Genomic DNA, 121,896 nt, shown 5'->3' on the forward strand with positions numbered 1-121,896 from the left:
AGGAGACTCGTGGTGGGAAGTAAACTTAGCCAACGCTCCTGGAACAGGGTGCCACACACCCATCAACGCCTCCTTAGCGGGTGAACGAGAAAAGCGGGAGGAAACGTCAGTCTGTCTCTGAAAAGACTCTTGTGTGAGGTGGTTTTCGGAGTCATGTTTATATTCATGTTTTGTAAGACTAATATGGATCTCTCAAGAATATATGCATGCACCTGACACTGATAGGAGCGAAAACATACTGACAAACGTGCTGCCCTGACACTTTTGATTGTCTGTCGACAACACGTGTAGACAACACAAACTACTATGCATCTGTGTCACGCCAAACAGTGATGACCCAGCAGATAAAACTTCGGGAAAACAAATCCCAGCTCCTAATACAATTGTAAAATAATCATAATAATAATTTAGAAGGATTGACAAAATTTAGCCAAATTCAATCATGGCGAGTTGAATTTATAAACGAAAGCCTTGTATTTCTGTGCCCATGGGTTTAGTCAGAAAATGGCCGTGGGTGGCCACAGTCATCGCTAACTAAAGGGCCCATTATGACCCCTGTTCTCACCTTTGCAAGCACCAAAAGCAGTGTCACATCTGCTGGTGCAAGCCATGCTTTGTGTTATTTTAGCTGGTGATGCACCTCTCAAATTTATTAACCGTGTGAGGTTGTCATGGCCACCGCTGCCAAGTTACCCAGACAGCACCTTCCATCACTGTGATGTTGGCATCACAGAGGAATGTAGCTGGTAAAACAAGCTCCTTTAATACAGCGCAGTGATGTATCCTATCTCTGAGTGACTCTACCCAGGAAGCATTGGGTTGTTTGGAGAGAAAGCTACATTAACGCTGCTCTGTGTTTGTTGTGCATAGAGAGTTGGAACCTTGGCAAAGCAGCTCTAAACAATGGAGAAACAACCTCTTCCCACTGCATAGCACCTACCACCACCCACATAACAGATATTCGTCGACGGTAAGTCACTGTCATTATGGCTTTTACCACCATTTCGGTGTTAATATGGTGCAGAACTTCAGCTATTCCCAGATTATACATGGGGAAGTACTTAAACAGCTTGAAAAGATGAGACCTTCTTGAGGAAGGCTTTCTGCCACGTTCCAGGTACTTCAGATGTTGGAACTCAGGAGTCATGTAGCTCCTGAATTAGTGCAATCCAGTAATAATGTTGGAAAAGTAAGAAAAAACAGGATTGGTTTGATTTTTAATAACTGCTGTTTTGTTTGTTTGTTTGTTTGTTTGTTTGTTTGTTTGTTTGTTTGTTTGTTTGTTTGTTTTAACTTAAAAACGCTGTGCAGTTTTAATACTACTTATGCTTCCTGCTGCCATCTTGGATTGTTAAGTAAGGGTTGGTGGGGCCGGAAGGTATGCATATACTCATTTATACACCTACATCAAATAATTATTATCATTGTAGCAAACTTTTTTTGTTCAAACAATGCAAAGTAAATTTTTTAAAATGTTGAAACATCAGTGACTGTGCCATCCAGTGTCCCGATGTAAATAATGACCTCGGCCTGGTGACCTTACCCAAACTAAGTTTATTCCTGGGTACAGATACTTTGCACTGGGGTTAAATCTGCCATAATCTCCCAGACTGCTGTCAGATAAATCAGTTCTGCCAATGAGAAATATACACAAACACCCAGAATCTTAACAAGACCAAGACTGGACTGGACATTGACATGTCAAGTGCTAACTGACTGCCTGTCAATACACTCACTGACCAGAAAAGTCTTACTGTCAGGGGACTGTGGTGTACAAGGGAGAGAAAAGAAAAGGAGGTGAAAGTCAATGAAATTAGCTCCTTCCAGCTCACTAAACTCAAGAAGTAGAGGTAAGCAAGTTCACCCTCGTCTCAGAGAACAGACAATGTCTGAGTGGTACCCTGCTGAGAAAGCCCAGCACTGGAGAAAACTTGTCATACTTCCAAATTTCCAATAAAAGAAGAATATGCAAGAAATATAATCAATACCATATATCATTCCTGTGACCAAATGGTGAATTTAATGGAAAAACAAAAGTTGAGGATTGCTGATTTGCATGTGACAAAGCCTACACACGTGTGTTATTTGTTTGTCTCCTCTGGTGAGTGGAACCCTCTGGAGAGAAGCAGACTGTGAAAATGCTGTTAAGATCAGAGTGATAATGACTTTGTGAATAAGAGTCTGCGTCGCGACGACCGCAACTGGTTTGATCTCTGTCCACTTTCATTTCTTTCTTATTAGTTAAACCAGTGGAAGTCAGACAGCCTTTTACCACTGATGTGCTTTAAGATATTAAGCATTCAACACAGTCACGTCGCAACACATCAGAAATGAAATCATCTCAAAGTGAGGCGAAGATTTACTCCAAACTCTCCTCGCTGCTTTCCTTTAGATTAAGCTCATGTCAGGGGTTGTCTTGTAAGATTTGAGAAGAAAATCAATAAACAAAATCTGAAAAGATGAGAAGACACACAAGTTGACAGAAGGTTTGTAGGCTTGCGTTTGTGTCTGTGTGTGTGTGTGTTGGGGGAATTAGTAGGGGGCATATTCAACTCATTCCTGTGTCATGTCATATAAAAATATTTGAATATGAGCAGTGACTTTTGTTTTCTGATCGTTCTTGATCTGAATGTGAGTGACAGCGGAGGGGGGCATGAGCACTGCGCTCGCACCTAGCTTCGCTGGCATGAATCGCTTTCCTGAAAGAAAAAAAAAAAGTAAAATAAAATAATAAAAAAAGGTCCCTCAGAAACTTTTCTAATCTGTCACAGTGAATGTTCAAATGGGAAGATCAACTGAGTGAACGTGATTTGCATTGCATTTTCATATTGCGATAACGTTTTAGCTGTGACCTTTTGAGTTTGCTGTCACTGTCGAGAGGAAACAAATCAAATGCTGCTCGCTACAGCTTAAGCAAAAATCCTCAATTTGCCCATTTCAAGTGCTATCAGTGCAGTCTTTTTAAATAAAAATACAGACTAACACCTCATAAATGATCAGCTTAGACTGTTCACCATGATCGTATTTGCACAAGAGGTGAAATGACTCCCTTTGAAACCCTTCTACTCACTTTCTGACTCGCTTAAAATGCTTTGTTCTTTTTTGCACAGGTACTATTATTTTAAAGTGTTGCATTTAAAACATTTTGACCTAAAGTGGCAGTTTTTACTTCAGCATTCAGGCTGCAGTCCTTGTTCTTGGACTTGACTGTGAGGTGATCGGGCTTCAGCTTCATCTGAGATGCTCCTCATTAGGAACCCACTACAGCATGGGCTTAAAATATGAAATGCAAAATGGCCGTGAGGTATGCTCCATTACCAGCCAGCATTCCTATAAACCAGAAAACACACACCACCTAGTCACCCTTTCTGCACGGGGTCCCCCAGGGCACAGCTCTGGTCTGTTTGAAGATCAAAAGAGCTGAGGTAAAACAGCATGTTTACAGGTGTGAGGAAATTGAAAATTTCCTTGGCCTTGTCTCTCTCTCTGTGTGTGTGTGTGTGTGTGTGTGTGTGTGTGTGTGTGTGTGTGTGTGTGTGTGTGTGTGTGTGTGTGTGTGTGTGTGTGTGTGTGTGTCAGAGACAGAGAGAAAGAGAGAGACAGGGAGTAGTGTACTTCTTGCAAATTTCTCAAAACATTCTGCAATGAACTTGTCACATGTTCCACATTCTGTGTGTATAAAAATGTGCAAACTGTGGATACATGAGAGAGAAAAAAATCAATAACATAATCTGATTTCTGGTTAGCTTTGTTTTCAGCATGCAGATAATTGGTCTTTGATGCTACACCTGCTCCTGTCTTGAAGAGTCTTGGCTTTGGCCAGAGAGAAAGAAAAAAAGAGGAGTTACCTGAAAACGTCTTGTATTAGCAGCACATTATCTATTGTTTAATAAACAGAATTGGCAAAGTGATGTGTAGGAGCCACTTCGAGAACTTCACTGCAAAATCAGCAGCAGGGGAGGATGCAGAGTTTTTTGAGGGATTAGTGGGTTTCAAACTCTTTTCTGGGGGGACGAAGACAACAATAAGTCAGTCCAGCTCGAGTATGTCATTTACTCTGCACCTCTCCACTTTGTGTTTCTCTGTGTGCATAAGAGGACCAGTCATGCCAAGCTTTCTGCATGAAAGGGAGAGTGTTTAGCTTTTAAGGCTATTTGTGCTTCTGACTCTGTAGTGTTTGTGTCCGATGGGAGGTGCCTGCGCCAAGCTTCCTTAAAGGAGTAGGGGGTTTTGTTTGTTTCTCCATCGTGCCAGGAGAAGTGACAGCCATTCCGGCTCTTTCACAGAAACACATTCATCTGTGTGAGAAAGGCGGCCGCTGAACTCAGATGAAAGGCCATGAGAGCTGCGTTGTACAGGAAGGCAGACTGTGCATCGACTTCAGTACAAAAACAACAGAAGCCGTGTCACAGACAGACAGACGGGCAGACAGACAGACAGACAGACAGAAAGAACGAAAGAAAGACATTTTCTCCCCAGCGCTTCAGAGAATAGCAAATAAAAGATGAATTAATAATTAAATAACTTCATTTTTACTTTTCTTTATTTTTATCACTGTTGTATATATAAATTTTTCACTTTCTCATAATACAAGGCCCTCTATCTATCTATCTATCTATCTGACATAGTGAAAATGTTTATATTCTACTTAAGCTATTTATTGCTCTGGATATTAAGTGGACTGCACTTGTCTGCACACTGAAGTGACACCCCTATTAACTTTTACGAGGGGAGACCAGGAAGGCCTTGTCACACCTCCTCCTCCAAGTCTACATGCAAATTATAATATCAGCATTAAACTAATCTTGTCAGTCCAACTTTAATTCATATATAAAAAGATAATAAAACATTTTTTCTTTACATCATGTGAGTAAAACTAACGTGAGCTGTGACTGTAAGTTTTTTTTTTTCGTTTTCTATACTGTTTCTCTTTCATTGTTGATCTTTCTTTAAGGAAATCCTACGTGACATTTACTACACGTATTAAAATTCTCTTTAAGGTGGGAACGCCCACTGTTTGAAGTGACAGAGCGGCTATAAATAACACGCGCAGGCGAACAGACGCGTTCATTAGAACGGTTCAAATTCAATTAAAGGATGTGACGTTTTTGCTTTAAAACTTTTCTGACCAAACATGCTCACCGACCGAAGAGCGCTCATGTTATTTCTACTGAGAACGGCCCGTTTGGGAAGTAGCCTGCCTGCATCGTGATATGACATTTCTTTCAACGCCAACTAAAACAGCAGAATTCACAGATTTGGTAACGAAGCAGGGCAGAAGAAAAGAAAAGCAGGCTCATATATATATATATATATATATATATATATATATATATGAGCCTGCTTTTTTATTTATATATATATATATATATATATATATATATATATATATATATATATATATATATATATATATATATATATCGGTCAGTGTGGAAAAAAAAACCTCACTAATCCACCCACTGCCCCTCAGTGCTCCGCATCAGTACCGCGTTCATAATGTGCATCGTGACGTTTGATATCTCAAAGTAAACCGGATCCGTTTTATTTACCCTCACGCTGGCTGCCTGTCTGATCAGGGGAAGGTAAAACAGGTGTAGCTCTGTCCGTAGCCTTCGCTACAAATAGGCTACATGGACAAAATGCTCGACATTAAACTAAAACAAACAAAAAAACAAGCAAGCAAAGGGTGCCATGAATATGAATTATGAATGACAAAGAGCAATAATTTATGCTGTGGTAATAACCGATGGGCCTGCTGTTACTTTAATTTTTTATTTATTTCTTTTTTCCCCCCCCACAAGACCTCTAACCAGAAATAAACATACACACACAGCCACACGTGTTACAATAAAGCACCTTCACGTACATATTTATACTGGCTGAAAGCAAACCGTGGACACTTAGAGTGTATGAGAGAGAGAGAGAGAGAGAGAGAGAGAGAGAGAGAGAGAGAGAGAGAGCTCCTGAAATCACCAATGAACGACGCGTCTCAGGTGTTGCTGTGGTTGCAAACCCAACAAACTACAGCAGCTCAGGACACGCGCGTTACGACTTGGTTTAATTCCCAGGAGGCCCACGGTCCCATCCAGAGCTGCCTCCCTCTGTTACTCAAACTTCAAACCAGCTCCAGTCAGCAGATTCCCTTTTAGCTCACATCTTGAACTGCAACTCCGGTGCAGCTGAATTTAGATATTCTCGAGTCAAACGCTGTACCTAATAGTTGTTTGCCGTAAACACGTCCCTAATTATGACCGAGGACATCATTCACAATTCCCTAACTGAGTGTAATACTATCCCCATTCTCCCTGAGAAATGACAAATAAAGTTGGGTGCAATAATATCCTAAGTAGCATAATAAAGGCGAAAAATACACTTGTCATTTTTTTTCCTATTTCGTTATCTACTGTATTCTATAAATGCGCAATACGCTGTCTGTTAAAGAAGCCATTATTTAAAGTAGCCTATAATGTGAGTGAAACCTGTTGTTTCCAAGCTGATTTTATTTTACTGACATGTTGGTCGCAAAGGCGACGATGGTCTAGCAATCAGGGTGCTGATTGCGTCTCAGTAGCAGTTTAAAATCCAATTTGTATTCTCCATCTCGGAAATTAAACATCACCCCCAAATAGTCGTCCAATTTTTATTTATTTATTTTAATTTTTGCATTTTTTTAATGCATATTAACAGGTTTCACCTCTGCTGTCCGCATATAGTCTGACCGCAAAAGTGACACTTTGTCAAAGTCAAAGTAAACCTTTTTGTCATCTCTGTTATATACAGTACAGTAAGTATAAAGAGAGACGAGACGACGCATAACACGTTGTGGAGTGAAACATCACAAGACTTTAACAGACCTATATGTAAGGGCCCTAGTGAGGCAAGTCGAGTGTGCCTTTACAGTATACACTACAGTATTATCCTAACAGAACACAATGTAGCCTACAAAGAGATGTGAGAAGGAAAAAAAACCCGCTTCCTTCTCTGCGGATCAATATCAGCACAGCAGGAGCCGAACAGGAACCGACATCGACACACTGTGTGGAGCTGACCTTTCCCACTCCCCACAGGTCATACCTTCCTCATGCGAGGAGGTCACCGGGCCAGCCACTAAAAAGGCCATTAGGAGGTGATTTCAAGTGCTAAATACTGTGAAAAAAAATCCACAACTAATAATTCTTTCGTCCATCTCTACCACAATGATAAAACAGCACCAAACTCAAGTTTGCGCTCTTGATTGGCACATAATCCAAGTATGTGAGGCGGAAAGGAGTCTAACAAAACTCAGATGTATTAAAGAATTGTAAAAGTGAGAGAGACAAAGAGAGACGGGGGGGGGGGGGGGGGGGGGATATTTTTATAAGGTTCTAACAGCTTTTAGTTAATATTGTCTGGTCGTAATCAGCCTGACTTCCCGGAGGATCCACAATCTTTTCATTAACCACATCACTCCGAGAGCCAAGAAATGTGAGCACTAACTCAGTGTTTGCTAACAGCTCAAGAAGACAGAGTGCCACTTGCTGCTACAGCGGTCTGGAAAAGATAACGAGTCCCACTTCGCGTTTTTCTTTGCTCAACATCCATGAAGCACGACTCATGTAAAAATAATGACAGCAGCTCGTTCTGGTAAGCATGCGCAATACAGCAGAGGCCGGCGTCTCTCAAAGCGTCACGCCACTAGACAAGCACTTGTCGTGGCCTCAGACGGTGACATTTAGCCCTTGGGGTGTAAACAGGCTGCAAGGTGACACTGATATTAATCTGAGTCGTTAAGTTTAACAGCAGCAACACAAACCTTCACATCCGAGCACTAAAAACCATCTATATTAATAGCAGGACTACGGGAAACACATGGTCATCCCCAAGAACAGGCTGAAACCAGAGCACCAAGATGAGCTCCCAGAAAACAACTAAAGCTGTGTCAAGTTCAAGTTCACGGCTGCTTCACGGCTGCACTAAACTCCTGTCCAGTGAAATGTCCAGCGTGGGGGGAGGGAGGGTGGGTTATATTTACAGTTTCTATTTTCAAATAAAAATCCCCGCACCTGGTTTGGGAATTTTTTTAAAAGGGATAAGACAATGATGTACGGAGAAGAAAAGCTTTTGCTCCCCCCACACGCCTGCGCGAACCGAACAGCTTTCGCACGCATTTTGTTGCGTTCACGTGCGCAGAAGTTAAATTGCGTAGTTTGCTTTGTTTTCCTCTTTAATTAAAATAAAACTAATGTACGAATTGAATCATTCTTTTTAAAAAAGTTAGAAATTAAATTCATTATTTCAAATAGTTTGGCTTTCAGAAAATTCAGACTGTGTGCGCACACAGGCCACTTTTAATTCCGGGACTTCTTATTTATCTCCACAGCCCCATTGTCTTAAGGGCCTGACAGCATGATTTCCACGATGCCTTTTCCTCACCGAAAAGAAAAGAGTTGACAGCATGGACATTTAGAGGGGAGATAATGACTAGTTTAGAAAAAGAAAAAAAAATTGGTGAAGTCATAAAACTTCTCTGACCCATTCCAAACCAGACTAAATCCCAAACTGCGTGTAACTCACTACAAACTGCACCAAGCACCCAGCAGCGTAAAAAGGAGGAAAGGCAAAAGGGTATTTAGCACTTGCAACACCTTTTATTATATTTGTATGCAGTAAAATTCTTATCACAATAAGGAAGAAAACACCTCTTAAAACTTTGAACAAAAGCACATAACGAAACAACTGCCCATGTTTAGCTCGTAATTGTACATATTTATAGTAAAGAAACATTCTTTATAAATACTGTTTCATCTGTAGCAAGTAAATACCATAATTTAATTACAAATGGATAAATATGGCAGCTGATATTTACAAAAGGAAGGGTGTAGTTACAGGAAAGAAAAAAAATCGAACGGCACAACGTTTATTGTCCTCACAATCTTCCAGATAGTGTTTCACAATTCCAATTTGCAAAGCACAAAACATCACAAGTTAAGCCCAGCAAACTAAAATATACATTCACAAGCATAATATTGTGGTCTGTTTGAGTTAAATGTTAACTTTGGCACTCTTTCCAGTTTATAGATGTTTAGTATAGTACAATCAATTTGCCTTAGGATCACAATATTCAACATTATAGTACAATTTTATTGTAATGTGTGCACTAAAAGGTCCAGTTAAGAGAAATAGCTACCATTGAAGGAACATCAACACACCAAAGACAGACGAACTATCACAACCAAATGGAATTTGGGCTTTTAGTGATTATTTACATTATATGAAATACACCTCAAATATTATACATATTTTTCCTCTGTTGGTAATCATCATCTTCCCTGGTAAATCCAAAATAATAAGATTAAAAAATAAAGAAGTGTTCGTGTGCCTCCTGTGTGCACATGTCCCAAAACTCAGTGAAACGAGTGTGTGTTGCTTCATTTCAGCGTAGTCCTAAACATACCATTCACTGAAATTGGAGGACAGGCCACTGTGGTTGGTGGTGTTGTGCACAGCTGAGGCTGGGGAAAGGGTGGTGTTGCTTTGAGTCTCCGTGGTGGGTGACACCAGCCCTGGAGGTGTGGATGATTCGTAACCAGAGCTGGCTGCTGGTGATGAGTCTGACGCTGGTGGAGAGGATTCGTGGACCTAAAAAAAAAAGAAATAAGAAAAGAAGAAAAGAAGAAAATACATATTTATTTTCTGATTTACACGTTAAACAAAAAAAAAAAACACACAAAAAAAACCACCATAAATTCTAAAAACCACCTGGTATTAGACTGTACAAAAATATTTAAAAAAAAAAAAAATAGAAGAACACACACACACTTCCCTCAACGCCTTACTTACCTTCATGTGTTTTCGTAGAGAGCTGGGATGTGTGTAAGACTTGTCGCACATTTTGCAGAGATATGGCTTGTCCGACGTGTGAACGTGCATGTGTTTCTTTCGGTCGCTGCTGTTTGCAAATCTTCTGTCGCATCCCTCAAACTCACACTGGAACGGTTTCTCTCCTGCAAGAAAGAAATAAAGAAAAGAAAAGATGTTTTTGAGACTGCCTCAGGCTGAAGTGTGTAACAACAAGAGCTTGTGCAGAACCAGTCTGTTGTAAAAGTTGAGTGCAGAGTATTGCTGATGCCATTCATTAAAAAAAAATGTAAATAAAACGCAGGGTTAAAAGCAACACGTTTAGCCGTAACAATTGTGACAAAGTTTCAAGCGTCTTTTAAAACGAAGTGGGGGTGCTGCAACGTCTTATTTAGCCTAAATAATGCGCATAGTGATTGGAAGGGGGTGGGAGAAAGACGACGAGGCCGTCCTCAGTAGGCCTGCAGAAGGCATATCATTTGCCGGGAGACAATAAAAATCTAATTAGCACGTGGCCAATTTCATGGCACGGCACCGTAATGTATTTCCTAGAAAATAAGTCAAAATGTGAGAGGCTGGTAATGGCCCTGTCTAGCACCTCAACACATATGAGAGAGGCGCATGGGAAAACAAAAGGCATTCCTGGCAGCATTGCTGCTACTGTGCTCGGCTAAATCTACACACAACCCCCGAGCAAACACCAAGTGCAAATCGTTTCAGAGCTAAATACAAATATTTAATAAGGACACAAGGAGAAAAACCTATATGGAAAAGGGTGGGTGGGGTTGAGGAGACGCGAAATACACACATACATACACGCAGAGTATCATGAATGAGCTGATGTGATTTTACTACGAGGCTGGCTGCTCTAGGACGCACGCAACGCGCTCTCTCTATTCCCTTTGACCCATTTCTAAAGTTTAGCCTGAACAATAAAGCTCCCAGAGAGCCAACTAAACTGCTTTCTGTGCGTTTTTAAAGCACCAGAAGAAGAGTTCGAACGGGCCCAGAGTAGCCGTGTAACGAAGAAATGAAGTATCCCCACCATTTTAAACGCATTTGTTCTCTCTTCTCTTCTCCCCCCCCCCCCCCTCCTCCCCCTCTCCCTCTCTGCCCTGGATGTGATCCTGGAATACTACTTTAGCAGCCTAAAATACCCGCTGGTAATTAGATCTTAATGTGAGTTTGTCTTGGCAAGACACGCATTTACAACAGCGAAATAAATCCTCGGGTACGCTCGGTGACAGCACCCACACCGGGCTTACTATTTAAATAAAACAATTTTATATCAAATAAAGCTTGCGCGATCGTTATTATTTGCATTATTATTTTAATTACCTGTATGCGTCCTCTTGTGTATCTTCAAGTTTTCCGACCGTGCGAAGACCTTCCCGCAGCCAGGGAAGGGGCAGGGGAAAGGCTTTTCTCCAGTGTGCACCCGAATGTGGTTGACCAGTTTGTATTTTGCCTTGAACGGTTTGCTCTCCCGGGAGCAATCCTCCCAGAAGCAGATGTGGTTGGTCTGCTCCGGACCACCGACGTGCTCCACTGAGACGTGAGTGACCAACTCGTGCATGGTGCTAAAAGTTTTATTGCAACACTTTTTGGGGTTGCTGAGCTGCTCGGGGTCGATCCACTTGCAGATGAGCTCCTGCTTGATGCACTGTTGCCTCATGTAACGGAAAAAGGCACCGGGGTGGTGGTGGGCTGCCATGTTCATCCCCATGTTCATATTCATGGAGCCGTACTGGTTGTGGAGCTGCGCGGCCGAATACGGGTCGGTCCTCGGACTGGAAACCTGGTGGTATTGGTCGGAGCGTCCGAAAACTTCGCCGGGTAGTCCAAGCCTCATTTGCCCATTCAGGACGTTCGGGGATCCGTGGGACCCATGCTGGTCGTGGATCCCGGGGAACAGAATGTGGCCTTGAGTGTCTGTGTGGGAGTGATGAAGGGATCCCGCCGTGGGGCCAAAAATAGTGTGTTGGCTACTCGCCGGAGAGGATTCTCCGAAGCCGCGACTACGAAAGAGAAAGTCCCTGGTGGAGTTGAAAGGGGAGCTTGCATACGAGGTGACATGGGCGGCGTGAGCCCCCAGAGCCGCTGCGGGGTAGCCCGGCGCCTGGGTGGTGAAGGCAGAGCTCTGTCCTGGGGAGAGATCATGGTTCAGCTTAAACGCACCCATGTGTGCAGAGTCAACAAAGCTATTTTGTGCCAAACTCAAGTCTCTCTCCTGCATCTCGCTGGCTGAGTGATGCCTGGCAAACGAGCCCACTCCGAGTCCTGGGAACTGGTGACCAGCATCCAGTAGCATTATGTCTTCAAAGCGATTTCTTTTTTTATATATATATATATATAAAACACCAGCACAGAGCTCGAAGCTACAGCAAATTAGTAAAAGAAGAAGACGGAAAAATCAAATCTCGGTGCTGGCACGCGACGATTGAACTTCCAGCCTTGGAAACAACATATCAGGCGTGTTTCAAAGCGCTGCTCCGCTCAAGAGTTGAAAAAAAGAAAAGAAAAGAAAAATGTAAAAAATAAAAAATAAATAAAAGAGGGAATCTCGGCTTATCGAACACTGAATTTACTTCTAGTTTACTTGTGACTTAAAAATCCAAGAGTTTCCTCGTGTCCTCTTCTCTTGACTACGGCAGTTTTTTTTTGTTTTTTTTGTTTTTTGCGTTAAAATTGACTCGAAGAATTAAATAATTATCGTACTAGGTGCCTTCTGCATACAGCAGAGAGACAGTAGCTGGGGCATCTCAAAAAACGCCGTTCCCAAACGCGCACGTATTTATTTCTCTGGCTTTGCCCGTGTTTATCGCGGAGGGTCCCTGTTTCTCCGTGGACTGGCTCTACCTCCTCTTCCGCCCCCTTTAACTGGAGAGCGTTCATTCATTCCTCGCAGTCTCATTGGCCGCCGCGCCTCATCAATCCCAGGTGCCCCTCCAATAGCAGGTAGCGCTTTGGCGACTTAATAGCGCAACGCCATTTTCCACTAATAATTACCGCCTACTTTTAGGAGAAGATTTGGGAGGTGTGCGGGCGAAAGGATCACGACAAGAGAGAGGAGAGCTGTTTTTGTTGTTTATATTCTGAGGGAAGTTGTAGTATGAAGGATACAAACACAGCATTTGATGAGAAATAGTGAAGATTGTAAAAAGTAAGAGTTGACATAATGGATTAAGGTATTGATTAGGTAGTTTTGTAGATGTGACGTAAGTGGTCTGTGTTTTACTGTATCCCTGTTTTTAAAAAGCGCTGATGTTGTATTTAATTTACAGAAACTGACATCAAAAATAAATTGTCAATTAACCACAACGCTATACAGTCATATCATCTCAGTAAAGGCAAAAAAACCCATCTATCCATCCTTACCAGAAAAAAATAAATAAAGTTTGAGTCACTTAATTCATGACAGCTGAAAAAGCATGTGTGGCTCCATATGGAGTCCAGTGGTTTTCCACTGGTTGTACAACCACAACTGGGCCTTTAGTGGTTCTCCAGGTCTCACCCGGGCAGCCGTCAGTGGTGGCTGACGGTTTCTTTAGTGGTTGTATATGTCGCTAGTTCTGCTTCGTTGGTGGTTCTCACTTTACCACACCAATTAAGTTACATGTTACAGCGGTGAACTGGGCTAAGGTGAAAGTTAACCCTTAGTGACCTATAAGGTAGAGGTTGTGTTGAACTGTCAGTGACGCATTTTCGGCCATAAAGTAGGATGTGTTGATAGTGACATATGGTGTGTTTTTGTAAGAAAAAAAGTCGATTTTTTTTTTTTGCCCCACGTTAGCACAGTAATGTCTACATTGGATTTCTTGTTCTTCTTTCATTTTCCCCCTTTTTGGTGTCCCACGCAGCCAGACAGATAGAAGTCAAATACTCCAAAATACTTCTGTGAATTATTTACTGACACCTTCCCACAACAAACACACACTGAATCTGTAGCCACATAAATACACAGGCCGTGCACCAAAGCTGCTTATTCACATGCAAGTCAAAGGAAGTTTACTTACATTTTCACCCCCCAAAAAAATCCCACAAGCTCTGCGGTTCCGTCACACAACACAGCTTTCTGCCTGTCTCAGCTTCTCCGGTGCACTCTAGACGACAAATAATGGTGAAGACCAGGGAAACGTTTTAAAAACTTTTTTTTTTTATTGTGTCTCCTTGCTCTGAGTGGGACAGGCTGAGCGTTGTATGCCATTCTTCCAAGTCTATTTCAACTCGCACCACAGGAAACGCAGGAGCTGATCCAAGTTCAAAGTCACGTCTGCCGACCCCTATAAGAAGTTCTTTAATTCTCTGAAGAAGAAAAAAACACACAAAAACCTTCCCCAGATAGGGGAAAGGAGAAAGAAAATTTCGAGAAAAAAAATCAATCATCAAGAGGCTGTGGGTTTTCCCTTCTGCCTGGAAAAGAAAAAGCCTCCAACCTATTCAAAATCCCCCACAGACTAGTATTTCAACAGGTTTTAGAAGTACCAATACTCACTATGCTCACACACGTAACAAATAAATCACGTGAAATATTACACACACAATCTACAGTTACAGCTGACAAAAATACAAAAAAAAAAAAAAAGAAAAAGCCATCTGACAGGTTTATAACATTAAACCCAACAATCCCGATCGCGCAAGGGGCGCTCTGCCCGTGTGTTATAATGGATGCCAAAGGCATATTTCTCCTCTCCGTTGTCTGACAGTATCAATATGTTGACACATTGCAAGGTTACTTGTGTGGCTTGCTTGACCTTGTGTTTCATGCATGTTTGACCTCTGACCTGTTAAGACCACATATGTTGCCCTCTTGACTCCTTTTGGTAAAATAACCCTGTTTATGACAAAGCGTCTTTGTTTTAGAGGGAGCGAGAGAGAAAGAGCGAGCGAGAGAGAGAGAATAAGAGAGAGCGAGAGAGCAGTAAGACGCCCCCCTCTTCTGTCTGAGGCATCGACAGCTTTGGGTTATTTGGAAACTATAAGTAAATAAAAATTAACCCATTCCTACACCGATTCAACAAATCCCAAACTCCATTTATTTATTACTTTTTAAAATGTATTTCCTTTTTAATCATTTTATAATAGGATTCATGTTAGAAATGGGGAAACTACGTGCCAGTGACCAGGATATGTAATGTCCTTAAATTGCCACGATCAAAGCAAAATATTTATAGCCAACTAGCAACCAGTGCTTTACCACCAAAGTGAGACATTTGTTTTATGAATTTATAAGTGTGTAAATTATATTAAACCCAATGTGCTGCTTAATGTGGTGAGCGTAAATCAGGGGCCCTTGGAGAAATCATAAACAATGCACTCACTACTCTCCTGTGTTTTATGGATTTCCAGAAGCTCTCTTTGGAGAAGGGAATAATTTATTTATTTAATAAAGAGCACAGTCGGTACACACACGTGGTCGTGGGTGGATGTTTTTGTGTGTGTGAATTTACAATTCCCATAAAAATACATTTGACACAACAAGCGACAATAATATGGGTGCCTATAACTGCTAATCTTGAAAAGTCTCTTTCTCTCTCACACACACACACACACACACACACACACACACACACACACACACACACACACACACACACACACACACACACACACATATATATATACTTAATGTCACTGCAGCGCCCTATTTGTACGTATGAAAGGTCTTAAAGCAAAACCTTCAGTTGCTGATTATCAAGCTCATAAATCAGTTCAGCAGGGGGGCACGTGCAACAGGACCATAACGTGTAGAGGTTTTCCTCCAACATAATGAAAATCAATTACAAAACTTCAGTGTCCGTGGGGAAGAAAAATGCACTGCTTAATAAATATTTTAGATTCTCCCTATTTTCAAAGTCGGCTTCTTTTTTGTTTAAGGTGTACAATAAAACTCCTGACACAACTAGCTGACATGCTGATTTGCGGTTTGAGGCGAGACATCACAATTCGATTGGAAAGGTGAATTAAGACATATCAGTGATGGATACACGTACTGCTGTCAGCAGGGGTTACACCGTCACGCCATAATCTGTCATATGAAGTAAACTTAAATACAGCTGAAATGTCTGCCAACCTAAGTCATAACCAATATTTTTTTTTAAAAAGCTGGTAAAAAAAAATAAAGAGCTGGTGAAATGAACTGAGGAGAAGGGTGTAAAAATAAATACATTAAAAATAAGTGTTGCCTTTGCAGTTCGCTAAAATAAAACGAAAGGTTAGGCTCTGCTACTCTTGTCCTAGTGTGCTGCTGGACCTTAACACCTCAAGCAAAAAAAAAAACAAACCTGGCTTACATTTTCTATTTATAAAATTTTTATTTTTAATAATTGTAATAGTTTTTGTAGTTTTTTCCCATCTTTTGTGTGTGGTGGGTGGGGTAAGATGTGTGAACATAAATATATATTTTTTTAATCTTCAACATTAAAATTAAATGACTGCCTGTAAACACAAAGTTATTTCATATTAATCAATATATTGGGGAAATCGGTCATGTGTATATAACACTGAGTACTTAAACAGTTTTATGCATTAATGTTTAATTGTATTTGTGTTTTACTTTAAATTAAGATTTGCATAACTTCCACTTATCAGGAACGTGGGGCGTCCACTCTTGTATTTTGTGACAAATCTTTGTACGTATGAATAAAAAAAAAAAAAAAAAAAAAAACAGAACTCACTTCACATTTTAATATTTGTACATATCAATACTTGAAATATTTCACAGCATCCACAAGCGCCCCCCCCCCCAAAAAAAAAAAAACAAACCCAAAAAAACAACAAAAAATGTGGATAAACCAAAGCCGGAGTAGACTAAGGTTTGACATGTCACACAAACTGTTATTTTGGTCATCCACATGCACCAGCAGCAGTAAACACAAAGCCGCCCAAACGGATCTGCTGGTAACTTTGAGTACAACTTTTTGGAGTCAACAGCAATAAAGAGAGTGAGGGGGCGGAACCCTGCTGAGCCCCTGCGCTGAACGACAGCCAATCGCTTCGTTCTCCTAACTGCCAGTCACCGAAATCCGTCCAATACCCGCAGTGCCATTTCTAAACTGTATTCCCCACTGTGTCCTCCAACTGTTGTATGTTCTGCCAATCGCTTGAGGACAGAGTGGGAAAAGGAGCAAGCAGAGTTAGAAGCCGGACAAAAGAACTTATAGACCCCTTATATACATATTTTCCTAATGTTTTAGAGAGCGTAGTGTGGTGGGGAAAAAACAGTTGCGGTGAGTGCGGATGGACTTGTCAGTGTAGTTATGGAACCCCCTTTAAGCAAGAGGAATCCGGCGATAAGATTAGCGGATTTGGCAGCGACTCAACCCCTTCCTCATCAGAATATGACAGGCTTCCCGGGGCTAGGGGGGCATCACCCTCTCTCCCACCATGCCCACCTCCACCCTGGGGAGCTGGGCAACGACCCCGGAGTGGCACTCACTCCATTTGGACCAGAGCACATGGCACAGACAAATGCTCTCAAACTTAGCCCATCTCAGCACATTCAGAGCCATCCCGAAGCCCAGACCGCGGCATCTTTCACTTCTGCTCAGACCACAGTTGGTTTCCCCGTGGCTCACCCCCACTCAGGCTACTCAAGCAGCAGGGACTTCATCCTCAGGAGAGAACTCTCAGCCTCTGCTATGCATGCACTTGGCGACCAGCATAGTTCCGCCTCCTCCCCTCATCACCATGGCATGTTCATCTCCCCAACAGGTGCTTATGGGCACACGGAAAGTGGGGCCCATTCACTTTTCACTGGACTTCACGACCAGGCGTCCCCAGGTGCCCACCACCATGCCCTCAACGGGCAGATGCGCCTGGGTATACCGGGGGACATCTATGGCAGGCCAGAGCACTTCGGGCACAGGCCAGAGCACTATGGACCGTCTTCTCTCCACAGCTACAACTCCATGAACCTCAGTGTGAACATCGCTTCTGCTCCTCACGGAGCCGCGGGGGCGTTTTTAAGATACATGCGGCAGCCCATAAAGCAAGAGCTAATCTGCAAATGGATCGACCAGGAGCAAAGTCAAAAAAAGCCCTGCTCTAAAACTTACAGCACCATGCACGAACTGGTTAACCACGTCACGGTGGAGCATGTCGGGGGACCGGAGCAGAGCACCCACGTCTGTTTCTGGGAGGAATGTCCACGAGAAGGAAAAGCTTTCAAAGCGAAGTACAAACTGATAAACCACATCCGAGTTCACACGGGAGAAAAGCCTTTCCCGTGTCCTTTCCCGGGATGTGGGAAAGTGTTCGCGCGATCGGAGAATCTAAAAATTCACAAGAGAACTCACACAGGTCAGTACTTCAAATTGAATAAAGAATACGCACCACAGTCTGAAAAAAACATGGCTTGGTTTCAGAGAATGAGACTATGTCTGAGGCGATCTTGTTTTACTGTTCACACTCGAAACGGACGTATGAAACGATCGTGCGTAATTGCGCCCAGAAGCGAGAAAAAAAAAAGACTTTTATTGATTAAAGAATTCGCGTGGTGAGTTACCGTGTTCCATTTTCTTTCTTAAATATAAACTTTTTTTTCCCTTACTCACCAAGACACTCGCAGTAGGCGTGAAAGGATTAGAGCATATGATTTGTAAAACGTGCTTACGTACCTACAGCACAGCGACAGAACACGCGTAAATGTAATTGTCTTTGGGCGTAGGATCCTTACGCAAAAGCACGGTTAATATATTGATGATGAGTGTATGCACATGGCAGATGGCATTTAAACAAAAAACACATGCTTTAGGCTTCGACAGATTTATTGGTAACCTATCGGGGGTGCAAAATATTTACAACTACCTCTCTGAGAGTGCCTTTAGAGAAAGACAGTTTGCTCTCATATTCTGTCTACTAAAGTCTGGCAGAGCTGCTGAGAGATAAAGAAAGTCAATTTTAGCCGAACAACTTCCTTAAATTGTAATGTGTGCTCTTTATGAGAGCTGTTTATGTTTTTTAAATAGACTGAAAGTCAAATTTTGACCAGTAAATAGCCCAGTTTTGGCTTTTTGCCACCAGTATAAATAGGCCTCTTCGCCTAACTGAATTATGTAAAATCCACAGGGGAAATAAATAATTCACTGAAGAAAAAACGTGGAAAACCCTTTGGAAATACTCTAACCAATTATTGTTATGAATATACAGGATGCATTAGACTTCACATTCCATTCCGGGTTTTTGTTGTTGTTTGTTTGTTGTGCGTGACAGGGTTGTATGTATCTTTGTGTGTGCGTGTGTGGGAGAAAGAGACCAGTACGGCACATATAGGTCTCCTGGTGTTTTCCGAACTGCCCCCTTTTCAACTACATACACACATCCCCTGTAAACTAGAGGGGCCTAAAGGCATGTTACACGTGTTCACGCGGGAATATAAAGTGGGTGTGGAGCAGTGGGTGTAATGGACGTTTAGTCTGCGGAGGCATACAGGCTTCTACACTGAACACTTGTATTTATTTAAGGTGGAATGCTGACAAGTTGTGGTATAATAGGTACAGAGCATTCCATTCCAGTTGTTATTCTGACTTATTAAAAAACTACAACAAAAACAAAAGCCATAAAGCTTTAACTTCGTGATGTTATCACTCGTAACAGTATCTGTGTGTTTCATTTCTTCAAGGAGAGAAACCTTTCAAGTGCGAGTTTGACGGCTGTGACCGAAAATTCGCCAACAGCAGCGACCGGAAGAAGCACTCTCACGTCCACACCAGCGACAAGCCTTACTACTGCAAAGTGCGCGGCTGTGACAAATCCTACACACACCCGAGCTCGTTGCGGAAACACATGAAAGTGCACTGCAAGTCCCCTCCGCCCCCTGCCACCAATGTCACCTATATTTCCTCCACAAACCCTCTCGGAGACCCTCTTTCGCCCACTTCTGAACCGCACAGGAACCGCTCCTCGAACCTCTCCCCTCAGGTCACCAACCTCAACGAGTGGTACGTGTGCCAGGGGAGCGGAGGGCCCAACCACCTTCACACCCCCTCCAGCGACGTGCCAACTACAGATTCAGACGACGAGGACTCTTTCAGAAATTCAGACCCGAGGACAATGCTCTGATACCTGGTATACATCCATGGGGACTTTCAAACTTGTCATCTAGTTGACCCGTTAAAGTGTGCATCTGTGTTGTTCCCCCACCCGGTTCACTTGAGATATTGATCAGTAGTGATACTGACTGTCCTAAAAAACAGCAAAATTACATTCAGTGTGGATGCAATGTAGCTTCATCAAACAAGAAAGGATTTTTTTGTCCCCTTTAACCCAGATGACCCCTGACCTTAACCTAACATGTAAATCACAACTGTCCAACAATCAGTTTAAAACGGAGATTTGACATTGAAAGAAAGAACAAAATTTGCTTCCAATTTGAAAGAACCAAAAAAAAAATTTTTTTCTTTGAATCAGGTCGGACTAGAACTAGATTAATGTGTGTGTATTTTTTTCCACGAGATGAATGCAGGATTTAATTAACTGCATAACTCAAGACTCCACTGGTGTGCTGAAATGACATCTTTCACATCCTCTTGCAGTTAATAACTTCACTGCAATCAATCAGTGTCACATTAAAGAGAAGGTACTGCTTGTAGCTCCACAAGTAGAAATAATGAATTTTAAAAAAATCTAGAGGCTAGAGAGGAGGCCTTTTTTCTATTTCAGCTAATCTCTTTAAAATGTGGTACAAACTTTGAAAAAACTAATAAGAAAAAAAAACAGGAGAGGAGGCAAACATCTGAGTGTCTTAAGGGTTCGCATTTACCTTATCAGATTTATACATGTGTTTGGATTGAATTTTGTAATATTTAAGAACTATTTAAGACTATATTTTATGCAAAATACACAAGTTTAACACTTGTTAAAGAGTCCAGTAAGTCCCTTGAGACCCTAAATGTCTACACTGACAGGCTTTGATCCTGTAGGATTTGTACATATGTAATTGTGCTGATGCTTGTGAATGTTGTGTAGTTTTTAATTACAAGGAAAAAAATGTTGTTTTGTACATTGTAATTTATTTGCTGGTTTCAATGTTGTACTGGAATTACAGAAACACCAAAGAATAATAATATCAGTTTTGGTGATGCATAGTACCCTGCTGATGGTTTTTGTTTTTTTGTTTTTGTTGTTTGTTTGTTTTTTTCAGATTCACCTTTTAACTTTTTGAGTTTATATTTTTTATTTGTGCTCTGTAAAAGAAGAAACATTTACTTGAATAGGCTGTGTAATGTGAAAAGTCCCTCTCCCCCCGCATGCCTTTTGTAGTGATCTGTCTTTCATATTGAGGTGCATGGTGCCATTGGATAATAATGGATGGAGAAAAAGAGAGAGAGATGAATCAGCTATGATTGTGCAGACCTTTGATGTTCAAGAATTAATTTACAATATTAAAAAAAAATCATGCTAAAATTTAATAATAAAAACAGGACATATACAGTAAATAAGTGTCACATTATATCATTAACATGATTTAAGGGTGAGTTTGATTATAAGGGGTCATTTGTTTTGGCCTTAGAAGTTTTTATAGGAGGACTGTGCCTGTACTTCTTCTTGTTATTATTATTATTTTACGCTATGTGATTTAGCAGACGTCTTTCTAACGTGGACTACACACAGTGACTGCAAAACATCAACATCAGTCTCACCTCGAGTGAAAAAGCTGAAGCAGCTCTCTTCACCTGCCTTACTGACGTTTCTATAAAATATCCAGCTCTTCTCAGAAACAGGCCTAACGGGCCAAGGAGGCTGGTACAAACTAATCACTGAGCTAATGGGAAAACTTATAGCCCCCTGATGGCGCTACCTCTGAAAGGCGCGACGGCACAAAGCAGCCGAGGCATGAATCATTCATGGGAAAAATAAAAGATAAAAAGATATCCGACAATAAGCTGAGCCTTGTATAGAGTGTATAAAACAAGCTCCCCCTCTTATTTCCTCCATTAAAACGCGAAATCTCACTTTCAAAGAGTTGCCTGTCCAGTCTATAGAATTAAAATTGACCAACGCCAGTTCTGCACCACTTCAAAGGCTGCAGCCTCTGAGAGGAAGGCTGGCTGCTTTGACAGTCTTCATGGTGCGTTAGGATTTCTATGGCAATTGGGTAGTGAAACGCTCGCATTTGAATATGTCCGTTTAAAAGGGGAGAAAAAAAATGCTAACTGCCACTAAATGAATTATAATCAAAGCATAGGATGTACCCTCTCCAGAAATGTGTGTGCTGTCACAAATATACCTTTGGCAGGTTGGCACCTAAATTCCAACCAGTCTGTGAGCGTATGTGTGCAACTAGATTCCTGTGATCACAACAAGAAAAATTGTTATCAACTAACACTCGCATATAAAAAAAAAAGAACAATGAGAAATGATTATGAGATTTAACTGATAATACACCTGACTTGGATCAGCCTGGGAGGATTTGGGGACTGAGGCAATAAAAGGCGCACAAGGGAATCGTCACCGGCGCGTAAAACAACATTAAATGAACCTAATTTTACAGCCAAAGAGGAAATAATAATAATAATAATCACAGCAGCACCGCAAAGCTTTAATACAAGGGCAAGTTTGTATTACACAAGCTTGATCAATTTTACAGCTGCCTTCTCAAGAAAAAAAAGAAAGAAAAATGGGGGGAGAAAAGAGAACACTTTATCTGCCGCTTCATTCAAACTATACGCACTTGTGGGCCTCTTCTTGTTTTGTGCCTCGACTTTTTTCTTTTTTATATATATAGAAGGGGTAGGGGCCAAGAGAGTAGCGTGCTCTTGTATGTCCTGTTTGGAAACAAATGCTCAATGAATGTTACAAAATAAACACGATGAAAAATAACCAGAGACATTAAAAGGAGGGAGAGTTCATTTAAAAAAGGAGTGAAGCGGTCACCCTTCAGTGAGAAACGCTTTGAAGTAGAACTTATTATCTGAGAAATACTTTTTTGGTTGTCCTAACGACGCTGTTGAATTGGAAAGGCACTCCTTTGTCAACGATTTGTTCTCCTTAAGAGGGATGTCCGTGGAAATCACTTACATGGGCCACCTTAACATACTGCCTGCAAATCAGTAACCGGCAGAGTCAGACATGCAGACGCCACTTGGGAGAGGACAAAGCAAGAAGTCGCAGTGAGAGCGCCGCTGCTTCTCAATCGCGCCCCTTTAAAAGGGGGTTGAACGATAATTTCTCAGACGAGCGTGGAGGCAAAACAAACGCCGTCTTGTCAGAGTTTACAAGCATTATCCATCTCCTGAATACTACCGGCACAATGCTCGCCAAAATTGCATGTGAAGTGATCTTTTTTTTTTGGTCACAAAAGTTAAGAGTCTCGACTCAAGACTGCAAGAGATTTGATCCGAGTACCTGCGCCAGAAACTGCAGTGCGCATGGATCACCTTTACGGCAACAGAAAAGTGCTCTTGGGTTTGGGGGGAATAAAGTACAAGAAGAAGGAGAGACAGAAGAGGGAGGATAAAGAAGTTGAGTTTAAAAAAATATTTTTTGATTAACTTTACTTTTAGTTTTGGGGAAGCAGAAATCAGGTGCGGAGACGCAAACGGCACCTCTTCACACTAACCCCCTCTCACCTCCCAGAATTCACATACAGCAGAACAGCAACACCTTGTGATACCTCTGGCCCGTTTTACCATCTCACCTAAAAATAAATAAATCACACTTCCCCCGTTTCCTCAATATGAGAATGAAGACGAGGGTGATAATCGTAAGCCACCACTCCTGTAAATAAGACACGGAATATGGCTAAATAAATCTGACATGTCGAGATTCTGCAGGTATTTCACGTCAAATGGATACCAGTTTATTAAAGTAAGTGCACAGTTCACCTACTCAGCTCAAACAAACGTCCTGATGGGTGGAAATAGTTTTTATTTATTTTCTTTAAATATTTCCTATCAGTAAGAGAATCAACCTTATAAACTAGCAGCCAGTAAAAAGACAGTGATAATAGCGTTACATTATCTGCCAGTTCTTGCTGTGGAGCCAAATGTTAATGGAGACTGATGTTTCTGAATGATGGTGGTAACTTACGAGCAAGTTCAGTTTCTCTGCACTTACAGCTTTAAAGAGCGTCTTGCCACAGGATTCCACCTGTTTGGGCGCATAACTTTGTGAGTGGGAACTTTGTTTTTACTGGCTTCATATTTGCAGTGCAGGCATTTTGCCATTTCTCAAAGCTCCCTACCTGGTTACTAGCTAGTTTAAGTTTCATGAGCATGTCAGAAAACAAGGCAGCTCAGTTTCAGTTGCACGGCTCCCGCTTAACTTCCACATTCGCAACTCCAAGGCTGCCTTTAGAGCCGATACCCCCCACCCCCTCCTTTTTTTCTCTCTTCTTTTTCCTCCAGCAGAATCAAAGTGCCCCTTTTTCAGTTTGCTCTGCAGCCATTAAGTTTTACACTTTGCACTCCAACCTGCAGGAAAAAATTAGAATTCCAAGTTAAAGGATGCGATTTAAAACATCTGCGTTTTTTTTTTCTTTTTCTTCTTTTTTTGTTGAGGAGGGGAAATGAATCTTTTTCCAGAAACATGGATTGGGAACGCTTGGAGAAGTGAAAATTCTTCGTCTGCTTTTACACTCGGTGCTCTCGGACTTCTGCATGTCGCTCCTCTTCAGCCCGACATCAACAGCTGTGGTTTCACCTATTAGCCCTGATGTCTTTCCCAAAGGAGTCCGGGACTTTAAACATCTGACAGTGGGCACGCAGGGGGGGTTACTCTACTGACCTGTAGCCTACTTGGTTTTAGTTTCATAGGAACTTCATTAAATCAATTACTGTGAGCACATCATCATGTTTATAGCGTTAATAGCAAAAATATGTTGGTGTTTTTTTCTCCCCATTATAATATTTTGCCTGTTCTACAAAGACATGTAGGAGCTTTGCAGGTTTGGGCGCTTTTATCATTTTATATAAACAGAACCTGAGTGATGAGGAAAATTATTCTTGCTCTGACATTTAGACTAACTTTTTGTTAAGTGGTACCACTAATACAGGCAGAGTGTACACAAGAGCTTGCTCTTCTGTTTCAAAGTCATTTTTAAAAGCTTTCCATGACTTAATTTTAAATGCTTTTTTGGGTCAAAACATATCCAAAAAATGTCCCTCATAAGGACTATATTTTATATATATTACACTAATCGAATTAAGACTAATTATTGTGCTTTCAGCCTAAAAAATATTCTGGAGGGGCACAAGAAAAAGAAACTCAAGCAAAAAAAGCACAAATGAAGTGTAAAAACCTGCTCACAGAACACATTTCTAACAAGTGCCAGGCATCTTTGAAACACAATACACATGTGGATATTTGTAATGTTAGCACTGTGAAATTAAATTTGAAGAGCTAATATAATTCTATGTGAATGAATTGAAACAATTACATGTGGCATATTTTCAAGCCAAATAAATATTTTTTTTTTATTCTAATGCTTAAACAAGAAACATTTGTGTATTGTTTTGTTTTAAATGTAAGCTCTACGTTAGTCATCCCTGATGATAAACACTTTGTTCTTTACCTTGTCCTTTAGGAGGTAGATAATCTCTGGGATGAACGATCAGTGCGTCACTGGTAGAGGCATAATTATAACATTTTAACTAAGTCTTTTAGGGACTGGGTTACTTAACTGATTTCCTATGTTGTCACATGTATCATGGGTACTTTGCAGGTGCACTGCTACTCAGAAGAGTGTGATACATCACTCAGAAACTGACATAATATCTGGTGGCTCAGTAACATCTGTGGGGGTAGAGACTTGGTGCTGGTCCAAAGCCCCCATCCCAGGACTGGGAGCCACTCCAAGGCAGTAGGTGAGGAGAGCAAGGTCGTCCACGGACAACCGCATGAGCCAGGCCCTGCTACCTGGCCCTTATATTGCCCACCGGCCAGAAAGTAGAAACTAAAGTGCAGATAAGCGTGAGCATGCTGCCCCAGTAGTCTCTTATTGAATGACAGGGCTTTCCTAAAAGCCTCTAAATGCAGGATGTAGGCTTCATCGTACTTGGAAACTAGGGATGAGAGGGGTGGAGGGAAACAGTGAACTATATGCTCAATCAAAGCGAAGCAGATGGACTTTTTAAGTCAAGGATATTTTGATTCGTGCCCAGGGATGGAACTGCTTACAGGGTACTAGGTATATCTAAAAGAAACAGATTCATATCTGGCACATAAATGAGGGTTGCTTTCAGATATAAAAGCACAATCAAATTAAAAATGTTTTGATTTGAGCTCCAAAGAAAAAAAGTAAAAAAAGAGAAAAGGCATGACACAAGCTCCATAATATAGCCAGTTTATATTCATGCACTGACCTGGGTCAAGTACATGAAGGAGGCCTCTCCATAAAATAGGATTTACGTTCACCACCTGAATCCCTGCTTATCAAATTCAAGTCCATATAATACCCTTCCTTTTCTCACTTTACATATCTTAAAACCCATCTTTGATTGCTAAGAATAATTTCAGAAGCATAGTGCCAGTCCACCAGTTTATTTCATTGCCTTTTATAAAATAAAATAAAAAGGCAATGAAAGCCTCTCTTTTGCTTGTAGTGATTGATATCAGAACCAGATTTGTGGAGAACTATCATGCTTGCAACATCAGAAAGACGGCCCCTGGATGCATCTGGTTTATTGCAGAAAAGGTCAGCATTTAGAGAGTGAAAATCACTCTGTCGCAGCTGGGGAGAGGGAGGACGGGGCATACTTGGAAAGGACAAAAAAACAAAAGAGGGTTATGTCCAGATAAGGAGGAGCAAAGAGAGCTCAAGACACAGTCCTGTCAATAAAGAAAAGACAAGGAGCTATTTGTGCCAACACCAGATAAGAGTGTGACTGGCGCTCTGCCTGCGAACATCTCGCTGTCTTTACATCGCTGAAGCACTATATGTTCATCATGGGCAAACTGGTGAAGTTGGCTACCAATCATCCTTAGCTTCGAGGTCACTGCAGGAGCTCTAATCCAATGTGATAAGGCAGTGTGCTAGCAGTAAAGCTTCGAGTATGGAGGCGCCACTGCTTCCTCAACCATGCAGTGCCAATACCTCCCTCTGACTTCATGGAGATGTCTGCGTGGATCCCAAACATCATAAGCAGCCTGAAAACCCATTCCCTTCTTTTAAACATACTTGGGTTTGGCGGTGACCGATATGGCTCTGAATGAGCAGAAGAAAATGTGGAGTCTTGATGTTTCCAACTGGCCAGGGATAAGCCAGAAAGGAAATATGGCTGGATGGGCAATAAGATTGAGATATGGGGGTCTCAATGTGACCTGGGGATTCAAAGAGATGTGGTTTGGGTCTGCTGAGGCCCCAGATGAGGCTTAAGACATGAGCGATTGAATGCCAAGATGACCTATGGCAGTAATGGTGTCCTGACAGATTTCCATCCGCCATACATTTCCCTTACACTTTGTACTTAAGGGCAAGTTTGGTTTTAACGCTGGCTAGAAATCACAACGCTCCACCTCCATCTAAGGACATAAACAGCACTCTTTTACTTGCTGTGAAGACACTGATGACAGCCATAATGTGTCTGCTTGTCCCACAGGACACTTAGCGCGGGACTGTCCCAATCACAAGACTAATTGTATAATTAGGCCAGCTCCACTGGGGACGGGGACCTTTCTGGCCCTTCACAGACATTTGCCATTGTAAATGACAGTATAGCTCACAAACCATCAACGCTTATCCATCTTAGTGACACAGGCCTTGAGAGATGGTGATATTTTATTAACATGACTGATAGTTCACCAAAAGGAAAAAAAGAAGTAAAACATAACCTGTAACTCTCACCTGGGGAATATTTATCACATAACGTGAGGTAATTATGCAGGTGCACTGTTCACTTCTAACAGCTCCAGCACTCGCACATTTCATAGGCATTTGAACGGAATCAGATTGTGAGAAGACCAGCCTGCAAATTATGTATTCATCACTTCAGTGGGGAGGCTGCAGAGTGGTGCTTTTCTATCAGGAGTGTGTTGGTCCTGAGGAGAAATGCAAAGCCAGAATCACCCCCTCCCCTACACATACTACTACTACGGTTCTTATTTCCCTACTACAGCCCCTCCTTAGATTTTCAGCATCACCATGCGCGTCATTATCGTTGTCAAAAGTTGTACACAGAGTATGAACTCTCGGGGATGCGGGGCTGTGGCAGACCCTGCCGGGGGGGAGCTAGAGGGGAGGAGCAGGAGGAGGTGGAGGGTGACGCGCAGGTGTCGGTGCTTCAATTCTGACCGGCCGTGACGAGGTTAAGACACTTTTCTCCATCCAGGAGGGCCCCCATAGGCGCCCTCATTAAGCAGGCCCCTGTAGCACCGAGCGGCGTGAAGAGGCGAGGTCCGACTCCTCACTCTGAAAACCTACCGCTCTCACCTGGCCTCTGTCTGTCTCGTCACACTTCCAATGGGGAGAGCTCCCAATATGAATGATAATAAGCATAATGACGACCATGCAGGTTGCTGGACGGTTGGAGTTGGTTAGGCAAGCGCCAATTTCGCGACGCCGTCTGAGATGTCATTTAAAGCGGCGCAATGCGCTGAGTAATCACTTAAAGAGTAAGCTGCACCGAGTCGCTGGTGGCTTTTTTCTTCTTCTGCAACAGAATGCGCTCAAATGACACTCCGAAATGTTTCTCATTTGTTAATTTGCAGCGCAGTCCCACACCAGCCCTCTCCTGCGTCATTTTATTTATGACGCACGTCGGAAAAGTTAAACAAATGAAGTTTCTTCAAACTTCCCCGCCGCACACTGTGACCGAGATCCAAAGGGCAAGTGGTGCTTCATTAACCGTATCCCCATTTACTTTAGATCCCCCCTGAGTCTCAGAGCGAGCGGATTAATGTCAATTACCTGTCATTTTTGCCACATCCACAATATGTTATACCGGCCTGCTTAGACGAAGCTCCGAATAAAATCCTCAGCAATGCATTCCCGCGACTTTTAAAAGAACGCATTTAATTTGTGGCGAGTTCAGTTCATTTTGAAACTTTGATTTCGTTCATCTGAGTTTTCAATTTTTATGATTATTTATTGTATTTTTGTTAAGAATCGGTGGAAGTTTCTACTCCAGACGTGGCTTAATGAATACTGGGGGAAAAGTAATTAATTCCAGAAGGTGCCGTAAAACCAGTCGTTTATTTGTGTTTGAGGTTTAAGGGGTTGGAGGCGGTGACGAAAAGCCAGGGCTGAATGTTATCTAGTTGTTTTTTCATAACAGACACAGGCCTAATCTGCTTAAACAAAAAAGGGCAAATTAGGCACACTTTAGACGTCGATTAATGTTTCCTAAATCCCAATTAGCGGGCTGTTTGGATTACAAGTTTTTCCCCATTTAGCGAGATAATAAAGAGACTCTAGATGTTTGGAGATTTATTCATTTTGTTTCAATAAACTATTCTTCGCTGACGCAGACGAATAACTGCCACCGACTCAATAAACGTGATTTCCCTTTAAAGACCTAAATTAAAGGGCTGCTATGCATGATGACCGTACCGAACAAAAAGCCACAGGACCGGACAAAGAACACACCATCCAGCTCGAGGACCAATAAGGGGTTTCTTTCACTTTTCAATCACTTCTAGTCGTGCCCGGGATTAAGAGAGGGCTCTTGACTCTCTCTTTCACACAAAACCAAGAGTGCTTGTCAGCAACTCGAAGGGAAAAAAAGAGGAGAATAATAGTGAGTCCAGGGTTATCGTGTTTAATTGGATTAGATGGTGTCATGTTGAAGTCCGGAGCATGACAAACAAGAGATAGACGGCAACACGACCGGGATAAATACAGCATTATTCCCACTTAACAGTTTTTTTTGTTGTTGTTGTTTTTAATTTTAAAAAGGAGGAGGCGGATAATTTGGTGAAGGCATTTTATTTGCTTTCTTATTTGGATAGAAAATTGCTTATACGTATCCAGTTCCTGAAAAGAGAGCATGTTTTGGCGTCTCTCTATAAAATGAAGTGAAACATGCTGAGGCTAAGAACTGTGGCGCTGGAGAGGTTTATATTGTCGGGACTGTGTTGTCGGGTTTGCGCTGTGCTCATCTGTGCGTCAAGCAGCGGCAGCAATAACAAGGTGCGCGCAGCTGTGTGCGCAGGTGCAGGTGCGAGGCCTCCACCTGCTCAAAGAGGAGAGAGGAGTGGGAGGAAGGTCCACATCAGTGCGTGCTTTCCCCCTTCCTCCTCATTTTCTGTTTTTGTCGAGATTGTAAAAATAAATAAATAAAAATAGTGCAAATAATGCCGAATTCACGTCGTTGCGTTTTGCTTTTATGACGCTTTTAAAACAGTTCAGTGATTTTTTTTTTAACAAGGCAAAACCCTTGTATTGTTCTCCCATGCAAATTGTGAGCGCAGCAGAGAAACACAACCCTTTTAACGCGCCTTTAAACTTTTATCTCGGAAGGATAAAGTTGTTACAGCCTCTTATTCGTCAGTTATGCTCCATTTTAACAGGTCCGACTGTCATTTTTGTTGTTGTTGTGCGTTTGTGTTTGTCTGTTCTGCTTCAAACCGTCATGTGTGACTCGACAAATGAAGCCAGTGTGAAGGCGTTTTTATAGAGGATGAGCAGATATTGATATTGCTCAGGTAAACCGAACAAAGGGACGGCGTGTAGAGAGCAGGATCACAGGGTGCGCATCAGTGCCCAACCACAGCAGATATTTTGCCAGGAAAAAAGAAAGAAAGAAAAGATTTTTTAAAAAAAGTTGCAAGGTTGTGAGGAAGCCGTAAATCTTTCTATAAATAAGTTTGTTTTCAACTTTTTTTTAATCGCTGTCAAGTCATAAATATATAATCCATCACACATTTGGAGATGATACCGACTCTTAGAGGCAGGTGTGATATTTGATGTCTGGCCCTCCTCTTTAAAGACCATACACACACACACACACACACAGCCCCAATCGCGTAAACTTTCCATCTTGCTGATGCATTCAGGGACATTGCAATAAAACAAACAAAAACCGAGTGGCTTTTCCCCCCTCAAAACTAAGCAGAATCGGTTTCATAGTTTATTCAGGTAAAATAGTCAAATATGGAGGTGATGTCTCATTAAGCCCACAGATGGGATATAAAGAAATACATATATACATTCTGACAGCACACGACAGCCTCCTGTTTGTACGCTTGCTCTAAAACTGCTTTTTGTAATTCATCGGAAATGAAGTCGACTACAAAATAAGGAGCTATTGAAACTCATTATTCAGTAAAGTCAATAGACGAAATAAAAATAGAGATACTAAAATGTGACGACAGATGGACATTTGAGAGGAGGGGGAAATAACTTTTTGAGACTTTTGAGCCTCTATAAGGAGGCTCATTACCATGCCACCCCTTTTCCCTCTCCTCCTCCCGGACACCCGTCCTTACTCCTGGCAACAGCAGACAAAGCGGGCCGATTTTACTGGTCTCCGTCGGGGCGGGCAGCCCCTTTGATCTGAGCCCGTTAAAAAGAAGTGAATCGAGGGGGAAGTTCGAACAAGACAAAGCCTGGAGGAAGGTAAAGTCACCTAGATTTCTTTTTAAAAAAAAGCTTACCTTTAAAAATAATAAAATCTGACCATAATTTAACTTTTGAGGGCATCATTCCTAATTTGCTCTGAAGGCAAAAGCAAGCTCTAACCCGTCCAAAGGTTAGATCTCACCAGCCTGACATCTGTTAATAAACTGCACTATCTTCTTTCACTAAATGCAGATGACATTAAACGGACACACCCCGGACATCCAAAAGAACCAAGAGGGCCTTCAGAGGCCTGCGCGGCTTTGGGGGCTTCAGCTCAATAGATACAGTTAAATCCCGCCCATCATCGTCAGGATGGGTCTTTAGCAGGTGGATAGAAACTAGAACAATATTTATACCCGTGAGGAGAATGAAGCGTCGTCATTATTCGGCTTGCATTGGGAAGAAAAAAAGGTCATGAAAATTATATAATTTATGGAATAGTTTTAGACACACTGCATTTTTTAAAAGAAAAGATTTATGGCACAATTTAAAAGTGAGAGGAGACTTGGGGTTTGATATCTCTCCTGATTTCCTCCCACGCCGTCCCATCCTCTCGGACTTCACTCGGTGATGGGGACACTCAGACAAAAGGTCTCCTCAAATGAAGTTAGTAATGGTCCACATGTGCCAGATGAATCACGCAGCACAGACAGGGCCGCGATGAATTTCATTTCATATCATCCAAACGCAATGTTTTTGTTTGTTTTATTGGGGGGGGGGGGGGGGGGAGCAGACGAAGAAGAGTGGACATGCCCCTGCCATCAGTGGGAGAAATTTAAAAGGTTCCGCCAAGAACGAGTTAGTGAAGATTGTGTGGACGCTGCCAAGCAGGCAGACCATTCAGAATACAGCAGCTGATATTAAAAGAAAAAAGACCCTAAATCAAAGTAAAGGTAGAGCATTTCTGTGTGACTTGACACAACCTGCAGTTCAAATACACGTGCCACATTTTTACTCTTAAAAAAGAAAAGAAAAAAACACCTGAAAATTGTATTTCTGCAAGGCCATGATGATACCTAAAAAGAAAGTAATTTCTTTTTATTTAAAGCCCTTTTAAAAAAAAATATATATATATAATTTATTTTTTGTATAAGCAGTCCGTGGTAAGGGATAACCTTTTTGCGGGGTTGTGCGCCTGAGGGCAGTGATATAATGAAAATTAAGAAGCGACTGTAACAGTGCCGTCACAGTTTCGTAGAAACACGGCCCATCGCAGTCACTTTGAAAATGTCCTCGTTTATTTAAAACAATATTACTAAATATTGAAACAGAGTTAATTATCGTAAACGAAATGTTTCTATATTGAGCAGCTGTGCACACCTTATTTTTAAGCCGTTTTTGCTAATAGCTTTACACTTCTCAAACTGTGCGCCAAGCGCAATAACGAGGTATTTTATTGCTTTAGAATAATCTTCTGCTGCAATTAGTTTGTCATATATTGTCATTACAAGTCTATTAAAACATCAAGTCATTATTTGGGCATCCCCGGGCTGGGGAATTAGAATAAAACTATCTTTGCCACACGGGTCCCATTTAGATTAATGGAAAAATATGTAAAACATTTCGTTTTAATTTTCTTCTGACAGTGTTTTGCATACATGCATTTTCTCCGCCTGCGCTGTCCCTCATTATTTATGAAAGCAATCTCGACCAACACATTACCGGGCTATGAAATACTGCTTGCAGCCTAATTGATTCCCGTCACAATTTTGTGAGGTTATAATCGTGTTAATTGTAATTTAATCTCTCTGGGAATACCGGAGAGATGTATTTAAATACAACAGTCGAGCGAGCTGGGAAGATTTTATCAGTTCCACACATAATAGAAATGTCATGTAGAATTACACAGGCAGACAGGGATGCATTCCTCTAATCTACAGAGATGTCACCTACATCGTTCACTTTGCCTGCCCCCCATTTCCAAATGTTACGGAATTGGAAAGTCGTCTAAGTAAGTGCAAAGATACCAGGAAAGGGGGGGGGGGGATTAAGAAATACCCAATAATAACAAGATCATTGGGCGGAAGGTAAACATGATATTATATGTGGCTCATTAACCTTCAGAGGGTGTTGTGCTCTTTTTTTTTTTTTCAAAACATAAAGTGACCAAATCATTTCCTGATCAGCCACAGACGAGCTGCCCTTTTTGCTTTGTCGCTGCATGATGCCATGTGCTGCTTCCTCTGCTCTGAAATCTGCCTTCCTGTCTGTGGGGACACCTGTTGGCACAGAGCAACTTGGAAAAGCCAGCTTGTCTCATCAGACTGGTCGCGCTGTCATTGCTGGACTCTCATTCTACTGCGCTCTAAACAGTTATTTTATTAATGGCGGCAATGCTACAAAAAAACTAACTAAAACTTGACTAATCAAAATAATCAATGTATGTATTTAAAGTATACTAAATATTTCATCCATCTGCATACTTTCACATTAAAAGCAAGGTGTGTTTGCTGAATACATAAGATAAAGTATACAGATGGAGGGAATATTTAAGACTCAGCATTATATAAAGTGGGGACTGACGCTGTCTAGACAGTCAATCATTTTATTCATTTGCTTTATCTTTATTTCTGCAACTTTTTAAAAAATTCTCACTCAGATCAAAAATGCATCAATAACAAAACACCTAAAAGTTTAAAAAGTTAAAGTAAAGTACTTCAAAGTTTGATGAAAGTCTCCACTGAGTGATTTTGAAACAAAGTTACACCATAATCAAAGCTCATAATGCAACCCAGAGGTAAAAGAACTCATCTCTTTTAATTACTACAGTTTTTGTCACAAGGATGAGCATAAAGATGCCCGAGATCTGTTCTGAATGGAATGACCTACAAAGCCTCGCAAAATAACTCTACCTAAGTAATATTTTGAGGATTATTTAGTGGAAGTCAAACAGCAGCAGTGTTTTCCACCAAATTCAGGGTATAATTTGGCTGACAACACACACACACACACACACACACACACACACACACACACACACACACACACACACACACACACACACACACACACACACACACACACACACACACACACACAAGCTGAAGGGGTGGGGAAAAAAATTATGTGGCCAAATGCCAAAGAGACAGCTTACTGTTAGGGTCTTTGGCTGGACCCAGGAGTGGCTTCGATCTTTTTGTCTGGGCCTGGCCTGGCACAGACACCAACCCTGCCCCAGACACAATAGATCATACAGTAAGAGATAGAGATAGAGAAAGAGAGATGGAGAGACAGAAAGTGGATGAGGTGGGGTAGAGGAGGTATGGCGCCTTTCATTACCATGGTCACCAATGGCACTATTAACCATTCAACACCCCCCCAATTATCCTCCTATCCACAGTCAGAGAGAGACAAAGCCCCAGTCCTGGTCTGCTGGAGCAACATGGCCACTAATCTGTCTCATTCTAACATCACACCCACTTCACTGTCTGTGCAAGTCAGACACGGACAAGCACTTCACAAAGCCCCTTTATGCTTCTGTTTGTGATGAGACAAACTTCTCTGCCTCGCTCGCTAACGAGTTCATCTTTATGTTTCGCTGTTTATAAGATTAAAGTTCCTTAGATGCCAATTTAATATCGGACCACCTTAATCTCAAGATAAATGATTCATATAAAGACTACTGCTACCAGCTTGTGTACTTTTTTCGTCGAAGTTAATGGTGAGCCTGACGCCACACGCCTTCTCCATCAACACACAATCAACCACAGGCTCACAGCTGTCACAGAGAGAGCTGCATGCCATTACTAAGGAGAATGATACCCAAAAAAAAGCTAAATTGTGAGTTTATTTGCTTCCATCTGGGTTTTTCTTTTCTTTTCTTTTTTTAAAAAGCAAGCAGGACTTTGATGTTTGTGAGTCAGACCCTGCGCAGGGGGCTGAGGCCTGACTTGAAGTCTGGGGCCCAATGAATAGATCCACAACAGTGGTTTGTTGTGTTTGTTTACCCTTTTGCCCAGCTGCCTGGACCGTGGAGATGGGAGAGCATTTATCATGACCTAGGAGAAAGAGGAGGCATGGTCACACACACAGACACACACACACAGACACACACACACACACTGCAGAGCATGCCAAGAAAGCTGCAAGGGCAATAGTCCTTGTAAGTGAGTTTTAAGAGGCAAATACTGTCGACACATGATAGTTGCAGAGTTGGTATTGCTGAAAACAATGTGAATTGGACCTCAGCAGCAAAATTAACAACAGTTTTTTTTTTTTTTAAAAGGGAAAAAAGCTACATAAATCAACCTTAATAAAACCAAAAATCACAAATGAAATCCACAGTTTCCACACTGCATTTTTGTGAAGCAATGAGACGATGGCTGAAAAGTTTTTGAAATGTCACTTTAGCCACGAGATCAGCAGCCTTTCCAGTTTCCTTTGACCTCCACGTCCCAGATTAGTCGTGTGGTTCCTGCCATTTCTTCTCACCAGTTGTGTTATTTCCTTGGCACCGCGGCAGAGAGTGTTATTATGTTCTGAGCCTGCTTCAGCGAGGGCATGTCTATCATGCTGCCGAGGAAGGTGAACGCACCCTGAACAGGTTTGCAACACAAGGGAGAACACAGAGAGAAACATAAGATCAGACGTGCCCAATAAAACGCATTTGATCCTGATTTGCATGACGAATGCTCGGAATGTCTGCCGTACAATATAACCCTCAAGTGTTATTTAAACTGACAGTTAGCAGCAGACATATTAGTCAAAACAAAAAATCTGCAGAAAAAAAACCCTTTAGTCAAAATTGTTGTCAGTGGCTGGAGGTAAAGATTATGAAAGGCAAGCACCTGTCACATTGTAAGACAAAGGGACAAATCCTGCTCACCATTCAAACCATTACGTACGCACTCCCCTCTCACACACAGAAAGGCACGTACACATGCATACACAGCAGAGGGATGGGTAAGATATGAATCCCTCGGGCGATGCTTAGTAGGAGCAGCCCTGGCAGTGAGAGAGGTGTAGGCAGATTGTGTATTACCTCAGCAGATAGACCACAGAGCTCAGCACACAGGATCCAACCATGCACTAAATTAGGAACAATAATATTGTACACTTAATTGGCCCAGCTCCCCCCACCCCTCCACCCTCCTATGTTGTCTCTGAGAGTCACCCAGGGGTGTACAGTACGTATTCTCTGGAACTACAGAGGTGTGCATCACAAAAATTGTGTATCACAAAAGATCGGTCTGAGTGATAGAGCAGAGAAAGACCTCGGACCTGTCAACAGACAGTCGACACAGATATTTTACTGTCCTGGACACGACCATTTAAGGGGGAGGGATCACTTGAAATACTCTTACATCATTTATAAAAAAGGTTTTCAGTCAGTGCATCTTCTGAATGATTCACAAAAAAATATTACTGTATAAAAGAATAAAAATGGAATTCAATTGTCGCTGCAGCTTGAATACAATTGCTAAAAAAATCGATTAAGAGCCAATACTAACAAACTGATAACCAAAAAGAATATACAGAGTCACATTTTGGGTTAAAAAAAAATTGACATTTAAGGCAAATGACACACCCATCTATGGAGCTGATGAATTATAACAAATTAATAAGATCACCTTCACACTTACATTTTATCAGCTACGAGAAAAAATGTTAAGACATTTTAGACCAAAACACTGCCATCACAGAGAAACTCCACTGACTTTTCAAAGTCTGAAAAAAAATGCAGTTTTACTTTTCTCAAAGGATGTTAACATTACCTTTCCCTCCTTCTGATGTTGGTCAAAAGCAGCAATGAGCTCTTTGGCCCACTGGACCCTCTCCTTGCTGGGGGAGAACTCTTCTTGCACAGCTTGGACCTGCCCTGGGTGGATAACCTGCTTACCTACGGAGAAACACACACACAAAAAGAAAATTAACTGTGCTAATTATAACAGCGGGGTTTCAGTGCCTTCAAACGAAACCAAAAAAAAGAAGAAGAAGAAGAAGAATGTGTTCTAAAAACAATGCTTTTACTTGTTGATATAGAGGTAATACAATTCGTGCACGACTAAAACCAGATAAACTGCTTATTTTCATGTGAACTGCTGCACAAAGATGATAGAAAAAGAAAAGCAGGCTGAGAATTAGGAAGGACTGAGGCCGAGAGGCAATGAGAGAGGAGAAGCAAGAGAGGATTGTATAAGTTTCAGAATGACGATAGTCAGGAAGCTGAACGGGGCCAGACGATGCTATGCATTATGACAGATAAAACGTGTCTCCGCTCTGCTTGCAGCCCTGCTGTTAAGCAGAAATGTCACTAAATGCTTAGTAAGACTTCATTATGTGACAGAAGTCATCTAAAAAAAACACACTTACTGATGAAGGAACAGTTTGTGAAAGAACAGTTTGTGGGCATACACAGGTAAGTAAATCACTGGAAATTGACAAGGAAAAACAAGGCTAAATAAGACAGTGCAATGTATATGAAGTGTTAATTTTATAACCACAGTGAAACAGTTAATAATCCAATGTCTGAATTGACACGTATCATTTTTCTATATTTAATTTTAGGATGCCATATGATCAGCAACCCTGCCTTCACAATGACACTGATCTTAAACAGAATCCCAACATGGATTTTCCGGCTCCATCTGCCACAATCCCCCCACCTTCCCGCTCCCACTTCCTCTCACTTAAATGTGGGTGAACGGCACAGACATAATCCCATGTACATTTGCAGATCAAACTTGTAGTGATAAGTTAAGGTTATGAAACGTCTGGGTGAGAACGGCGGCTCTGAGGCAGCCAGCAGGAACTCGACACTTTAGGGCTTAGCACTGTCGCCAACAACAAATCCTTCAAGGTGGCTGAGCGGGCGGGCGTGCTGCACGGGCTAAAAAAAAAGAAGAAAAAAAAAGGGGGGGGGGGGGGGGAATTCGGCCCAGGAGAGAGGAGGAAAGGCAAGGAGGGGAGACGAGGCGAGAGAGAGAAACCCTCTCTTCATCCTGCTCCACTCACCCTGGTTAACCCTAGACAAACCCGCAGCGCTCGCACAATCAACACGCCATCGTTAAAGGCTCGAACAATTACTTATGAGCCCACATAATTCATAAACCGCCATTTGTAATAAATAGACACCTTTTAGGAAAGTGTGCATATGACAAAATATGTTCAAAAACCCATTCTGTGTGTTTGTGTGTGTGTGTATTTGCGAACTGCCAGTGACTGCTGATGGGGGTTCAGTGTGTGAAGCAGAGATTGTGACAGCACATTTTCTGTTGAACAAACAGCCCGAGGACTCCCCAGGCCACTCTGGAGTTGTGTATGAATGTGTACTTGTATGTCTGCAGGCTTGTGCATGTGTGCATGTGTTTGCGCATATGCCACTGCAACAGTTAGTCTGATTCATTTCAACATAAAAAAAAAAGGTAGAAAGCAAATATTATGTGATAATTTTTCAGTGGAACATTGTGCCTGTATGTTTAATCAGAAGTGAGAGAGGACGAGTGTGTGTGTGTGTGTGTGTGTGTGTGTGTGTGTACCCTTCTCTGCCACCTGTTTTACTTCTGGGCAGAAGACGGGGGCATGTTTCCACACAGAAAACCACCAGGTTTATAATATGGAAAGAGGGTGTCTATTTGCGTCTGTGTGAGGGTGTGTGTGGTTGTTTAGGACAAGGGGAGAATGACAGAGCGAAGAAGCAGACAAGGGTGACTCAGGTGCCCTCAGTTACAACCCATTGGTTCTCCTAAAATACATCAATCATGCCCTCCAGCCAATCCCGGCCTGCCATGTGGTGCTGGCATCTCATTGGAGGATTGCTATTTAGCAAAGTGCTCTCAAGCGAATGATGGGCAGGGTCCCAGGGATGGAAGTGAAATGTGGTCCCTAAGAGCAGAGAATTTGTGGAACAGTGCTGTTTCTGAGCAGCAAACATTTTCACAGGGATCACTGAGCCTTAACAGGAACCTGATTTATAGCGCATTAAAAAAAAGTGCTAACAAAGTAAAGAGTGAACTGATAAAGAACTCAACGGATGATATTCCTCCCCAACATATATTTGCATAGGAGTTTGGCTTAATTTCTGCTAACCAGTAAACAGCAGCGAGTGTTTAGGTTTGAACAGTGTGTTCCGTGCTCAGCACTAATGGGTGCTGTATGCGGCTTAGTTAGTGCCAAGGTCAATTACTGCACAGGTAGAAGCTTTTGGCTGCACCGCATTATTGCTTAAGCACACTCGGGCCAGTAATAGCTACTAACTAAGATTATACAGAGTGCCCATGGCTTGAAAGCCACTAATCCACTGCTTTAAACAGTTCTGCTCCATATCAAATCAAAAGCATTTATTTCTTCAAATGACCGTTTCTGTTAATTCGTTTTTAAAACGTTTGCTTCATGTAAACCACACTTCAGATTTCTTTTGATTCTCTTTTTGCTTGGAATCACGCCGAGTCCAACAACTAAACAAAAACAGTATATTACACGTCTAATAATGGCATTAATGTGAGGAACCCCTGTACTAAACATAATATACATTCTGAGTAAAATAGCAGCATAATTAAAACAAACAAACAAGAAAAATGTAAAATAAAAATAAAAATAAAAGGCACTTGGCTATAGTGCAATATAGAGTAATTCTGAGATAAACACAATCAAAAGAATGCACACAAACATGCTGCACCGGAGAATAGAGGTGGCAAATGAGGTCACCTGGAAGGGTTTCTGTATGAGACAACCAAAACCAAAAAATCAAAAGCAACAAAAGAAGCTCAACTCCAGACTGATTTGTTGATTTTAAGTGCAAGGTAACGTGTGTGTCGAGTAGATGTTCAGAAGAGTGTACAAAGGGATTTACGCTTTTTGTGCCAGTGCTTATTTTTTCTCCATCTTTTCCCAGTGTGATTGGCGACTAATGTCCGATGCTGTTCTGCTAAAATGATCTGAAACTGGGGCAAAAAATAAAAAATAAAAAATCCTAGCCATTACAAATCCATGAAATTCAGTCATGTGTTGCCTTAGTTTATGTGGATCTACACCACACGGGGGGAAAAGCTACATATATTTTGGATTTTAAAATCTAAAAAATGGTACAAAAATATCAAAGAATTATTTGCAGGATTGCAAGAACAGTGCCTGCAAAAACACACTGTGGGAACAGGTTGTCCTGCCTTCTGTGGTCTGTTGCAGGCAGTCTGCAGGGCTACACACACATACACACACAGACACACGCACACACAAAAAGCATGACCTGGCTATAGACACACTATCACACACTAATAACTCCTTTTAATTATACATACTCAAGTGCACACACACCCATTCATACAGGCACAAAAGAAATGTGAGATCTTCATTGCAGTGTGCAATACAAGTATATAAATAACAAATGAAAAGCCAAAGGATGCTCTGTCACCTCCCAGAGTGTTTCATGTAACATTTTAAAGCATTTATCAGCTGGTTCATTCCCCATTCTCATTTGGAGAAAAAAACAAAAAAAACCCCACATGTAACAGAGGGCAGAGGGAGTGAAAGCTGAACTGCCTGTATGCCGCTTGCAACAGGAAGTTAGGGATGCCCGTTGGCATGCTATATTTAGGAAGATAAATTAAGAGCAACAGATGAGAACAATGTGAAGCAAATGCAGAAATCAGAGGTAAATCACAGTGACAGACGTGATGTCTCAAGTCATGACTTGAAGGAACAAGGGCAGATTTCAGATAAAGAAACAAGAAACTTTACCTGTGAAGCCCATGAGAGCGCCTTCTCTGGCCTGCTGCCTCAGCCCCTCCACATCTTTGTAGTCGATGTAGACCAGGTCAATAGCCTGTAGCCCAAAGGCTTTGGCAGTCACAACCACCCTCTGCCTTGCATAAAGGAGCTCTCTGGCATCCTTGGTCCGTGTGGCACCTTATGAAAAAAGTCCAAGGACACATGCACAGTTTGCCAGACAAGATCTCAAAGAGACGCTGTTGATCTGTAAGTAGGTGTAGGTTAGATGAAACTGTGATGGGCGATGAGCAGCAGGTATTACATAAAGTACACTGACACATCCTTTTATGTAATAAAAAATAAATAAATCAAGGTTTATTCTGTCATTTCCGATTCTTGCTGCCAAACAGTCGATTGGGATTATTAACCACTGGTCTCTGTGCTTCATTACCCATTAACTCTGTCCTTTAAAACAAACCTACTCATTGGGTTTAATGATAAGAAACAAAAACCAAAGAATAATCATTTAGACACAATGTCCTTTTTTACTCATGTGACCTGATTCAGTGAATTAGATCTTTGAGTTCCAGCACATTTACATTTATACATTTATCACTTAGGTATCCCACGTCTGTAAATCATCCCTTATTTCGACTGGAAAAAAATGTCTTCCCTTTTCCTGCAGTTCTGCAATTGTGTGTTCAAAATTGAGAACATGTGACATGCATTATATTTAAAGACTAGCAACTAAGCTTGTGCATTTTACACAATTTGAACTTCTCTGCCATGAATCCAGGAGGAGAATAAGAGAATTTGGGGTCAGCAGTGTCAGAATGTGAAATAGCTACCTATGCTTGCACAGAAGTCATCAGAGCCAAACACCACGCCATCATGGTGCAGACCAACCTTAGGACCAAGCGAGCGAATTTCCTCACACACCGCCTGGAAAGAACAAACACCAGCCCGATTGAGATGGGTTAAAGTAAAACAGCCGAAAACAGGCTAAACTGTAACAAATGCTCCTAATTTTACACTCGTCACCACAAAACTATCCTAATTACTCTTTCTGAAATCTTTAACATAAAGGTAATATAATAACACACATCATTTATCTCTCCCAATTACACTCCAAGCTTTCTTTCCTCAGTGACTCATATTATTATACCAGCCCACTAAAGGTGCCACCTGCAGGTATGTAAACAGACACCTGGCTCGCGGCTCTTAAGGAAAAGTTGCATATCAAGCCTCCCTGCTATTTTACACAAGGTTTAATTTGTTAAGACTGAAGCAGTAAAGTTTTTAAAACCTGTAAGGTAATCTTAAATGTTTCCTGTTTTTTATTTATTTAAATTATTAAATGTTTACATTTTTGCATATAACAGAACAGTAGTTTGTGTTAAGAAAACACGAATCACTAACACATCGTGGAGCTGCTTTATTTTACTAAAGGAAAACAAAAAGTTTTTCAAATTATATTTCATTGCTCTTCAAAAAAGATTTGAAAAAAAAAAATCAAACAACAACAACAAAAGCAAAGACTAATGGCTCCAATTATTACGGGGGAAAGTAAAACTTTAAAAAAGAAAGAAACCCTTTTGAATGCGATTGTCTGTGGCGAAGGCTGTGAAACAATATGAACATGTTTCCTGCTTTTGTTGGCCTCCAAATTAATTTCACCACTAGCTGTGCCACAGCGAGTCTTTTTTTCATGCTTGTAACCCTGGGTTCAGTCTGGGCAAAAAAAAAAAAAAAAAAAATTACAGGGTGTTCTCAAGACAGCACACAGAGCCACCCCCTGCCACCAAAACACATATACTTCCAACCACAGCCCCAGAATTAGGCTGAAGAACTAAAAGACAAATCAGAAGAAGCAATGACAGCTGGTTTCTCCCCAAATGCCCCAAACCGTGCCCTCTTTTCTCGTGTAGCTGAAGGTCGTGATGTACTATTACCAAAAAAAAAAAAATCACTTTGATGCTATCTGAAATATCATTAAGAACTTTTGCACTGTGACGATATTAAAATGGTTCTAATTAAAAAATGTCAGCATGTCTGAAGAGGACAGTCAGAGAGAGGGACACGCGACGGAGAGGTAGAAAAAAAAAGCCTCAAAAGGCTCGTTTTGAGGGGGACAGTCTGAAAGCTTTGAATCCCTTTTATTTTAGACATGTGGAGTTCTCTGCTCACTGATGCAGTCTTTAATCTAAAGTGAACAATGGACAAAACAGAAAAATGTCTTACGCATGCAGTTTTTTTTTCCTTTTTTTTTTTTGTGTGTGGAGGGGGGAGATGTTGTTTGTAATTTACCTTAAAATTGAGCAGGCCCACAGCGGTTTCCACAAAGGTGATGAGGCGAATGGGTTCTGTCAGTGCCCATCCTTTCAAGTGGTGCTGAAACCTGTCAACAAACTAAGCACACGGGGACCATTTCATGCTCGTGCACTCATTAACAAAACCCACTGTTTCTGTGAAGCGAATGCAATAAACTCATTTGCTCTCGCTACCCTGTACAAGATAATACACAGGATATTTGTGCTTATTTGGAGCATTCGATACATGTCTTAACACTTACCATAGGAATATTGAATTTCCATATGTATAATCATCTTAAACCCAGTTACAATTTCTTGGATAATTTGTGCATCTACTCTGCTGCAACCCTCAGTGGACTTATCAGCGCACTATTAGTTAAGCGAATGAGAAAACGCAACAGAAAGAGAAATCTGAGGCACAGAGCGATTGTGTGGTTGTGTGTGTGATTTTAAAAACTGGAAGGAAAAAAAATATTCAGCAGTAACAATTGTAAATGATTTGACACATCTTTCAAAAGTCACTGTGGGATAAGACAGAGAAGGTGGAGAGAAAAAAAAAATCTTAATGTGCAAAAACTCACTTTTGATACAAATCTTGACACCTTTATTACTTGCACTGTTCCCATTTCGGTCCTTATTCAGAGGCACATCTATGAGGGTTCAAATAGCGCAGAGAGCAAGCACAGGAGAGCGGCAACAAAAGCAAGTGAAATGAAATATTTTACATTATCACCAGGGTTCCCCCCTTCGTCTGAAGTCTTCCGCTCTACCTTCTTTCAGAGGCTCTGCACAACTACAGAATGTGCTCCCCCGAGACTGTGTGCACACATGTAAATGTGCACACGCACGCCCCAGCACATGCACACACACTCACACACAGCAAAACCAAAGAAGAAACAAAATACGGAAAAGGGGAGAAGAAACAAGATTTAGGATGTCTTTGAGTGTGTTTTACTGTGACATTATTCTGTTTTGCGTCCCTCCTCCGTGGCAGGGAACAGGGAGACTGGAGCAACAATCAGAGTGTGATGTGACATTTTGGTGAGGCCTTTATCCTGCACGACTCCTGCTAATATGCAAGCTCACCTAAGTAGGCCTTTAAAACCAAGTTTAATTCTTTGAAGACCAAAGCATTCCAATTTTTTCCAACAGACCAGTTCACAGCTAGCCCTGGACTGCCAGTGGGGTAGCCCAAATTCCTAAATCTATCATCTGGAAACACACAAAAGCCCCCTCCGTCAGATATTTCCTTTCAAAGCCAGACAAAAAAAAAAGACAAAAAAGAAGAGAGTGCAAAAGCTCAGAGTAGAAATGTCTACCTCCATGTCCCCCCCACCCTCCCCCCATGCCGTTTTCTTCCTCTTTGACACACTGGGGGGAAAAAAAAGAAAGGACGGTTATAAATAACCTCAGGTACGGTGCTACTATTTTTCTAAACGAAGAGCAAAATAACCCCCACGCTCACACTCACCACTCTTGTTCTCAAAACTGAAAGAGTGGGCCTCCATTGAAGGATTTCAAAAAATAGGGGCAATTTTAATCATCTCTCCATTCAATCTCAGTTGGATAAATCATATCTGAGAGATTTGCATAAATACAAACCATCAAAGTCTTTTCATCTTCAAAGAGGTTTTCAAGACCCAATAGGCTTTGTACTGTAATCATCTGAGGTCACAACCCTGTGGGAGCAAGGTTGCTATGGCAACATAAAAACTAACGCTGGGGGCTTAGCATAATATCCCCCCCCCCCCCCCCCCCCCTTCACAAACACAGGAAGGGGTGCGGGGGTCCGAGAGGGAGTGTGAAAAGAGGGTGTAGATAAACCTATTTCTGTGACAGAGGAAACTAGATAGATATGGCCTGTTGTGGGGAAACCTATCTGATATTACACACGGAGATTACCACCAAAACGCTGCGCCATGCAAACCCTAACAAGGCTGAGTGGACTGTTTGGTTTCCACCAAAGGGAAACAAATGACAGCTCCACGCAGTACCGCCGGCTGAAAAGCCTCCGAGGCTTTCTGATTACATGTTTATGTCCTTCTGCTGTATTCTCCTCCTCAGCTATTATACACTTTAAGGGTCTGATTTACACTGCATACAAGAGGTACTACAGTCCTTGTTCACTGGTACTCAGATGGGTGCAGCAACCATTAGCTATCAATGGCTCTTAAAACTAGGTCCTGTTTAAAATGTTATTCCGCCCAAAAAGGGAAAAAAGAAGTAACGTTAAAAGAAGAAATAACACCTCTTCTCTTCATTCAAAGCCACGCTGCAAACAAGGCCTCTGATAATTTCGCCACCCAATCATGAAAAGAGAAGGAGGGGGAGATAGAGCTAGAGAAAGGAGGCTATAGTGGGACAAGTTTCAATTAATTTTCTTCAAAAGGGGGCCAGATTAAATGTTTCCGGCCAGCTGAAGTGTTCATTTCACAGAGGGGAAGCGGAGAAAGGGATGAGGGGAGGGGACAGGAGGAGGAGCAGAGGAGGAGGAGCGGGACAGGGTGCGATTCTTTTGGTCCCAGTGCACACCAAATAGTGTGGTGGGCAAAGAATGCACACGGCTCCGAAATCTTTGTGAGAATTGTATTCAAACAAAGGAGGGAGTTACGCCTGTTACAGCCCAATAAGGCCTGTCAGTCACACAAGGGCCGGAGGAGAGGAGAAAGACAGAGGAAAAGATTTCCACACAAAGAGAAACAAGCAAGTCCATCTTTTAGCGACAAATCAGTCTGGAGGTTCCTGAGCTAATATCAATAAAAAGGGAGGAAAATAAACAAGTGAGGGGATTTACTGCACTGCCTTACAAGAGTGGAGAAAATCAGACACTTGTTTACAACACAAGGAACATGAATGCGCACACAGACGCACAAAAAAAGTACAAAGCGCTAGAGACTGAAAAAGTTGGGAGGGATGGGATAAAGATAAGACTCAGGTCCTCATCGAGTGCCACCAAGTTCACTTTGTCTAAGGGTACATATGCACCAACTGATGCAAAAATCATACTGGCAAATAAATCAAATGCTTAAAACAAGCAAGCTACCTACAGGCTTTTTCTCTTAAGGGGTACAGTAACAATATAAAGGGCTAACTTAAGTTTTTGCATTAATATTAAAAAAACCCCACCACATAACATAAACAGACAGTTATCCACAACTTAAAGCTTTCTAAGTTGGCTGAGTCACAGCATAACAACACAAGTGGATTTTTTTTAAAGTAAAAAAAAAAAAGACTTTCTTAAGTGAATAAAAGCAGCCAAGGGAGAAAGGAGCTAGGGGAGAGAATTAGTGAACACCTGTCAGCAATTATACTTGCAAGAAAGAAAGGGCAGCAGGAAATAGACATGTTATAATTAAAGCCACTAGTTAAAAACTTCCTGCTCCTTCCCTCAGACCAAGTATGAGCATAAATGTGTGCGTGTGTGCATGTATGTAATAACACAGAGGCAAAAAGAAAAAAAAAAGAAGCAGACTAGACATACACCTTCACAACGTGTCGCAGTTGTTTAATCAACTGTAACTGTTCTGAATACATGCAGCTTGATATAGTAGAGACCAAAAAAATGTTACTTTAAAAGCTATATCCCCCACTTTGCATTGCTTGCTTGGGGTACTCAATGCAAAGTGACAGCAAGAAAATCATTTAGACGTAGTTCGAGCACCGTGCCTTTTTTATGAAAATGAAGGCCAGCAAATGATGTCGATGCAAACAGTAAGTAGACTGGGAATAAATCTTGCTTACCCTGGCATGTGACTGGAGCTGATCATACAGGTCTGCATTAATGATGTCAATGTCTGCTGACTTTTTGGGCTTGACTTCTCTACATCTGTTTTCCTGGTCTTGGCCATCTTGGTTTGTTTTCCTGGTATTGGCCCTACCTTTAATCTATAGAAAGCAGAGGTAGGGCCAATACCAGGAAAACATCTAACACTATTGCTTCATATTAGATTTATCAATTCAGTTTAGCGACCTTTTTCAGAGAATCAACCTTTTTAATATCTGGCTTCAGTTTTTGATAGGCAGTGCAGTCGTGGTTAGGCTTTTTTTGCAAGTTTGCACATGCGTAAACATTTGCAACATGCTATATTTAAAGGTGTATAAGAATAAGAGAAAGTAATGAATCTGAAGCATTCTGGTTTGGCTATCGGGTATTACATTTGATTAAATCAGTTCTTAGACACAACAGGACACTGTTCACAGCAGTCCTCCGTGAGTTCACCAGAGGCAGAAGGCACCATTGCGCTCTTACAGAAAGTTATCAGGCTTCTGAAGTTAAACCGAAGAAATGTCATCTGTTTCTTGAGCAGCAGCCAAGAAAAACACTCTGTCTGTCCCTGACAGGGATCGATTCCCTCTTTTACTTGGAAACGGGAAAGCTTGTTATGACTGCTTTGAAGATTCTCGAGGTTTCTTCTTACTTCATGAGTTTGTGCAAGATCACCAGTGCTTTTTAAAAGACTGTCAGAGTTCAAAGAAAGAAATGCAATGGGAACTTTAAGTGCAGCTGTTTTTTTGCTGTTGTTTTTTTATTTATTTACTTTTTCATACATTTTTTATAGGCTCAGAAAAAAACTCAACTTGTGACTTTGAGCCTATTTTGATTTTGAAAAACAACAGTTATTTATACATGACGATGATGATTTTTCACTCACCCATTGCACTTCCTGTGTGTCCTCCACTTTGGGCAACATGATGGCACGAGGGAGAACCTTGGCCTTCAAAATTACCTCCAGGTCCGCCTCAGCCAAGCCACTAGACACCGAGTTCACTCTCACACACTTTTCTGTACGGCCCAGGTCCAATTCCGCTAGCATCCTCGGAATAGTTTCTCTGGCTTCTGTCTGTGAAAGAAACCATGATTTGAATATGCAGCATATAGTTGTTTTAAAATAAAAAATGAAAGTGTGTGACATTGTTAGATTAAAAACTCTGCATGGTGAAAGCACGTACAGTTAGATTTCATCATTGCTATAGTAGTTATCTACTAAAACAAAATGCTTAAAAAGGACAAAAATCTCTCTGGTGCTGAAAACTACCTACTTTGATTCAACATATACAAAATGCAAGTTCTTAAAATTTGCAAAATCATTGGAAAAGTTCAGTTTTCATCAAGGAAACTACAAAAGTGAATTTGGACACTGAGATGAGCATGAAAATAAACCTCGCATTATGAACACAAACTGTGTGATCAAAATGAGCGGCCGACAAAGCACACAAATACGAAATGAATGACCTCAAAATGAAACATTAAACGTGCATGAAAATACAAAACCAAAATAACATAACATAGATCTGCACTCTTTTTTCCTCTGTAGTGCATCTATATCCAGTTTGTCAGAACAGAAGCTGCACACTCAGCTTTGTTCTCTCAACGTAGGCATTGTAGGATCTGAGCAGGAAGAGAGATGATGAAAAATCAAAGAGAAGCCTACACTCCCTACTTCTATCGGTAACACAGTAGCACGCACTGCAATATTCAAACCAGATGCTGGCTACAGGAACGGAGAGAAAGATGGATGGAATGGGGAGAGAAGCCAGACTAGGGAGAGCAGAGAGGCTCAGTGGGAGAAATGTGGTCTGAGTTAAGCAGCATGAGGAAACGGTGGCTTAGGAGTTGTCAGCTCAGATCAGAAGCTGGAGCCTTTGAGTGCTTGTGTATAAATGTGTGTGTGTTTGGGAATTCTCATACTGGAATTTTTCTCCTGATTCAAAGACTACCACTAACAAAATGTTAAGAAATGTACACTCAACCTGATGCCAATTGCTGGGTGAACCACAAAAATGTTCCAATAACTCGTGAAATAAATTTCAAGTAATTCAAATATTGCACCGAAAAATGCTGGCAAATGTGGCACGATGCCATGTGATGTAACTCCCTGGATCACGCAGAGCATATAGTAGTGCATCTAAACAGGGTGATAATCAGCAGACTGACAACTAAAATAAGTGTGTGCATAAAAGAGAACATATAGACAGACATAACATATTGAGCCCATATATCACAAACGCTTGTAAAAACTCAAGCGGACAAGAGTCAACCTTGGTTCAGTTGTATGAGTTTAGGGGGTACTCTCAAGGGTCACAAGGACTAAACCAGTCCTAGCTCTGATCTCCTGGAATGCAGAACTGTATGTGATATTGTAAACACCCTCCCAGCATCAATAAAATGCGGTATCAGAGTACATATCAAAGATTTCCTTGGATTTAATAGGGTTCATGAACAGGCTGAGCTGCTGTGTGTCATCTTTGTCTCCTTTTTGCCTCACTGAAAGAGACAAGAGGGATTGTCACACCATATGATGAGGGCACTGTGATCTTTGACTCTTACTCAAATTTTGCTCTCTCCTCCTTTCTCAATGCCGCTCCCATAAGCCAACACAGACCCGCAACTCGATTGCAGTAACTTGAAACGGACGGAGACGATTTACGCAACCATAACTCACTATTCATAAACCTGCTACTTGGTGGATAAAATTCTGTCTGTCCCTGCGTAGTTCATGGTGACTAGAGAAAATTGATCTGTGAGAACTGCTGGCTGTTTTATGTGCCAGGAGTCACATTGATCCCTGACCAAATTAAATAAATAGATACCCAGAAACGATCAAAAAGCGTGCTTATAACGTCCTCAGATCAGAGACGGGAACGCTCCCAATATCTTTCTCAAGGCTCAACCTGATATACTGGTGACCCGCGTGTATAAAATTCTTCTTATGTAAGCAGAAATCACTCATGAAAAGGACAGATGTCTTTTCTTCTCTTTTCCAAGGCCACGGCAGCAGAAGTGGTCAAGGAGACGGGCTGGGGTCTCATATAAAAAACTCTTACAATCAATTTTCATCTTAAGAATCCTTTAAGAATCCTTAAAGATGGAAAACATAGAACACTATAACAGTGAGTTATTTTGCACCAAGAAAATGTTAATTTTGAAAAAGTGATTATTCTGCTGTTTACGTAGAGACACTCAGGCCTGTGGTTCTTCGGCAAGTCATTGTCAGAGTCGTGGGAGGGCTGGAGGTGGCCAGCCTGATGCAGGCTAGCACAAAGAAATAGACAACCACTTGCACTGACATTCACAACTATGGCCAATTTACCCACTAAGTGCATTTCTTTGGACCGTGGAAGGAAGCCAGAGTACACGGAAGGAGAGAACCACTCGAACACTGGGAGAACATGCGAACTCCACACAGAAGGCCACTGTGCTGCCTTTTATGAACATAACAATAAGATATGTTAGTGAAAGGTGACAGGAATTGTTTGTCACACCGAAGGCTTTCTTGTCCTTGAGTTATGGAAGGACAGTGAAAAGTTAGTTTGCAGATTTGACAGACTTTATTTGCACATAATTGCCTTGCCTTCCAAAATAGCATCTCTCTGTTTTTGTTATCCACTAAACATTATAAAATGGGAAGCTACAAGGCAGGTGCGGTCAGTTTAAGTTGTTTTGTGATCTGAAACAGAAAATGACATTCTCAGAGCCTGTCTAAGCACCTTTATTTAGTCCTCAGCATCTTTCATGAATCGATTGTAAGCACGCGATCTAGACATCTGAACACACGATCTTAAGACTAAGTTCAAACATAGAACATTTTTATAAATGAGGCCCCAGGTCACTATTCACTATCCTTACTTTTATCTTCTTTTCCGCCTAAAGTGAGAGAGAGATTATTCTGCCAGACACCTTGACCCCTATGGGCTCCGCTACTCTGAGCTTGAATAAAGCTCTTTGAAAAGAAGATATTTTACATTAATGGACAGCCATCCAACAAGTTGCTTCAAAGCTCCCTCCCCAATCACCTGGTGTCCTATGGAGAGCTCGCCCCAACGTCAGTGCCATCCCCTCTTTGATTCCCTCCATCATCCTCATCATTAGAGGCTGACACACAGGCAGGCAAGCTTGCAAGCAGTCACCCAGGCAGGCAGGGCCGTCGAACGCATAGATGCACATGAGAAGCTTTTCAAGTGCAGAGAGGCTGACCTTCCAGGAGAGCGAGGGCAGCTTCTTAACACACAGCCTGAGCTCTGACACTCAGAATCCTACAGAGTGCTGTATATATGTGACACAGCATGGCTACCGCCTTGTAGACACCAAATCAGACTACAGCATCCAAACTGGTATATGTGCAGTCCACAGCAGGACCAAATTCCTCTTTAGCATCAGATCATGGACTTCCAGCCCTTCTGCCATGTTGCTTGAAACAGGGAACGTCAAACACCCCCTCTGGATAGTCTATACATGTATACGTGTACACACAGTCTGTCCCTTCATTCAGCTTGAATTGTTTTTTCAGTAGAGGCATGATTATGGTGGATATACAGAGGATATGTGACTTTTTTTTAAAGGGCATAATTTGGGCTAGACTTATTTTTTTCTCATACAATATTGTTATAGTTATAGTAAATAGCAAAAACATTAAGATGTCATAAATTAGCATTATTTACAACATTAAAAAGTCAATGTCATTCTAAAAAAAAATTACTCACATCTGTGCACCTGCATTCACAAGAACAGCTTATATGTTCATCCCACTTTTATCATTTCCATTGTGCCTTCAAACAGTAGAGTGCTGTATCTTTAGCCTGAAAGTGGATATAGGGTTTCATGTCTAAGGAGTGCAAGATCATGAGTCACAATGCGTGTAGTTGTTTTTCCTTTTTTTAATACCTTTTAAGATCAGGTGTTTTGCACCCTGCTGTGTAACTCGTGATGCCATTTACAATGAGCTGTAGACTCTCGCAGGTGAAGGCTGCCAGCCTCAAGTGTAACTGTCCGCACTTGTTCATCTGTCTTTGTTAGTGTGTGCCAGATTGTGTGCGTGTGTGTGTGTTTTTGTAGGCTTCAAGTTATCGTGGATGCGTTTTGACAAGTGACATGCTGCACTCTATAAAGTGGGAGTGAGATGACTGACTAATTCAGGCTACGCAAATAACTGAGACGTAGCAGGAGGAGATTCAGGCCTTCACTCTGTCAGTCGGAGGCGCTCTGTGTTATCTGTTACACTGTCAGTGCAGACAACAAGACATAACTAGCAGGAAAGAGGAGGAGAAATTTGTAAATCATGAAACCTGCCTGTCATTGATGGTCAAAGCTGACAGCATGAGGCAAAAAACAGCTAGTTATTACACACTTTAATTAGCCATGAAAGGAGCTCATTAAAAATCTTTGGTTACAGTTCATTACAAGCTGAAATCCATGATACCATATCAATCCATGAAAAAAAAATACAGTTTACATTTTTATTTTACATTCTGTAAAATAAGAAAAATTCAGATTCCACCAGTCTTCTCCAAACTAGTGCCAAACTATTGATCTTTTGGATACTGCAGGTTTTTTATCATTTCATATTTGTAGTTTTAAAAATCTTTATTTATTCCAGGATAGCTTTTGGGCCTCTAAAACCAAAGCAGAGTTCTCTGGTCTAATTGTTTACAATTTGATTTGATACCTCAAAACACATTTTTCTGAGTTTATGGCCAATACAATATATATATATATATATATATATATATATATATATATATATATATATACATATATATATATATGACTCCGTATTAGGGTTGTATTAGGGCCCCTATTACATGACTCTGTAACAGGGAGTTGTTTTGGGGGTTGAGGGTGGCTATACAATATATTTACTTTTGTCTTGGATTGATGCAACATTGTGACTATTCTCTAATCAATACCATAGGCCAAGCCAATGAGTTTAGTAAGTTTACACAAGACAAGCAGTAGGACAGAGACTTCTGAAAAGCGTGGGCAGCTCCTCAATAAGTCACAAATGTAGTTCCATTTCATACATCCCAGACGCATTTCGTCTGTATTTCCTGGAATGCTGTCATGTTGAGTTGGGAGACTGCCAAATTCATGGTGATCACAACAACTTCAGTGCTTGTTGCAACTACAGAAGAACCCAGCTCATTCAAAGACCTTCCTCCTAAACCAGCATCTTTTTCTGACAAAAACTCTCAGCAATGCTGGCAGTTCTTTGTGAGCTTTGGATCAATGTCTGTTGATTATAAGAAGTAACTCCACTATGTTGGCAGATACTAAGAACATTGAACAGTGCCATTTGACGAATAACCAAATAACAACATGTATAAACAAATAAAACCAAAACAAACCCACTATAGTTTGATTACTGCTCTATAATATCAGAATTGTGTGTATGTGTGTGTTTAGTTCTATTGGTATGTGTCCTTTCTATCTAAACAACATTGACTGGAGGTTAGTCCTGTGCAGAGTGTGGACCAAAGAATCATCTGCGGTACAGGAACAGAAATCTCATAGGTGACTGAGGATGGGTACCGGTATCCGGTGCCATTATTGCACAGGTCCTGACAAACGGCAGTAACCAGACTGAATTTTAATTTGAGATGTCATACACTTTGGATTCTAGCCAATCATTTTACCTTTCCAAGGATAGTAGGTGGGCCCGGGTACGTACGTTCTTTTAGAGCAGAGCTACAGGTTAAAAATGCCCAAGGCGATGCGGTCAAAAGTCTTGCTGTACTTCACAGCAAAAGATGCAAACTCAGCAGCCTGCAACAAGTGCTTTAAGGTGATACTGTGCAAAGGAGGTAAACACCTCGAATCTGATGAAGCACCTGGCGATGCATAGCAATTTTTTTAAAAGCTGAGAAATGCACCGTATTTGATAGCTTGCTGCAAGACCTCACACCGACCACATCTACTGCAGGTGTGGTGCCTGTTATCGGACCCAGAGTTAGCAACATCCCCCAAGAATCCGAAGAGGAGAGTCCTGGCCCCTAGCCCTGCCAGTGTAGCAGAAATGATGACGAATGATGATGGCAACAGCAGCCGTTCTTCTCTGGGTGAGTAGCTTAATGTTTTTTGTGTGTAATTTATGTTAAGTAGGCTAACCACGTTCACCTTAATGCACGTAAGGTGAACTAGCAAACACCGTCATAGTTACACACCCACAGTAGATGTGGTCGGTGTGAGGTCTTGCAACAAGCTATCAAATACGGTGCATTTCTCGGCTTTAAAAAAAAAAAACCGCTATGCGTCGCCAGGTGCTTCATCAGATTCGAGGTGTTACCTCCTTTGCACAGTATCACCTTAAAGCACTTGTTGCAGGCTGCTGAGTTTGCATCTTTTACTGTGAAGTACAGCCAGACTTTTGACCGCATCGCCTTGGGCATTTTTAACCCGTAGCTCTGCTCTAAAAGAACGTACGTACCCGGGCCCACCTACTATCCTTGGAAAGGTAAAATGATTGGCTAGAATCCAAAGTGTATGACATCTCAAATTAAAAAAGGCACCGAAATGTGCGTTGCTTTTTGGTCTGGTTACTACCGTTTATGTCAGGACCTGTGCAATAATGGCACCGGATACTGGTACCCATCCCCAGTCACCTATGAGATTTCTGTTCCTGTACCGCAGATGATTCTTTGGTTCACACTCTGCACAGGACTAACCTCCAGTCAATGTTGTTTAGATAGAAAGGTAAAATGATTGGCTAGAATCCAAAGTGTAGGGCATCTCAGGGAGAAAAAAAAGCACCGAAATAAAGCACCGAAATGTGCGCTGCTTTTCAGTCTGGTTACTACCGTTTTTGTCAGATGGGTACCGGTATCCATCCCTATTCACCATACATATATTTATATAACATTTGCTGCATTTACAACCTTTTTGAGTGATGCTTTTTGTCTTCTCACCATCTGCCCACCAATGAAGTCTGACCATTTTACTGCTTCTCAGCTGATTTAAAGACTTAAACCTCTCATCCATGCATTCATTACATCTAGACTCAATTTTGACATTATCATATTCATTGTGTATCATCCAAAATCCTCAGTAAGCCCCAGTCTTCCCGAACCTTTAATGAGTCCCTGTCACAATGCATTTGATTCAAATTTATTATAATCACTCAAACTCCACCCTAAAGCACCTCGTACCTCACCAGTCTTCACAGCCACACCCTTTACTACAGACTGCACCCCTTAAAACCACCCACTTATACAGAACCAAGCAATATACCTGGGATTTCTCCAAGTGTGCCCTCACTTGCTAAAGCTCTCTCCCAAAGTGCATTTAAAAGCAAAGCAAGAAGGTTTCGGGTTTGAATCCCCTTGCCAGTAGGGCCTTTCTATGTGCAGTTTGCATGTTCTCCCAGTGCTTGTGTGGCTTCTTTCTTTCCAGCTACTCTGGTTTCCTCCCACAGTCCAACGACATGCAGGTTAGGTTCATTAGTGTCTCCCTTGGTCTAAATTGACCATAGATGAGAATGTGAACGTGAATGACTGTATTTCGTCCCACATTTCTCCCTCTCGCAACTCTGAATTGACTAAGCAGTTTTAAAAAATGGAATGGACGCATACACAGTTAAAATTAGAGATATCAGGAAAAAACAAGGTAAGAAAATGTGGAAGGTATATTAAATGCATGAAGGTGAAATTTGTGTGCTGTACAGATTCTCTGAACATTTCCACAGAACTATAATTAATTTCCTGCTGAGATTCAACCATGAATCAGACTTAAACACAATCATTTTAGGGTTCTGTTTTAAAGTAGGCACTCTTGAAGGCTGCACTATATAGTTACTGACCAAATGAGCACAATCCCAATTAAAACATGTTAATTTACCTTCATGCTATTGATATACAGGTTCACTAAAGCTCATTTGCAGTTTAACTACAGCTCAGTTCAATAAAACAGAGAAAAACCCAACAATCTATGAGAAAGTGATTTGGAGGCAGTGGAAAGGAAAAACTCCCTTTTAACAGGAAGAAACCTCTGGCAGAAACTGGATAGGGAGGGATGGCCTTCTGCCATGACTGATTGGGAGTGAGGGGAGGAAGACAGGACAAAGACATGCTGTGGAATTAAATGCAGAGTGTTGTATAAAGACATTGAGTGAAAAAGGTGAATGAAGAAGAAGCACATCGTGGGAAGCTCCCAACAACCTATTGCAGTTTAACTTAAGGGAGAATTCAGGGTCACCTGATCAAGCTTTAGCTATATGCTTTGTCAAAAAGCAAAGTTTTAAGCCTAATCCTAAAAGTAGAGATAGTGTCTGTCTCCCAAATCCAAACTGGGAGCTGCTTCCACATACGAGGGGCCTGAAAGCTGAAGGCTCTGCTTCCCATTCTACTTTTAAATATCCTAGGAACCACGAGTAAGCCTGCAGTCTGAGAGCGAAGTGCTCTATTGTGTTGATATGGTACTATAAGGTCTTTAGAAAAAGATTGGGCCTAAATATTCAAGACCTCGTATATGATGACAAAGATTTTAAATTCATTTCTGGATTTAACAGGGAGCCAATGAAGAGAAGCCAGTAAAGGAGAAATATGCTCTCTTTTTCTAGTGGATTTTCATTTACCTCTACTACAATTTAGTATCTGCCCCAAAATAGATGAAACAATTAAAGGACAAATAAGCAAAAAGAAAATAAAAGAAAACAAGAACTGGTGAACGATATATTTAAAAAAAATAAGACATACATTTAAGATGTGCAAAAAACAGACATATTCAACTTATATTGCCATTTTTCACTGTTATATATACAAATGTTATTTTCAAGTGATTATGATTTAGAGCAAGAAACTTTTTCATAGGTTTTAGTGTATGTTATTTATAGCGCTAACTAGTAATTCAAGTTCTTGTTCCCTTAATGCCCACCAATACTTAAACACAATATTAAATTTTATATTTAAATCTCTTGTGAAATAAGAGCTAAAGTATATTCCCATCTTATCCTCCCATCTGCTCCATCCCCTCTCTTCCTCCCATTCTTTAATGTTTTCATCGCCTTGTACTCCTCTCCATCAACACTACTCATACTGGGTTACTTTCTAAGCACTGGGTGGGTTGCGCAAGCCACGTAGCACAGAGTGGTGCTGGCCAGTGAAAACACAAGAGTGTAACAGGATAATGAGAGGCAGAGAGGACCTCTCTGTTCTCCATCTCGGCATTTTCCACTGCCTTGCTCAGGTTCATTCCTCGCACTCAGTCCACTGAAGCTGTAGCACAAATGAGTTTCAAAACGCAACCAGAGGGGCCGAAAAAAAGCTGTTAATAGCAAGTGTACAACTTCTGAAACTGAAAAAAAACAGACACACAAAAGTACTGCTGCTAAAAAATTTATAAATTAAAAAAAAAAATCAACAAATACATCAACATTTCATCACAAAGGATGCTAATCACAGGACTGTTATCCCTCCCTTGTACACCCTGACCACTTGGTTACTCTACCCATGGTACTCTCAACAAACAGACCAATTGATTCCTGACAAATGACACTTAAAACACGCACGCACTCTAAACAGTAAGGTTTGGACTGGATGGTATTTCTCGTATGGCCAGGACAGGGTCTGCTTTCTGGCGGAGTGCATTACATCTCAGTTGTGAGTTTTGGCAGACAGACTGGGAGTTTCTCTGGAGTCTCTGGGGTCTTCTGAGGTGTAGAGCACATGCACAAGCACACGTACAAGGATGTAAATACGTGTGCAGTCCCATCCTGTATAATACACAATAAATAGAAATGTTTAGCATTCATAATTCTACCGGTTACCATTATTCCCCAGGAGCACTTTCTGTCAAGAGTTTATTCATTTGAATCCACTTAAACAGGGAGCGGGCCTTTGAGTGTCCTCTGAAACAACACAGTGAGCAGTGAACTGAGGTCACGTATCAGTTGACAGTTGGCTGCATAATTTATGTTAAGTTGCAATTCTCTGGTGTCAGACACAGTTCATGCATAGACCATAGCTCATGCATTGACTGACAATGAGATAAAGTTAATATACAACTATAATGATGACATCCACTCCACAATGTGTCATTCAACTGAAAGTACCAAGACCAGTGGATATTAGTGTTACTGTAAAAACAGAATTACAGAGAAAAGACAAAGAGAGAGAAATGTCTGGCTTAACACTATGCATTACGAATTAGATGCTGTCATGTACACTTAACCATCACTTCCTAAGTCACTAAGTAGAGCACAAAGTAAAGTCAATGTAAAGTGCTGTAAATATAATTTGATTACTCATTTTGAAAATGTGAAATATGGTCAATTTGGTAAAAAAAAAAAATCATATTTTCTTAGACTACAGGGGGCGCATGACATTATTATCCACCTATAGACAACTGCCCTCTAACAAACAAGACTTTTGTTTATTTGTTTATTTTTGTCGTAAAAGTGTCACATTCAATATTCTGTTCATGTGTTAATGCTTTAGTTTGCCTTGCATTTTATTCTATGGAGGCCTGAAGACTTTGTGCATCCAATGTAAGAGTATTATATATAAATGAGATTTAATAATGCAAAACCAAAGGTACAGTGTATGGCTGTAATCACAACCTTCTGTTTATTTAATCTTACAGTCTACTACTGACCGATTTCTGTTCATATTAGCACTTTAAACACTACTTTGGGCTCTGATTACTCCATTTATTCACCGACTTTCTATTTAGTTGTATATACTACCTACACTTTAAAGTGAATTACCTCCTTTCAAGCCCTAACAACTGTTCCTAGTTCAGTAACATACTGAAATGAATGCAGGACACTGATGTACAGTGGGATACCAACTGTAACAATCTGTGTATGTGTTTATCTGTGTGTACTTGTGTGCGAATGTCCGTATGTGACTACACGTACACACTCATGCATGTGTGCATGTTTGTATTCTGCTGGTCTTGTGTGCATTTACAGGCGCGTGCGGGTGTGTGAGAGGTGCTCCCCGTTGTGCCGGCCGCGCCACTATGCCATCTGGAGAGGAAATCGAGTGTGAAGTACAGTATAGTTTGGGACCAAGCTCCGTGGCAGCGGCTCAGCAGTTAGTTCATTAGTTCCAAACTTCCAGGGATTAGGAGAGAATCTCTGCGGCAGGGAGGCAGGGGGGAGTCATGGAGGATGGAGGGACCCATGTGGGGAAAAGAGAGGCAGAAAGAGAAACACCAGGAGGAATACTGGACCAAAGGGCACCAAGAGACGGAGACAGAACATGGGGGGAGAGAGACATAAACAATCTTAACCCTGCGGACCCTAGAGAGGGGAGACGAGCGAGAGAGGGGGACGGTAAAGAACAAGACGGCGAGGGAGTGAGGAGGAGAGAGGACAGGTGTAGCCGTCAGTTCCGCTCTGGGGTTTCAACCTGCCCTCCCTTTTCCTCCACCCCACTGATCATACAGATATGATGATATGTGTAAGAGTGTTAGAGCAGTCAGCCTTGTCTTCCCTCCCCTCTCACCTCCTCCTTCTTTCCCCTCTGGGTCCGTGGCGACAGTTAGCAAGCTCTGGGTGGCTCCTACCCTTTACTCCCTTTCTTTTCTCCCTACCTCTTAAGCTGCCAGCATTACTGCCAAGATGGAGTGCAGACATTTTTAGAGTCAAAGTGGCAGGCAATTAAAGCCAGCATTCCTGGATTTCAATTTAAAAGGGGAGGGGGGGGCAGAGTGACTTTCACCACGTACCTTTTTGTCATGAACATCCTTTCCTGTTTTAAGGTGAAGGTGAAAGATAATGAAAAGAATACATTAATGAACACATAATAGGAGTGTGGTGGTGGGCAGTAGCCCCATTTAAGGCCTACTCATGCATACTCAGTAACTGCACTCAACATTTCGCCATCTCGCCATTGTTATATTCACCAAAACAGTGGTTCAGAATGGCATTTAGCAAGCTGGGTCATTGCTTTGCTCCCATTAGATATGCATTATGAGACTTTAGGACATTGTTGAAGCCTGGCATGCCTTGCCAAACCCACAGTGCAGACTGTGCAGTTGTCATGGTGAAGATAATAATTTCTAGGCTATACGGTGTTGAAATTGTCAGCAGACACACACCCACATTGTAATAGCTAACTCTCATCCATTTATAGATCAGTTGGTCCCAACGCACAGCTCAAACTGAGTTAATAAAAGACAGGGTAAGGGTAATATATTTGACAAGCAATTACGGGGTATGCTTCCAACGCTTCCTGCAAATTACCATTCACTAGGTACACACAACTGTGTCAGTGCATTATTCAATCGAGCTTGGTATTTACTTGGGCAGTAAGATGCATGCGTGTCCAGCAGCAGCATCTGCATCTGATTTGCATAAAGTTACATTTACTCTGCAGATGCTTTTGGCACAGCGACTTCCAACAAACACATCCAAACCTAAAACTAAGCAGGAGCCAAAACGCATCAAAAATTGGCAAAAATTTTAATGTAGGTACTTGACTAAACTTACTGTGAGCCACGAGCCGCAAGAGAAAGCACATAAAAACAGGAAGACGTGGAAGAAAAAAGTAACAGGCAACGTTTTTTTGGCACTAAACGAAAAGTTCCTTTGAAGATATTTAATAATATTTTTAGTGGTGTGTTGAGTTTTCATGTCAATAAACTGTAAATAGTCTCTCAACCAACCTGTGTGCGCACATTACACAACGTCCGTCAAAAGAGCAGCATCAGTTCTCTTTCACTGACTCCAGGTGTGTTTATGTACAGAGCTGTCAGGTAATTCGTCTGTGTTTTAGCAGCACTGAGAGCCTAATGAACAATTATTGGATTTATGCGTGCATAACTGAATAAAATAATCATAAAAGCATAAAAGTATGCTTTGGGTGTAGATATAACCATAAAGCATCAAATATGAGCCATTACACAGCCTCTGTAGGCAGCAGGCATCAATTAGAAGTGCATCATTAGAAGTGCATCACCTCTGAAGCATGTAACACCTTTTGACAAGATTTTTCACCTCCTTTAACTAGTTGTTTAATTTCTCAAAAACAATAAATGTAAAAATTTGTATCAGCACCTGTTTCCTCACGTGTTTTGCTTCTCTCCACAAGAACTGCTGAAAATAATGCCAGACTTAAGACAATATTTTGTCAGTCTGGCTTTGATGGTTTAAAGGGGTCAAAAAAAAAAATCGCGATAAATACCCCCCCAGGCTATGTAATGGAAAATAATTTGAAAAAGATTTTTTTTTAAACACACAGTGAAAAGTAAAACAATTATTTCAGTCAACTCATTTCCACATAGAAATTTATAAATCCAAAACAAATGTTTGTGGTATTCCCAGAAACCCACAAACACACACACACAGAAACACACACACACACATTCACACAAAGAACTGTTCATCGAAAAGGAAAAATATCATCTTAAGGGAAGGTAGAACTACACAACATCCCCCATGGATTTCCAATTGCCACAGTGGAGAAAGACGCCAAGAGTGTGGAAAGTGAAGAAAGGGTGCCAGTAGGGAAGGTGCATTTTGTTATTGAGTATATTACTAATTTTTATATTACACAGCACGACCTAGCAAACACATAATAGGCTACAAGACTTTTTGCACACTGTGCTGAAAGCCAACATGTCAAAAAGTGTCAAAAGCTCAAATCTGTTCTGACGCTATGTTCTGCTTTTATTTTCCAGAATTTAATGTATTGGTATTTTTATGTGAATTACTCAGAGAAGTAGTAGTGGAAGGTAGAGTGGTATGCCTGCTGAGGGACATTACTCTGCAGTTTGAATAAATGGGTATATCCTGTAGCTATGTACATTTTCACTTTATTTGTAAAAGCACATACTGGGGCTATAGGCACAACCCAGCAGTAGCTAACACAGAGGACAGAGGAGACCTTTTGAAAATGAGAAAAACAAAATTCTGAATTTGCAATTGTTGCCTACAAATTCAGCCCCCCAAAATGTTCATGTTTCAGGTGAAATGAATATGTTGGTGTAAAGAATATGCTGGAGCAAAACACTTCTGCTTAAACACAAGGAAGATGGGGACATGGACCTGCTGACAGTGCAACAGTCCAGCATCTGAAGCCTGAATGGCTCCTTCAGTGCTGCATTCCTCTCCACATTCTCCTTTATCACACAATAAAGACAGAAGCTCTTACATCCCACCAACACCATCGCAGGGTCACAGTTTTAGCTGTCAGTCACACAGGCCATCATCTTATTGTCTTTGTCTACTACAGGAACAGCCTCCAGCCATATCAATCATCTTTATTATCATGACTTAAAAACCTTTGTTAGTTAACTTTTTGCCCGGGCCCCTTCTTTATCCCACTCTCCAATCACAATTTCATGGGAAGTCCAGCAGGGCCAATGAGGAGGTAGCGTGGGCAGGAGGAGAATGCTTTTAACCTGCTGCATCTGGTGCTTTCCCACTGCTATCCCAGTGGGACATGGTCACCTTGTTTTAAATGACTCTAATGCGGTTGAGGGGGGGAGCGCTGTCTTTATACTATCATAATGGGGTGAAATGTGCTTGTTATAAACATCTCACTTAGGTAGTTTTCCTTTGAGTGATTAAGACCAAGCACCTGTCTGATAGAGAGATATGGGAATTAAAATATATCCAAGATCAGACAGCTATGGGAGTGTTTGTGGCTTCCCCGCTATCCTATTAATACCAAGCTGAATTTCATTTACAAGCATGCATCTTAGTACTTATGTACCTTTTTGCTGAGGGCTACTCCATCTTCACAGTCCAGCACAGCACAGTCGACATCCAGTGAGGCTAGTTTCTTCAATTTTCGCTCATCGTTGCCAGGGCAGTAGAGAACTGCCCTGCGGGGTATGTAGTGCAGAGAGGAGCCTGCAGAGTGATAGTGATGACGCCATGCTTCAGCATACAACTGCCAGACTGCGGCCCGGAGCCACCCGCCCTTTCTGTCAACAACAACATACACATACATAAGGACATGATGATGTAAGGAAATAAACATACATGCTTTGGTGCACAGAGTACATACATAGAAATGGCAGGCAGGTGTACTATGAATGCACTAATTCATGTCTCTGGTGCATATATTACTCATGAGCACACACAGTATCAATAAGTAGTTAAGGGCCATGAATAATTAAAGGCTGTTGCTGCATTCATAATATATGTAGTGTTTATAACACTCATGGAGATCCAGTGAGGAGGACTCACTCAGACTTGAGTGAAAGTCTGGATGCATTTCATTTTGGGAGTTCTGTTTGCCCTTCAGCTTTTCATTGAAGTGAATGAGAGACGCTGACCTGTGCTTTGGCAGTCTTTGTGAGAACAAACTCACCCAAACACCGAGCCACTCATATGCTAATTATTGCCACGCTGCTGAATATCTAGGCACGGCAGAAAGTGAATGAGTATCAGAGTCACTGTTGTTTAGTGCTGAGTCACAGAAAAACTTGTCTTAAAAGTGCGGATCTTTATTCCTACCATGAGCTCTGAAGGTAAAAATCAATTTTACATAATAATGTGTTCTTTTAGTCACATAATTCCCAAATGACTAAGTAAACATAAAGATAACGCAATTTAAAATTAAATTGCAAGTATGCCATGTTACGAAGTCACAAATTGCATTGTCAGTGGTAGTAGTAAGTAAATTATAGATATTATAGTCAGCTAACATTTGGTATCGAGCCAAAAAAATATTTAAAAAAAAAACAGAGAAGGAAATTCCCCGATACCTGCTGATCCTTTGCTCAAAGAAGGTGGGGTCACTTCAGGTCTGGAACATTTTAACAACAATCGTGTTGTAATGACAGCAGAGAGTTCAAAACCCAGCTGAGCTCCAGAAAGACTGACGGTATATGGTCGCAACTCTGGAACCTGATATGTGCTGACTGAATAGATATTTATTAAACCTTATGAGAAGCTTGGGGGGAAACTTCATGAAGCACAGATCCATGAGGATTTGAGCACTTCCTGAGTATTGCTCATTTTGCATTAATGAAAACAATTGTTGTTTCATGTTTTCTTACAGCAGAGTTCTCTCAGGGCACCGGATGTCCATTCTGTATAAATAAATATTTATGTCTCTCATTAATATGGTTTGCCCTCTTGTGGAGATAATGTGATATTCAAATAAATCGATTCTGTGTGAATGAAAACCCAAAAGTAATTGTGTGCACACAGGCTCAAAGCCTGGGAGTCACTGTCAGTTCATTTCTCTGTTGAGAAAGAAGTTGTTTACACTGTTTTTAATTGTAGTTGCCAATGCTGTATTTATATCTGTACCCATCACGAAAGCCTATGTCACTAAAAGTTCCTCTTATAGCATGCCTGAGACACCGACAGCAGGAGCTCCAAAAACAGAGTTCTAAAAACTACAATAGGACCTAGAATCTGCTGCGCAGACACAGAAATAATAGGGTACTACATTCATCAGCTCCTGCAACTATGGAAAGGTTCCTGAAAACACCTTTTAACATTGCTGTACTCTTTCTGGGTATCAGAAGTCTGAGGATCCTATTGGTAGATTGGTGTCTTTCTTTGCCTGAGGAGGGCAAAAGAAAGAAAGAAAGCAAGTGAGGGGATATCCCTTCTGTAAAGAGGGGCTGAGTTATTCTCTTTTCATGTTTCTCGCTCTCTAAAGGAGCTAAAGTGACTTCAATAGCCACTTAATCCTTTCAACTACGCTTCCACATGCCCTCCAGTCCCAATAAGGCCTAATCTACACTGAGATGTTGCAGTTGTAGCAGGCAGTTAAAACCAATTTAAAATGCTTCCAGCATTTTAGTGCTTCCAGGCATTGAGTGTGTTTACAAAAGGCTTGGGGACAAAGTTTGAAGGGAGAACTACGGCCAACCCCATGCAAATTGTAGACCCGTTAAAATGGGTACAGCTCACAATACGTTTAGGAACTTAAATCTAAAGGACCAAAAACTGGTGAGAAAGAGATGAAAAACAGCAGCACTGAAACTAGAAAGAAAGACAGCGGGTCCAAGAATCCAGGCGAGTCTCAAAATGAAATGAGTCTATTCTATTCTATGCACACTGCACCAGGGGAACTGTTACAACGCTATACTAAGTACCAATCGATAAATCACTTTTTCATCGGCATCATGATGGGAACATGAGCAATATACACGCTGAAAAAGACTGTGTGAAATGCCATGAATGTGAAAAGTTCTTATATTTATATGTGGCATGTACTGACACTCAGCAAGCAGAAATAGCACCTTGCACAATAAAATCTAATTTGAGGTCATTTTGCATTGCAACACTTGAGTGGCTGGCTTTGTAATGCCAAAATGTGGCTCTGGAGACACATACCAAAGTGGGAACTGCCACAAAGCTGATTCTCACAGGATACACAGTGCATAACTAATTTATTAGACCACCACCCAGAGTAAGGTTTATGACACAGCCGCCCTAAATTAACAATATTGGTAACTAACAAATGTTTGTGTTTGTTTTTATAATGTGTGTAACCCTTTAATCAAAATATTTTAAATGCTAAGGTATAATTACAGTAGATATCCAATCAATTTACTGAAAAAAGACAAAAAAAAGACAAAAAATGATAAATTATTATTTTTTGATTAAGTGGCCAAACTACAGTTCATTTCCTGATCAGAAAAAATACTTTGGCTGGATGTCATGCTTGATTAATTTCTGACTTCTCACTGTAACAGCTCAAATTTGGATACAAAACTGTGAATTTAGTTTATTTGACCAATAAATAACTGTATTTTTTTAAATCTGTAAACAGGTTTTTGACAGATTTATAAATTATTTGTGTTTTCTTGTTATTCATGACAAATTTGTTAAGCACTGCATTTTACCAACACGTTAATGACACAGTCATGATAATTACAGTCTAGAAACTTTAAATTCATTTAGTTTTAATCAAACTGAAAGTCAAGATTAAAGTTAGGTGCAGTCTGACATAGAGAAAAATACTCTTTCTGAATTCGCTACTGTACTTTTTCATTACAGTGGATACCTTAGGCCACATATGTACCCGGTCTGCAATTCCTCCAGTGCTGAAGTGGGCAGCATACACCTACAGGTGTTGTAGTTTATATGATTAAGAATAAGAAGGACGCCCAGGTGCAAAGGAAAATCTACATGTGGAAGACAGTGACTAGTGCAGCTACATCCATAGCTCTGCCCTGACTCATTGATTAGACAGGGTATTTACGCTTCTGTTAAATTTTAATGTGCTCATAACTCTCCGTATGATTTGATATGATACATATGGAGTTTAAAAATAATATTTTCATAATGGGTGTAGTCTGAATGTTCACAAACGTTGCACTTATAAGTGATCCTATTATAAGATGTTCTTGATAAAATTGACCAAAAAGCTCCCAGGAGTGGTCGATACTAGCTGCTAGTATCAACCACTCCTGGGAGCTTTTTGGTCAGTAACTGGCAGGACTGACTTCCAGCCAGGTGAAAAACATTCTCCATCTTTACCCTAAATTCAAAATGTACCAGAATGATGGGAAGAAGAAAACGCATACAGAAGATCTGTAAAAGCTCATCATTGAAGAATATAACATCATCTGTAAAACATAGTGGAGCCAGTGCAATGGCATGAGCGTCAATAGCTTCCAGTGGCATCAGGTCACCAGTGTTTATAGATGATGTAGGAGAAGACAGAAGCAGCAGGTAAATTCAGTAACATATAAAGATCAACTTTCTGCTCAGTTACAACCAAAAAGTTAATTTTTCACATTGTAACTGGTCATTGACGGAAAATGGTGAACTTAATTTAATTTGCTGTTTTGGCATTGGGATTAAAGATGGTGAGTGTGGTTGTTTGCATTAAACATGCATTTAACTTGCATTAAAGTTTTCATGAAAACCTAAAGACACTGCTTATATAGTCAAGCAACCACAACAGCGAATGAAGGAGAGCTCCGACAAATGGGAATCTGAACATCCTAACCAAATACACACATAACTTCTAGATTTCTGTTTACATCATACAACATCTGTTTGATATTTCCACATTATTAGATCAATGCATGATATATTTGCATTCTACATATTTAAAGAGTCCCTAGAGTGCTGTTTTCCCCTGTACTCCTTTTTTACTTTCTGGTTTTTTACATGAGGGGTTATGACAACTCAGGGCTATGTGACCATATAGCAGCTGTAAAGTGGTTGAGGCTTGCCTCATTGACTGTGTTTACTGGTCTTAGATCAGAGGTAGCGATATGTTAGTGGGTTATATGGTGCTGGGTGCGAATGTTTCTTATTAGAGAGGCAGCAACAGACACAGGCCTGGCGGCACTAAAAGAGGTGGGGGTGGTGGGTAGAATGCAGTAAAAAGGGTGGTAAGCTCAGTGTCAGACTGTACATGGGTACAAACCCCGACTATGGTATACTATGTTTGGACCAGCCATCTAACAGTAACTTGTCAATTAGTATTTTACATGCAGATTTGTGTCTTTCGTCAACACCAGACAGTGTCTTGGACAAAGCTGTTCACAAGTACAGAACAACCAACTGATCTTCAACTCAAACAGACTAGCCTCTGATGATGTGACACTCACTGTCAGAATCTTTGTAGACTCCAACTACAATAAATCCACCTTGAACCACAAATCCTTGAACTACACATCTTATCTACCCCACTCTGACTACTGTACACGTTCACCATATTCATGTCCTTATCTCTGAAATCCCCTGTTATTTAATCCAGGCAGGTGCATCAATGTGTCTCTCAATCTCTCAAGGTAACAGGCATGTCACTAAGAAATGTCAAACTTTGTAACGATTTCACACTTCCGCCAACTTGTTTAGACCGTTGAGGAGTTTGTGTTCTGTTTCAGATTCTGCTTCTGGCATTTGGGGGTCCTGTGAACACATGAAAGTTCACCACAGCTTTGGGTGGTATTGCATGTTTAAGTGACAAAGCCTGCTGCTGTGGGAATGTTACTCAGAGGAGAGAGAAGCAGTCAAGATATGGATACAAACATCTGCTGAGGTTGGGAAAGTGTAGACCCTACTGTCAAAGATGGCAATCTCAAGCTATACTACTAGTAGTAGTTACTAATAGTTTCACTGAGCAGGAAAGGCCTTGTTTGTTATAGACGAGCTTATTGCTACATAATTTATATTTTAAATTTAAAAAAAAATTATCTTTCAATTCTATAAAACATTTTCCCCCAAAAAAGTTGGAAAGAATTGTGTAAAATATGAATACAATAAACCACAAACATTGTAAGAACAGCTTTCCACAAATATCCTCCCTGCTTGTTCTTTAGAATGGACAAAAGTCCACCGATGAGCAAACATTTGTAAGTCTGACAGACAACAAATGAAGTGTTTCTGGGAGAAATGTTGTTTCTTGGATAATATAGGCTTATTGAATAAAACAAAATGTGGAATTGCTTTTTGAAAGGTGGGCTAAAGACGAGATGGACTTTTATCAGTGTATCTGTAGTGGTATGGGGATGCACTATTGCAATGAAACTTGTACATGTATGAAAAAAATATACACAAATACACAGGTTTTCGAGTCATTGAGATCAAAAATCTCAACGCTTAGACACCTTATGTTAGTCTTTATGGTATTTACAATGAATACATTTGTTTTTAACAATACTAAAAATCCAGTATTTTAATTTCATTTAATCTAATTTTTCTTTAACCTTTTTGTATCTGAGTGTGTGTGTTTGTGGGGGTTGGTCAAACTTGGGACACAACAGTGTTCTTTAACTTTATCATTACAATTTTTTACTTTATGTTCTTGCTGGTTTAACTGCATACTACTGTAGACCATGATTAATAATCAATTTGTCATAAGATATGTGTGTGACATAACAGTTTCAAAGCACTGTTTATTGTACTCTGGCATTCAATATTGTATTCCGGATACTCTGTAGTAATTGCTTCATTATCATGACATGATGATCACAGTTTCTTGTAACTCTACTGCCCTCCACATGGCAGCATAATAGCCTAATTCAGGTGGTCATATTCATCCAACTGCATGAATTACAGGAGATAACAAGAGGCCCACTCCAAAACAGACGCCAGTGACAGCCTCCCTCTCAATATGTAGATTTCTACAATTATCTCCAGCATGGTGGTGCAGGCAGAAGCTGTGTCTAAAATGCACAAAATTAAAGATCTGTGTTTCTACCCCACAATAATCAGCTACTTTTTAATATGCAAACTACATTCCGAGGTCTGTGGCGTTTAAGATTCAAGATTAAATTTGGTGAAACTAAAGATGAATAAAGAGTAGGGAGGAAATCAATGTTACTGAAGCATCAACAAGCCCTCTGTCTGCAGAAAGCTGTCTGCGGGTGGGAAATAAAATGGTCAAAAAGTCATCAATATTTACCTACCTTCATGTCCACCTGCCTGTCTGACACTTTTTGTTTTTTCAGAATGAAAGAGCTGAAGCATTCCCCGCACATGGTCCTCCTCTCAGCATGATGCTGTATGTGCATGGTTTTTTGTTTTCTGTTTTTCACACTGCCTCAGGACTGAGGACACAACTGGATGGCAGAGAAATGTTGAAAAATTAACCAGAGACACCCAAGACAGGGAGAGGAAAGAATCAAACACTTTTCTACTACTTTTGTGCCCCCTGCTTTCTTTGCTTGCCCTCTAGCAAGTTGGAGCTCAGGATGAGCAATCCGTTCCCCTCCAGTATAGATCAGCTGGGGGTTTCAGAATTTACTGGGGGCTAGTCTCTCTTTTACCAAGAGAAGCAGGAGAGACAATGGCTTACTGGCCACGCTAGCATTTTGTTGCTGACATCTGTATTGACTGTACTTTGCAAGGGATAGGATTTGTTTTATTCATTTTGCTCTGAATAATCCACATCCCCTCAATAGAATCATGTGCTGTTCCACTGCCATCATAAAGATTATTTAATTTTACATCTAAAAAAAAAAAAACTTCTTTAACCCAAGTCTTCACTCATTCAACTAAAGAAACCTTCATGTGTTTGCAGCAGAAATTGAAAATGTCAGATTATAACATTGCTCATGCTACATCTTTCTTGCTTTTCTTTTAAAAGCTATTTCCAGTAACAATGTCCCTCACCTTACACATCCTCCCGTTCACATCTTCTCCCCTTTCCAATCTCATTAGTTTGGGTTTTATGCCTTAATCTACACAATGAGGACAAAGTCATGGCAGTTATCTTCAGCAGCCAATGTCTGCCTACCTGTAATCCTTCTCAAAGTCCCCGGCTTTCTTCCAGCTCACAAATTGGCCCACAATGCTTTTATGCAAGGCCTCCATCGTAATGCTCACAGACGACAGCAGCCTTTTTTCTTCTTCTTTTTTATCCTTCCACATAAAACTGGTTGAATAGATACATCTTAATCTAGATCTCAGGACAGCAAAAAGCCACGATGCAAAGGACACAGGTCTTATATTTTGCAGTCGCTTGCAATGTTACGTGATGATTGGCAGATATCACTGCAGCTTCCCCGCATTGTCTTTGTCTGTCAAAGACTCAAATCTCAAGACAGTATTCAACAATGTCATGCTGTATGCACACTATGAGTTTGATTAATTAGTTATACAGAATGTAAAAGAAAACAACATTAAACACATGCAGAATAATCCACTTGAAATGAGTGTTAAGACAAAAAACTAAATCAATGAATTTATTATTAAAAGTTAATTGAGAGGGGGACTTAAAGGTCAAACAAGTCGGTCTATTGGAGGAGGGCATAAGGGGGTTAGCTTTTAACTTAGCATTTTTATTGACTCTGACAAAACAAAATGAGCGGGCTCTGTAGGATTGTGCACTCTGCATTGGCCATTCAGGCCTTCAGAGCCCCATTGTAGTACTTTGAAGAGAATGAAAGGAAACCCCACTGGTGGAAATGCAGTGGAACAGCCCCACAACAGGCCACAACTGTTCCCTTATGCATGAAAGGCAGTGACATAAAAGACAAGATGGACTTCTGAGGTAGGGCCAAAAACAAAAGCAACAAAAGTGCTGATCACGAGGGGATGACACGACTCGTCTCAGCAGAAGGAGCAGGGAGAAAAGGGGCAGGGGACAATAGCACTCCCAGCCAAATGACATGTTGAAGAATTGAAAAATCCACACAAGAAGTGTCTTCTCAATTCACTAAACCCACAAGAGCTGGGTGAGTTGGCTGGACCTTGGTCAGACTGAGTGTGTGTGTGTGTGTGTGTGTGTGTGTGTGTGTGTGTGTGTGTGTGTGTGCTGAGGAGGGGGGGGGGGGGGGGTGAAACAGCCCACGGCTTTTCTCTAACTTTCTTTCCCAAATCTTTTCCTGTTTTGGCAAACAACTTGGCAAGGGCAGAGACAGACTGGGGTGACGGCTTTAGTCTGTACACACCAAACCGAAACCAAACCAAATCAAAGCGTGGTGGATTCCTCTCCCACAGCTTCCGTTTTGATCTGTTGGCTGTCTGTGTGTCTGATCTGTTTCTGTTTGTGTCCTAAACACAATTATGCTACTGCCCAACCTCCATGGAAACAGTCAGACGGACACAAATGTTTGCTTGCGCTCAAAAGGATCCTTGTTTTTAGAGCAACAGTGTAATGGCTGATATTTGGCCCAGCATTTCACAAGTCATACTAAATAATGCTTCGTTAATAACAAAGCTAGATGATGCTTTTGAGCCTGAATACATCTAAGCTGAAAAAAAGCTGTGTTTTTCCCAGTACATGAAATACTTTTCTTCCATCAATATGATGAAACACAAAAAAGCCATGTGTGCATGTATTTGTGTGTGACAATGGGTTAGCTCAATTTAAAATAAAAACCATGATTAGTGCAAAATGAATGCAATTTTCATAATCTGCTCAAGTTTGCATAAATTATTAAATAGCTTTCAAATGTATAAACATTGACATTTCATCATTTGAATAAGAAATCTTCTGTATTAAGTCACATTTATTCTTTTAAATCAACGGTTGGCACTACTTGTTAAGCCAAACTCTAAACACTGTACTCCACAAATGAAGGCCCTCCTCCACGATAGCCTGAGGCCTATCCCACAATTCTTCACACATACCCATGGGCCCTTTCACTGGCCATCACCCTGTCTGATTAATGGATCGATGTGGTAATTGATTAGTGAAGAGGAGGTGGGAATAGTAACATAGGTCAAACGTCAATAATGTCCCCCTGACAAAAGATGGAAGACGTAAAATTTACCAGTGATAGCCTGCAGCCAGACCTCTACCCATCAAAAGCCCTGGCAGGGCTAACATAAAGGTCCCCAGCACATTCTCCGGTGAGCCCTGCCCTCCTTCCTCACAGCTCCTTTTCTCTTGGTAATGCTGTCTGTTAAAGTGGCAGGAACCATTCTGGGAGCTGCTTGTCAGCTCACCTTCATAAAACAAGCCGTAAAGCAGCAAATAACAGGCTTATATGGCTTCATTATACTGGCTATGCAGGATCACAGCCCTAGGCTGAGGGGTGAGGGGTTTGTGCTGGTAGCGGAGAGGCGGGGACAATGTTGGCAGGACAGCATAGTTCTCGTGGAGATTTGTTGTCGCATCGGCTGTCACCATGTCCATGTTTGCTTGGGATAGGGGGAACACTTGACCCCTTTCAACCCTGTATTACCCAAAATCCCAAGCTAGACAAACAAAGAGGTATGACTCAATTTGGAAATGTTGTGACAGCTCCATCTAACAGGACTTCTTTAATGTATCTTTTTTCACTCTAATACTAAAGTAGAAATATTCCATTTTAAGCATCTAACAAATGTTATGCAAAATAATCACCAACCATGGTTGTGTACCTGAACAGTTAAAGAATGAAGATAAGGAGAGGGCCAGATGGAGCATGCATCTGCGACAGTAAACCTTTGGCCACACAGGGCTGGATATGAGAGACATTCTCATTTATTTAATGCAAATATCTAAAGGCTGTTTCACAACTTGACAGCGAGGGCTAAAATGCAATCGGTATCTCGTGCCGTGTCCCCAAAATATTTCTTCTTTTCTTCAGAATCAGCCATCAGAGGTCCATCTCAGTAGAAGCAACAGTAGATAGGTGTGCTTCCCAGTATAACGGTTTGCTTCAAAAGGAAATTTAGTTCCTTTCAAGAAAATCATTCCATGTAGATATATGATAGATATGTGTATATATTAAGGTTCAAAGCAAAGGCAAAACTATAGATGCTCTGCTGATATTAGTAATTCAAATATGCATATGCAAAGGCTTGAAGTACATCTGGTGGACAAGCTTACACGACACTCACCAAAGTGACTGCCTCATTATGTCATCTTCCCAGTCACAGTCATATCGAGATCAATTACTTAACGTTTTAGTGATCAGCACTAAGAGTGAGCGGCATTACTTGTGATCACTCCATAGTTAATTGTCACCTCGATCAACATTAACACTTTCTAACATGCGAACCAGAAGGGGGAAAAGGGGGAGCTGACAGCACACTCTATTCTGAGGCTGACACTTGTTCTCTGAGGGGCGTTTTTTTAGTGTCAGGATTACAGTGCTCGGAAGAAAAGAGGCGGAGGAGAGGTGGGGAGCCTTCTCCGCAACTCATGTCACTAGGTTTGTGTCACAGTAGCACAGGAAGAAAAGAGAGATATGGGGAAAGGTAGCACTGATTGGCATTTACTTTTTCGCTGCCTCTCAACCAATGGGAAACCAAGGAAGCTAGCATGCACGACATCATCTTCCCATGACAGCATCTCATGGGCCAAATTAATCCACCTCCCACCTCGTTTGGCTGCATGATAGATGCTGTGGCTATATGATCTCACAAGACCTAAATAGGCCTATCTGGAAGCAAACGCCACAAGGCAAGGTGAGGTAAAAGGTTCAGCGTAAAGACAGTGGCACATATACACACAAACACATCCACACACTGCACAGCATCATCTACACATATTTGGCACCAGGCCAGAAGGATTCAAATGTGTCACCGCCAAACCATATGGACACACATATCTGAGCTAATCTAACAAACACTGCAGCACACAGACACATATTCTAACCAGCACACAGACACACATATCCTGACTGCTAAACAGCATTGCCATCTTGAGCCCTGTGGATCACTGGAGCCACGTGACACCGTGGAGCCTGAATGCATTAATGCGGGCAAGGTGGCTATACTTTCCATCTTAGCTAACAGTGTTACATAATCGTCCATTATATGAATGCATTAAGGGTATCAATTCTGCAGGTGAGAACACTTGTCCCTGCTCAGCAACACTAGCACCTCAAATTAACTTCAAAATAAAACCGCACAATTTGAAGATGAAGTTGATGACATGATACCTGGTCGACTTTACAGGTGGAAAAGCATTCGTTAATTTTGCTGCAGAACAGAGTGAATAACGCAGGAAAGCACTTATATGGGTTAGCTTTAAAAAGAAAGCATGGTAGCAACAGACCTACTATACAAGCTCTTAGGCTGGGGTGTGTCTGGGTGGATATGAACCTGGATATGGATATGACTGGGACAGTAGATCAGAAGGTAGATCAGAGCATTAGGATATTTGGCCTGTGATGTGATATGTGCGTCTGGTTCCTTGCCCCCACCCATTTACCCGCTCGAGCCCAGACACAACTACACCCCCATACCCCTCCTCAGACCTCAAAAAAAAAAAAAAAAAGTCTGACAGATGGGTGTACTGGAAAGATCCACTCAGGAGACCAAAACATACTAAGGCGTTGTCTGTCTGACGTTTGGATTTGGAGGAAACTATAACCACAGAAAAACAGGAAAGGGAAAAAAGGGGACATCTGTGGTATTTGCCTTATTTTCTCTCTTGTGGGATATGATGTGTTATGAGAGAGCATTGAGTCTTTTGGATCATATTCCATTTAATTAATGAACCCCCCCATGTACAACATTCACACCCCATCTTCAAGCTCCATCCCTGTAAGTTGCCTGTGCCCCCAAGTGGTCTAATATAATAACTGCATCTTTTTTTTATTATTATTATAAATAAATCTGCTTCAGCAAACAAGACATCTTTTACTATAAATTTGACCTTTAGATTCAAGATCCTAACATATGTATACTTCATAAAGCACTGAGAAAAAGGACTACACATGAAGGGCTTTTAGATGGTGCACTATAAAGTACTTCTCACTGTGACAGAAACGGGAAGCAGTAACCAGAGTTGAATGAAGATTTCTCATAACAGAGTGAACATTGGTATTCTCTCATAGTCAAATGTCCAAAGCCAAAATCACACGATATGCATACAGGACATCCCTCTTGTATACATGAAATTGGTTCAACCTGTCAATTTCATCAAGTCACAAGATGGCAGAATGATATCTGACTGTGCTATTTATGAGGCACTACTATATTATAATTTGTCCACGTCAAAGCCTGAATGGTCAGTCTCTTTAAAGAGGAATTTTAAGTAATAAAGCTGATACTCCCCATAGTGTTGTAATGACAGACAATTCATTCTTTTAACCAACGGGGATGCCTTTTGCCCTCGACTTCTGCCCAGCCCCGAGCCTTTAATTAAGACTGGCTTAGGCCTGATTGATCCTGACACACCAGGAAGTTTCTTGAAAATCTTACTGCCAAAACCATGGAAGTATTATATAGGCCACAACCCCCCAAAGCATCCCAGAGCCCCTCCCTACATGCCACATAAAAAGGACTGTAAGCTGAAAGCCCTTCTAGTTGGTCCAGTGGGACCCTGCATTAATAAGGTATGCCTGTACATTTTGCATCAGCCCTGAACGACAACATCTGGATTCTCGCTTGTCTAAGTAAGTGATTAGAGTTTTTGGCAAGTATAAAAACAAGAAACAAAGTAAACAGGGGCCAGAAATACACTTCTTTCAATCATTTTTCTTAAGTATTGTTTTCACTGGATATCAAACTTGAGATTGCAAATTAGCTACAAAACTATTATGAAATTATTTGCTAATATAAAGCAAGTTGTATCCGAATTTAATACACACATTCATTTATAACCTTGTGAATTCCAGCAGTTTCTCCTGAACAACAGACCTAAAAACACCACCACATCATTAAATCAACAACACATTTCCTGTAGCAAAAGCTGTGATGCAAATAGGAAGCTGGGTAGTAAGATTGTCAGAGCTCTGTGTTCGGCAGGTGTTGCACACCACATGGAGAGAATTCTTGTACCGGCTTTCACCGCAACACAGCCACTGATGAGTCAGTAAACCCCATGAAAGTGCAAGAGCTCTACAAACGCTGCCTTCATTTCATGGTGTTCCCATATTCCCCCACACCAGAACTGTTTGATAATGTAAATTTTACAAATAAAGTAGATTATATGCAGATTAAAAAACAAAAATAAATAAAGCACAATACTAAAATGTCTAGTTGACAAAAGGATGAAAATGTAAATAAGGTTATAAAAAAAAAACCAATTACATCTTATATCCAATTTTTTTCTTTGCTGAATGTAGTCCAGATGAACTCCTTTAACCTTCTACTGTCTGACAGAGCCTCATGAAAATTCCTACAACATAGATGTGAGGATGGGACTGATGAATCAAGGACACTCTCCACCTGAGGACCTTCCGCATGTCTATTTAAGTCTGTGTTTTGCTTTCATAAAACACAGTAGGTAGCGATTAACACACATTTCCCTGTGTACCACAATTGGGTTTGTTCGCTATTTACATATTGTGGCGATCTGACGCCAAACTGCGTTTTTGTTTTTCTTCTCCTTTTTTAATCTTTAAATGAGTGTTCAGCTCACACCTACATCTAATCTTCCTATTTACCATGGGGATTCCCTACTCTTTCTAAATGTGGCACTGCTAAAAGCCAAAATGGCAGCTTCCTTATAAAGAAGTGGCAGAGTAGGTCTCCCTTTGCTCTCAGTGCACCCGTTAGCTTAGCACCTATCGCTGGCTCTGCAGGTAGTCTCGATCTTGTGGAAAATATGGGGAGTCATTTATTCCACGCTGTGCAGACCTTAAATCACCTGGGAACTATGGCAAACACTAGGAGTCATATACACACTTCTTTTCCACATACCCAGAACCGATGCAGCTTATACTTCATTATTATTTTATCATATTTTTTGGATTTTCCCGACAAAGTCTTTGATTTCGATTTTTGCATTGTGTTTGTAATGCACCGTTTATACTGCGGCATTCACTGTGTGTGCTCCTGCTTTGTACCATGCTTGGTTCCCTAAATTATAGTGTTGGTTTGGTGTTTTAATGTACGTTTCATGGTGGAGTGATATTCTAAAATCTTCAACTCATTTGGGGGAATAACCTAGTGAAAGATCTAACTTTGTTAGCAATCACATCAACTGGTTCCACAAAATTAAAAATTAAAAAATTAAAAAACCTAAGAAAACTGATACACTATAATTGGCAATATATATTGTCTATCAGTACCTAATAACAAAGACATTACTTTTTACTCACTTCACTCTCTACATGTCAAACAGCAGTTTGTAAGATAAAGAAACCATAGGAGTTCTGAAACTCACCAAATCTGTTATTATACATTACCAGCACGTTGAGTGCTGGTTAGCCTGCTAGCTTGAGGCCTGTTTGTATATATTACTCCTTATTCTACCTGCTGAACCTTTAATGTCTGTAACTGTTTTGCATATTGATGTAAATATTTTACATTTATTTTGCTAATGGTTACTGCCAAGATGCATACTTTTTGATATGTGTATAAGTTACAATTAAGATTTGTATTAGACAGTGTAATCTTATTTAAGAAATCACACTGTAGACACACAGCATGAATAGAATTGTCACAGTATAGCATAGGGGTGGGCGATATAAACGAATTATGATGGAAAAAATATAAATTTGGCCAACAATAGAGATTTTGACTATACCGCTCTATCGCGATAGCGCATGTTGATGATGTCATCAAGCTGCGCCTGTTTTGGTCGAAAGCATCGCAGTGGCTACAACAATTATCATCTGCAAATTATGCTGAGAGTCATAGCAAAGAGATGAAGCACTTTTGAAATATGGGGAAAGCCGAAAACTGCGCTTCCTCCACTTCCGTAACATTGATTCATTAATGTTGAATTCTCTCGCAGCTGCTCTATGTTGCAGTATATTAATAACTAACCTTGTATTGTGGATGAATGATCTCAGTTGTTCTCCTGACTGAAGTTTGGCCCGTGTATAGTATCCTGCTATACGATTGCATTTGTCCCCAACCACCAGAATCCCTCGCGTTAACTTTTATCGAGTGGAAAAAAGTTGGCGTTCATCCTCCAGCTTCACTGTGCTAATGTTATGCTAACATCAGTGTTGGTCAAGTTACTTGAAAAAAGTAATCAGTAACTACTGATTTTTGATTACTTCCCCAAAAAAGTAATCCCGTTACTTTACTGATTACTTATTTTCAAAAGTAATTAATTACTTAGTTACTTTTTAAAAACACGATTTACAACCTGAAGAGGTGATAAAGCGATAGATCTTTCAGCGCAATTCTACTTTTTCTACATAATCCATCATACAAAATGTAATCAAATGGAAAAGTCTCTTTTTTTAAACTTGTTTTATCAGTTTTAATCTTTTAACTTTATGCATCAAGCAAAAATTTTATTATATGCAACATTCTCTGACTTGAATAAATTAGTTTAACATTGAAACCTATTTTCTGCACATTCCAGCACATAAAATATTTTTTTGTGTGTGTTTACACTCACTCTTTCAAATAGATGCAAGTAAAACACAGCAGAAAATAAATAAAGTCAAAGACTCAGCGGTCCTGTTGCTCTATTTTCACCTGTAAAGCAGGACTGCGGTAGGCGGAGGTTTACCCTGGTGCAGGTGTGCCGCGGTCAGTTGAAGAATCCGCGAGTTTCTCTGTGAGTTTCCCATCACGTCGTTGCGCACTCGGTGCTTGCTTGGAAGTTTAGGGGGTTTTTTCGCTGTAAAAAGAAGTTTTCTTCCCACGCATGATGGACGCTAATGTTTTTGTCACTTTTTATGGAATCAAACTCAAAGTAAGGTCAGTACTTCCACGCTTTAAACGCTGCACGCTCATACTCTCTCCCACAATCGATATGTGATCCATTGTTGATCTGCACACAGCTCTTGTCACTAACGGCGCACTCGCTTACGTCACTGTCGTGAGACATTCTCGCAAAAAATCACGGTTTTAGTAACGCAGTAACGCAGCGTTACTACGGGAAAGTAACGGTAATCTAATTACCGTTTTTGCAATAGTAATCCTTTACTTTACTCATTACTTGAAAAAAGTAATCAGATTACAGTAACGCCTTACTGCCCATCTCTGGCTAACATAGCTGTGTTGCTAGCAATCACGTAGCACAACATTATATACCAGGTAGTCCAACTTCAGTAACCCTGCAAACCCCACTGCTGTTTAGTTTTCTGTCTTCATTATTTTGGAAGTGGTAGCAGAGCTGTACGTTTTAATTAGTTTCAAAAATCTCTCAGTCAGAACATGGTATGTCATGTTTAGGTGGAAACTAGTGAGCCAACTTCCCGTTAACTTCTAACTCCGTTAAATTTAATAAATTCTGTTTTCATGGATGCCTGGGTGTTAAACTTAATTGTTACACCTGGTAAAGCAGCAACGCTGATGATTTTATTAAAGATGAAAGAATTTCGACTGTTTTTAACTCTCAGTGTTCGTTTGACTTTGGGACCTGAAGCGGACGGAGTTTTGGACCCAGATTACTCCGCGAAGGTCCTCACTACGGCAGCCGTAATGCTCTGACAATCCATCAAGCAGTGCGGCTTGCCAAAGTTGTACTAAAACATTTTTTAACAGATTTCTGCACGCCAAAATCGGTTCGAGGTCAGTAAGCACAACCAGAACTCACACATAAGGCACACTCTCGATTTTTGAGAAAATTAAAGGATTTTAGGTGTGCCTTATAGTGTGGAAAATACATTATACAGAAGAAAAGAATATATCGCGATATATATCGTTACCGCACATGCTTCAAATTATATCGCAATATGAATTTTAGGCCATATCGCCCAGACCTAGTGTAGCATACTGTGAATGTTCTTTAAGAGAATAAAGACATATGTCTAAATGTGGACTAAGACTATTGTTATACTTGCAATAACTGAAGCAGTAATAATGTGTTAGTAGATGCAATGCTTTGAAAAAAAAAAACATTAACATAAGCCCAGTTTCAATGTTAAAGGTCACAGGGAAACATCAAGACCCAGCCTTGGACTATTTCTCCATTAAGGGTGTGGTGTGAGGGAGGGTGGGAAATAACCAGTGCCCCTTCCTTCCCTTACTGGGAGGATCATGGAAACTAAACTCTGAGTTACATTTTCACTTTGTTTATCATCAACTTGTGTCAGGACCACATTAAATATTATACAGGTTATAAACTCACTTAAAATATTAAATCAGGTCTTTTAGGCATTTTAATATAAAAGTGATCATTTTTTTACTCAGGAAAAAAAGTATATTAGAACAGTATATAACAGAGCTGGTAGCACGTGGGTATCCCCTTTTAACTGAGTTGAGGACTTCAGGTTTAAACTATATTGTTACTAATAGTACATGCATTTATTGTTCTTGGTGTTAAGTTGGTTGATCAGATTTATCATACTAGAAAGGCTAGCTTCTAAAAACATGGCTGTGTGTTAATTCACACTGTACAGTAAGTTTTAGTTTTAAAACAGCCTTTATTTGCAGCAAGGACCATGACCAGTGACACTTTTGAAGCTGGACAAGTTGGACGAGTCACCAGTCACTGCTGCCCAGTTTCATATAAGCCAATGTGTCAAAAGCAGTGACAAAAACATCCACGTTTGTAATTGATGCTGAAGTGATTGCATGCTAATCTGCCATGTGTGGATTGCAGAAAGAAAAAAAGAGAAAACTTCCATGCAAATATCCTATCATAATTTAACAAATACAAATATCGTGTGATCACATCACATGAGGTCAAAATCATGTTACGTATCTTGCTAATGATAATCACAAGAAAATAAAGGTTTCTGCCAAACTTCATGTCATTGAAAAAAATGTTTTTTCATTTTCTGCTAAAGGCCATAATTTTTTCCCTCATATTTCGAAGTTTATCTCTGAGTGTGGCTCACAAAGGCCATCAGATGGATTTTTGACTTGAATCACTCTCAAACAACTGAAATGAGAGAAATCCAACAAGGAAATGAGATCCTATTTCAACAACACAAAAATGTACAATTTGACTAATACTGCTACTGCAATAATCAAAACTGCATGTGGCCAAAAAGCTGTACTTTAACCACATGATGCTAATGTCTATTAGCACAGTAACAAGTCCCAGGACCAATCAACATCTCATTCCAATTTATTTGGTGTGACCATAACAACATATTTAATTGAAAGGTTTCAAAAAAAGCTCACGTCTTCCAGTTATTTTTAGGAAATTCAATAGACCTTACCCAGGGCAACCTAATGAAAAAACTAATATTCTTTAGCTGCTTCATTTTATAAATTCTACACTTACAATTACTGTTGGGTTTTTAGAGTTTGTTTTACAAATCAAAATGTATTTTAGTCACTGAATTATTGAGAAAACAAACTGCCGAAATACATGCAATGTTTAGGACAGAAGTAGTGGTGGTATCCCAGTAACTTTGATGAATGCTCAACACCCAAAAGTCGCTTCTGCTTTTACCCAGCTGTAACATATGAATGTGCCTAAAAGGGATATATATTAGGGATTTAATTTACTTTTGCAATTAGAAGAAGTAATGCCAAACATATTAATATAAGATGCCGAAAGAAAAAAAATCACATAATTAGGACTTTTCTCATAACTAGTACATAATAGCTGCAATGCATCATGATATAATCTTAGGATATCAATGACTATCCTGGTTAAATCCAGTCTAAGAATGACGTTCTGACTATGAAAGCAAATCTGGGACCCAGTGCTTCAGTGACAGTATTATTATTGGTGATTTCTGAACACAAAAGAAATGTAATGCCAAGCTTGAAAGTTGTGAGCATAGTAAAACTGATCCAATGCTGAAATCGAGCAATAGCAGGCGTCAGGTACAGGAAGCCATTAAGAAGATTCCATTTGGAGTTAGCAAAAGTTTCCTGATCAGTGCAGAATGGGTGTTGGCATGTTGTTACTGGAAATGTCTGTTGATTGACACAGGGCATGAGGACTGACGTGCTGTTTTGACTGGACTGCTGCCTAAAGATCAAAGTGTTCCACAAATGTTATGATATGGAAATCTTTATAAATCCACAGATATATGGTCATTTCACAAGGCCGAGTTAACTCTTATTATTTATCCAATTCCTGGTGAAGTTAAGATTCAGAAATGTATTTCAAAGATACAAAAATATTTTAATGGAAATTCTGACTTATGAAAAATTCTACTTTAAGCTCAGAAATCTGAAAAAAAAAAAAAAAAAAAAAAAAAACCTGGCCAAGTATTCACTTCGGTATTGGTTTCAGGCTTTTTCCTTCCTTTGGGTCCCAGTAAAACAGGATTTCAAAAGAGCCTTATCACCGTCATTCTCTTAGAAAAGAACACAGTAATGGAGACCGGATGTACAAGCTTACACTAGGTTAGGCTAACATAACGAGGAGTGAAGAAATGCTTTGAATGATGCTTTGAAAAAGGAAGAGCTCCTGTATCGCCCCCCTGACCTTCCCACTCCACTTCCTTCCTGAGAAGTAAAAGAATGCTGTGTCAGGTTTTATGAATTAGTAAAGACGTGTATTTTAACTTCCCCATAGCAGATTCCACAATTAATTCCCGCATGCTCCTGTGAATTGATTACAAATAACAAAAATGTAATGGAAAAATGGCATATTAAATTTAATGAGTTAACTGAAGCCTTCTTTAGACAACTATTATAGGCAACATTTTTGAATGTTTGCTTGCATTGGGCGATGGGTTCTATACTACAGCAGTTTTAAATCAGACTAAGATCCCACACCATGTAAGACTTTGTGCACTGCTGAGAAATAAAGCTTTTCTTCACATACACTTTGAGCATCTACAGAAAAGTGTGAAACCTGAGCGTGTTCCATGAGTTGATTTTACTACATGAAAAAAATCACAAAAACAGTGCTCATAAACCGGTACTGTGTATTTAAATTGCCAACAAATAAATAACTGAAAATATTAAAACAGATCAATAAATGAAGATTAAAAAGAAGCCAAACAATAAAAGTGACTTTTCAAAAATGCTCTACGGTCATTTTGTCAAAGTGGATAAAAACTTCTGTCCTATGCAATACTTTGTCATAAATAAATAACAAAATACATCAACAGAAAGACATCATGGTATTTAGAAAATGAAAGCGTAAAACAAAGTGGTTAGTGATATGTGGTGTCTTTTTGCAAGTGCAGTGGGGTTTTGGTTGGTGGCAGAGGTGGTAAACACATGGTTTTGTTTCTTTGGTATGGTTAAATTTACTAGGTTTAGTAAAATTTCATGGTTTGGGTTTCACAACTTTTAGCACTTGTGAAAGGTTTTCTGCCAGAAAGACAAATTTCTCCCATTTCTCCTCCATTTTCATGGTTTTCATGGTGTGGCCTATTTAAATCACAAACAGGTGGGTCCTATGTGCATTAACAGTTTTACTTTTACTACTACATAGCCATGCTACAGTATTGTTTAGTCTGTCATTTTAGTGCATTAGATGGTTGCTAGGCAACATGATGATCATAAAGCATCATTCATAAGTCATGATTTGTGGATAAAAATGTGATGCCATTGTTGCCAAATTAAAATAATACAATACTTTTAGAAGTTGTTGTAGTTGCAAAAGCACTATGTTGGTCATTGGTTGCTAGGTAACATTATACCATCTAACAGTGATACAGACAACCTTCAGGGGGGCTAAAGCTACACCATAAACTTGGAGGTGATTTGCAGCAACTGGTGAAAAGACAAAACAGAAGGTCCATGAATTCAAGCAACTATGTGCACAATAACTGCTGGCGATGGACGTGGATAAGAAACGCTTTTCTCAACTTCGAGGCAAAAGACTGAAGTAACTACCAATGAGAGTCAGAAATACCGTTGACTGACATATAACCAGGTAGCCATATTTCACCCAACCAGAGCTTCTGGCAGAAATGATGACTCATTTCAGCATGATGACACACAGCTTGACTCATTCATTATTCTTGTCTTAAATTTTAGATATTCCAGGCAGCTGGAATATATTAAATTGATCAGCCATCAGCTTCAAAACCAAGTGCAATGACTAAACCTCTCCAGTGTGTTTGCAGCTTATGATGTACCTGTGTGACAAATTTTGTTACTGCCATCCTGATGATCTCAGAGATTTAATGTATTACAGCAAGATAAACCTCCGTGAATTTAAAATGTTTAGGGCAATTGATTTTTTTCCTTTTAAGTAACACTGCAAAATGACACGTCACCACCACTTGTGGTACTGCCGCTTCCACCTGAGAAACTTGGTGGCCTGGGTTTCAATAGTTTCTGTCTTCCCCAGGAACTAGAACAATATCATTCAGCAGGTTTGTGATCAATCTTTCTAAATCCTGTTGGTGGAATTCCATATTAAAATCATATTCTATGCCAAATCTTCACTATGGCAGATTCAGTAAGAAAATGTGCAAATGACAAATGCCTATCGTCCTCATCCAAAAACATAAAGCCAAGTCAGAGGTTATATTCTTCCTTTTCAAAATGTAGCATTTTAGTCATTAGCATAGTAACAAATATCAGTGACATCTTTAGTTCACACCTCCTAGTTGTGGAACAGAGAATTCACTTCAAATACTGTGTGTTAAATACTACAGCAAATATAGTATTTAACAAGGCCTCCTAAAGAAGGAACAGCAAGTATTCCTCCACTTTAAAGTGCATTCTGGCTTCACAATCCAAAGAATAAAACCAAATTAATATATTTCTTCCCATTTATATTTCCTTGTACATCTCTTTTGTTCCTTTCTTCTCCATCTTTGCAGTGGCTAACCCAGTCCAACACAAGGTCCCTACTTTGACTGTGGCTTCATCCTGTATTTTCCAATTATCACCTTTTAAAGGCCAGCTGGGTGCATTCCAAACCATCAGGGGGCAATTCCATTTGCATTGCTCTGAGACAAAGTCATGCACAAGTACTTTCATGCTTAAGTTCATAACAGACAGCCTGAATGGAAGTTATAGGTGCAGCTTAAAGTCATCCCGATAGAATACCTTCAGCCAAGTAAAATGCATGAATGTGAGAGCGGTGTGACTTTTAAATAAATGTTATAAGTTAAAACATTTGCTTGGTATTTGAAATCCCCAAAAGTTTGCAATATAAACACAGCACGCAGCTTCTCCAAACTTTCTCATTTTACACTGATCAATGGAGCTCTCCTGTGAGTGAGACTCTGTTTACAATTTCAGCTCATTATGCTGATTTTATTCTTCTTCTTCATTAACCTGATTTTTAAGCAGCTGGAGAAGTATTTTACATTTGTTTTATTTAGGTCAGTGTTTCACACAAGTTGAAATTCCCCCAAATTAAACGGCTCTTCCCTCTTCCAAAACAACCATCGCATGTGCGTGTATCCATGTTTGCATGCATGTGTTGTTTTGTGTGGTGACGGGTGGGGGAGTAAGGTTTCGTTTGCTTTGCACATTAATGAACACTGCATTCTCTGCCTGCCTTTAGGCTCCTTAATGCTGGCTCTTTAATGCTGGGCTGTTCACTTGTGTAAACCTGTGTTTGATTTCTCCTTTTCCCCTCCCTCTCGGACTGCATATAGTAGCATTTAGCTGTGAATTAATTTTCATGTTTGGATATATCCTGCTGAGGTGTGATGCCAGTGGTGCATAATCAAAATCTGCAACACTACACATTGGTAGATAGGCCTTGTGGGTGTTTTCACTGTGCAGATCTGTAGCTGGGTGGGAAAAAGTAAAGGACAGAGTGCAGTCAATGGCCAACACACAGACACAACAGAAGTCAGCAACAGGACAATGGACATTTAACACAACTGAATAAATCTATTATTTTATGGTGGGATCTGGAGCAAAGGATAACTTTTGCAGTGTGGTGTGCAGCTGTGAGTGTGCCTGTGTGATAATGCACATGTCTCTGGCCGTGGGACAAGACAAGCACCCAAAGCCACAGCTCAAACACCAGCAGCCCTTAACATGGTGTGTCTAATGCTCCTATTTAGCGTTTGGGGTGCAGTGGCGCGTGGACTGAGGTTTTTGGGAGGGGAGCGTGGATAGCACCTAGCCTGACAGCTGTGCCCCAAACTGAAGACAAAAGCCTGAGGAAGTACCGCATCAGCGAAGATGGGACTAAAAGGCATGGCAATTTGCTCGTGGTCTGGCCTATACTGCCATTTAATTCGGTGCATCATCCACCATTCATGCAAAATATAGCCCAACAGCAAACACTTCTTTTGTACACCAGAGCTTAAGCTGGTAGGACATCTTTAACAAACTCTGTTATTTAAAGAACAGGCATCATGTGGTACATTTAGATCAAAAGTAGATACACAAACTACAAATTCATAACAGACTTTCTTTTAGACAAACACAAACAGACAGAACATAGGCCACCTTTTGTGCATCACGTTTTTTTTGGGGTTTTTTTTCCACTGGAGTTTGTAATCCTTTGATTGGAGGGAGTCTCTTTGTCAATCCATGCACTTCAAAGCTAAGCTAATATACCATGCTGCTTGTGTTTGTGTGTCTATGTGTGCAAGTCTGCATTCAAGTCTTTAACATTTCACATCAAGGAGCGTTTTTTTTTTTTTTTTTTTTTTTTTGCTTTGTCTTTTGTTTTAAAAAAAAAAAAACTCGACTGACTGATCGACTGATTGAATAACTGATCGACTGATCAGAAACGAGGCTGTCTGTCAACTAAAATTGTGAGTTTGAGGGCAGAGTTATGCTAAAATCTATTTAAAGCATTTAGCACCCAGGATTAAATTTCATACACATTAACCCTTTATTGCCATACACAGAGGTACCTACTTTTCTGGGTTAGACTAACAGAAGAAGAGATAATTACTTGTTTGTTGTCACATCAACTATTAGGTGATAATTAGGCTGGGCGAGAATTTTAACTCGCCTAAATGGTTTGTTTGATCTGAACACGTGTTCTCAGATGGATGTCTGAGTATCCTGCATTAATTATTGTAAATTGAAGTATTATCCAGCCTGTTCAAAGATGGATGATGCTGATGCCTCAGTATGCAGTTCTCCTCACTACGGGGTGAAAAACAAATATTTCTTTTGAACCCACATGTCTTACTGTAAGATAGTTTTGTAAGTAAGCATAGGTGGGTGTGCAGATTTTCTCTTATGTTTTTAATCACTGTGGTAGGTTTAGCTTTGGTGTGAATTGATACTAGCTGTGAACTTTACTTGGAGCTGAGCGAGGCAGATGAAACGTTCGTAAACGTGAAGTGTGGATGGAGAGGTGCTCGCAAAGGGGTGGTGCTGCTATTTCTGGCCGCTACATCAATAACTAGCCCTGCAATAAAATGGAAAACTAAATATTTAGAAATATGTCTTAACATCAAAACAGGAAACCTATCCATGCCTCGCATAAAGGAACTACCTTTATTATGCCCTTGTGTCAATCCACACAATTGCAGAGATGTCAGAGGATTGAAGCTGACTCAAAAATAACTACTGGTTTAAATTAGACCATCAAACAGCCAGCTGCTGATTTGTTTCCTGTGTGTGCGCGTGCACATGTTGGAGTGTGGATGTGTGTATGTTGTGGTTGGATGGTGCACTGAGGGAGAGGACCGAGCAGGTTTCTGACCTCTCACGGGTGCAGAAAAGTGATTGCAACGGAGTCAGTTGACTAAAACAACAATGTGTGCAATAGGCCATTTCAAGCAAACTTTAATACATACTGTAAGACCTTTTAGTCTTATGCGACAATATTAAGAAGGGTCTAAAACTGGAATTTTTATGTCTAAACAGTAAACTATTACAAGTCATTTTTAAGGACAATTCCACAAGGCAGGGTCCTCCCACTCATCTTTTATAATCAAGAACATCAAGAAGAAATGCTTATTTTCTCTTAAATGAGAGGGGCATTGTTGATACTCCACATTTAATCTGTGACAAGTGTGTTATACCACAAGATACTTGTTTATTAGGTGAACTTAGGTGAAATGACCTACTTTTTTTCCTGTCATCCATCAGATTAGTTGTGCCTCGTCTCAGGTTGTGGCCGATTTCTGTTTTAGCAAGAAGCAACATAGATTTTCTATTTGCGCTTTCCAAAAATTCTTTTAAAAAAAAGAGTGGACTTCAACCAAACCCTACCCTTATGCCCAGCCTGAGGGCAGGTCACCTGGTACGTGTTTAGTCACGATGACTTTTTATAGCAATAGTCAGAGATGCCATTATCCTGGGTTGTTTTATATAAAGCGTACTCAAATGATGTCACTGTTAACTTAGTCTCACCTGTTATGTAATCAAATGTCAGCATATGGAAAACTAAAATGGTAAAAAGCTGCGTGCAAGTAGGTCGGAGATTTCGAGAGAAAGTATTTTTATAGACAGCCGAAGGCTAAACAGATGAGAACATGCAATAAGGCTTTCTAAGGAGCTGCTGAACTTTAAATAACAAAGCACATGGTTTTCAGAATAAACCAGAAAATTTAAAAAATAAATAAATAAAAGCCAGTTGATGATTCTGGTAAAATTTTCATAAAAATCCCTCCATAACAGGAATTTTTAAAAATCCTGCTAACAAAAGAAAACAAAAAATCAGCACTCTTTACATGTTGGTGCATTATTCTGATGCAAAAAGCCATCACTTTATTTATTTGATCCAACAGTTTGTTTTCTTCTTAGTAGCTTCCATTTACAGCAGCCGAGATAGTTTGATCATAGGTTTGAATAGCTGCCCCGCGCCCTTTAAATGGATAAGTGGAAGAAAAGGGATGGATGGATATTATTCACTCAATTAGGACATCTTAAATGGAAAACACTGCCACTGCCAGTGTGATAAGACTGTTCCAACCTTGTCAAATCAAAAGGTAAAAGTGTCTCTTCTGACTTTTTAAACATTGTTTATTTGTATAATTGTTTTGCCCGCAATGTTTGTTTTTGCTCCACAACATGAGCATGTGCTAATAGTAAGGGTTCTGGTGTGCTGTAAAGCAAACCCTATGTGAGAGTGTCTGTGTCTTTAGAGGGCATTAGTAGAGGCATTATCTTGTTGAGCCAGACAGTTCAGTAGTAAACCCTCTGGCAAAGGGCCTCATAGTAAATTCTGATGGTACGGCACAGTAGAGCCGGAGTGTTGTAGCCTTCCTGGCACAGAGATATGGGTCGTGCTAGACTGTCCTCTCCCTAACCCCAGCACCACAGCCCAAACCCTGATGAGATTAGCTGGCCAGCCAGGCGCTCAGTGGTGGTAAAACACAAACACCACTGATTATGTGAACATTAAAGTCTGATCCCCTCACACTTTAGCTCAGATCCCCTTGTGCAGGGTCACAAGTGGGTCAGTAAAATGACTGTGCTGCCATTTGCAACCTACAGTATATGTCAACGCGACTTCTACCTTGGCAGCCACCGTGGACTTTGCTGATCGTAAACAAACGGAAGACTTATCCTGCGATTAGCGATTACATCATCAGAGACACGTGCTACCACTTTTAGTGGGTGAAGAATGGAACAGCAAAACAGCTGGCTTCCCAGAATCTGCCAAATAATGGTGTTTATTTCAGGAAACATGACTGCTTGCCCGACTTTCTTGACAATAGCCCAAATCAATAACAGGCCAAAGATTTTTATATTTCCTCGCAGAGACAAGCTTTTGTGGGGTAGGTGAGTAAACACAATGCTTTGTCCATTTATACTCTGTTAAATCACTACTAGAAATGGGATTAGGCAGGTTGGTATGCCAAGGCAATCACCCATTCAGCAGCAGCCAGAAGAAAAGGCCTCCTTAAGGAGAAGGGGTGGGTTTTATATAGCCGAGAGCTTTGATTACTGCCCCGTCTTAAAACCGCATCCGATGAGTAAAGACATGCACTGGTCCTCCCCCACATTTACTGGGCAAGTTGCCCTCCTGGGTTCCTGTAAATAAGTGATGTCACAGCGCTTAATGATGCCCAGACTAGACTCAGCGAGGTCCTGGAAAAAGGAAAAAAGAAAAAAAAAAAAAACACTACCAGCTTCATCACTATTATAAGCATGCTGCCCTACTCTCATTTTGTGCACTGTATCTTAACAACATCAAGTGTACTCTTTCTAATTTTATGACACTAGAAAATTTAGCCCTCTCAGAAAAAAAGCCAAAACATTGTCCTCATCTGACGTTCCATTGTTCTCCGGGTAATGAAGATGTTCCCATGATAAGCAAGAAAGTTTCTCCAGGCTTTCTCCCCATCTCCAACGACGTAGACTGGTAGTGACAGTTGTTTCCAGTTGCTACATATAAAAGGGCCCATCATAAAGCCTGGCTAGAGGAAACAGGATAAGCGCTTGAGCCAAGGCAGTAAAAAGCTCTCTGGGAACTTGAAAGCCACACAAATGAAGTCTGCGTCTGCCATCTGGAAACAATAAACAAACAAAACCCAGCAGCCAAACAAACACCACGAACGGCAGAGAGCGAGAGAGCGAGAGAGAGAAAGACACCAAGAGAGAAAAAGCGAGCCAAAAAGAGAGAGAAAGAGAAGTGAAATCTGGCTTTAAGAGTTTGAGAGTGTAAAAAGGGAAGGTATCAATGTTTAAATGTGTGCAGCATGCATCATTAGCAGACAGTGATAGGAAGACAGACACAGAGACAAGCCTTTGTATAAAATATCCTTTGATGCTGGGGAGATGGTCCTGCTGTTTGAACGTGTGTGGTACCACTGAAACCTGGTTCTAATGAAGTGTAGTGCTAACAGGAGGCTGCCTGTCTGCAACCAGTGCTGGTGCCAGGGATTTGATGAGAAGTTATAAAACCAAAATTTCCAAGTTTGAAATTCTGCAAAATACCAAAAACTCTTTGCTTCCCACCCAAATAAATCATATTTTTCTTTCCTTATTTTTTAAAATTCGGGTGAAAGAAGAATAAGTTATCTACTCCTTTCACCCGAAGGCTTAGCTTTAAGTGTCGTTAAATTTTAAATTTTCTATGAATCATATAGAGTGGCACACCTTCTTGAGAATACACTCAGGAATACCAGAGTAAACTTCATTACATATGATAGAAAAAAAGGTTCAAACTCGACAAACTTATGATCAGATTAAAAACGTGTGGTCAAAGCTCACCGTGATGCTACTAAACATTTTTATACCAAAACTCAATAATTAGTTTGTGACGTAGAGCAAAATATCAGACATCTAAAGGTATTTGATGCCACAATGCAGAAAATCAGGTTTTCTGGGCAGTCACTTAGTGACAGTGTGTGACTATTTAATGAGGGAAATTCATGAGATAAAGCTTCACCTTCTAATAGACTAAAACTCAGAAGCTTCTCTAAAAGACTTTCTCATAAGAAGACCCACTGTCAACACTGACACCGAGGGGTTAATCAAAGAACTGCAGCCATGTGGCCCCAACACTGACCCTTACAGATACTTTCACATATAGGCATACATACACATAAGCTTCCTAGCGCAAAATGATACAGGGAACAGCGCTAACACATACACCACACACACTCAATCCCCCCCTGCTGTGCCCAGTTAGCAACACTTTGCTATAAAAGCAGGCCTCTTACTCATTAGTTTGCTGTGTATCAGACAGGAAATGCTGGGTAAATTACACCTCATCGCGCTGGAACTAGCCGACCATCACCATGGCAATGAGCCAACCTTGGTGCCGTGAGAAGACCTAAACATGATCGTGGCAGAGGAAGACGTGATGAGACAAGATATATCATTCCCTGTTAATAACCGCTCAGTCCCAGTGACACAAATCTACTCCTACAGGTTTCTGAGTTGTTAACTGAATCCAAATCTCTATGAATTTAACGGGCCTCCAAAAAACTCTGGCCTTTTGACAGAGGAGCTAACTCCAAACCTGGAAGTAATATCCTGCCCACACACAACTTTGACTGCTACCCAATTAATGGTACATGGGCTAAACAGCAAGAACCAAACAGAGTCTGTGTGAGAAACTGTCAGTCATCTGTACAATATATGCTTCGGTAGAGTTAAATCAGTTGTAAGTAGGTTAAAACGAGTCATGGCAATCAAAAGAGATTGAAATGACCTATAATTTGGCTTTTAATCAATCAAAAACATGCTGATCATGATTTACTGATACATTTAGTTTTTAACAGCTTCCACTATGCCACTTGAAACCTATATAATGTATGCATTACATCCATTTTCAGCGGTTAGAACTAAAATACCTGTACGTTATACTTTCATCACAGCACTTGGATTGGCTCACATCTCTAAAAAGCAAAAACACAAGTTTCCCCACTTTTGTTTTCATTAATAACAGAATATTTCCCCAGCTTCTCATTCAATTCGACCACCACGCTCAAATTCTTAACCACATAAACCACCCGCTAGCCAAGTCCACCGCATGTCTCTAGAACAAAATTCTTTTGTTGCATTGTTCACACATTCCTCCCTGGTCGTGTTTATACAGATGCAATTCCATGTGCGCACCGAGGTCGTAAGAAGTCCTACTCTGGAGCCGAAGATGTGCTATTGATCAAAGGCTTAAGCGCTAGAGCAGAGATACTTGTTTTGATTGGATTTTTTTTCCCTCCCCCTCTGTAGATACAGGTTAACATATCCATCTGTTGGCCGTATGGATCCACCTTGGTCAGTTAAGGGACAAGTGTAGGCCTCTCTACTCTGCCAGCTCTTCTCTCTCATCCCTGTTTACTCAGCTGGTCCCCACGCCAGTCGTCAGAGCTTTGTTTTCACACAGCAACATGTGTTAATGCTCTGTAACAGATTTCAAAGGCGAGCTTAGCTGGGTCAACAACAGGTAATAGAGCAATTTATTGATTCTGAGGCTAAAGTGAAAAGCCCCTACTTGATAGTCACTTTTAAATATAGACACTAATGCTGTATCAGTATAGTTGGTATATTTAAGTCATATCCTGTATTTTGGGGGTGTTGCATAATTCAGCTTGATAAAACACCAGCTCAGCTGACATATAACATGAACAGTAAAGAAAAAAAAAAGGTTAGATTTAGAAAAAAAAAACGGATAAAGAAAGGAAGGGTTTGATGTTACTTGACCAACCTGCTCACTCAAGGTCCCCACGGTTGTTTTCTTGCTTGATTGGATTACGGCCACACACCTTAAGCTCAGCTTCCACCACCAATCAATGAGGAAATGAAGTGTCAACACTCTGGTGTTTATTTAACACTCATTTATTTTCCTACCGGAAGCCAAAGAAAGCTCAGCCACAGAGGACACCAGATGAGCAGAGGGATTTTCGTTAGCCATTTAGAATTATTGCATATAACTGTATACTTCTAAGAGCATTACAAACACGGCTTTCTGTGGCGTGCAACTGCTAATTGCTTTTTCAGTTAATAAAATGTTGGTTTTTATTTTATTTTCCTTAATTGCTTTGCATGAAAATTCCTGTGGCATTATATAGTTTTGAAATTAAATTAGCCGAATTTAGTGTGAAATTACTAATGTATTCAGACTGAATAGCACTTTGCGCTACAATTAAGGCATTATAATATTAGACATGTATATTCAAATTCTGCATGTTTCTAATCTCTTTTATAACTTGGAATACGAAGCTTTTAAACTCCTGGCTGTGCATCCATATGACCAAGCTAAAAGAACTGGTAATGGGAAGACAACAGGAAGTCTGTAATGCTTCCAGTCAGCATGAAGTGCCATCAAAATAAAATTCTGCACAGTAGCTGCTGCTTAAAACAACTGGGGCAATTGAAAATTCCCCTCACAATTTATGCCAAATGCCACTTTATAAACATTCTAGCACGACTGCCAAGTGTCTGCGCTGCTTTATGCCCTTTCTCTTAATTGAAAACATTATAGGGGTGCATTACACTTAAGGATTTTATAAGCTGTGCTATAAAGCCCTAGCAGGCCCTGAGAGGGGAAACTGCCCATTAACTTATAAGGTCCAGGCCTTGGCTCTCTTAATTGACAACCTCTAGGCTACTTTCATCACTTGTCGACTTCATAGCAGCAATCAATGTTTCCTCCAGGATGCTGTTGCATCTTTGACACGAGGGTGTTTGTGACAAAGAGCAGTCTGCCGCCAATGCCAGGGCGAGGGCTCTAGGCTGTCCATAAAACAAGCACACACATTCCTCTCCTAGCTCCAGCCATCTGAGAGGGCTCCATTTAACCATTCAGGTACTGCTTCCCAGAGACACCAGTGCAAATTCACTATGAAACCTATTAAGAATGTGGACTTTTTAATACGCCTCTGCAGTTCATATCAGCACAGATGAGAAAAACAATTTCTAAATGATCCACTAAAACAGTTTCTCTTATCAAAGTGGTATTAAAAACATGACATGCTAAGCAAATATTAGGTAAGATTAGGAAAGAAACTATTTTTTTTCAAACTTTTTCATGCTATCCCCACAAGTGAAAGAAGACAGACACACACACCAGACTGGCGTGACAGTCACTTCACACTCTAATGTGGCAGGATCATCAGCTTTGTGCCTCTGGAAATTCATATGCCTTGAATTAGAGCCACATGTCACGATGTTGTTGACCTGAACAGACACATTAATAGAATATTAAACTCACTAAAAGTTCTTTGTGACAAACATGCAAACTGTTTGAAGTGTCTCATTATACCTCTTAAGAGACATGCATGACAATTTACAAATGTAGGAAAGCAATAAGCAGCTCTGACTGTTAACCACCTGTCAATGGATCTCGTGAACCATGTAACAAAAACACACTCAAGTGTAGCAGCAGTATCCCAGCAATATAATATTTGAATTCTATGAACTTATAAGTCATAAGCAAGAAAAAGGACTAAAATCAAAAGAGCAGATTGGAAGGCAGCACCGGTCTTTTTTTGTTTGTTTGTTTGTTTTATGACAGTTTACATTTAAATTTGTTCATCCTTATGTTTTCCTACAGAAATTAACAAAAACTATTGCTCCCCTTTTTCTTTAGTGGGGATAAATGACAGCAAAATTGAATTAGCTACATTTTTAACACATCATAAACAAACATTTAAATCCATTACTATGACAGATCCGCAGTTCATTTGTTAGCTGAAAAATCTGACTGAGTATTAACATCTACACATGGGTATCATGATACGTGGAGATGGAAATATTGCTTACATTTGTGTCTTGATTTTGGAATCATTATACCCCTCTTAACTATCCCATGACTATCTTATAACATTGCCCTTGTGTGCCATGGTTTACAGCAATATTGGCATGTTTTGCTGTGCTAGCTCGCAGGAGAGAGATTTTCAGTCAACTATTCTTCACCAAACTGCTCTCAAATGACTACACATACCTGGCAGTTTACACATCGACTTCATTTTCATTTATTTTGGCAGGAATTCCACACAGGAGTTCTCCTGTTTATATAGTCACATCTAATCTCAGTGTCACACACACTTTACATGTAATAAGATGCAAAATATTTAACACAAAATAGTCACATATACTGTTTGTTTATTTTGTTTTAAATAACTTAATAATTGTTATTTATGAAAATTACGACTATTCCTAGTCCATTTGCATTGGCCAAATATCAGTATCAGCTGATACTGGCCGATACTGGCATACAACTATGTCAGTGGCCAGTGTTTATTAGTTGTTCCAGTTTTCCACTGGTTTAATGTTAAAAAAGAGAACAAAATGGGAAATAACAAAAACAAAAAGCAAAAAAGAGCAAAAAGAAAATGAAAAGATTGAAAAAAAAAGACATTTATTGTTGCAGAGGATGAAGCCTAGTGACTTGGGACATCATCTTCTCTGTAGTACCACAAGCCTGACAGGTGCCACACAGGAAGAAGAGACTCCATTGTTATTATTATTTGGTAACAAACAACTGAGCTGAAAAAGCTATATGAGTGAATCTTGTATTATTTCCTAATTTAATGAATACCAATTACAAACCCATAAAGGCATACCCATTAGCTTAACTGGTTTTCGCCTCCTGTTAATTTGGCAATAATATCATGCTAGTAGACAATATTAAGAAGCGAAAAAGAAAAACATACCTGCCTAACAAGAGTACTGTCTCTGTAAGAATGTAAGTACACTAATGTGTTGTCAAACTTCTAGACAAATTCCAATCTTGATTTAGAATTTTATATGCTTTTATATGATGAAACACTTTAAAAGTATTTAAGTTGCTAAATTACAGACTGAAAATTGTCATTCTTAAACACAAAGTCATTATTAAAGTAATTTTCAACAGATCGCTTGTCACCAAAAAGAAATTACCTGCTTTTATTCTACTATTTGTAGTCTGGACATTTCCTCTTCTCAAACATTTGGGTAAAGTTGGTTGTTGTCATTTCCTACTCTGTGCTGTGCCTGTTGTTCAGGTACACACACCTGCCACTTCATTAGGTACAGCTGTTCAACTACTTGTTAGTCAGTCAATCACATGGCAGCAAACAAAAACATTTTAGGCACTTAAACATGGTCAAGATGATGTGCTGAAGAGCAAATCAAGTACCAGAGTGAAGACGAAAGGTGATTTATGGTTGTTGGTGCCACATTGGCTTGCCTAGATATTAAAAAAAAAAAAAAAAAAGCTGATGTACTGCAATTTTCACACCAATCCATGGGTTTCCAGAGAACGATCCAAAAAGAGAAACTATCCAGAGAGTGGCAGTTCTCTGGGTGAAAATTCCTTGTTGATACCAGTGTAGAGATGCACTGATTTCAATTTATTTGACTAATTCCAATTTCTGATTTTTCGGTAAGTGTGACCTGGCAATACTGTTGCATATATAGTCAACTTAAAGAGATTATTAAACTTCACGATCTCTCCAAATGTATATCAAGTAAACAACTGATAATAAAGTGCTCTTCTACTGAAAAGACATACTGATAAAATGAGCTGCTGTACACCCACGTTTACATGACAGGTTTTACTTAGCAAGCAACAGCAAGTTCCCCAGAATTATATAACAAAACAAATTTCAGGTACTTCCATCATTTTCTAGTATGTTTATAGCTTCAGCAGATAAACGGACGTCAACCATTTCTCTTTTTCACTCATCTCCATAATTTTCCCATAACTCCTTTGATCATTTGCTCTTATTGAGCCTGCTGCCTTCTAACATACTCTGGTCTCTGGTTAGCTTTGTCTTTAGCCACTTTTCCTGTGTTAGCTCCTTTAAAATGACCATATATAAGAGTCTCATTAGGTTTGTTGTAAGGAACATTTTCAGTTTCCCCCTGCAGTTTACTTTAGTGAACTTTCACACTAAAAACATAGCAAAGATTGTAAAAAATATTAGTTGATCTGGCGAGTCTCCATTTCTGCTGTGACATTCAGATGGTAGGGGGAGATTTTGGTGTAAACAACATGAAAGCATGGATCCATCTTGAATTGTATCAACGGTTCAGAATACTGATGGTCTAATAGTCTGGGGATATTTTCTTGGTACACTTTGGTACCAAATGAACATCATTAAAACACCACAGCCTACCCCGGTATTGTTGCTGGCTATGTCCATCCTTTTATGGCCACAGTGTACCCATCTTCTGAAGGGTGCTTCCAACAAGATATCACACATTGTGACAAAGCATCTCAAACTTGTTTCTTGAACATGACAATGAGTTCACTGTACTCAGATGGTCTTCACAGTCGCTAGATCACAATTTAGCACTTTTGGGATGTAGTGGAATGGGAGACATGCATCACAGATGCACAGGTGACAAATCTGCAGCAACTGCGTGATGCTGTGATGTCAATATGGACCAAAATCTCTGAAGACTGTTTCCAATACCTAGTTGAATATGCGTCACAAAGAATGAAGGTAGTTCTGATGGCAAAAAAGTGTCTAAAGATAATAACAAAAGACTAACTGTAAAATGTAACAGGCACTTTATTCAATCAGGCGCAATTCCATAAATGTAGTTTTATGACTGTAATGACCAGTTTATGTGCACTGTATTGGTCTACCAGTATTCCAGATACTAATATCAATTCAGCACACATTTTCCACATTTAGAGGTTAAATTAAAAGAAACACCTCCACTCAGCATCACCACAAAGTACCACACCTAAAAACCTGAGTTAACCCTTGAATAGGGATGGGTATTGATAAGATTTTCACGATTCCGATTCCATTTTCGATTCTGTTTAACGATTCGATTCTTTATCGATTCTCTTATCGATTCTCTTTAAAAAAGGAGAACACTAAGGTCGATTAGCTTAGAACATAGGTGTCAAACTCTGGCCCGCGGGCCAAATTTGGCCCGCAGCCTAATCACATTTGGCCCGCGAAGCCATACCAAATTACTATCAGAGCTGGCCTACTGGTATTATACAGCTAATATATATATATTGTTTAGTATTAAGCTTTGCTTATTCCATATTCAGTTTTTCAGCAAAACGTGTTTGAGTCCATAAGAAAAGATTCATTCTTATATCTGGAGCAATAAATATATTTCAATAAATATTAACGTTAGCCCGCAACTTTGTTCCAGTTTTGAATTTTGGCCCACTGTGTGTTTGAGTTTGACACCCCTGGCTTAGAACTTTGTTTTATATCTTCTCTTTGAACAAGATAGAAATTTAGGAGTAACATGGCCTTACAAACCCAGCAGTGAGATCTTAAAGAGATCCAGCCTACGGCTCTTCAATGGGGTGTCACAGGGTCCCCAGGAAAAAAAATTGTAAATGTAAAATAATAAAATAAATATTCTTCAGTAGCAATAACAAAGTATAACATAAATTGTTCTGTGGCAATTACACAAGAATATCCAGTAATGTCCCTGCCTACAATTAAACACATTCACTTACCAAAGTGAAATCGGGGGCATCTGCTGTGGCAAATGGGTGTAAGCCTTTTACCACAAACTTAGTCACTGCTTGGTGTCATTCATCTATCCTGGCCTGAAAGGAGACGCTACCGGTAGACTGCAGCGAGAACTGCCAGCATCTGAGCCAGACTCTGTCTGTCTCTCTCATCATGGTCACCTAAATGCACAGTAATGGCAGGTTTTGTAATAAGGCAGATCGCGCTAACATAATATGCACTGTTATTTACCTGCCGCATTAACGGGAGAGGACGTGCAAACGTTACCGCTGCTGCTGGGTTGAACTTCACGAGTCCGGAGCGGAATTAAAAACACGACATTCATTTAAGGTCATCGCATGTTTTGTGAGCAAATGCTTTTGCATACTCGTAGTGCCAGGTAAATGACGCTCCGCAACGTGATGACGTCATTCGGGGCAACTGGAATCGATAAGGGAATCGTTTGCAAAAATGGCAAACAATTCCAAGGAATTGAAACAGTGGGAACCGGTTCTCAACAAGAACCGGTTTTCGATACCCATCCCTACCCTTGAAGAAAGTCCAGTTTATTGCAGGGCTGGTATATTGTTCCATTGATTTGATTATATGTCGCAAAAGTCATTAGCATTTGCATTTATCACAGCAGCATAACTGGAAACTGGCAACTTCCTTGCAACTAGGAAGGGAGAAAAAAATCAGTGGTTGCACGATGACTGCACTGAATTTTTTGTAACATTTACTCACAAACTCCCCATTAACTGAACGTGAAACAGCATCAGCACACAAGCTGAGCACAACTCACCTGCAGGACACCTCTTTGGAAGAGGAGACTCAATTCAACTGGTTGCCAACTGCTTGTATTCTGGTTATATTCCTATAATCAAAGTAAGGCTTCTGAGCACTTAGAGTATGTCACTGATGTGAGTTCACCTAGAATTTTGCTTGTGTCAGTGAGCAGGTGAAGATTAGTACACTAGCCTCATTTGAGTATCATTAATAAGAATGGCTCTCCGAGGTTGCACAGAGCTCCTTTAACAGTGAGGATCATTTACTTTTCCTCCAATTATGATGTGGTTTTGGTTTGATTTTCATATGAATATGCATCTTTTATTCATCACTCAACCACAGCATATCAAAGAAGTCTGCAACAGTGTAAAGTGATAGAGTATCCCATGTTATGCGTAAGTGTACAGCATTTGATATCCAGCATTTCAACTGGCTCCAGCATTTCTAAAGTGAGCACTGCAGGACGAATGCGTTTCTAGACTGGGCTTTTATCCACTGTCTAAGGAGAAAGGGGGGAACGTTGTCATTATGGGACTGTGTTAAATGTCTATCAAACAGTGCACATTTAGAGCAAAGGTTGACCTGTCACCATCTTCTGCTGCCTATGGAGAAAATTGCGATTCACCGTGAAGTCACAATTTATGACCGAAAGTACAGCAAAGAAAATGAAATGCAGCTACAGCAAAGCCAAGGTAGAAACTTATAAAGTTGCCAAAGGAAGGCAACTTTTCCCCAGGTTATTTTCAAGGAGCAGAATGCAACCCTGTGATCTAATCTTGTAAATATGACACAAACATAAGAAATATGTGTCTTAGAAAAACAAAAACATAAAAAAGAGGTGTGGTGATATATTTGGATTTTGATGGGAATTCATCCAAAGATGATCACTAGAGAGAACAGCAGTAAAATAACTTTTTCTTTAAAAGTTACGGGAAAGAAAAGGGGCAATAGTGGAGTGGAGGACGACTACCGCAATGCAAGAAAATAACTGTCAAACTTTTATGTTATTATATTTTCTTTGCAAAGTCGTCGGAAAAGTTGCATTAAAAAAAAAAGCAAATGTCCCTCACAAAAGCCAAACCTGCATAGCACACGGTCTGTGTTTAATGTTTTACTTAGTTATCAAATTACACACTACCTCTTGGCCCCAGTAACATTTTTACTTCGTTTCCCACCTCACATTAGATGTGCTGTAAAACTGCGACCCTGGGCAGAATGAGTCACACATTCTTACACTACATTACTAAAGTCGTTCAACAAATAACAGCCACGTTGCTACAATAAAAATAAACAAAAACTGTGTATTCCGTTATTTTGGAAAACGCAAGGCTGTAAAAACATGTTGCTACAAACACAGCTGCTTCTCCACCGCCTACAAAACAAGTGACATTTGACCAGCAGCTGCTAGCTGCACGCTATGAGCAGGAAAACCTATTCATAAAAATTAGCGCCTAAATATTTACAGTGTGTTTTGTTTTTTTCCTCCTCAGCCGACAGGTCAAATCATCATTTTCAATCGAGATAAACTGAAAATAAATTGACTTACTGTGGGACAAGTTGTTTCACAGCTCTAGTAATGTGCGCCGCCATGTTTTCCGATGACGCTACAAGAGCAAGCGGCGATTGGCTTCACTAGCGGCGCGTGTGTGCAGCTTGAATCATGTGATTGGCCACAGCCTGGGAAGGGGCGTATCTGGAGTGCTGTTAGCACATGGAGTGGTAAACAGAGAGTAACTGGCTGAGACTGCTGTCGAGGATAAAGTGCAGCGGATGAAATATGTTTCCAGTCCAACAGTTGTGATAAAGTAGCAGAAATAAAGAGTAATTCAACAAAATAAGAGCAGCTGCATAAAAACTAAAGTCAAAGTTTCTGTGGATTACACATCATCTCAGAGTACTGTCTCTCTGAACTGGTCCTCACATGAACTGTCTGCTCTTTGAAGGCACAGACTGCCCGGAGCTTCAAATGGAAGGAAATGGGGGAAACAAAGTGAAAGTGAGATTTGAGCACGAGGCACGTCACCCCAGGAGTTGTCTCTCGCAGCAGTGGTGAATTACTACAGCTACCATCAGCCAGGTCCAAGTGTGGTGCACAAATGACACATAGTATTTGCCATGATTAAGTCAGCAGGAGATTTGCTCCAAATGTCAGCATTCAGAGGACAGCCTTTGGGCTGTGTTTGAATTTAAATGTGAATGTGCTGCTGGATTTATTGTAGAGCTTACTTCATGAGGGCTATAGAGCCAAATGTATCTGTTAGCTTAACTTGAGAAAAAGTCGAGAAAACGTCTCAAGTTCATGATTTGTTTCTTTTTTTTATCTTGCTTTTTGAAATGTAAGAAATGAAAGAAAGAAATCTATCCACTACAGATCATACCAAACAAAATATTTTATTTTCTCCTCATAATAAGATAAGATAATTGCCCCAGTTTTACATAAAGTAGAAAGTCCAAGTTAAAGTACTTTTTACTTAATGTATTTTTTATTCTGCATTATTTCTTCATTTTTTTTTACATTTTGAATTTCTTTTTTTTATTATTAAATATACAGTACACTACACCCTTGACACGGGGTTAAAGTATAGACACTGCATCACCTTCAAGACTAAAAAGCCAAAAACGCCAGGGACAACTGAAGGAATGGATTGCCATTATTTACTTTATCTTTGTCATAGACTAATAATACATGGAAAACATGACAAAAAAATAAGTTTGGTTCCTCTTTGTCACTTGAAAAATCTGAAATCTTTTTTAGATAGGCTAACGTACATTTTTAAAAACATGCAACTAAACAAAGAAAGGTCATTTCTACATGTGATAAAACTGCGATGGAGTTGGAAAATTCCATCCATGGGTTACTTGGAAACTACTTGTTTCCCTCCCCCTTCTGTTCATCGAACACAATTGTTGTCTACTAATCCAGTTTTGATAGCATTTGGCACACTTTCTTTGGATCACAGCAAGATGCTCAACTTCCATTCTGGTCTCCCCTAGGAACCTCTGAGCCCAAGAAAGCAGCCGACAACAGGTCGCGCCAGAGCAGGAGGGTTCTCCGTGTCCTCATGAAGCACAGAAAATTATTTTTTGATTCAAGTCACCCTTTTCCACACACACACACACACACACACACACACACATGCACAAGCTCATCAGTCTGGTATTAATTCCAGATATATGCAGAATATGTGTTTATTCTTGTCAATCTGTTATGTTGTTGAATGTTGCAATCACCTAATGACCCCCCTGTAAGGCAACAGAATATAAAATATTATGTCAAAGGAGAAAGCTTTTTGCCTTTGTCCCGCTCTGTACCCCCCTCCCCCCCCCCATCCAAATGGACAATGCATCACTAGGCCTTGATGCCTCAGAAGTCTGGGTTCATTAAAATCTTGAACGAGTGCCAAAGCTGTAGTCATAGATAAAAGGAATATGAAAGGATAACAAAATTTATGGATGGCAAGTCACCACCTCACCCTGGCATTTATAATAAACAAATGGTTTCTGTTTCCAATTTAAATTTCTCATTATACTGTGACTTTTGGAAAATGTGTTTTGATTTACCAACATTTTATCTGAAAAACTGTATAATTGATTAGATTTACATGGCTCTGATTTTAATGCTGATCGCCTGCCTTCCCCCAGTAGCACCCTCCCCTCCCCAAGCCCAACACTCACCCAAAAAAAAAAAAATGATCTGAACAGCTCCTGAGGCACATTAACATCATATAAAACAAACCTACATATCAAACAGTTTTTTTCTGATAAAATAATTGGTTTAAACCAGCATAGAATCCAATTCATCCCTTTGAAAGAAACCTCTGCGAGTGCACCAGAAAGAGAAAATGGTGAGATAGACTTCACAGCCCAAGTGAGATGGACATCAATGCGGTGTGCCAGCAATGGCTATATTAACCCATGGCTAAATCCCATCACACAAATGTCAGTGTATCCGTTATGAAACCATGACATTTAGATCCAAGGTCTCCATTGTGGTTTTAGAGGGAGCTGATGTTTGTCCATTCTTTGCATCCATCAAACCCGCACACAGCCTCACAGCCAACTGTACTCTAAGCATAGAAAGGTTAAAGATCATAAAGGTTTACATATCCAGTGTTACTGCAAACTGTTTTTAATACAGCAAGTTTTTGTTTTGTTTTGATGATGTAGGGAAGAAATGATCAAGGTAGTCTGTGCCAAGATTTTCATTATTATTAATGTCACGATTTGGCTAAGAGACAATTTATTGTAATTATATAAAATAAAATATAAATAAGATATATATTATTTTTCTTTTGAAATGATTCATTTTGTTTGCAGCATTACCAGTGATCTGTAAAACATATACTTCAATTATATATATTTTTTTCGCTGCACAAAATTTTGAAACTATAATATTTATTGAGTAAAAAAAATCTGAATATCGGTCAATTTGTTGAAATTCTTCTAATATTTAGCCATATTTGCTACTGATTTAACCTAGATAAAATCTCCTAAAATCACTTCTAGCATTACAACACACCAGGGTTGGCCTGGTCTGACACATCACGACCACTCATGAGTCGTTTGTAATGAGGAGCAAAAACCATATTCAGGATGTGGACAATGTGTCATGAAGCTCTCATGTTACAAGGGAAACACCTATAAGCCACTTGGCTGAGAATCATGAGATGTTTAATTGTTGCCTCCTTACATTAGCTTGAATCTCCCCCCTGAGGCATCAGTTTGGAGGTCAGGTTCTGGAGTGGTGTGTGGAAGAAGGGGGCGATACTGGTGGTGTTGGTGGTGGTGGTGATGATACGGGGGAATAAAATCCCTTTATTATCAGATCTCTCTTACACTCTCTTTCTCTCTCTTCTACCAACGGCAGTCCAGATCAGGAATTACAAATGATATCATGACAATTTTCCATGCTCTTCAAACCAGTGATGTTTTACCGACTCATTTGCTATGATACCTTGTTACGGATCCAGCTGTGAATCAGGGACGTGTCATGGGGCTAGAAGCCCACCTCCCGCTGAGCCTGGCCAATGACCTGGAAGGCAATAGGGGATGCCAGTGCCTGCAGCATGTGCTGCACTGACAAAGCAGCAGGGCACCGTCAAAAACCCTCTCATACAAACTTTGCAGATCACTCCGTTTTTAACAGATGAGTAAGCACTGGTGCTGGCTTTTTTTTCTCCGCACTAACACAAGGTTTATGGATTTCCCTTCACAAGTGTGTGGCTCTGGTTGACACTGAGCAAAACCCTTGCCCAGAAGGGAAATAGTGTAGTGGTGGATCTTGCGTAGAGGGGTGCAGATAGCATGTGGCAGGGTCACTGCGCAGGTTAAGCAACAATTCATTTGAGTGCCCATAAAGGAAGTGGAGTGTGGTTGGAAACGACCAGCACACCAGTTAAAGAGGCCATGCAATTCAGATTAAACTTTGGCCTTTTAACTGAAATCATTAAAAAAAAAACAAAAAAAACCCTCAACTCATACACATGATCAAGGGTTTTAAAATCTTTCCTATTTAATCCTCAAAACCAGATCGGTTATTTAACCTTAGAGAGATTTCCTGAAAAGCAATCCCTTGGAATATGGTGTAATCCCAGGAGACAAAGTAGCAACTTAAACCAGTCATTAATTTTTGTATGCATCAACAGGAATTCAATGAGGTTAAGGTTGTTTGGGTTTCCAGATGAGAGCCCTCACGCAATCCTAGGCCCTGATGACTTCTGCATTACAAAAATGATGCTGCCAGGACTGATGGAGCTGAGAGTGTCAGGAGGCATTAGTCTTCACAGCCCAGAGCTGGTGGACAAAACCAGAGTGTGCCCCCTGACCCAATCCACCACCAAGTTACTGACCCAGCAATCATGAGAGGAATAAGGAGAGAGGGAAGGAACAGTAAAGGAAACGATTTAAGCATAAACCAATGTGAGATTAATACACTGAAAAAACTCAGGAACAAGAAAGGGAAAGACATATACTGACCCCCGGACTTTACCACATGCTAGCCAAATCATAGGAAATGGTCTTAAGGGCTTTTTTTCCCATTCGGTTGACTCTGATTCTGCCTCTTTCACTTCATTTAACTGAATTAATGAGCAGGTTCAGCCAGACTTCAGAATATTAACTTCTTGGGTATTTTGTTGAGGGATTGAGCAATTATGCGAATAATTTCACAATAAGTAAACATGTTTGGGCCTGCTTCAGTTACACTTTCCCACATTCCCACTTAATGACTGGTTTTGACACCTCAGGCCTTAAATATGATAGAAACCGCTCAGTTCAGAAAAGAGCTTCAAGGCTCCTAGTATGCTTTCAAGTGGGGAAAAAAGTTAAATAGATACAAATTATTTGGATGGCGAACAAAAAATGAACATCACAGCACTCTTAATTCTTGAAATTTAAGAACTGCTTGTAGGTTTATGAAAGAGTGTTCCAGCGGTACTTGCCTCAGTACACTGACACTGAGCAAACACAGTGGGATAGTGGCCTCGAAACACGACACCAGTTGACTGAGAAACACATACATCAGAGAGGACCTAAAGCTGTGTACACATGGTTCACCTCAGGACAGACCACCTTACAAAGCAAAGTCAGTGCTGGACTCACCCTGTGCACTCTGTCAAATGCGCTCTGTCAAATGTACAGTAGACAGTAGGCTCCCATAGCATGCTGCCCACTGTTTTATGTATGATGTAGTATTTTGGCCTGCAAAAGCACTTTAAACTGCATTGCTTTTATTTAACAGTAAAACCCACTGGCAAAAAAAATATGCATGCTTATTTCCATATGTTGTACATCCCATCCGATTTATGAAATGATATGAGTCCATTCATTATTCATATTGGTAGTGGAGTTATTACCATTTTCCCATCAGGCTTGTCACTGACACCATATTATTATGAAATCACAGTTCGCCCAAGGCGTTGCTGCTGCTGTGTAAAGTGGTCACAACTGACTACTTAGCATGGGCATGCAGAACACTGGAGACAAGCACTAAATGCCATACAAGTGACCCGTGAATTTTTAATACAAGCATAGCGGCGACAGTAAGATAAGTGACAAGAAAGAAAAATGACTGTGGAAGTTAGTGAGGCTTAAAACTCTGGCTCGCAACACCAAAACAGCCACGGCACTTTCAGCAATTACACCAATCTTAATGTAGTCCAGACTGTACTGTAGTCACGCCGGGAGTGAATGTGGTATCAGCAGGTTCCATTTGTAGATGTCCCACTTTTATAAAGCAAACTTCTTTTAAAATGAATAAAAATTTCATGCAACAGCAGACTTTGTTGTAAGCTAATTTGTCACAGGCTTATCAAGGCCTATTCATCACTGATCTAGTAATTACCAGAATGAGCTACAGGATAGCCCCCCTGCTCCCCATTTGCCCCCCCACCCCCCTCGCAGCGATGGTCAGCCTGTAAAACTAGGATGTGTTGGCACCTTTATGATATAAATACTCACACACCCTGGGCATAGGAAAGCTGTCAACAGTACATTTGTTTTCCATTTTTCACCACCCAAAGCACTTCAATCTGAGGAGAAAAAAAAAAGCAGACAAGGCGTTAAAAATGCACTGCAACACTAACTATTTTGCCCTTTGGTAAATTTCGGTGCTTAAACAGATGGGGCTCAAACTGGTTCCTTTTTACTTAGTGTAGCAGGCTTGTCTGAATTTCCATGCAACAAGTTCTCACCTCTGCACATGCTTGGTTACAGCTGGCATACTGAGATTAGTGCTACACACACACATACACACATGCAGAGCATTCACACTTTAGTGAATATGTGCTGAAATGCACACACGACCACAACAGCTGCGATTGCTGCTCTCTCTTAGTGATCGTTCATCATTGGACTTCTTGTTTATTGAAAAACACGAGTGCATGTCAAGTGAACGTAAAGACAAGAGACGTCAAAACCCTCACGACTTGACCCACGCATGGACGTAAGCTGTTATAACCCCCCCCCCCCCCCCCCCCACACACACACACACACACATACACACACACCCCACACCAAGCCCATCCACCCACACCATAAATAGATCAAAGCACATCTGTTTCTGTGTCCAGCAGCCACACATCTATAATTGCAGATTGGCCGTAATGGCTTAGAGCGACCCATCAGATGCTAAGCAGTTTGGACAAAGGGGATACTAAAGCATATGAGGATAGGGTGACCATCAGCAATCGCCGGCCAGAGAATTCTCTGAAGCCACAGTGGCGGCTGTCTGGTCTGTAGTGGACTGAAATAGATAGCACAGCTTCAGCCCTGGGATAGAGGTCCTGAGGGCCAGCACTGACCACACAGCTGGGATTGCGAAGAAGGGGTTGACCAGTGGTCAGAGTCAGAGATGCCGTTTGGATCACGGTTAGGTCTGGGTAATGAGTTGAGGATTTAAAGAAATGCCTGAGCAGGAGATTATTGGTAAAAATTGAATTAGTTTGTCAGACCTAGAGTTCTGTTTTAGGCAAAAGAGAAAAGGCCAGAACAGTTAAAGGTTTTAAATTAGGTGTAGGACAGTCCGAGCTGGTCTTGGTTGAACGGAGTAAGCAGTGAGTGACGAGCGAAGCCTCAAGTTGGCCACTTGTCACAGTGTGAGGCTGATTCGGCCTAATGAGCATAGTGCTGTCACCACACATCTGCCTTTCATTCACTTGTAGAATCTGGCAGACTCAAAACCTGCTGGAGTCACTGCTAGATGCTGGAACTTGAGACACTGTTACTTCACTGGTTGCCAGATTGCAAAAATAAATAAAATAAAAAATCCTCACAAACTAACCAACTTTTGCTTTTACCAAATAATCTGATAGCTGATATAAAATAACAAAACACACATATTTTAATCATTCCTTGTCTTCCAGGAAGAGTGAGAAAGTATAACCAGAACGGTTACTTCTTACAGAGGCAATAAAAAGTTTCAATGACTAAACAAAAACAGTTTGTTTTAATTGAAACATATTTTTTTTAATAATCAAAAAATCATTTTAGCTCATGCTAGCAGTTTTCTATCTTATATACACACCTAATCAAACCTAATCTCATGACTTTCTTGCATGTCACAATTGTAAGATGGGTAAATAATGATTTAAATAATGTTCCAAAGCCATCTTGCAATTATTTAGAATAACAAGTGCCACATTCTATAAATCTCTTTTGCATGATCTAATAATTAAATGTTACAGTAATAGAATTAGTGTGGTGTTTAGTGGGTATTAGTGGTTCTGTTGATCAGAAGAGAAACACAGAGATACTATGCCCTTTAAGGTGATAATGATGATTAGGTCGTGGTGTCTCTGATCTGCAGACGACAGCAGTCATCTCATCTGTCCTGCCTCTGAAGGCGTGTCTGTAGACAGAGCAGCTACTCAAAAAATTCCTCATGGGCATCCTCCTGGAAAATAGCACAAAGGTTTACTAAACATCATTGTGGCGGTGGCACCAATTATTGTTAATATACATCAAATAGCCTCGGCTGAGTCCAAGGAACAGACTGATCACTCCAATGACGGCAACTGTCAGTCTCCTCCCCAATGAAGAGAGCTGTTGAAATAATTAGTCCATGCTTTGTGAATAAAACAATAATACAACAGCCGAGATGACATCCAAAATATGCACATCGCCTCAGATGACCCGAAAACTGGCCGTGGCGTGGACAGCGGAACAAGGCCACATCTTTAAACGCAATCAGAGTCACCGGCTGCAGATGAATGCATGCTTTGTTTAAGCTTGGTATACAAATATTGATGGAAGACCAGTGACAAGGAATTCCATAAACACACAGCTTTTGGAATAGCTCGTAATATCATTGATAATATTGTCTACCTTCACGTTTTTGCATTTTCATGTTTGCATACTGTTTTTACTGCTTCATAAAATTGTGTGTGTTTCTTTTATCTGCTGCTTGCATTTTATTCTTTATTCTTTTTTCTTTTCTTTTTTAAACAGAGTTTCACTAACTACTACATCCTCTTTAAAATGTATACACTTCTTTGCAAAAAACAAATCATCAGAAAATACACCTGCAGCAGTCCAGGTAATATGAAAACACATAGAAGAACATATAAGTCAGAGTTTAGAGTGCTTAAGTATTGTTTCATTGCTGAGCCTGAAGATGGTGCTGCTCAGCTGCGCGCTTCCTGTTGTAATGGTTATGAAAATGAAAACCCCTGCAAACCGCACTAACTTCAAACCTTGTGTTAACCGAGCTCAGATCCTTTTTCCGGTAACGGATCTGTTCTGGTTAAACAGAAAATCACTGAATACCTTTTCCCTCTAGTGCTAGTTTCTGCGCAGCTGGGGTGGTGGGTGGTTCGACATGACATGAGGTTCTATAATTCTATAAATATAACTGAATATTCCAGCTTAATGTAGCTTTGCAGATAAATGTGTGTATAATATTGTCATTTATTTACAGTGTGATTAGTGTATATTGTTAAGTGGCATTAGAAAGCAAAATAGCATGTACAAAAACACGCTTTCTTACTTATTTCCTTTCGTTTTAAAACCACGTGCACATTTTGCAACCTAAAAACTTTTTTAAACTTTGTTCAAACTTTTAAGTTAGTTAGATGGGCCGTTTTGTTGGTGCTTTGTTGCAACTCTTGTGAGTTTGTATTGATTTTTATATATTCATACACGTGAAGAGTTTGGCATACAGTTCACATACAGTAAGTTCAAAGCATGTCCACTGCTGTGAAACGATGACACGCAATGGTTTGGTGCGTGTTAAAAACAGGCTGTGATCCCCTACGTTAAGACAGGCCCAGAATGAAATGTGAGAGAAATCGTGGCCTGCTAATCACAGACACCCGTGACAGCTTCTAACGGCTGCTTTTCGCACATACGCTCTCATTCAGTCTCGTTACTCTCCCATAGTAACAAGAGTCGTGTAGCACCCTCGCTTCTCCGAAGCGAGCGGAGTTAAATTGTTTCCAGAAAAACAGCAAAGGACTCATCAGTGATAAAGGTGACAAATATGAACCAAAGTGTGAAAGGAAAGTCTTCACGCGAGCATGGTGGCAAAGGGGACAAGGCCTGAGTAGGGCAGGCGGCGATTGATGCGACTGATGAGACCAGACACGAGCCACATGAGGCCCACTGACAACGCAGGAGTCCCCTGCGGTATGTCCACCAGACTGCTTATGCACGCACGCACACACTCACACAAATGCACGCATTCACACAAGCACGCAATTTTAACACTACCACAGTGATCCCGTGCAAACGCAAATAATGCAGACATAACAGTTTTAATAAAAAGAATTTTTAAAATGATTAAAGCTTTTGCTTATTGCTAACTTATGAGTTCGTTTATCCTTCGGATTTGTAATGTTCGCCCACCCTCTAGTGGTTTTATATTATATTGCAATTATCCCAAAATTAGCACTGCACATAAGAACAGATTTTTCTTTTCTTTTTTCTTTCTTTTTTTTTGACATTTCTGTGTTAAAGTAAAAAAAAACAACTGCTGTTTCTTCCAGTCATTATTTCTTCTATTTGGCTGCCAAACAAATAAACAGCAGCACAGTGAAGTTAATAAAGTACACTTTGTGTGTCTCGTGTGAGTGGGGCAAGTTTCACACGCAATTCATTTTGGCAGCAAAAAACATCCCAAATTTGGTTGGGCATCATTTGTGGAACCACGCTGACTATCCTACACATGTTGTGGACACCAGAAGTCATTCCCAGTTTGGCTCACCAACACACCCCTGGTTCCCCTCCACCGTGAGGGTGCCTTTAAAACGATATGCCTTCTGGGGTGTTCTTTTATGGACTGGAGTTGCACCATTGAGTATTGTGTAATTCTCTTCAAATCACTTTGTTCCCCTCTCTCCTCAACCCCCTCCTTTTTTTTAGCCCACCCCTGACTTAACAACCAGAAAAAGGTCACATTTTTGAGAAGTGACTTCCATGCATGTTCCATGCTGGGTCGTCACTTTCGATTTCCTAAGACCTTTCATGTCACACACCCATCAACCCAGAGAACTGCAAGCACGCTACTACAAACTACCATGTGCAACTTTTTATGCTGCTGCTGCCACTGGTGTTTTCTTCACTTATTTTATTTCAGGTTTGTCAGAACACAAAATATCATTCAAATGCACAATGTGCTGTGTATTATGTTTCTCTTGTACACCCAGGTTTTAAATCTCTCTGTGGGTACTGCTGAAGCCCATTTTGGGGCTTTAGTAGAGACCCTGCATGGGTAGGATTGGTGATAATCTTCTCCCTTCGTGTCTTCCTGAGCTTCTGCAGAATTTAACACTGAGATACCCTCAGGACACCTAGTGAGGGCTTAACGAACGACTGTCTTTTCCTTTTCCAGCACATCTTTCAGATGGTATGAGATGTTTAACTCAGGGCACAATATCATTAATGGAGCATGAAATTTAGGCCTGAAGTGCAGCAGGCTCCTAACCTGCAGGTGACACTGTCTGCATGAAGCTTTTATTGTGACTTAAGTGAGCTGTATTATAACCACATTTGACTGGTGACAATTAGTGACCTTTTGCCTATCCAGCAGCCATCCATTTCAATTACGCAAAGCTGGAAATCTTTTGTGGATAACCAAGTAAAATACTAGCCAGAGAGCTTCCACTGCACTATACTTTACGGAACCAAAAATTAGGTGAGAAGGGGTCTATATTTATGGGTGTGGATTAACAATAGTCAGCTGCGTCTGACCTTCTGTGACTATATTAATATTTATTAGACAATATACCAAACAAGGAGGTAGATAACTTATGGATGAAGCCTGCTATAGGTTATTGTGAGTTCTTTTTTCCAGTTAACTGTCCTCCTCTTCTAGTAAAAGTCTTTCTCGTCGATCAATAATTAATAAATCACAAAGTTAGATATTGTAATCTATGGTAAATTTGCTAGCCCCTGATGATGCGAAAACTGAGGCTCTCTCCCTCACATCACATGATGTGCTTAAGTTATGATATTTTTTGTGGATTATTGTTAGCATTGTCAAAGTAAAACAAACCCTTATTTTTGTACCTTTCATAAGTGTCCACAATATGTACTTTCAGCTTCTCACTTATTTTTTGTGTTTACCTTGGGACCAGCACAAAGAGTACACTAGCTTGTGACCTCCCTAAAGCTGGGTTTGTGTCTCTTGGTTGCAAACCGGGGATCTTTTAACCAATTAACCAATAAACCACAAAGCAACTTCCTAAGTGTATCCACAGTGAACGTCAAATAGCTTACTGTAAAACAAGAAGCACTCAAAGACCACAGAGCTCTGCAAAGGCAGGTTGCCCTCTGGGCAGAATTTACTTTAAAGTATTTTGTATATATTCATTTTGTTTTCTTTGTTCTTTTTAAAAGTACTTTAAGAATTTTATACTGTTATAAAAAAGAGACATGTTGGAGTCAACTTGAAAGAAAGTTGTCAAATGGGGCATGATATTTGGATGCAAACTATAATGGGATATTTAGAATCCCCATATACTAGTATCATTTACTAAATGTTGCCAATACAAACAAAGGCAATAGAACTTTAACAATAGTTTTAAAGATAAAAGACATTTTTAATACAAGTTTGACCTTGAAGAAGAGTTCAGATGTCCAAAGTAATTATATATTTAGAATCCCCGCAAATGTGCCTGGCACAGTTTTAAGGAATACACTATTTTGCCAAAAACATTTACTCACCCATCCAAATCACTGAATTAAGGTGTTCCAGTCATTTGGTACAAGAACCCACATAGCAAGCAGGTCTGGCCCAGATCTGGTATCAAGTCAGCACTGCTGGATGACTTCTGGGATGGTAAGTGGTATGTCATCCAGATATGGGCCAGACCTGGTGGATTGGTTTATGTGGCCCAGGCCCATAGAAAACAGGTCTTCCCTGGATCCAGCATCAAGCTGGCACTTCTGACTGACTGGTGTCATGGCAGGGTGTATGTCAACCAGATGTTTGCCAGGCCTGGCAATGATGGCAATATTTATATTCCTATTCTCCTATTTTAGTCAGAAGACCCAAATGCCGTGTTGCAATACTATACTGCTATGGTAGCCAACGTTTCAAATGCAGGTTTGACAGGTTTGTGAGTGTACACTTTATCCAATACCTATTGACGGTTTACTCATCTCTGTCAGTGGGTGGCTGTAGCTCAGGAGGGAGAACAGGTCACCTTCTGATTAGTGGTTCGATTCCTGGCTCCTCCAGTCTGCATGTCAAGCGTGTGAATGTAGTTAGGAAGCACTCAGTTTAGTGAAATTGGGCAAGTTGTATAGAGCAATTTAAGTAATCCTGAAGAGTAGAAAAGCACTATAAAAGAATCAGTCCATACACTGTCTGAACAGAGTTTTGTCATGTTACTTTTGCAGTGTTTTGCATGTTCCGGCATATGTTTTTTATTATATGGCTTGATTAAGGTACACATTAGGCTGACATCTGCGGCCAGAGCTGAAACTGTTCTGGGCCAGCACAGAGCCAGCGGTGTGTCTACTGCTGGCCCATGTGTGGGCCACATCTGGCAAACCTGATCTGGGCCACCAAAGGGCTGTCATTCTTTGCAGTATGTGGGCCATGTGTAAGCACATTGTGTGGGCCAGATCCGGGCCATACCAATTTTGCTATGTGGGAAGCACCTAAGCACGCAGACTGCTGCTACAAACATTTGTGAAAGAATGGGTTTCTCTAAGGAGCTCAGTGAGTTCCAGCATGGTACTGTGATAGGATGCTACCTGTGCAAGTCCAGTTGTAAAATTTCCTCCCTAATAAATATTCCACATTCAGCTGGTAGTAATGTTATAACAAAGTGCAAGGGATTTGGAATGACAGCAACTCAACCATGACGCAGTAGACCATGTAAAATAACAGAGTGGGGATTGGTAGGTGCTGAGGCACATAGGGGAAAGATTCTGCATGGGTTTCCATGACTGAGCAGTTACATCCAAGCCTTTCATCACCAAACATAATGCAAAGTGCCAGATGCAGTGCTCTAAAGCACATCGCCCGTGTACTCTGTCTGGCAATCTGATGGACGAATCTGGGTTTGGTTGTTGCCAGGAGAAATGTACTTGTCTGACTCCATAGTACCAAGTGTAAAGTTTGGTGGAGGGGTGATTATGGTGTGAAGTTGTTTTTCAGGCTCGGTTCTTCAGTTCCAGCCAAAGAAAGTTGGCCAATTTCATGCTCCCAACTTTGTGGGAACAGTTTGGGGATGGTCCCTTGCAATTCCAACTTGGTTACGGACCAGTGCACAGAACAAGGTCTATGAATGAGCAAGTTTGTTGTGGAAGAGCTTGACTGACCTGCACAGAGTCCTGAACTCAATAGATCACCTTCAGGAATTAGAGTAGGGACGGCGAGCCAGGCCTCTTTGTCCAGCATCAGTGTCTGACCGGTGACTGACCAATTATGCTTCTAAAAGAATGGTAATAAATTCCCATAAACATGCCTAAAACTTGTGGAAAGCCTTCCCAGAAGAGTTGAAGCTGTTATAGCTACAAAGGATTGGCCGACATCATATCAAACCTTATGGATTAAGAATGTTACTCAAGATGTTACTCAAGTTCTATGGCTGTGAAAGATGGCTGAATACTTCATAATCTAGCATTATTATCACTCAGTGTTGGGGAGTAACGGAATACATGTACCGCCGTTAAGTATTTAAAATACAAAATATGAGTAACTGTATTCCGTTACAGTTACCGTTTAAAAAGGTGGTATTCAGAATACAGTTACTTTGTTGAAATAAATGGATTACACTGCGGTACTTTCCTGTTTCATTTTGTCGCGGGTCAGGACTGTTTGGGTTTTGTTTGACAGCTACGTTCTTTCGTTCCAGGCGGCAGCGTTACGGTTGCCATGGTTACAGGGCGACGCTCGCTCTCTCTCTGCGACTGTGTGTTTCCTAGGTGAGAGAGCGCCTTTTCGTTGTTGTTGTTGTTGTGCTAAGCTAACAGGCAGAATGCTACAAGCATAGCTCTAAAGAATGTAGCATCATGGGCAGTGTAGTCCGCAGAGAGAATGGACTGCCATACACGTTATGGGTCTGTGAGCGCGAGGAGGGAGAAAAAGGGGAGTGGAAAGGTACGAGTTGTCATCGAGGAAAAACGGGAGCTGGAAGCATGTAAATATAATAATAAGCACTTCAGCCAAGCTATTAAGACTCGACTGTACACCGTGTTCGTGTTTTCCTCCGAAAACAATAAGTTCCGTTGGAGCAGTCTTTCAACGCCTCTCTCTGTCTCTCGCAAGAAAAGTTGACCCACACAACAAAGTAAAGCTAGCTTTTGGCTACGAGCCGACAGGGACCCCGCCGTATTAGTCAGAGGTCCCTTTACTACAGCTCGGAGTCGCGGACCTTCAGTAATAGTAATAAATCACACGGCAATAGTACATTCACGTTGTTGTAAAAAGCATGATAATATATTAAGTAATCCAAAGTATTCAGAATACATTACTGTCATTGAGTAACGTAACGGAATACGTTACAGAATACATTTTGGGGCATGTATTCTGTAATGGAATACATTTTAAAAGTAACCTTCCCAACACTGTTATCACTTTCACCTTGAAGGAGAGGTCAGAGGTCAAATTTGACATCTTTATATGGTACTTTCTATATGTTAACAATACACACCACACTTATAAGAATCATAGTTTCTAAGTTCTAAGGCTTTTTGTCAATTTTGATCAATAAATCATTAAGTTTATCTTGAAGACCTTGGTGGATTTAAGCCAAACTTGAATGGATTTTTAACATGACCTCACTCTATACCTTTTTTCAAGCTACTTAGATTACTGTGACCTGGATGACTGAGAACCTGCACAGACATATTTACAGACAGAAAGACATACATGCATTCACTTTTGTTTTTTGCTTTTTTGTTTTTTTCACTCATCAGTTTCAATTATAAAGGTTTTACAGTCATGTGTCATGAGGGAAATGGCAACTCCAGCTGTCAGGTGGCTGCTGACACTGCTAGCTGTAGCTACACAGTTAAAATTAGTCATAATTTATTAGAATTAGCGGGGATTTCCCTCCATCAACGCCACTGGACTATTCTTCATCGTCTTGATGTTTTCACTTTAAAATACAAAACAGTCCAAAATGTTGGGGCACCTAATTTCCATCAGTGAAGTAGTATGAGCACACTGCGTCTTTTGTTTGCAGTGAAGCTCGTGTTGCACCTTCCTTTGCCAACACAGATTCACATTGCCACATGTAACCGCTATAACTATTCTCAGAATTTAACACCTTGTATTTCAGTTTAGAGTGTTTATATGTTTTTAATCTTTCAGGCGGGTTGGTGGTTTTGATTTGTACATGCACATATATATATATATATATGGAGACACAACTGCCTTCAGACTGTTAGTGTTTCATTCACACATCAAGCAATACTTTAGCTTCCTGCTATATCTTCCATCAGTACCATCTCAGGCCTTCTGCATTTACCTCAGCTACATAAGAGTATGAACTTGAAAAACCTCAGAGACGGGAACGTAATAAAACCTCACACTCTATCACTTCATCTAACCTTTCTCAAAACGGCGCTGCACCCACTGCCAGCAGCAGTGAAAGTGACTCCTATGTTAACTGCAGTCAATTCAAATCATATCACAACTCCTTCTGTGGTATGCATGTAAGTCTTGCTTTTGAATATATTCAGACTCTACAAGAAGAAGTAATCAGTTCTAGTCAACCTACACGGTCCTTTTTTTCAATCCTGCTCCCAAATGAGGTGCATACTCTTCGACACAAGACAGAATAAGACAAGATAGGATATATTGTATCTTCTCCTTATGCCCAGATCACGTCATATCTTTCTCTTTCTAAATTGTAAGACGATTTGTATTTATGTACTGTAGTACCCTTTCTACTCTATTTGAGCACTTGTAATGCTTTCTACTACAAATCCCATTCGCCCAATCACACACATTCATATCGTTTTTTGTTTAACACTCACACACACACAAACTCACAGGGACAAACCCTCACTCGCTGCTGACGGATGCCTCAGGGCCAAGTCAGGGTTCAGCATCTTGCCCAAGGGTACTTCGACATGCTGACTAGTGAATTGGTAGACAACCTCTTTGTTTCCAAATCTCATAATCTTTTAGTTACTCCACTGTGCAACTAACAAAAACTCAAATTAATTTAAATTAATTTGATTTCCCCCTTAGTTTGCATCACAAACCCTCCCCTCAAACAAGATTTCTGCCACCACAAACAGTGCAAACCTGTGATGGTTTATATATATTTTGTCTGCATAAAGGAAAAAAACAAAAACAAAATTGAAGTCACACATCACAGTCCAAGTGGCTTCTTGTTGTCACACTTTAAGTGTTAATACCCAATAACGATAAACTTTTAGAAATAACATATATGACTGTTACTGTTATGTTCTCAGCATGTATGTAAATTTATGCCACATATATGTATGTATATGCATGTAAATACATAATGACTACCTGCCTCACAGCTTGTGATTTAAAGTAGCATTGTCATCCCAATTAAAAAGTAAAAATACTAAAAAAACTGAAATGGCAAATAGGATGACAATTGATACAAGTACAATATATCTTAAATGAGGGTATTTTAATGCATTGCATGTCCTGGGGGACAGGATGTTAACATGCAACTACTGTTGTTGTTCATGTGTGACATTTACCCAAATGTAATGTGTGATGTCAGAAAGGAGAGGTGGGATTTGAACACTTCACATAAACTTTGCAAAGATATTTCAAGCCTTGCTGCTTCTTTTACAACCATAACTAGCAGACGCTGCAGCATTTACAGTTAAAAAATACTTGGTTACTCTGTTTCTAACTGTAAGTATTCCTTATTATAGTTTTCTTTGTCTATATAGCAGCACAGTGGTCTGTTGCTCCTGTATTTACATGCATTTTCCTGCCTGTGTTGATTTATTATGACATTCTTTCTTATTTTCATAAAGTGACAGGCAAGATGGCTGGTGGAAACATGACCCTGGACTCTGTTGCAGTTCCATCAAACCAGAGCAGCTGTGATGTGTTTGTATACCAAAGAGCCGCAGTGGTCCTTTTCCCCATTTTCTACTCTGTGGTATTCATCATCAGCACATGCGGCAACAGTTTGGTTCTCCGTGTCATCTGCCAGAGAAAACAGAAGTTCAACTCCACCTCCATTTATCTGGTCAACCTTGCTTTATCTGATGCTCTGTTCACACTGGCACTTCCTGGGAGAATTACCTACTACATCCGTCACTTTGACTGGCCTTTTGGTGACCTTCTCTGCAAAGTGACCACACTTCTTTTCTTTACAAACACATATGCAGGTAATATGAGAAATTTTGTCATTGTACTTTTGGAGCTTGTCTTTGTGTATGTCTGTACAGGTGCTGCCAGATCTTTATACTAGTTTTAGTTCACTTTTTTCTATTTAGAAAGACACATGCAAAACATGTCAGTAATTACAGACATGACCAGTACATCATATCTGTCACATATGACATATATATCTACTAACACTCAAAAAGCATTGCATTTAAACTTTTGAAATACATGAAACATTTCCAAATGTTCAACAACAAAACAAAATGCTCAGATTGCAACTGGGATGGTGAACGCAATAAGCAGAAGCTGTGTGTCACTTCCATTACATTCTCACCAGGTATCGGCTTCATGACCTGCATCAGCTTGGACAGATACCTGGCCATGGTGCATCCACACCGGCTGCAGTGTTTAAGGAGTGTAAAGGTTGTTCGAAGGGTGTGCTGCCTGGTCTGGGCTCTAGTTTTTCTGGAGGTAGCGCCTCTGCTGTTCCGCAGCATGCTGCATGAGCATCAGGGAAGACGAACCTGCATGGAGTACTTCAACTTCGAGGGCTCCCGCTTCACTCCGTATCTTCTGATTCTGGCCTGCGTTGTGTCCTTCTGCTGCCCGCTTACCATTATCATGTGCTGCTACGCCAAGATCAACATTAAACTGCGAGATGCAGCTAAAAAGAACTCTGTAACTGGTCGCTCAAGGAGGAATCACAGGGCCAACACTATTATTCTGCTCATCCTCCTCACCTTCATCGTATGTTTTAGCCCTTATCACGTCAATGTCATCCAGTTTATGGCCAGAAAAATACACCACCAGCCAACCTGTGAAGAACTGAGAGCCTTTAAAGTGTCTTTACAGGTGAGAACTGCTGTGTTTTCTTTTTTCAATTGATTTTAAAATGTCCCCGTCATTTCTCTTTCTTTTTTTCCTTTTCATAATTTACCCTTACCTTCTAGATTACCGTTTCGTTAATGAACTTCAACTGCTGCTTGGATCCAGTCATCTACTTTTTTGCCATTAAGACATACAAGAAGAGAGTGATGAGCCTGTTTAAAGACTATCTCTATACTTCCGGCGCCTCCTCCAAAATGACAGCTGAGAACAGCAGCAGCAACACCTGAGAAACCACAGCTGATTCTGCAAGATGCACATATAGAACATATGCCACAGACCTATTTTCCCATGCTAAACTAAAAAAGAAAGAAAAAGAAAAGGGCTTTATTTTACGTAGTCTCTTCTGCTGATGTGTTTTTTTAAATCCCTTCCATCTAAAATATATATCAATTGTGTATGGACACATGCAGTGTATGTGCCTTAATTTAGCTGTAAAAAAAATGAACTAAATCCTTGTTCTGCTGTTAGTGTTGCACCCAGTATTTGTTTGTACTGTATGTATTGCCAAGTGGTTTTGTTGTTGTTGTTTTTGTTCATATGATGGCCTTTTCTTTTTTTCTTTATGTGTTTTCTTTATTATTATTTTTTAGTTTAGTTTTTTAATTTGTTTGATTTTGTTTTTTGGTTACAATGTGTATTCAGTCTAGTATCAACAGCGTCATACAGTAATCGTAAAAGGAAGTTACTCTAATCCATGTTTTCGTGGTAAAAGGGATTTTGTATAGTTATGTATTTGTACATTGTTAAGAAAATGTCCCAACCTATGTGTTTGTTTCCAAACTCTTTCTGAAAATACTGTGGCCATTAACGCAACACGGAAGCAGCTTGTACTTCCTTTTTTTGTTAGAGAAGCACATACCCAGCCAAGTCTTGGGTGAAATTTTTCACTGTAAGAGGAACCATTTGAGCAAATTTGTAAAGCATACGCTCCTGCTATCAAAGATGTTATTCATATGATCCCAGCAGTATTACGTATTTCACAAAATGGAAGAACTGCGGGTAGGACAAAATGAGAACATGTCACACTTCTCTCTTTCATACCCACATCTGAGTTTTGTGTGGGAGTACGCAGATGAAAATCACCACTTCCTCACCCACCTTTCCTGCTCCCCTATCATAGGCCTCATTCCTGCTGGGCTCCACATCTTGTGGTGAGGGTACACTGTGTATTTTATGTGTGTGTGTTTGTGTGTGCGCTCCTTGCAAATTTACGCAGGTGCACATTGTCTGTTTATAGCACAAAGTGTCATATTTAAATTTAACCTTTCGCATTTCCTGAGTTTTTCTGGAGATGTTGCCCTTTAGTTTTACATCGAAAACAATGTGCATAAACTATTCTATAAAGAAACATTAAACTGCTTTGAATGATTACTAATTTTTTTTTGTTGTTTTTTTTATTGCTGGGGAATTTATTCACTTGTCAAGACACGGGCTACACAAACAAGGAAACAATTTTTTTCCACTTCTAGTCTTCTGAGGTTCTGAGGAAAACACAGTGAAATGAAAAAAAATGAAAGATGATTAAAACAGAAAGCAACATCATTGTCAGATCAGAATAGTAAAGGTTAATGAGTTCTACTAAGTAAATCCGAATTACCTTGAATGATTTTACATATTTTATTAAGGTAAATTAAGAAACATTTTATGTGTTCATATATGGGACACAAGCATTTGACGTATATGATGAAAATGTATAAATAAAGACAATAATACTAACAACATTAAGCAGCATTAATGGAAATGGCTTCATTTGTTTGAGATCTGCTCAGTAATTCACTGTATATTGTATGAACCTGATTAAGTCTAAGTGATCCTTAAATTAGGAGAAAAATGATCATTTAACAGATCAAACAAAGAGGTTGTTAGAAACAGCATTTTAGCTCATCAGACATGGTAACCACAAAGGCAAACGAAACACTTCCTAGTGTGAGAAAATTAAGCAATAAATTGTTTATCACATCTGGCAAGAACCCGCAAGTTTGATATTCTATGTAGATCTTTAGATAGAGTACCAAACTCTGGTGCAACACAAGAAGTTCTCGTGTGTGTGTGTGTGTGTGTGTGTGTGTGTGTGTGTGTGTGTGTGTGAGAGAGAGAAAGAGTGAGTGTGTGTTTGTGTTTTGTTTGTTTGTTTGTTTGTTTG

General features: G+C 40.4%; 4 protein-coding genes across 7 annotated transcripts; 2 read left to right on the forward strand and 2 right to left on the reverse strand.

The window, feature by feature from the left end:
• Window positions 1-8,610: 8,610 nt before the first annotated feature.
• Window positions 8,611-12,745, reverse strand: zic2a (zic family member 2 (odd-paired homolog, Drosophila), a). The gene is made up of 3 exons (XM_085250575.1): window positions 11,179-12,745; window positions 9,823-9,986; window positions 8,611-9,621 (listed from the first exon to the last, which is right to left on the reverse strand). The coding sequence occupies exons 1-3, from the start codon at window positions 12,149-12,151 to the stop codon at window positions 9,427-9,429; spliced, it is 1,332 nt and encodes a 443-aa protein (XP_085106701.1). The 5' UTR covers window positions 12,152-12,745; the 3' UTR covers window positions 8,611-9,426.
• A 2,640-nt stretch (window positions 12,746-15,385) lies between these two features.
• zic5 (Zic family zinc finger 5) lies at window positions 15,386-21,281 on the forward strand. Its single transcript, XM_085250574.1, has 2 exons — window positions 15,386-18,141; window positions 19,463-21,281. Exons 1-2 carry the CDS (start codon window positions 17,100-17,102, stop codon window positions 19,900-19,902), a joined length of 1,482 nt encoding a protein of 493 aa, XP_085106700.1. The 5' UTR covers window positions 15,386-17,099; the 3' UTR covers window positions 19,903-21,281.
• A 12,589-nt stretch (window positions 21,282-33,870) lies between these two features.
• On the reverse strand, window positions 33,871-101,259 carry clybl (citrate lyase beta like). The gene is made up of 8 exons (XM_085249720.1): window positions 101,133-101,259; window positions 62,728-62,941; window positions 47,949-48,137; window positions 43,292-43,393; window positions 41,833-41,926; window positions 41,015-41,182; window positions 37,054-37,178; window positions 33,871-35,874 (listed from the first exon to the last, which is right to left on the reverse strand). The coding sequence occupies exons 1-8, from the start codon at window positions 101,174-101,176 to the stop codon at window positions 35,779-35,781; spliced, it is 1,032 nt and encodes a 343-aa protein (XP_085105846.1). The 5' UTR covers window positions 101,177-101,259; the 3' UTR covers window positions 33,871-35,778.
• A 14,020-nt stretch (window positions 101,260-115,279) lies between these two features.
• Window positions 115,280-121,335, forward strand: LOC146556498 (G protein-coupled receptor 183). Of its 4 annotated transcripts, none has more exons than XM_085249188.1 (4): window positions 115,280-115,459; window positions 118,508-118,867; window positions 119,203-119,717; window positions 119,816-121,335. In XM_085249188.1, the coding sequence occupies exons 1-4, from the start codon at window positions 115,300-115,302 to the stop codon at window positions 119,978-119,980; spliced, it is 1,200 nt and encodes a 399-aa protein (XP_085105314.1). In that variant the 5' UTR covers window positions 115,280-115,299; the 3' UTR covers window positions 119,981-121,335. The 4 variants fall into 4 exon arrangements, with proteins under 4 accessions (XP_085105314.1, XP_085105315.1, XP_085105316.1 ...); XM_085249189.1 differs by lacking the exon at window positions 115,280-115,459 and adding an exon at window positions 115,505-115,634 and having other exon boundaries at window positions 119,816-121,333; XM_085249190.1 differs by lacking the exon at window positions 115,280-115,459 and adding an exon at window positions 115,597-115,674 and having other exon boundaries at window positions 119,816-121,333.
• The last annotated feature ends 561 nt before the right edge of the window (window positions 121,336-121,896 follow it).

The sequence above is a fragment of the Mchenga conophoros genome, linkage group LG16 (assembly GCF_057382185.1).
Source record: "Mchenga conophoros isolate Kocher_MC1m ecotype Shallow Benthic linkage group LG16, M_conophoros_male_GT1.1, whole genome shotgun sequence".
Taxonomy (NCBI): domain Eukaryota; kingdom Metazoa; phylum Chordata; class Actinopteri; order Cichliformes; family Cichlidae; genus Mchenga; species Mchenga conophoros.

What these genes read in the sequence shown, in the direction of transcription:
- zic5 (XM_085250574.1), top strand. Translation starts at nt 17,100, where the DNA reads ATGGAACCCCCTTTAAGCAAGAGGAATCCGGCGATAAGATTAGCGGAT. An exon ending in TCACAAGAGAACTCACACAG is followed by an intron (nt 18,142 to 19,462) that starts GTCAGTACTTCA and finishes CATTTCTTCAAG; the next exon opens with GAGAGAAACCTTTCAAGTGC.
- clybl (XM_085249720.1), bottom strand. Translation starts at nt 101,176, where the DNA reads ATGGCGGCGCACATTACTAGAGCTGTGAAACAACTTGTCCCACA. An exon ending in GAGTAGCCCTCAGCAAAAAG is followed by an intron (nt 48,138 to 62,727) that starts GTACATAAGTAC and finishes TTTCTTTCACAG; the next exon opens with ACAGAAGCCAGAGAAACTAT. An exon ending in CGCTCTCATGGGCTTCACAG is followed by an intron (nt 37,179 to 41,014) that starts GTAAAGTTTCTT and finishes GTTTCTCCGTAG; the next exon opens with GTAAGCAGGTTATCCACCCA.
- LOC146556498 (XM_085249188.1), top strand. Translation starts at nt 115,300, where the DNA reads ATGGATTACACTGCGGTACTTTCCTGTTTCATTTTGTCGCGGGTCAGG. An exon ending in TGCGACTGTGTGTTTCCTAG is followed by an intron (nt 115,460 to 118,507) that starts GTGAGAGAGCGC and finishes ATTTTCATAAAG; the next exon opens with TGACAGGCAAGATGGCTGGT. An exon ending in CTTTACAAACACATATGCAG is followed by an intron (nt 118,868 to 119,202) that starts GTAATATGAGAA and finishes CATTCTCACCAG; the next exon opens with GTATCGGCTTCATGACCTGC.
- zic2a (XM_085250575.1), bottom strand. Translation starts at nt 12,151, where the DNA reads ATGCTACTGGATGCTGGTCACCAGTTCCCAGGACTCGGAGTGGGCTCG. An exon ending in ACACAAGAGGACGCATACAG is followed by an intron (nt 9,987 to 11,178) that starts GTAATTAAAATA and finishes TCTTTCTTGCAG; the next exon opens with GAGAGAAACCGTTCCAGTGT. An exon ending in CTCTACGAAAACACATGAAG is followed by an intron (nt 9,622 to 9,822) that starts GTAAGTAAGGCG and finishes TTTTTTTTTTAG; the next exon opens with GTCCACGAATCCTCTCCACC.